Source organism: Diaporthe batatas (genome assembly GCF_019321695.1).
Source record: "Diaporthe batatas strain CRI 302-4 chromosome Unknown Contig00025, whole genome shotgun sequence".
Lineage (NCBI taxonomy): Eukaryota > Fungi > Ascomycota > Sordariomycetes > Diaporthales > Diaporthaceae > Diaporthe > Diaporthe batatas.
Window position 1 is genome coordinate 1 of NW_025408572.1, and position 129,065 is coordinate 129,065.

The 129,065-nt window shown below is 47.5% G+C and overlaps 24 protein-coding genes across 24 annotated transcripts; 11 read left to right on the forward strand and 13 right to left on the reverse strand.

Annotated features, from left to right (window-relative positions):
• Positions 1-15,705: 15,705 nt before the first annotated feature.
• Positions 15,706-17,033, forward strand: KVR01_013249 (uncharacterized protein; the record flags this gene model as incomplete). The annotated part of the gene is made up of 1 exon (XM_044784462.1): positions 15,706-17,033. Exon 1 carries the CDS (start codon positions 15,783-15,785, stop codon positions 17,031-17,033), a length of 1,251 nt encoding a protein of 416 aa, XP_044637703.1. The 5' UTR covers positions 15,706-15,782.
• Positions 17,034-18,025: 992 nt separating this feature from the next.
• On the reverse strand, positions 18,026-24,327 carry KVR01_013237 (uncharacterized protein; the record flags this gene model as incomplete). Its single annotated transcript, XM_044790656.1, has 4 exons — positions 18,026-21,433; positions 21,475-22,733; positions 22,767-23,955; positions 24,016-24,327. The coding sequence occupies 4 exons, from the start codon at positions 24,325-24,327 to the stop codon at positions 18,026-18,028; spliced, it is 6,168 nt and encodes a 2,055-aa protein (XP_044637691.1).
• A 1,648-nt stretch (positions 24,328-25,975) lies between these two features.
• On the reverse strand, positions 25,976-26,524 carry KVR01_013239 (uncharacterized protein; the record flags this gene model as incomplete). Its single annotated transcript, XM_044792051.1, has 1 exon — positions 25,976-26,524. The coding sequence occupies one exon, from the start codon at positions 26,522-26,524 to the stop codon at positions 25,976-25,978; it is 549 nt and encodes a 182-aa protein (XP_044637693.1).
• A 6,357-nt stretch (positions 26,525-32,881) lies between these two features.
• On the forward strand, positions 32,882-34,504 carry KVR01_013262 (uncharacterized protein). Its single transcript, XM_044794588.1, has 3 exons — positions 32,882-33,068; positions 33,119-34,057; positions 34,119-34,504. Exons 1-3 carry the CDS (start codon positions 32,994-32,996, stop codon positions 34,290-34,292), a joined length of 1,188 nt encoding a protein of 395 aa, XP_044637716.1. The 5' UTR covers positions 32,882-32,993; the 3' UTR covers positions 34,293-34,504.
• An 816-nt stretch (positions 34,505-35,320) lies between these two features.
• On the forward strand, positions 35,321-36,745 carry KVR01_013279 (uncharacterized protein; the record flags this gene model as incomplete). The annotated part of the gene is made up of 4 exons (XM_044784487.1): positions 35,321-35,522; positions 35,705-35,775; positions 35,853-36,238; positions 36,337-36,745. The coding sequence occupies 4 exons, from the start codon at positions 35,321-35,323 to the stop codon at positions 36,743-36,745; spliced, it is 1,068 nt and encodes a 355-aa protein (XP_044637733.1).
• A 1,214-nt stretch (positions 36,746-37,959) lies between these two features.
• KVR01_013276 (uncharacterized protein) lies at positions 37,960-41,137 on the reverse strand (the record flags this gene model as incomplete). Its single annotated transcript, XM_044791855.1, has 3 exons — positions 40,160-41,137; positions 39,333-40,097; positions 37,960-39,261 (listed from the first exon to the last, which is right to left on the reverse strand). Exons 1-3 carry the CDS (start codon positions 40,721-40,723, stop codon positions 37,960-37,962), a joined length of 2,631 nt encoding a protein of 876 aa, XP_044637730.1. The 5' UTR covers positions 40,724-41,137.
• A 3,977-nt stretch (positions 41,138-45,114) lies between these two features.
• Positions 45,115-47,036, forward strand: KVR01_013281 (uncharacterized protein). The gene is made up of 3 exons (XM_044782245.1): positions 45,115-45,470; positions 45,545-45,895; positions 45,985-47,036. The coding sequence occupies exons 1-3, from the start codon at positions 45,207-45,209 to the stop codon at positions 46,468-46,470; spliced, it is 1,101 nt and encodes a 366-aa protein (XP_044637735.1). The 5' UTR covers positions 45,115-45,206; the 3' UTR covers positions 46,471-47,036.
• A 419-nt stretch (positions 47,037-47,455) lies between these two features.
• On the reverse strand, positions 47,456-49,279 carry KVR01_013299 (uncharacterized protein). The gene is made up of 4 exons (XM_044786010.1): positions 49,105-49,279; positions 48,914-49,038; positions 48,072-48,835; positions 47,456-47,979 (listed from the first exon to the last, which is right to left on the reverse strand). Exons 2-4 carry the CDS (start codon positions 48,981-48,983, stop codon positions 47,593-47,595), a joined length of 1,221 nt encoding a protein of 406 aa, XP_044637753.1. The 5' UTR covers positions 48,984-49,038; positions 49,105-49,279; the 3' UTR covers positions 47,456-47,592.
• Positions 49,280-49,674: 395 nt separating this feature from the next.
• Positions 49,675-51,321, reverse strand: KVR01_013284 (uncharacterized protein; the record flags this gene model as incomplete). The annotated part of the gene is made up of 2 exons (XM_044781494.1): positions 49,675-50,673; positions 50,710-51,321. The coding sequence occupies 2 exons, from the start codon at positions 51,319-51,321 to the stop codon at positions 49,675-49,677; spliced, it is 1,611 nt and encodes a 536-aa protein (XP_044637738.1).
• Positions 51,322-58,297: 6,976 nt separating this feature from the next.
• KVR01_013289 (uncharacterized protein) lies at positions 58,298-65,626 on the reverse strand. The gene is made up of 5 exons (XM_044794633.1): positions 63,946-65,626; positions 63,478-63,784; positions 62,537-63,390; positions 60,349-62,365; positions 58,298-60,283 (listed from the first exon to the last, which is right to left on the reverse strand). Exons 3-5 carry the CDS (start codon positions 62,557-62,559, stop codon positions 59,564-59,566), a joined length of 2,760 nt encoding a protein of 919 aa, XP_044637743.1. The 5' UTR covers positions 62,560-63,390; positions 63,478-63,784; positions 63,946-65,626; the 3' UTR covers positions 58,298-59,563.
• Positions 65,627-68,530: 2,904 nt separating this feature from the next.
• KVR01_013267 (uncharacterized protein) lies at positions 68,531-71,323 on the reverse strand. The gene is made up of 2 exons (XM_044789677.1): positions 69,840-71,323; positions 68,531-69,747 (listed from the first exon to the last, which is right to left on the reverse strand). The coding sequence occupies exons 1-2, from the start codon at positions 71,153-71,155 to the stop codon at positions 69,495-69,497; spliced, it is 1,569 nt and encodes a 522-aa protein (XP_044637721.1). The 5' UTR covers positions 71,156-71,323; the 3' UTR covers positions 68,531-69,494.
• A 268-nt stretch (positions 71,324-71,591) lies between these two features.
• On the reverse strand, positions 71,592-73,379 carry KVR01_013292 (uncharacterized protein). The gene has a single exon (XM_044791538.1). It carries the CDS (start codon positions 73,021-73,023, stop codon positions 71,992-71,994), a length of 1,032 nt encoding a protein of 343 aa, XP_044637746.1. The 5' UTR covers positions 73,024-73,379; the 3' UTR covers positions 71,592-71,991.
• A 1,020-nt stretch (positions 73,380-74,399) lies between these two features.
• KVR01_013308 (uncharacterized protein) lies at positions 74,400-78,037 on the reverse strand. The gene is made up of 2 exons (XM_044785806.1): positions 75,839-78,037; positions 74,400-75,769 (listed from the first exon to the last, which is right to left on the reverse strand). Exons 1-2 carry the CDS (start codon positions 76,071-76,073, stop codon positions 75,144-75,146), a joined length of 861 nt encoding a protein of 286 aa, XP_044637762.1. The 5' UTR covers positions 76,074-78,037; the 3' UTR covers positions 74,400-75,143.
• A 400-nt stretch (positions 78,038-78,437) lies between these two features.
• KVR01_013263 (uncharacterized protein) lies at positions 78,438-81,946 on the forward strand. The gene is made up of 4 exons (XM_044790237.1): positions 78,438-78,563; positions 78,646-78,996; positions 79,252-79,757; positions 79,828-81,946. Exons 2-4 carry the CDS (start codon positions 78,993-78,995, stop codon positions 81,580-81,582), a joined length of 2,265 nt encoding a protein of 754 aa, XP_044637717.1. The 5' UTR covers positions 78,438-78,563; positions 78,646-78,992; the 3' UTR covers positions 81,583-81,946.
• A 5,063-nt stretch (positions 81,947-87,009) lies between these two features.
• Positions 87,010-89,384, forward strand: KVR01_013280 (uncharacterized protein). Its single transcript, XM_044782402.1, has 2 exons — positions 87,010-87,672; positions 87,767-89,384. The coding sequence occupies exons 1-2, from the start codon at positions 87,147-87,149 to the stop codon at positions 88,960-88,962; spliced, it is 1,722 nt and encodes a 573-aa protein (XP_044637734.1). The 5' UTR covers positions 87,010-87,146; the 3' UTR covers positions 88,963-89,384.
• A 1,426-nt stretch (positions 89,385-90,810) lies between these two features.
• KVR01_013282 (uncharacterized protein) lies at positions 90,811-91,536 on the forward strand (the record flags this gene model as incomplete). Its single annotated transcript, XM_044794319.1, has 1 exon — positions 90,811-91,536. One exon carries the CDS (start codon positions 90,811-90,813, stop codon positions 91,534-91,536), a length of 726 nt encoding a protein of 241 aa, XP_044637736.1.
• A 6,149-nt stretch (positions 91,537-97,685) lies between these two features.
• KVR01_013297 (uncharacterized protein) lies at positions 97,686-98,865 on the forward strand (the record flags this gene model as incomplete). The annotated part of the gene is made up of 2 exons (XM_044785660.1): positions 97,686-98,648; positions 98,737-98,865. The coding sequence occupies 2 exons, from the start codon at positions 97,686-97,688 to the stop codon at positions 98,863-98,865; spliced, it is 1,092 nt and encodes a 363-aa protein (XP_044637751.1).
• A 1,050-nt stretch (positions 98,866-99,915) lies between these two features.
• On the reverse strand, positions 99,916-100,964 carry KVR01_013295 (uncharacterized protein; the record flags this gene model as incomplete). The annotated part of the gene is made up of 2 exons (XM_044789893.1): positions 99,916-100,346; positions 100,379-100,964. The coding sequence occupies 2 exons, from the start codon at positions 100,962-100,964 to the stop codon at positions 99,916-99,918; spliced, it is 1,017 nt and encodes a 338-aa protein (XP_044637749.1).
• A 1,802-nt stretch (positions 100,965-102,766) lies between these two features.
• KVR01_013245 (uncharacterized protein) lies at positions 102,767-104,011 on the reverse strand (the record flags this gene model as incomplete). Its single annotated transcript, XM_044791319.1, is given in 2 exon segments — positions 102,767-103,791; positions 103,804-104,011. The coding sequence occupies 2 exon segments, from the start codon at positions 104,009-104,011 to the stop codon at positions 102,767-102,769; spliced, it is 1,233 nt and encodes a 410-aa protein (XP_044637699.1).
• Positions 104,012-111,365: 7,354 nt separating this feature from the next.
• Positions 111,366-113,077, reverse strand: KVR01_013298 (uncharacterized protein; the record flags this gene model as incomplete). The annotated part of the gene is made up of 4 exons (XM_044794123.1): positions 111,366-111,898; positions 111,970-112,092; positions 112,165-112,860; positions 112,924-113,077. The coding sequence occupies 4 exons, from the start codon at positions 113,075-113,077 to the stop codon at positions 111,366-111,368; spliced, it is 1,506 nt and encodes a 501-aa protein (XP_044637752.1).
• Positions 113,078-113,977: 900 nt separating this feature from the next.
• On the forward strand, positions 113,978-116,725 carry KVR01_013247 (uncharacterized protein; the record flags this gene model as incomplete). The annotated part of the gene is made up of 1 exon (XM_044785979.1): positions 113,978-116,725. The coding sequence occupies one exon, from the start codon at positions 113,978-113,980 to the stop codon at positions 116,723-116,725; it is 2,748 nt and encodes a 915-aa protein (XP_044637701.1).
• Positions 116,726-117,306: 581 nt separating this feature from the next.
• KVR01_013264 (uncharacterized protein) lies at positions 117,307-119,514 on the forward strand (the record flags this gene model as incomplete). The annotated part of the gene is made up of 6 exons (XM_044781974.1): positions 117,307-117,646; positions 117,704-117,912; positions 117,970-118,597; positions 118,668-118,814; positions 118,891-119,275; positions 119,345-119,514. 6 exons carry the CDS (start codon positions 117,307-117,309, stop codon positions 119,469-119,471), a joined length of 1,836 nt encoding a protein of 611 aa, XP_044637718.1. The 3' UTR covers positions 119,472-119,514.
• A 3,512-nt stretch (positions 119,515-123,026) lies between these two features.
• KVR01_013253 (uncharacterized protein) lies at positions 123,027-125,408 on the reverse strand (the record flags this gene model as incomplete). Its single annotated transcript, XM_044785522.1, has 6 exons — positions 123,027-123,347; positions 123,428-123,485; positions 123,598-123,882; positions 124,069-124,387; positions 124,495-124,969; positions 125,022-125,408. 6 exons carry the CDS (start codon positions 125,406-125,408, stop codon positions 123,027-123,029), a joined length of 1,845 nt encoding a protein of 614 aa, XP_044637707.1.
• Positions 125,409-127,343: 1,935 nt separating this feature from the next.
• KVR01_013246 (uncharacterized protein) lies at positions 127,344-128,428 on the forward strand (the record flags this gene model as incomplete). The annotated part of the gene is made up of 2 exons (XM_044782144.1): positions 127,344-127,878; positions 127,944-128,428. Exons 1-2 carry the CDS (start codon positions 127,506-127,508, stop codon positions 128,426-128,428), a joined length of 858 nt encoding a protein of 285 aa, XP_044637700.1. The 5' UTR covers positions 127,344-127,505.
• Between the last annotated feature and the right edge of the window lie 637 nt (positions 128,429-129,065).

A 129,065-nucleotide genomic window follows, 5' to 3' on the forward strand; every position in this document is an offset into this window, starting at 1 on the left:
AATTATATTATTAATATCTAGCTAATTATTTTTATTATTAAAATTAATATTTAATATTTACCTTTATATAAAGGAACTAATATTTTATAAAGGTAAAATATAACTTTTTAAACTTTTATTTAACTAATTATTTAAAGTTATAATTATATTTAAATTAAAAAAATTTTTTATTAAGGAAATTTTTAAAAAACTATTCTTTAAAGTAATAATTAATAATAAGCTTAAAAATTAATATAAATTTAAAATATATTTTTAGGCATTAATATCCTTTATATTTAAGTTTTAAAATATAACTTATAAGTTTAAGAATATTAAAAATAACTATTATAATATTATTTAAATATTAAAAAAACTTTTAAATTAAAAAAAACTAGATTTATTATTTTAAGCTTGCCCTTTTTATAAATAAAACTTATATAATACTTTTATAAATATATATTATTTTATTTTATTTATAAATAAATTTAATTATTTTATTAAAATAAAATTTTTATATAAAAGTTTTTTAAAATTTAAATTAGTTTATAAAAAAACAATTTAAATTAAATATATAAAATAAAATAAAAATATTTAAAAATAATTAAAGCTATTAAACTTTTATTAATATAAATATAAAAAAAAAAAATATTATATATTACTAAAAAAATAATATTTAATTAAAAATATAATTTTATTTATAATTATATATAAAATAAATTATTTAATAAAAGTAAAAATAGCCTATTAATAAAAAGGTTTATTTATTATTTATAAAGCCAATAATAATATATACTATTTATAAACCTTAAATAAAATAGTTTTAAAAAATATTTATAATAAGAACTTAAAATTATTTATTAAAATAAAAAAGTTAAATATATAATATCTACTTATATTTATACTTTAAAAAATATTAGTAAAAATTTAAATAAAATCCCTTTTAAATAAAAACTTAATTATTTAAAATTACTTTACCTTTATTAAAACCTATAAAATAATCCTTTTTAAATTTTAAAATTTAATTTACTATTTAAATAAAATTCTTTAAATAACTTTAAATTATTTATATACCTTTAATACCTTTTATTATTAAATAATAAAATTTTAACAAAATTATTAATTTTATTTTATTTTTATAATTAATAAATTATTTAATTATTTATTTTAATATAAAAAAGCTAAATAAAATAAAGCATTAATAATTATAATATATTAAAATCTATTAAAAAAGATTTTAATAATCCCCCATTTAATTATTTTATATTTTATTAAGCCTTTAACCTAATAAAAAAAAATATAAATTATATTTACTTATTTATTTATTTTAACCTTTTCTTTTTTCTTATATTATAATATTATATTTATATACCTTTATTTAATATAATATATTTATTTTATTTAATTTTATTAATAATTTTAAAAACTTATAAATTTATTATAATATATAAAAACTTTAACTTTTAATAATATTTTACCTTATTTAAATTTAATATTTGCCTATTTATTTACTAACTAATTTTTATTTTATTATTTCTTTTATTACCTTTACTTTTTTATTATACTTTTAAAATTTATTAAGCTTTTTTATTATTTTTATTATTTCTTTTATATATTTTATTTAATTAATTACTTTTTTAAAGTTATTTTAGCTAAAATTTAATATATTAGCTTTATAAAAGTATTAATTTATAAAACTATTAAAATTAAATTAAATAAAAGGGGAGTTATATTATTATAGCCTATTAATAATATATTTATATATATATATATTAAGTTTATAATTATATTTACAACTAACTATATAATAAATATAGTTTATATAAGTTTTATTATTATTATAAAATAAAAAATATAATAAAAAAAGGGTAATTAATATAAAATAAAATTATTTTATTATATTTATTTTATAAATATAAATAATTAATATATAATATTAGATATAATAAAATAAAAAATTATATTTTAATAACCTTATAATATAATTAATAATAATTAATATTACTATAAATAAATAAATATTTAAAAAGTATTTTTAAAAATTAGTAAATTTAATATAATATATAAAAATATTTTATATAAGTTAATTAATATAAAAGGTAATAAACTTATTAATATTATAAAATATTATTTATTAGTTTAAATAACATTAATATTATTTAACTTTTAAATATAATAAAAAATAAATTTTCTATTTATATTTATAATATAAATAAAAATAATTTAATTTATAATTTATTAATTAATTATTTAAATATTTATATTATTTTTAATAAGTAATTTTCCTTTATAAATTAAATATATTTAATATTAATATTAAAGCAATTAATTATTAAAAAAGGCTTAAATAAATAACTTTATATTTAGCTTATTTATTAATATTATTAAAAATATAATAAAAGTTTATAAAAATAAAGTTATAAAGTTAAAATTATTATTATAAAAAAAAAAAAAAAGAGTTAAAATTATATAAAAAAAAAAAAGTTTAAATAATAGTTAAAGTAATAAAAGCTATAGGAAAAAAGCTAATAATTTATTTAATTTTACTAGTTACTTAAATAAATAATTACTTAAAATAAGCTAATAATAATTTTAACTACATAAACTAATAATTTAAAATATAATTTTTAACTTAATATAATATTTTAACCTTCTTTTTTTAATAACTATTTTATAAAAGAGGCTATAAAGTTTTTAATAGCTATTAATAATAAAATTTAAATAACTTTTTTTTAAATATTAAATAAAAAAGGTTACTTATTTTTATTATTACTAAATATATTTAATTTTAATTATTATAATAAAAGCCCTAATTATTTATAACCTTTTATTAATAATTTTTATAATATTCTTTCCTTTTAATTAATTATAATATTTTTAAAGTTATAAGCTTTTTTTATATATAAAACCCCTTTTATTATTTAAATTTATTTACTTTACTATTTAATATACTATTATTAAATAAACTTTTTAATTTTTTATTAAACTATATATTAACCTAAAATTATTTTAATATATACTTTTAAAAAAATAATAAAATAAAATAACATATATTCTTTTATATTTATTTAAATAATAATAAAATTTTAAAAAAATTTAAATATTATATAATTAATTTAATAAAATTTTATATTTAGTTAATTTATTAAAATATTCTTTCCTTTTTATATAAATATAATTTTAAGGCCTTAAATAAAGTATATTATTAACTACTTTTTTTAACCTACTAATAAAAAATAAATATAAAAATAAAGTTTATAATACCTATTTAGTAAAATATTTTATATTTTTTATAAATTAAAGGAATTTATTTTAAATAATTAAAAATTAATTAGTACTTATATTTAGGCTAAAATAGATCTTTTAGTTAATATTTATAAAATATAGTTTATATTATTAATATTATAATTAAACTTATTAATAAAGGAAAAGATATAATAATTAGAAATATAATATTTAATTTTAAAAATAAACAGCTAATTATTTTATTACTTATAGCTACTAATAAACTATATATTTTATTAAGCTAATTATAAATTTAAAAAATTTTATAATTAATTTAAATTATAAAAGTTATAAAACCTTTTAATAATTATTATATAATTAAATAATTTATTTTTACATATATTTAAATAAAGGGATTAAAGTTATTTACCTTAATATAATATATTTATTAAATATTATATAATTTTTAAAATATTTAATAGTAGCCTTTATATTATTAATAACTTTTAAATATTTCTTTTAAAAATTAAAAATTATTTTATTTAAAGGCTTTTATAATATATAAATTAAATAAAAGCCTTTTATTTATAATAAACTTTATTTAAAATATAAAAATAAAAAGAATATAATAAAAATATAATAATTATAACTATTTAAATAGAATTTAAAAATAAAAAGCTATTAACTTTACTAGTTTAAAAATTATAAATTTTAAATAAAATAAATATTATAAAAAATAATATTTTTAAATAAAAGTTATTTTTATACTAATTATAAATTAATTTTTTAATTTAATTATTTATTTTAAACTTTTATTAAAATAAAGTTAATTTATTTAATTATAAAATATTTATTTTAATTATAATTATATATTACTTTATAATTAATTAATAACTTAAGTTTTACTAAGAATTTAAAATATTATTAAAATTTAATTTATATAATTATTAGACTTACTAGCCTATATTTTATTTTAAAATAAATTTTAAGAATTTACTACTAAACATATTTATATAAAGCTTTATAATAAAAGTAAAATTAATATTTTTAAATATTATTTATATATATAAAAATTTTTCTATTAAATAACTTTTATAGAAAGCTGTATATAAAAGATAAGTACTTATTATATAATTCTTAAAATATAAAATATTATTCTTTTTTTATTACTAGTAATAATAATAATAATTAATTTATATAGTTTTATAATTTTAAAACTAATTAATACTACTTTTATTATAATAGCTAATATTAACTTATTATTAACTTAATTATTCTATTAACTATTTTTTTAACTATAAGGGTTATAAGTACTATTTTATTTAAGTACTTTAACTTATTTATAATTAAAATAAAACATAATATTTACTAATAAATAAATTATAATATTAACTTTTAAGAATAGACTATATAAAAGCTTAAAAATTAAAATATAAAATATAGTTTAAAATTAAATAAAACTTATAAAAATAATAATATATTTTATAACTTTTAGCATAATTAATTTTATTTTTAAGTATCTAACTAATTTATTATTTTATTTATTTTTATATTATATTATAATATTTTTTAATACTTTTTTTAATATTTTTTATTTATATAAATATTAAACTTATATTATTACTTATATATTTAAATATATATATACTAATAGAGGTATAAATTAATAAGGGCCTTTATATTTATAAATACCCTATATAAAAAATATTTATTTACTCCTCTTTTAAATAGTTAAAAGAATTTAATTCTTTTTTATTTTTCTTTTAAATATATTTAAATTAAAAGATTTTTACTATTTTCCTTTATTCTATATAGGCGCTTTCTTAGGCCTATAGTTAGGCACTTAACTAGCCCACTTGCGCTTTAATTTACTATAAGTTTAAAAAGTATTATTAAGTATAAAAGGGTTAAAAAAAAGATAACTTAAAGGTGTTTAACTACTTTTAAATATAGTTAGAAAAGGATAATAAATATATAATAATATTAATAAAGAAGTAAATAAACTAAAAAAAAGTTATTTAATATATAAAAGTCTTTTTTTCTTTTAACTTTAAGAATAAGTTTAAAACTATAAATAAAGTATTTATATAGGGAAAAAAGTAAAGGAAAGAATATAAAGGCCTATAAAAAAAGATATAAATAGTAGTTAATAAAAGGGGTTAATATAATATAAGTTTAAATTTTTTCTTTTATTATATAAAGTATACTTTCTATTTTATATTAATATATAAAAGTATTATTATAAAAGAAATATTAAATAATTATATATTTTACTTTTACTTAAAATAAAGTAAAAGAGGCTTAAAATATTATAATAAAGTAGTAATTATAAAAGGTTTTAATAAAAATAATTTATATAAAGTTAAAACTAAATATAAATTATATTCCTTATATATTTTTAATATTTTAAATAAGTTTATAAAAGTAAAGAAAAAGCTTAAAAATAAAAATAGTAAAGTAAAAGTAGTTATAACTTAAATTTAATATTTAGGATAATATTTTTATAAATAAAATAATATACCTCCTAACTAATAATTTAAATATTCTAATTCTATTATTTAAATATTATATTTTATAATATATATATAAAAGTAGTTTAATTTATAAGATATTATATTATCTAAATATAAGGTTAGCTTTAATAGTATATTTTTTAATAATATAAAGCCCTTTACCTACTTTAAACCTTTCTACTTAATATACTTCTTTATCCTTTAAACTAAAATTATAATATTCTTATTCTACTTAATAAATATAATTAAAAGGAAGAAATACTACTTACTTTAAGGGGGGAGTAAAGTACTTCTATTAAATATCCCGCTAAATAGGCTAATATCTACACTATATAGATCCTTTAATGAAAAACTATAGGTTATAGTAGACCTTAAAGTATATAAAGGGGCTCTATTTAGTTCTATATTTAGTATTAATATATTCTAGCTAAGTATTAATAACTTTATCTTTTACTTATATAGTTTTTAATATAATATCTACCTTAATTACTCTAAATATTAAAGTATAAAGTCCTAAAATTTAACTTTAAGTAGGTTTCTCTATTACTACTTTATAAAATATAATTTATTTAAATAGTATAAATATAAATATTATAAATTAATATATTTTAATAATAAGATTTTTAAGTTTTACTACCTCTTTTACTTTATAAACTTAATATACTTATAATAAGTATTTATATATTATTAAGACTTTAATTATTATATAAATAATAATAAGAGTTATTTATTTTCTATTAATAAGAAAAGTACTATAAAATATAACTTTAAAAGTATTATAATATATATAATAAATTAATTATAAAATATTTAAATAACTAGTTTTATTATATATATAGTTAGATTTATTCTTATAGCTATATTAATATTATAATAGTTAAGTAGAAGCTATAAAAAGTACTTTAAAAGTATCTTAGCATTTAATTATACCCCTTTTAAAGTTTATTAAAAGTAAATAAAGTCTATTTACCTTTTTTTAAAAAAATAAAAATTAATTTTATATTAAATTTAAACTTAATAAACTTTTAAACCTTTTTTAACTTATATTATTATATTTAATATTATAACCTATTATAATTTTAATTCTTATACTACTTATAATATTAGAATAAATAATTAAAGGGAAGGTTTTAAATAAGTTTAAATAATAGTAAAGAGTTTAAATACCCTTTTAATAAATAATATTTTATTTAAAAATAAAAGTAAAATTAAATTTTTAATAAAAGATAAATACCTTTAAAGTAGTTAAAATTACTTTAAAAATTAAATTAAAGGATTTAAAGTTAGTTAATATTACCTTATTATTTATAGTTTATATTTTATAATAATATAATAATTAAATAATAAATCTTAAAGGGTTTATATTTCCTAATTATAATTCTTTATAATAATAAAATAAAAGTAATTTATATATTTAATTATATTAATAAAAAGTATTAAAACTATTAAAATATTTATATAAAATCTAAAAAAATAAATAAATCTATATTTAATTATTATAAATAAAATAAGTTTAAAACTTTTAATAATAATTTTAAAAGACTTTTAAAATATTTAAATTATTTAAAATTTAATTAATTTTATTATTAATAAAAAATTAAAACCTTTAATTCTTTTTATTAATATTTTAAAATCTTAAAGTTAAAATAAAAGATTAAAAGTAATAATTTTAAAGTTAAGTTTTTTTTAAAATTTATAAAGTTAGAATTTTAAAAATTTAAATTAAATATATTTTAAATTTATTAAATATTAGAGATAAAATAATTAAAGTTATTTAAGTAATTTAGGTTAATATATTTAAATAAATTAAAAAAAGAAAGTATAAAAAATTAGGAATAAAATATAGGGGAGGTAATAGAACTTCTAATAAGAAAGGATAAGGGGGAGCCCTTTAAGGTAATATTATAGCTTTTAAGAAAACTTAAAATTTATTATATATAAAAGGTTAAGGTTAAGAATTTTAAGGTAAGGACTTATATATTTAGTTTAATTAAAATATTTAAAAAAATAATTTTAAAACTATTTTAAAACTTAATTTTTTTAATAATAATAAAAAGTTAACTATTTACTATTATTATAATAATATTTATTATTATATTTTAAATTATTTAATATTAGTAAGTTATAATATTTATAAATTAAGTTTAAAGTTATAATAATTATTAATTAAAGGGCTATTAAAGGTAAAGTTAAAATAAAAAAGTTAAAGATTATTTTAATTATTTATTAAAATAGTATTTAAAATAAAAAAGTTAAATTAGTAATTAGAATTAAAGAAAAAAGGAAATAATAAAGGTTTATAATACCTTTATAATTTTAAAAATAATTATAATATAAGGTTAAAAGTATATTAAAATTAACCTTAATATTTAAATTTAAATAGATTTAATTAGTATTTTTATAAAAATTTAATTTAAAGGAATTAAGAAAATTTTAATATTTATTAAGAGAATTAATTATATTTTAATATCTTTTATAAAGTTTTTTAAATTCTTTTAATTAAAAACTATTTTAAAATTAAAAAAAAATTTAAAATATTTTATTATTAATTAAAAGTATTTTAAGTTTATTTAGTTATTAGAAACCTAAATTTATAATATTTTTAAATAAAATTAAAAGTTATTTAAAAATTAATAGCTTTAATAAAATAATTTATATATTATTTAATAAATTATAAAATCCTTTATAAAATTAGGGATAAAATATTTATTATTATATTATTTTTTAATTAATAACTTTTAGTTTAAATAATAAAAAAGTAATAAAAGTTAAAAATAAATAAAAAAGAAAATTACCTTTAATTCTTTTAATTATACTTATAATTAAAGTTTAAAAAGTTTTTATAAAAGTTAAAGTAAAAAGCTTCTTTTTAAAAAAGTAAATTATATAATTAAATTAAAAGGAATATTACTATTTTTTTACCTTTTATTTACTATTATTAAAAGTTAAAATTTTAAAAATAATTAAAAAAGTTTAAAATTAAATAAATTACTTTTAATAAAATCTAATAAAACTTTAATTTTATTTATTTTTAAAAATAATACTTTTAATTCTATATTAATTATTAAACTTTAATAAAATAATAGTTAAAAATTATTATTTTTATTATTTATTTTTAAAATTTTAAATTAATTATTAAATATAAAGTATTTTTAAAAATTAATTTAATAAATATTTATTATTAAATTTATATTTAAAAAAGAATAAAAAAAATATTTTATATATATTATAATTATTATAAATTTAAAATAATATTATTTAAATTAATTAATACTTTTATTATATTTTAATTATTTATTATAAAGGTTTTAAATAATTATATTAATATTTATATAATTATTTATTTAAATAATATTTTAATTTTTAAAAATAAAAAATATAAGAAATATATTTAAATAATTATAAATTAATTATTATTAACTAAACTTTATAGAACTTTTAAAAGTATAGCTTTTTTAAGAGAAATTAAATTTTAAAATTTCTAATTAAAAGGAAATTTAAATAAATTTTAATTAAATTAAAACTATTTAAAAATAATCTATTTTTATTATTTATTATAATATTTAGGTTTTTAAGTTTTTTTAATTTTTATTAAAGGTTTATTAAGGAATATTTTAAAATTATTTAATTTTTAATAAGTAACTATTTAATATAAAATAGAATTAAAAGTTTAGTAAAGTTAATCTATTTATATTTAAAAACTTAAAAGTTTAAAACTTTTAAGAAATTTAAGATTAAATTTTAATAAATATTTTACTTTAATATTATAATTTAATATTTTAAATTTAAATTAAGTATAATACTACTTTAATAAAGTAATTATTTTAATAATTTTTAAAAATATATTATTAAAAATATATTTTAATAATATTTTATTACTTTTAATTAAAAGTTTTTAATATAAAACTTAACTAAATAATTTATAATAAAATTAAATACTATTATTAATAGCTTTAGTATTAATAATAATATTTTAAAAACTTAAAACCTATTATTATTCTTTTAAATTATAATAACTGTTATAACTTTATAAAATAAAAGAATTAATTTAAAAATAAATTTAATAATTAATATATTTAATTAAATTTAATTTTATTATTAAATATTATTTTAATAAAATAAATTTAACTAATAAACCTTAAAAAATTTAATTATATATTAAAGGAAAAGTTTTTAAATATAAGTTAAATTTTAATTTTAAAATTAAAAATAGTTATAGTTATTAAAAGGATTTATAATTTTATTTAAAAATTAATAGTAAATTAAAATTTAAGTTATAATTAAAAATATTATAATATATAAAGTTTTAAAAATAATTTCTTTTAATAAAATATTAATTTAAGTTTATAACTTTATAAAAATAGTTTATAATAAAATTTAAACCTAAATATATATATTTAATATTAATATAATATATTTAAAGTTTTACTTTTTATTAATAAATTTAATTTATAAAACTTAAAAGAAAGATTTTATAATTTAAATTATAATTAAAAATATAATTTTTAAATAGTATTATTTTAAATAATTTTAATTATAAAATTTAAAATAAATTTTTATTAAAAAAATATATATATATATTAAAATAAAAGCCTTAAAATAAAAATTTTATAAATTTATTATAATAATTTATTAAATAAATATTAAAAATAAATTAAAATATAAACTTTTTTAAAAATATTTTAATAATTAAAATTAAATATTTTATAATAAAGTATATATACTTTTATATAATATATTAATATATATTTACTTTATATTATTATTTATATAAAAGCTTATTTTACTATTAATTTTATTAAAATTTATATAAAAATTTAATATAAACTTTATAATTAAACTTTTAATTATTATTATAAATAAAAAATAAATTTAATTTTAATAATTATAAATTATTTTATTAAAATAAATTTTTTTTTAATTTATATTATAATAAATATTATAAAACTTAATAAAATTTTTATTAAAAATTAAATATAAATAAAAATTTTATAAAAATTATTATTAATAAAATATAATTTTTACTAATAATTTTAAAAATATTATATAAACTAAATAATATAAAAATTATTATATTACTATTTATTATTTATAAAGTAATAAATAAACTAAAAGAATAAATTAAATTTTAAAGTAATATTTTAAATTATTTATAACTAAAAATATTTAAAATTAATTAAAACTATTATATATTATATTTTTTATATATAATTTAATACTAAATATAATAATTAAAATAAACTTATTTAAAGTTTTATTAAAGTATAAACTATTTTTATAATTTTATATAATTAATAATTTATTAAAAATAATATATTATAAAAAAGGTATTAATAATTAAAAATAATTAAAAACTTTAATAAATATAAATAAAATATAAAAAATTAAAATATATAATTAAAATTTAAACTTAAAATTATAATATATATTATTAATTTAAATAATTTAAAATTAATAAATAAATATTTTTAATAATTAAATACTTTTATTTAAAAATTAAAAGTTAGTTTTATAAAAGGTTAGTTTATTTAAAATTTTAATTTAAATTAATAAATAAACTTATAGTTTAATTTTTTAAAAATATTTTTAAATATATAATATTTTTATATAAATTAATTAAAGTTATAAATAGTAAGGTTATTTAAAAATTTATTAAAAATATTATAAACTTATTTAATTTAAAAATAAATAAATTAAATAAAACTAAAAAATTTAAAATTATTAAGAAATTAAAAATATTTTTACTATTTAATTAAATAAAAGAATTAACTAAATAAATATAACTTTTAAATATTAAAAATAAAATATTTATAATAAAATTATTTAAAAATATTATAAAAAAGGATTTTAATATTTTTAAAAGAATTTAAAAGTAAATAAATAAAGGGCTAAAAAGAAGGGCTATTTAAATTATAATAAGTAAAAATAAATAAATAATAGTTAAATAATAAAAATATATATTAATAAATAGTTAATAATATAAATAATAATAAAATAAATAATTAATAAATAATTTATAAAAGTTTTATAATAAGTTAATAAAGGTAAAATATAGGCTTAATAAAAAGCTAATAAAAGAATAAAAGTTAAATAAATAAATTATAAAATTTAATAAAATATTTAAAAATAAATATTAAAGAAATAAATACTATTAATTAATAATTAAAAATTAACTAATTATAATATTAAAATTAAAAATTATTATAAAAATTAATATTAAATATATTAAAATAAACTATTTTTAAATTATTTAAACCTATAATAAACTAAAATTTATTTTAAAAAGTAATATAAAAAGTATTATTTTTCTACTTTAAAAATTTTAAAATTTTATATTTATAATTTTATTTATTAACTTATAATATATTTAATTAACTTTTAAGAAAAATTATTTTTATTTTATAAGTTATTTTTAAAATAATAAAAATATTTTTAAGATTATAATTTAAAAGCCTTATTTATTATATTTATAACTTTTAAAGAAACTTTTAAATTAAAATATATTAAATTAAAACTTATTATTTATAAAACTAAGTATATTATATTATAATAACTATTTATAAAATTTTTAAAAATTTTTATAAATATTATTTAAATTATTTTTAAATTAAACTTTATTAATTAAAAATATAAAGTAATTATAATTTATATTTAAAAATACTAACCTTTATAATTTTTTATTTTAAAATAAATTAATATTATTTTTAAATAAATATTAAATAACTTATATTTAATATTAAAATTTATTATTTCTTTTATTTTTTTAAATTATTTTTAAACTTAAAGTTTTCTATTTTTTAAAATATTAAGTTATTATTAAAATTATTAATAAATATATTTATTAAAATATTAACTAATTAAATTTAAAAGTTATAAACTTATTTATTTAAATTAATAAAAGTAAAAGTTTTATATTATTTATAATTCTTTTAAAAACCTTTATAAAATAAATATTAAAAATTAATTAATAATTAAAAATTTTTTTAAAAAATTAACTATTTTATAATTTAATAAAAATATAAAGTAAATTTATTATAATATAAAATAAATAATATTTTATAATATATTAATTATAATAAAACTTTTAAATTAATAATAATATAAAAATATTTTTATAAAAAATTAAATATTTTTAATTTACTTTAAGAAAGTATATATATATATATTATAAGGTATTTAAAATTTAATTATTTAGCTTTATATTTTTATATTTTTTATAATTTAAATAAAATAATTAAATAAATTAATATTTATAAAAGTTTTTTTATATTTTTATAAAAAGGGTATAATATATTTTTAATTTTAAAAATAATTAAAATTAAATAAACTTTATAAAAATAAAAGAATTTTTAAAAGTTTAAAGAATTTTTAATAGACTTTTTTATTTAAATTTTTAATAAGGTAGTAATTTTTATAACTACTTTTAATAAATTTAAAACTATATAAAATAATTATAAGTTTTTACTTATTATTTTAATAAAGGGTTTTTAAAACTTTATTATTATTAATATTTTTATTATAATAATTTAAAAGAAAGAGTTATTAATATTAAAAGTAATAAAATTAATATAATTATTATTAAAGCTTTTAAAAGTTAAATTTAATTTAGTAAAATATTTATAAAAAATTTATTTTATTATTAAATAAAACTAATAAAAATAATATATAAAGTTATTAAAAGAAAAACTATTTATAAATATTATAATTATTATTAAAAAGAAAAGAATTATATAATAATAAAACTTATTAGTTAAAAGTAAAATTATTAATTAAAACTTTTAATTAATAAAAACTATTAAAAAACCTTTAAAAAATTATTTAATTTTAATTACTTAAATATATTAATAATATTTATAATAATTATAAAATAATAATAAAAATATTAAATAATTAAAAAAGAGTTAATTAAAGATTTAATAAAGTTAATTATTAAATAAAAAAGAAAAAGTTAAAATAAAAAAAGATAGTTATTTAAAAAAGTTAGTTAATTTATACCTTTATAAAGATATAATAAAGATTATTAAAAATTTAATAAATTATTAAAATTAATTAATAATAATAAATAAAAAAGGTTTTTAAAAATATAAATAAAATAATTAATATTAACTAATAATAATAGTTAAAAATAGTTTTTAAAAAATATAATTATAATAGTTAGATAGAAGTTATAAAAAGTATTTTAAAAGTATTTTAATATTTAATTATATTCCTTTTAAGGTTTATTAAAAATAAATAAAATTTATTTATTTCTTTTAAAAGAAATAAGAATTAGTTTTATATTAAATTTAAATCTAATAGACCTTTAAATTTTCCTTAATTTATATTATTATACCTAATATTATAGCCTATTATAAATATTATAAAATATTAGAGTTTTAAGCTATATAAAAGTAGATAGTTTATAAAAATAACCTTTTATTATTAAAGATTTAATGCTTTATAAAAAATATAGGATTTTATTAGGCACTATATTTACTATAAATAAATTATATAAAAAATTTTATAAAATAAAGTAAATAATTAGGGTTAACTTTAATAGGTTTAAAATTATTAAAAATAGAATAGTAATATATAGGAATTAGAATAAAATGCTTAAATATTTTTAGGCTAAAATTAAGAGGCTAATAGGTCCTTTTATAAAGGTAATTACTAAATATGCCTTACTAAAGTCTTTTTTAAAAGCTAGTATTTACTAGGTGTGTCTTTAAAAGTAAAGTTCTATTAGTATTAATAAAAATAAGTATAAATATAAGGGTCTACTTATATATATTATAACTTATAAACTACTTAAATACCTTTATAATAATATCTTTAAAGATAATAAAAAGCTAGTAAATAAAAAGTAGCTTATTAAACTGCTTTTTAATTTATAGGTAGTCTATTATAATAGGATAGTATTATTATTAAGGCTACTTAATAGGTTATTTAAAGTTTATATTTTATAAAATATTAATATTAAGGATTTTTAAAAACTAGTTATTAAAAATAAGTATTTTATAACTACTTTTCTATATTAATAAAAGAAGTCTAACCCTAGTACTATACTATAAATATTTAATATTAGCTTAATTTAAAAGCTTAATAAACTTAACTATATAAACTACTACTTATTTAACCTTTATAAATTTTTAAATAAGGTAGCTATTTTTTTATATATATTTAAGATTAACTATTTTAAAGCTTATAGGTTTATTAATAATATATTAAAGCTTATAGGCTTTAGTAAAAGTTAGTTTAATATAGTCTTAAAGGTATAAAAAAGGTATTAGAATAGTAACTTTAATTTAAATAGCTTTAAGAAGCTATCTTATAAGAAGTTTAAGCTAGTAGTAATATCTTTATAGGGTAAAAAGGTAACCCTAAAGGCTAGCTTTTAAGTTAATAGACTAATAAGAAATATTTATAGCTATAATAAGAGGAAAGTAGTAATAGAAAAGTTAGTAGGAGTATAAACTATTTATCTTAATATTAGAGTGTTTTTTATAATTAAGCTTTAACTAAAAGCTAAATAAAATTAGGTTAGTAGGGAGGATAATAGTGGGGATAGTAAGGGTGATAGTGATTTAATAGATCTAGATAATTAGCTTGCTGCTAAGCTACTTATAGATAGAAGGTCTAGATAAAATTGATAATATTAAGGTTGCCCTTTTATAGGAATAGTGATTGTAATAGTTATAATATCCCTCCTTATTGGCCTAAGAAATTAAGTTAAGAATAAGCCTTTATTAGAATAGGAAGATATTCTCTCCTAAAGTAATTTTAATTATTATAAAATAATATTCTCTCTATTTAATATAATATAGTACTATTTATAGTAAAAGCTCCTTTAAAAATAGGAAAATATTGTCTTTTGAAGCTATGATTAATGGTTATAAAATAACCTTCTCTCTAATGGAGGATAACGAGGTACTATTTAGGGTAAAACCTCCTTTAAAAACGGGAAAATATTGTTTCCTGAAGCTGGACTGTGTCTTAGAGCTATGGGCGTATCGCGGCCTCGTCCTTGCTATTCTTGAATGAAACTTCTTTCTTGGTTCTGTGAAAGCTAATCTCAATGCTGCAGTCTTCATGGAGAGGTATCTCTGTCTGATGTTGGGCTTTCCCCAAGGCAGTCTTGATCGCAGTATGGGCTCCGAGGACTTGCTCGCAGCTGATACCCCGATAGGGCGGCTCGAGCGGATCCACTGCGTTGTCGCATCTCGGATTTTGGAGCGCAACGAATCTCGCTCAGGCATCGAAGATACCGCCCTGACGCGGTCCATCGACCTGGAGCTCCAAGGGGCCGTCAGAAGCCTGCCCAGCAAGTGGTGGCTGACTCCAGACCTGGACAGCAAGCTGACCGACGCCCAGGGCCTCTTCTGGAACACGAGGCGCATCTTCTCACAGCTCATGCACTACAACCTCCTGAATCAGCTACATCTCCCCCACATGCTCCACTCCTCGTCCTCCCCCGGGCGCGGCTCCGAATATTCGCGCCTGGCGTGCGCCAACGCCTCGCGCGAGGTGCTCTCGCGCTTCATCACGCTGCGCAGCTTCAACGGGATCGCCTACAGCTGCCGCACCGTCGACTTTCTGGCCCTGATGGCGGCCCTGACGCTGCTGCTGGCCCACCTGGACAGCCGCCGCCACCCGACCGACGCCGGAGACCTTCTCGCCCACCAGTACCACAGCGACCGGGCGATGATCGAGAGGGTCCAGGAGAACATGGAACAGGTCAACCGGCTGAACTCGGACGCGCTGAGCGAGAAGAGCGCGGACCTGCTGCGCCGGCTGTTGACCATTGATGCCGATGCCACGGGCTCGGCCCCGGGCAAGGTCGATGTCATCCAGGAGCCAGCCGGCCCTACGGCGTCCCATGTGGAGCACAACCCTATTGTGAGCGTGCATATCCCCTACTTTGGCACCATCCAGATCTCGCGCGAGGGGATAAACAAAGAAGCCCCCAAGCCCGGACCAGCCTTCACTCCAGCCAGCGGCCCCGCGGAGTCGCCAAAGAGAGCTTCGCTACCAGGTGCTCCGGTGTACCTGCAAGATAACACGGAAATGGGTGCTGGGGCCGGAATTTGTGCCGCTGCCGGTTATGACAACAGCGACACGAACTTCGGGGCACTTGCCACCCCTGACACGGACGTGGCGGACTTGTATGATTCGCAAATTTTCCAGCAGGAGCAGTACCCTGGGCTGGTGGCAGGCAGAGAAGATTGGGCGTTTCAAGGTGTTGACGCTTTCTTCTTTGAAAGCCTCATGGGAGGCACCAGGAACAATGGCGATAAACCGATGGGTTGGCCTACAATGGTGGGCATCACCGATAGTAGCTAGGACTCCAATATTTTGATGGGGTGAACTACTCCGGACTATTTGGGTACCACTCGTATCTTAAATCTGCTACTATTAGTGTTGTGTGTTACTTAATGCTGGGTTTGTAAGCGTTCAGTACTGTATGAAGGTGCTATTTGTGACTCTTTTATGAGGAGTCTGGAAACGGATTAAAAACAAGTTCGACTACTCGGGTACTCAGCTGTGGGAGCCTCATGTGTCGTGATATAGGAGAATTAGATCGTTAACACCAGACCTCGTGATGATGATCCTTTGATGAATGGCGCCTTGTCTCGGGAACCTCGTATTTTTGCCTCTTTTAATTCCGGACTGACTACTAGGCTACCAGCCCTGCCACCAACTGTGAGTACCCACAGAACTTGGCAAGAGCCTTTTCGACAGTGTTTACTCTTAGCTGCTTTCAGATAGGATCCTCTCTAAACCCCTCTCGCGTTCCGACTGCTTCCAAGCCCTGCTGCCGAAACACTTGGTCAGCGCATCCACGTGCAGCAGAATAAACCTTTTTTTAATAAATGAATAAAAAAGAGTCTAAAGAATTTATATAAATAAAAACTATTAAAATAAAAAAAATATACTATTATTTTTACTTTTATATATAATTATAAAGCTAAAGGGTAGCTGAAAAAGTAAGTAAATACTAAGAAATTAAAATGATAAAAGACTAAAAGTTTTGATTAGATGGTAAATCACACAGTGTGGCTGAAGCCATGTCTAATAAGGCCATAAGATGACTTCTAATTTAAAGGATCTCAACTTGTAACAAATCTATTTTTCTCTTCTATATCGTATCACAGAGCTACCTCTTAATTTGCCTCCATCCACTCTCTTTATTTTTTCATGAGTGTCCGTGATTCCCTTAGAAGAGACAGCAGAACGTTGCCCTCATGAATAATACGGTGCTGATAGCAGCTCTTCCATATACCAAACTCGACTGCAAAAGAAGGAAAGGAAAATGGAGAAACGAGAAAAACAAGCTAAGTCGAGGATTCGAAATGACTCAGCGCCTTGGTGATCTGCTCATGAAGCAGATGCACCGTGCCGGGCATAGGCAGGTCGAGATGATTGGCGTCCACGGACAAGCACATGATGTCCCCCACATACCTGTCCCAGCCGTTGGGGCCCAGGTCTGCCTCGGTCTTGTCCGGCATGAGGCACGCGAAGGGGCCGTTCTTGGGGTCCTCCATGAAGCCCGGGTAGGGCTCCGTCGGCATCCCCACGTCGGCGAGCATCCTCATCGCCGCCTCGTCGCCCCTGACGCGGCTGACCATGCCCTTCTCGGCCCAGATGACCGCCGCGGACGCGGCGGGGGCCTCGCCCCCGGCGGACAGCGGGGGCGGGTGGTACCCGCGGACGGCGAGGAGGTAGGCGCGCAGGTGCTCCTGCATGCCGGCCACGGGGCCCCACCGCCTGTCCGTCGACACGGCGGCGCCAAAGACGGCGACGCCGACGTCGTTCTCCCGGGTGATGGTCGCCTCGTCCAGCAGGCCGCCGCCGGGGCGCGGGCAGCACAGGTCGACGACCAGGAGGCCCTCCACCCTGCGGCCGAGGCGGGACAGCTGCCTGGCGACCTCGTACGCCACGACGCTGCCGGCCGAGAACCCGCCGATGTTGAAGCTGCCCTTGGGGTTGTGCTTGGCGAGCGCGTCGACGACGAGCCTCGCCACGCCCTCCAGGCCGACCTCGGCCGTCAGCCTGGCCGGGCAGCGGAGGAAGGGCGAGTCGACGCCGTAGACGGGCCGCCCGTCCTTGAAGGGGGGCAGGTGGATGTAGGTCGCGATGGTGCCGGTGCCGTCGGCCATCATGTAGAAGGGGGTCTTGCCGGACCGGGGGCTCCCGTGCAGCAGCGTGATCCTGGTGTCGGGCTGGGGCAGGTTGTCGTCCGGGGGGGACGGCTTGTCTGGCCTGTCGGCTGGCCCTGGGGTTGCTGTGGCCTTGTCGACCAGGACGCCAGACTCCTCGGAGGATAGCGACTCCGCAGGGGTGGCAGGCCCAGTAGAAACCCTCTTGGACGCGGACTCTTCACTGCTGGACGAGTTGCGCCTCGAAAGGGGCTTGGTGTCCTGGGAGGCCGCAGGGGCGTCTCCGAACTCGCGGCGCAGGTCGCCGACTGTGGGATACTGGAAGGCGAATTGGACGGGTATGTCGACACCCGTCTTGTCCCGGACGGCCGAGACGATCTCGATGGCCATGATGGAGTCTACTCCCAGGTCGGCTACCATGGTGTCGGGAGTGAGGTCAGACGCGTCGCCGCCTGTTGCCTTGAGGATGCTGTCCAGTATGGTCTCGAGGACCTGGTTGCCTGGTTGCTCATCGGCGTGCTGCGTCGACTCCACCACCGCCTCTTTGACCTGCGCTGCTGTCTCCGCGGCGGCGTCCTCCTTGGTCTTCTTCACGGGCTGCTTGGCAGTGGCCCTCAACGGAGCGCTGGTCGTGTGCGAGGATCCCGAGTGGCCTCCCTCGAGCACATTCTTCCACACCACCCTGGGCAGCTCCTGGTACCTCAGGTTGGAGCACTGCATAACCATCTTGGATGACTCGGAGTCGAAGACGTAGGCATCGCAATACGCCGTGTTGTCTTTCCAGTTGTTGATGCGCGTGTAGACCATGTATTTTCTCCCGGCCTCGAAATCGACAGTCTGCTCGACGCCGTCGAAGCCCATGACGATGAACGTCGTCCGAGGATCACTCTGGGGGTTCCCGTTCACCATGAACCCGGCCAGGTGCGCCAGGGCCTCACCCCAGTACGGCGAGAACGTAAAGAGGCTCCCGTTGGGGTCGTCCTCGAGCACGACGGCCGCGGCGGCCTCCTGGTAGTCGCGGGCAACGTAGGCCTCTTGGATCCTCTTGAACGAGGGCCCGAACTCGACATTCCTGGCGAAGAGCGCGTATAGGACTTCAGGCTGGAGCCTGTGGTCCGCACCCTCTTGAGAACTCCTTATCCTGGCATCCATTTTCTCCCTGATAAAGTAGGACACCCTGTCCCACTCGGACTGCAGCTTCTCGGTATCTCTGACCCGGACTGTCATCGTGCCGAGGTCCGTCGCCGGCGCATGTGGCGACACAGCCTTGAAGGAAACTAGCACCAGCTCCGCGGACGGCCCATCCATGACAGCAGTCGTGTGCAGCTCCCCGTCCAGCCCGACCAGTTTTCTTGTCAGGGGCGCCAGGAGCACCGGGTCATGGAGGGACAGGCTGCGCGCTCCTATGCCTTTCCGGCCGCTGTACTCGAGGGCGTACTTGGCCGCAGACAAGGCCGCATCGCAGAAGACGCTCCCGGAGGCCAGCCCGATCTGTTGCATCTTGTGGCTGTCAATGAGCGTCAGGAAGTTTGGGTCGGAAATGACCGCCCGGAAGGTAACCTCGATCTTGGGAGAGGACGACTTGTTGACCAGGTACTGTGCACAGGTGGCGAGATATGGCTCGGCTGGGGCCGACTTTGTTGCGGCTTGGAGGGTTGCCGGGGCTTCCTTTCCCTTGTCCGTGTAGGTGACCCAGTAGTCTTTCATATCCCATGAGTAAGTAGGCAAGGCTACAAGTCTGAGACCGCGCTCGAACGGCTTATGCAGTAAGAGCCAGTCGATATCGATACCAGCCCTGTACGCATTGGAGAGGCTGTTGGAAATGGTTGTCCAGTTGCTGGTGTTGGCATCGATGCTGTGCATGACCGCAGATGACGGTGAGAGAGTAGAGAGGACAAAAGATGCGCAGACGGGAGCCGGCCCAATCTCAAGCCAGACTGGGTTCTGGAGCTCGGACTGTATGGCGTGTAGCCCGCCGACAAAGTTGACAGGCCGACGCATCTGCTGGGCGAGATACTCTGGGTTGAAGATGCCCGGCTCCCTGACAATGGATCCAAGCAACGTTGAAGCCACAGGGATCCTTGGTGCCGCAAAGGTAACACCGGCTGCTAGAGTGGCGTAATCATCTAGCAGCGAATCCATCTGGAGCGAGTGGAATGCAAAAGGGAGGTTGAGTTGCCTCGCACGAACTTTTCCTGGTAGATCCTGCGTGGTTATCTCTGCCTGGAACGGAGCCAAGTCTTCAGTAGTCCCGCTTACAACGGTGGCAGTGGGGGTGTTAATGCACGCCACCTCGCAGGAAGACGGTGGGAGTTTTGCCAGGCACTTTCGTACGATCTCTGCCGATGCTGTCACCGAAAGCATGGAGCAGGACCCCGGCTCGCAACGCTCGAGAAGCATGATAGCACGGGAGCCCACGAGGTATAGAGTATCAGCCATAGACAGGACGCCGGCGGCATGCAGGGCGGCGTATTCCCCGAGGCTGTGGCCTATGACCAGAGAAGGCTCGAGCCCAGCCGATCTCCAGAAGGCAGTGAGTGCCAGCTCGACCGTGATGGTGGCTAGCTGGACCTGCACCGTGTTCTTTGAAGAGATGTCGCTTGCGTGCCGGCGATGATGTCCACGAACGCAGGGAAGCCGTGGCCGGAACAGAGGGACGCGCACATCTCGACAGTCTCACGGAATACTGGGCTCGTGCGGTATAGTTCTGCGCCCATGCCGGCATAATGAGAACCTTGTCCAGTGTAGGCAAAAACAATCGGCTGCGTCGGTGGCGACGCTGAGGATGTCGAGTCTGGGGCTTCAAGCTTGGTGATCAGTTCTGCAATTGACGTCGCGGCGCAAGCGAAGCGGAAGGGGTGGTGCATCCTCCTTGCCGTCGTGGTGTAGGCAATATCCTCCAATCTAGTAGACGGGTTTCCTCTGAGCCACTTGGCCAGCTTGGCCTTGTTTGCATGATAAGCAGCTTTAGTCCTGGCCGAGGTGGTGACAACATGGCTCGACCGGGGATCTGTGACTTGATCCTCGTCACCAGCCGGGACATACTCTTCAAGCAGCATACATGCGTTGCCTCCTGCTGCGTCAAAATTATTGAGTAGGATGCGCCTCGGCTTGCCGGACTTCTTCTCAAAAGGCTTCTGCTCCGAGGGGATCTCGACGTTGATGTCTGAAAGGTCTGGGAACTTGGGGTTGAGAGCATGGGGCATACCCGCCTGTGGGGGGATGATGCCTGTCTGGAACATCTTGATGCTCTTGAGCAGCTCTGCCAGGCCGGCCGCCGCTTCGCTGTGGCCAAAGTTTGCCTTGATGCCCCCCACGGGCAGCGGACCCTCGGTGCGGCTCCTGTGCTTGAAGGTATTCGCGACAGCGCCCATCTCGGCCGGGTCGCCGGTCTGGGTGCCGGTTCCGTGCATCTCAACATACGAGATGTCGTCGGGGGAGACCTGTGCTTTGAGCATGACCTTCCGAAACAGCCGCTCCTGAGCTGCGGCGTCCGAGGTGGTGATAGAGGTGGAGTTGCCCGAGTGGTTCCTCCCCGACGCAGCTATCACGGCGAGGATGTTGTCGTTCTGAGCCACGGCATCCTCAAGCCGTTTGAGCACCACAGCGCCAACAAAGTCTCCGCGACAGTAACCATCGGCATCATCGCGGAATGTCTTGTAGTTACCCGTAGGGGATAAGATCCCCGAGTCGTCCAGACAGGTAAAGGAGTGGGGCCAGCTGAGGATATTGGCCGCGCCCGTGACTGCCATGTCGATATCCTTTTCCAGCAGGCTCAAGCACGCCAGGTGAATGGAGGACGTGGTGCCTGCGCATGCAGAATCGAGTGCGTAAGTAGGGCCCTCCCACTTGAACTGCCAAGCAAGCCGTCCAGAGCCAAAGGCTCGTTAAATGCCCTGCAGCGTGTAGGAATCACATCTGAGTGTGGGATGAGTCTGCTTGTGCCAGTCGTCGGTAGCCTGCGCAAAAAAGGCACCAATGCGATTGGGATCAACTGCCGTGGTCTTTCCATCTGCGTAGCCTGCAGACTCGAGCGCCTCATAAGTGCTTGTCAAGAATTGCCGGTGGTTGGGGTCCATCAGAAGTGCTTCCCTAGGCGAGATGTGAAAGAAGCGGGAGTCAAAGTGGCCCGGGTTGTCCATGAAACAGCCGTATCTGATCTTCATCTTGCACCGCTCATCACCACGCTCGTGGGCCGGGCAGAAATATTCATCAATATCGAATCGGTCTTTGGGGATCTCGGAGCAGAGATCCTTTTTCGACATGATGAGGTCCCAGAACTCCTCGACGTTGTCGCTTCCGGGACCGCGCCCGGACATACCCACAATGGCGATGCGGCCTGGCTTGATGCCTGTTGCAGGAGCACCATCTGCCCCAAGGAACGAGGTCTGGCTGGGGATCGCCACGTCTATCCCCGATTTCTTCAACATGTTTGCCACGTAGAGCGTGTGGCTGCATACGGTGCCTGGCTGGAGGATCCGCACCGAACCAACGCCATCAAGCTTGGATTTGAGGCCGTCTACAACCTTGGTGATGTCCAGGGGGCGGCTCAAGACTTGCATGCAGATATCTTTGAGCATCTCACCCCAGTTGGCGTATACGGCTGCCGGGTCATCCATGCCCCAGAGTTGATGATTTTGCCCGCTGGGCTGCCTGTGCAGGGTGGCTGGATCACTCCCAACCATCGAGTCCCGTTCTGCGGTTGAGATGTCGAGAGTGTGTTGAGCCGCCTTGATTTCCAGAGGGTTCTTCGCAAGACCCTTGATAGCCGAACACTGATGGAGGACCAGCTGCAGCACTGACGGAGGCCCAATGACTGTAGCCCAGCCGTTTCCGACGACACCAACTTTTGCCTTCTTGGAGGATATCCCGTTGGCTCGTTGAAATTGTTCCAAGGCCTCGTGCAGATCGCCCGGCGCCATGCCCAGCACCGCCCACCCCCAGGTGCCAGGCTGTTCCTCCATGGCCCTGGACTTCACCGACGCGAACTTGGCGACTCTGAAGATGAACCGGGCCGCTTCCAGGCACGCGTCGCAAAGTGCCTCGAAGCTGTCGGCGACGGCGAGGGCGGCAGCACTGAGCAGCCCGCCCGACAGGCCAACCAGCTCTGTCGGCGCGCCTGGGCCGATGAGGCCCGGCTCGCGCTTCACCATGAGGAGCAAGGCGCCCGCCCGGGCGGCGTGTAGCAGGATGGCTTGCACCAGGCCGAAGTCGTCCGAGCTGTGGCGGTACCTGTCGCCCAGCTCCTGGAGGCTGGAGAAGTACCCCAGGCTGTCCTGCAGCGAACGGTCCATTGTGGTGGCCCTGGCTTCCGTGGCGACGACATTGGTCATTTGGTCCAGGAAATGCCTCAGCCATGGCGTGGACACAGCCTCGCTGTAGAGCTGATCGATTCCGTCTACCCAGGAGTCCGTCGCGTCCCCGAAGAGGATAATTGTCCTCTGGCCGCGCTGTGGCGGTGTAGCTGCGTCGGCCATGGTGTGTTGTGTTATGATTTGAGCAGTGGGAATTTAGCGAATGACTTTGGTGGTCATTGACAGCACTTGAGCCCTCTCCCCTCTGGTGGGTTGGGCCTCCTCATATATAAAGCAGAACTTGAATCGTACTGTATTGACTATACTAGTACTATACGTAACCATTCAGGAAGTCAGGGTTCATACAACCGCCCTAAAAGACTCGTGTTGAGGTTAGGGTCAAGCTAAGTCACGGTGTATACATATACGCTGGAGAGTTCTCAGTACCTAGGTATACCTTCTAAGCTTAACCCTTATTAACCATCTATCTATAAGTTAGTTTACTAAAGGGGTACTAAAGTTTAACTAATATTATCTCTTAAAGCTATTTATTTAAAGTTACTATAAAGGGTATTATAACTATAATCTATAGCTAGGAATAAACGGCTAGTATAGAAGCTAATAAGAGCTACTTAAATATATTAAACTAATAAGTCTAGTAATAAAACTTAAAAACCTATAGCTAGTTAAGGTATATATCCCTTTATATTTTTATTTTAAAATTTTAATTTATTTATATAAAATTTATCTAATAATAATTAATTTATTATAATTATAATATAAAAATTAAACTTAAAGAATATAAATTTTACTTTTACTTTAAATAATTATAAAATATATATTAAACTATATTAAATAATTATTTAATATCTATTAATTATATTATATAATAAAAGAATAATATATAAATTTTAAATTAATTTTATAAAACTATAATAATTAAATAAAACTTTATATATATAATTATAAAATATTAATTAATATATATTTAATAATAATAATACTTTATTTAATAATTATATAGTTATAATAAATTATAAAATATGATTATTACTTTTATAAATATAAATATATTTCTTTAATAAGTTTAATAAAAGATATTAAATAACTTTATAAAATATTAAATAATTTAAAATTTTAAAATTAATTAATAAAGAAACTTTTATAAAAGTTAATTAAATTAAAATAAATATTATTAAAATATAGATTTATATTAATATATCCTTTAATAATCTTTATTTTACTTTAAAAATTATTTTAAAATATTAATATAAATTAAAAAGATTAATAATATTATTTCTATAAAGAATCTAATTAAAACCTTTAATAAATTTAATAAACTAAATATTAGTTAATAATTTATTTTTATTATTAAAATTAATATTAAAAAAATCATAAAGTAAAGATTTATTATTTTTAAATAAAAGTTAAATATTAAATTTTATTTTATTATATAAATTAATTTATAATATTAAAATTCTATTATATTTAATAAACTATTTATTTAATTATAAATTAAAATAATAATAATTTAAAATTAAATTAAAAATATAATTAATATTATACTTTTAAAAGAATATATAAAAATATTTAATAAACTCTTTTTTTTAAAGTTAAATAATTTCCCTATATCTTTAAGAATAAAGAGTATATTATATATAATATAGCTATAGGTAGTAAGTATTTTAATATTTAAATAAACTTAAAAAAAATATAAAAAGGTTAAAAGAATTAAAGTTAATATATAGGCTTTTGTCTTATATACTTAAGGTAAATTTAGATTGGTGGCTAAAGTATAGGATTGAACTGAACCTTCTGTACACACCTAGTCTTAGAATAAGACCTTTCGAGATTTCACAATGCCTGAAATATCCCACTCTTTCGGCTTTGTGGAATCCATCCACTGCATCCAGTCCTTATCCCTCGACGGTTTCATAATGTTTGCATACTCCCAATAATCAGGAAACCAACCAGAATCTTCCCAATCAATGATGCCAGCAACACGACTGCCCTCGACTATAATGTTTCTGGGAGTGAGGTCTCCATGGGTAAACACGGATACTTCAGAGCGCGGTAGCATGTCAGGTAGCGTGCCTTCGTACAATCTCCCATTGAAGTAAAGATACCGCTCGTAGATGCGTGCTCGGACTGCTTCGTCACTTAATAAGTGGGTGGGCGGCGAGTTCAGGTCTTTAATGAGCACGTCATCGCTCGGGGTCCCGTCAGTACTGCATTGATAGATATGTAAGAGTTCTGCCGGCCGAGGTATGCCTTGCAATTTCTGTACGATAGTCCAGATGTCCTGACAAAGGTGCGACTTGGTGTTGTCGTCAAATCCATCCCAGACTTGGTCGAGTGGAGTGCCTTCGATCTTTTCCATAAGGAAAGAGCCCCACTCCACCCCATCTTTGACAAAGAACTTGTTACTATAGAGTTGAGGGACGGGTACGTCGGTGTGCTTCCTAACAAGCTGAAGGGCTGCGGCTTCATTTCGTTTGACCCGGCGCCCATGTTTGCAAACGACACCAGGATCAATCTCAACAACCGTTGATCCACGTTGCTCGGAAAGAACAACGGGGGTGAAATCATCCTCTAAGTCTTGTGAGCAACGATGGCACAGGAGAGCTGGCAGGTGGGAAACTTACCAGAGTCGCTCATCGTGAGTAATGTGAACTATCTCGAGAACAAGCAGAAAGGAAGGTATCATGTGCAGCGTAAGTGCAACGTTGATAGCCTGGACTGTTGAGGTTGGAGAAGTTGACCAACAAAGAGGCTGCATATCCCACAATCGCGCTGCAGTCAAGTGGTCCTTTGTGGCGGTTGCGGTCTCAAGTACTTATTAGATCCGAAATTGTTCCGGGTGACGTTTCGCCATTCTCGTTCCGTTTGTCTAGACATCAAACATCTCGCCAAGTGCAGAAATGCAATAGGCGGTTAAGAGGGTCTTCGGAGACAGCAGTACCACTATCTGAGAAAAACGAAGTTGCGCCCCCCCCCCCGGTTAAATTACCCCTGTTCAAGAGTTAAACCTCCCTTTTAAAAGTAGTCTTTTCTTATATAACTTTCTTAATACTCAACTTAAAACTATATAAAAAATATATTTATAATCCTTATTAAAATCTCTATATAGTTATAATTTTAGAATACTTATTATAAAGCTTTTATTATAGGAGGTATAGAGGCTATTTAGGTTGATAAGATAAGAAAGTGTACGGACTTATTACTTAATTAACCTCTAACTTTAATAATATAAAAACTTTTATTAAAAATTATTTTAAAAATTTATATTTATAAAGATATTTATAAGGATTATAAAAGTATTTTTTATATATTTTTAAGTTAAGTATAAAGAGAGTTATTAAAAGAAGACTATTTTAAAAGGGAGTTAAGAGATTGGTTTAACTTTTTGAACAGGGGGTATTTAACCGGGGGGGGGCGCAACTTCGTTTTTCTCAGACAGCAGACTTTCATCGCTGAAGCCCAGATAAGAGACGGAAGAATCACCATCTCCGATGCGGGGGTTGACGGCGCCAAGTTCAGCATAAGAAATGCGGGCGATTTAATTGATGTGTGGGCCATGCGACTTTGCATTGGCGGGGCACCAGGGAAAAAACGATGACTGCCCGCAGCGACGCCGGAGATGCCACTGCAGCCAGTTATTCAAGTACTACTTTACTTTAAAGTACGCCCATGATGGAATTCTTCCTTCTGACCTATCTGCCATGGTATCTTTGCATATGGCTAACGCCACCTACATTGTATTACTGCTAATGGCTTCTTAAAGACCTCTGTCTCGCATCTGAGCTTCTTCTCGTCTCTTCCCTGTCACTCGACGTCTTCTGGATCGTGAACTTCTTTCAACTTGAAGCATGTCCTGCCGGATTTCGCTCCTTAAGGCAACCGATGCCACCTCCCACATCTACTTGATCATCGGCTCGAATCCCCTGGCCGCCTCTCGCTGTACCCAGTCCCTCAACGTCGGCGCATTGCTCGTCCTCCTTGCGCCCGTCACAGCCGACCTGCACTATGCCCTCCAGAAGCGCGTCGACGACGACCAGGTGAAATGGGTTCAGAAGGACTTCGAGGACACCGATCCCCTGACATTGGGATGACCGAACGTCGGCCACGTTGACGCCGTCTTTGTGACATCGGAACCTCGCGAACCCCTTAGCGCCCACGTCGCGAGCCTGTGCAGGCGAAATCGAATCCCAGTAAATGTTGTCGATTGACCGCAGCTGTCCACTTTCAGCCTCCTATCCTCGCACACGGACGGCCCACTGCAATTTGGTGTGACGACGGACGGACGCGGCTGCAAGCTGGCCTCTAGGATACGCCGCGAGATGGCTGCCTCCCTCCCCCAAGACCTCCCGGGGCTGGGCGCAGCCTGTATTAGACTGGGCCATGCCCGGCGCAGAATTCAGGAAGAGGATCACTTGCTACATGAGGCTCTCGCCGGTGGGGAAGATGCAGATGATTCAACCGACCAATCTGCCACCTTCAACAGGTTGGTCACGGAAGCAGATCTCGATGCTGCAAAGAACAGGCGCATGCGCTGGCTCGGTCAGATATGCGAATATTGGCCCCCGAAGCGATTTGCTGGCATCAGTGACGACGATGTCGATGCTGTTCTCAAGTCCTACGGCCATGATGCACCTGATTCCATTGGCAAGCCTGCCTACTCTTCTAGTCCCTCATCCAGGGGCCGCATTATTTCGGCAGGCTCGGGGCCTGGCCATCCCGACTTGCTTACCCAGGCAACACACAAGGGCATCCAGTCCGCCGATCTGATTCTTGCAGATAAGCTCGTTTCTCGATCTGATCCCGCGACGTACCCCAGTCCAGATTGCGCGCAAGTTCCCCGGAAACGCCGACGTCGCCCAAGAGGAGCTCCCCGCGTCCTTTGGGCAATGACAAATAGGCAGGTTCACGAGGGCCATAAGTGGTTTCGTTCTTCAGTCCGTATATATCCCGGACAGGAGGAGAACCAGCCTCCGTATCATGAAGCTAGAGTCGATGAAACTGGTCTAAGAAGTCCATTACATTCGTGTCTAAAATCGTCTTCCAGTGTTAGACCACTGTCTGTTGCGCTCCGTAACCTCAATCTCAACTTCATAGCTCTTGCCACGGTACCCACTGGCCCAGCCTGTATAACGCCGCGGCTTCGCCGGCGGCTCCTGTCTCCTAGCTCATTTTCCTCCTTGTGCAACAACAAACTCATACCCTTGAGTAACCTAACAATGCTGTGACAGCTCTCCTCACTGACATATTGTCAAGCTTGATTCTGGCCACAGACTAGTCACCACCGTAGTTGCCTGTGTAGTTCTTAAGTAGTACAAGGCAACCACTTTAATCACACTGTTTCTTAACCTATGTTATAGCATCGCATCAGTATCACCAATTTATCGGACTGGGAGTTACAGTGCAGAATGACAGGGTCACCAAGCAGGCTTGAACCCTAGTGACCTTAGATACAGTGTTGAAGGCGAAATTAAACTCGATTTTATCAACTAATGTGTCTAGTCTAAGCCTTTGAGTTGCTCAATTTGCTTACTACTACGTGGCTTGAGCATCTTGTGGTTTCTATCACGTCACAGACTTTTGGTCAAAGCACTGACTTCCATACTACCCAACTCGTTCCAAGTACAAAACATTAAGTGTTCTTCAAACATATCAAATCGCCTAACTCTCGTCCAAGCTCGCATGATTTGATGGTTCATGACATCGGTAGCTTGAGTTCAGGTCAGTTGATTTCACTGTGATCACTAGGCGAAGGGTGGGTGCTCAGCCCCTGTATCTGTGCCGCAACGCCAAGATATTCAACTTTCGCGTGAAAAAGAAACCCCGAAAAGAAAGACCGCAATGTGCGCTTCTGGCGGCCCATGGAAATCAGACTTCGAGGCACTCCAATCACTGCTGATACGCCCTGCAATACGCCCTGCCGTATTTGCTCGCTCGTGAGACCACTGCCGTGGTGTTGGTTCTCAGCGGCGCAGCCGCGGCGCAGGCCAGAATCAGGGTTGCCACCTGGGCACGCAGTACGCCATCAAATGAGAGCACAGGAACAATTGCCGCGTTGGGAGGAGGTGGCACAGCTCTGTGATCAGCATCTCGTGATGTTGAACGAGGCCCGGTCGTTGGTTGCTAGCCGGGCAGATAACAGATGCCTGGCTCCAGGGTTAGCAACCCAACGGATGGTCTTGGTGCCAACTACTACCCCATTCCTGTTTTGAAACCTGTTGGTTCATTCTCAGGCCTATGACAGAGCCCCCTTGCGTTCTTAGATTAGTCTGTGGATCCTACTATTGAAGCGCCCATGCGAATTAAGGTTTGGTTGTTGGTGATTCAACTGCGGTCATTGACAAGGCCAATAGCCACCCCTGGGCTGTGCACAAGTGGTTTAACTTCAAATGGCCCTGAGTTGTTGACCTAACCGCCGAGTCTCAATGGCCCTATTCCTCCTCACTGCCCGATTAAGACTTCAACAAGTCTTTGGTGGGATCATTGTAATCTGTAATGTAAGGCTTGAAAGAAAGGAGGAGAAAGGAAGAGGAAAGGGAAAAAAAACGAGAAGATGAAGAAGAATAAGAAGAGTGGTTGGACGATCATCGACAATGCAGACCTTTTGGGGAGGCTGTCAGTTCTGCGGGGAGAAGGAAGGACAGGATTGTTGCGGGAGACCCACTTGCCTAGGTGCTCTTGCCCCGGCCCTTGCTGTTGCATCACGGCGGGAGCTCGGATTCCAAGATCCTTGAACATGGAGGAGAGGAGGGGAGAGGGGGGATCAATGTGGTCAACGGCTGGACGACGTGAGGCTCTCTGTTGTGGACTTAGGGTGCCATTTGAGTATAAAAGGGCAATCGATTCCGTCTCTTGAAAACGATGTTGAGACAGCCCATCTCATCTCCTTCACAATTTCCTCTACTAAATTTACCCCGAGTACGCGAGATAAAAACCTATACGCCAATTCCATTTCTCTCAACCTTTCTTTGTCTCTTCTTCCAAGCCCACCCAGATTTCAAGATGCTTGCCACCTATAGCCATGCTGCGTACGATGCGCTCCCTGTCCTCGAAGATGCAGGGAAATCGTTCGACTCCAAGAAAGGAAGAGAGCTCATTGAGCACTTCCGTGTGCTCTTCCAAAAGCACAACACTGATCGCACCTTTGGCTTGATTCTGAACCGCCGTCATTTTGACTTGCAGCCAAATGAGCGGCTCGTTGAATACAATGGAACCTCGGTACCGTGGACTAGTTTGCATGATAAGACGAAGCCTAGCACCTGGCTTCTTTCCGAGGACGACAAACCTCTGCCTTATGAATTCCACTATTCTTCAGATGCTGACTCTGATGACGAAAATGAGTCACCGGACAATGCTCACTTTGCCGAATTCATCAAAGGCTTCAACCAGATCCTTCGCAGCAATGATGCCGTCGGTCTTTTTGGCTTGTGCCGATACCCTGGAGACGATTTCCAGGGCAGGGTGGAGATCACTGAAGGACGTGCTAACATAAATCTGCACCCTGACGATGTTTGTCTCAATCCGACTGGCTTCTGTGGAAGTTCCTCTGCTGACCGATTCTAAGGCTCCGAGTCACCTGACATCTCGCGAGGCTGCCTGGTACTTCTCACCGAACCTGTTGGGGAAGTGCACTTGTATCTGTGGAGGTAACGGCCACACCTCTGCGACTCATCGTGGCCACGTAGCCACCAGATAAGGTACATTTACCATAAGGCGCACGCTGGTCAACATCTTGTGACCGCATATGTGAGGTCTTGTTTGGTTGTTGTGGTTTCATGGGATTGGTTTTGAATTACATGTCGTTCTCTTTTGTCGCACAGTGTGACTGATAGGCATTGAATGGCTATTCAACATAGCCTGGCATGCATTTTTGTGAGCACTGGAGACGGAAGTGAGGTCCACATTCTTTAAGTTTGATCTCCACATCGCAATTGCAATAAATCGAATGTCATCGGGCAGGCCCCGTGCAAATGAACTGAAATCTTGAAATGGAAATGTGAAGGGACACGTGCCTTGACCGGCCGCGGGTCTTCAAATTTTGTCACTGGACTTGTTGGCTCGACATGGCTCTTGTTGGCTCCTGTGCTGGTCGTTTGTTCCTAGCTGTGGATCGCAGTTGTGGCACCCTTCGTAGTGACTTTAGACAGATGGCCTCAGGAGGCAACGCTGGTCAAACCCGGGTACCCCTCTAGCAGACCAACTTGTAGATAGGTGGTCAACAAGAGTCAAGCTTGGAAGCATAGACGTATGCATAAGTCAGCCACAAAGGAGCATAGTCCGAAACTGATATCCAAAGGACGTCCCTTGGTGTGTGAGCTCTGATTTCACAGGGTGAAATATGGCGGGGTTGACAGAGTCAACTGGTACCCACTGCGCCTCTACAGTGGATGCCCAAACATCCGCACAGTACCTCAGAATTCAGCACATAAGGTGCAGAAGAAGTCCAGAACTATATCTTGGGCTTTTCGAAAAATGCAACTCAAGGAAACTATCTACCAAAGTAACAAAAAGAGAAAGAGAAAGCCCCGACTGTTTCGTAGTGGTGGATTCCGGCAGTCAGTATCCCTGCAAGTCCCGGCAACCAAGGGGTCGGATCTAAGGGCGCGCCCGCGCAGGTGATCCTGGCTTAGCGCAACATTGGTCGCTCCGAAGTTGAGGTTGCCTAGCAACCAATATGTGCTGACGTCCTCGGTCCAAAACAAACCAATCCCTGATTTTTACCAATTGCCTTCTCGCACCCTGTACCTTACATCCTCCTCTGACAGTACTTACCACATCTGCTCGTCTCTGCACACGAAGGCGCATCTAAATCAACTTCATCCACATTGACCATGCCGCTGGAGGCTCAAATGGAAAGGCTGGCCGTCAACGGCCAAACAGTTGAGGCTCAGCCCCTGAAACCCAAGGTCAGCATGACTTGCCCAACCTTTGTGCCATACCTAATTTCTTTCGGCAGGCCACATCCACCAAGACATCGCTCTCCTCTGGTTCATTCCGCCCGAAGCTTCTGAAGGTAGCCCTTCAGAATCGTTTGGATCACTCGTCGATACCGTCACTGAGACAGACTGAGATACCACGACCCCCACCCTCGAAACCGGCCTCTGGAAAGGAGCAGTCAAACGAAGCCACCGAAAACCATGACCCGATAGACACGCTCGTCAACCAGCCTGTCATAAAAACCTTCCACTTGGGAATGTTCGAGATCGGCAAGCCCCTCGGCAAAGGCAAATTCGGCCGGGTGTACTTGGCCCGGGAGCGGGAGCACCAGTTCATCTGTGCACTAAAGGTCCTGCATAAGAGCGAGCTCCAACAAGCCCGTGTAGAGAAGCAGGTTCGACGGGAGATCGAAATACAGAGCAACCTATGCCACCCTAACATTTTGAAGCTGTATGGCCACTTTCACGACTCCAAACGGGTCTTCCTCATCCTGGAGTATGCTGGCCAAGGCGAACTATACAAGCACCTACAAAAGGTAACCCGTTTTCACGAGCAGAGAGCAGCACAGTACATTGCACAAATGACAAGTGCACTCCTCCACCTACACCGAAAGAATGTCATCCATCGTGACATTAAGCCTGAAAATATCCTTGTTGGTCTCCGCGGAGAGATCAAAATTTCAGATTTTGGCTGGAGTGTTCATGCACCTGGTAAACGCCGAAATACATACTGTGGCACCCTCGACTACCTCCCACCAGAAATGGTAACCTCAGGCAGCATGGATAATTCCTATGATGAAAAGGTTGATCTATGGTCTCTGGGCGTATTGATGTACGAGTTCTTGGTGGGCGAGGCGCCCTTCGAGGATAGTTTTGTTATGACAACCCGGAGGATTGCGAGGGCTGATATGACCATCCCCTCGTTTGTCAGCGCCGAGGCTAGAGACCTCATCCAGAAGGTAGGTCTCCTTGTGTCCTTGCCATTCCCAATGATCAAATACAATACTTACACGAAAATAGCTGCTCGTGGTCGACCCCAAGCGCAGGTTGCCTCTCGAGGAGGTTCAAAAACATCCCTGGATTGTCATGAACTGTGACAAGGGGCAGAAAGGGACCAAGAGCGATGGAGACAAGAAGGACACAGGAGGCGAAAAGGGTGGCAAGGTGACGAAGGATGTTGAGCTCAAGACTTGAAAGATGTGGGCTTGAGCGAGGAAGACCATGGTCTAATTCCCATGGTCTAGCCGGATAGTGTGGCCGAGACACCCACACTGGGTATGTGCTTGTACGAATGTGGACTGGTAGAATGCGGAGTCTTTTGCATGGTGTTGAGGCGTCGAGGCGTTGGGCTCATCTGATGTTGCTATGTACAAATTTAACACGCAAATGGCATGTTCTCTCTTGAATTTAACCTCGACGCCGTTGTGAAAGACAAGCTCAAATTTGATACCACACTGGATATATTCCCTTTTCTGTTCATTTTCCCAGTTGCGGATCGAACCCAACGTCGGGCCGCAGTAGCTCTGCTTATACTACGGTCTTGAATGAGCCAATATCTAGGTTGAGCGAAGAATTGGACGTCATGTAGACTGTCACCCAGACATGGTGATTCGCTGCATTGTGGCAGTCAGTACAAGATATCAAATGCATGCGTCCTCGTGACATTGCAAATGGTTGCAATCCATGGATGCCCAATCACTATTTTGAGTGTGCGCTCTTGCTACTCGTTAGACAAACGTGTGCTCTGGCACATTAACGAACGTTTTCCCAGGCTCCCTGATGGTTCTTGCAGCTTATGAACAAGACTGATCCTGCCCAACTTGAACAGCCCGGAGTGACTAAAGCAGATCCGGGTCCATGAATGTCCAAGCAGCATCTCTGCCCATGTAGCTGACCATATTCGACTTCACTTCAGGAATAACCTTGGAAGCGTTTACCGCTTCAACATGCCATGGCTTCTCTGTTTACAGGAACACCAGGTCCATTCACTGCTGGTGACAGGGAGCACAAACAACCCAACAAGCCGTTTGCCTTTCGCTCAGCACGTCGAGAAAGTCACCCTCCCACTGCAACTGCTTTGGTACCATGCCTCTATCCACCCACTCGGACGACCCCAGTCTGTCCATCTTCCCAACCTACAACAACCACAACAACCTGTACTCTCCATCCCACACCCACCTCTACTTGCAAGGAATCAATCCCGATTTCCACCAGCACGCATCATGTCTAACATCTGGACGACTCCGGATCTCCCGTGGGCTGGTGTGCCCCCGCCAGGCGAGACCAGACACGAGGTCGACCCGCCCAGCACCTCCGCCTCTGTGATCGGGTTTGGTGCCATCGTCACCCTCATCGTGGCGACCGTGGTGTGCCTGCGCCTCAGCACGAGGATCTTCAGCTCCCGTGGTCTCAAGATCGACGACTGTAAGCTCAGCTCCTAGACTTTTTTCCGAGTGGCCCCCACACTGACAGCGACCGCAATCTAGGGCTTATTCTACTGTCAACAATTCTGCTCGTTTGTTTCTTTGTCGTTTGTGTCAGGAGTAAGTTTCTCAAGGCACTCCTCGTCCTGAATATTTCTGTCTGACCTTGTTCACACTTAATAGTCACTGCTTACGGAGTCGGCAACCATATATGGGACGTGCTCTGGGATAATTACACACCGGGAATCCTGCAGGTACGATTAATACTTTGTCAAACAAGCAAGAAGCACAAATATTCCAGTTACGATCGCTAACTTCTCATTCCCCACAGCTCATCTTCCTCGCGCAAATCTTCGGCGTCACCACGATCTCGCTCAACAAGCTCTCCGTGCTCAGCCTGTACGTCTCCATCACGCCCAACAAGAAGTTCCGCGCCGCGGTCTACTTCCTGATGGCCGTCGTGGTCGCGTTCTCGCTGGCCTACGTCCTGATATTGATCCTGGACTGCCAGCCCGTCCAGTCCCAGTGGGACTTGAACACCCCCGGCAACTGCAAGGAACTGGGCCCGGCCACATCACCCATCCTCATCCTGAGCCTTGTAAACATCTTTGTCGACGTGGCGGTAGTCGTCCTTCCCATCCCGGTCATACTCCCGCTGCGCATACCCAGGGGCGACAAGATCTCGTGCCTCCTGTTGTTCGCGGCCGGCGGCGGGCTGTAAGCATCCCTCCCCACGCCCATCCTGACCCCCCCCCCAACGAAACGCCGAGCCAGCGTTTTTCTTGTTTCCTCGCAGCTGACAGACAGCCTCACAGTGTCTTGATCGCCGCGATCGGCAGGACCGTCGAGCTCATACCCCTGCTGAAGCCGGAGACGGGCCACGGCGACCTGCAGTTCGTCGACATGCCGTGGCTCGTGGTCCCGGAGCTCAACTGGGCCATCGCCGAGGCCGGCGTCGGCATCGTCGCCGCCTCGCTGCCGTCCATCCGGCCCATGTGGCAGCGCCTGCGGGCGGCGGGGGCAAGCTTGAGCCGCCACGCCTCAGGATCCGGATCCGGCCACCATGATGGCGATTCCGGCGTGGCGCTCCAGGACACGTCGGGCGGTGGTGGGAGCAAGGATGTACACGCCGGGCAGGATCAGCAGCGGTCGCGGCGGGACTACTATGCGGAGGAGATCTTGCGGCTCGGCGGGCGGGCTCGTGATGTGGAGGCGGGGCTTTGAGACGCCTGCGTGTCGCTCCACCCACTTGGGAGAGCAGGGGCTTTTTGGTCTCGTACGGTTTTGGAGAATCACGTCTTCTGTGTTGGCTCCCTATTCAGGCGGATGCCGGTACTCCTGATCGACAGATTGATTCCTCATACCAAGGAAGGGCTCGCATCACTCAGCCATTCCACCGGCGAAATGTGCGACATTGGGTTGTGGGAGGACGCATGTCAGAAGGCATGAATGCTGCTTGGCCAGGCTAGGCCAGGCCAATCAATGGCATTGTCCCCATTTGTTCTGGATCGCCAGGATTGGCTGTATGGACAGCCGAAATGGCTTCTAGTGCCCGGGGTTGAAGGTATGGGCCACATGGTGTATGTATCTACTCATGCCGGCAGCGATAGCACAGATGGTTCAGAAGTCAGAACTAGATCCATAGTCTGCACAGCGTGGGAAATTATACTTTTGTAAGCGAGTGCGCATTATTTGGTGAGAGCGGGAGCTCTGCCATCTTTGAATTTGTGACGTCTGGTGAGTTTGAAAAGAAAGTACTGCCGGTAGTTGCATGTCTGCATACTCTCGCAGGAGTGACTGGTTTCGCTTCTATTCCTCATACGCCCGGGAACATACATGGCGCCTTCATACGGTGGTAAACGCTCAAGACCCAGCATTCCAAACCTTGCAAAGAATATTCAGCGCCAATAGCAGTGCAGAGAGAACACAGTACGTGGGCACGTGGCCTCAGCCTTGTGCCGCACAGACAAGGTTAGGGGACATCGGTTGTTGAGAGAACTGCCGCGGTCTGTGAGCCTTGGTTCATAGGAATGCATGGACGGGAGTGGGCTGCCAAACGCCATCAAGGAGCCACCTAGAAAGACGTCCAAGTGATAGATGCTTCGCTTTCCGTGCTATATCCAGATTAAATTACTGGCTTTCCTGTTATTGTAACAACTAATCCGAACATCGATTTAAACATTCGCTTTGGGGTGGCGTTCATCTCATCCCACACAGACGCCAACATGTGCAAGACCGTAGCACACAAGAGAAGGAGAGCCTGAGTGAAAGATTGTATAAATTCATATGTGTATATACATCTTGAAATCAAAACTCCTGGCTCAATAATATGTGCGCTGTTAGACATCAAGACAAGTAACCAAACCCATCACCCAAAACGCCCGCTAAGGCATTATTACAAGACAAGAAGCCACCCAACGGTGTCTTCATTGCGTCAATCATATCTCCTTGACAAACCCAACTTCAACAACACGATCCATAGCCAATCTCAAATTCGCGATCTTAGCCCGCGTGTTGTCCCTGATCCACAAGAAAGTCGACAGCACAAGCCTCCTGAATATAGGAGTCCCGGCTCTCGTCCGCATCTGGCCCTTACCCACGACATACATAATCTTGGCGGCGTAGGCGCGGTCCAGGCGCGCCAGCTCGGCGGAAACAGCCTCGTCGCGCAGCTCGATGGGCAGCTTTTCCGAAATGTGCCTCTCGCGGGGGCCTCGGCCGCGTGAGGGGTGCTCATCCGATGACGACGCCGGGGCGGGTGCGATGTCTGCGCCGGTAGTAGCAGCGGCCGAGCCACCGCCGGCATCGAGCGTGGCCGCCTCGGACATGGGGACGCCCTCGACGTTCTCGATTCCGCTGCGCTGCGTGTCCTGCGACCCGTCGTCGCCCGAGAGGGAAGGGTCCTCGCGGCGGATCTCCTCGCCGCGGGCGGCCTGGCGGATGATGAAGGAGCGGACCTTCTCGTAGATGAGGGCCGCCAGGTCGGGGGACATGACCTCGTCCATGAAGCCGTGCTTGACGACGAGCCTGTAGCAGCCCGGGATGGTGGTGAACTTTGAGACCGAGTAGCGCTCCGCGTCCGGGACGGTGGGCGCCTCGACGGGGTGGAGGTGCCAGAACACCGTGACGTCCATGACGGCGTTGAACTTGCTCGCGAACTGGGTGAAGACGGCGGGCGTGAGGACGCCCGTCTTGTCGAAGAAGATGCCCAGCCCGCGGATCTGCGACAGCTGGTCGCCGCCCCAGCGCTGCGTGAGCTTGAGCTTGCCCTCGTCGTCCTTGGTGACGAGCGTGTTGAGGCGGAAGCGGTCCTCCGCCTCGGCCTTCCACTGCACCTCCTTTCCGAACCGCCACAGCATGAACAGCCCGGTCAGGATCGCCGAGATGGTGAGCGTGAACCAGGCGCCGTCGGGGACCTTGTTGAGGGCTGAGGACAGGTACAGCCCGTCCACCGAGGCGAAGCAGAGCCAAGGCACGACCACGAGGTACGGCGGGATGCGCCAGACGATCAGGGCCACGAGCGTCACCATGCACGTGTCGAAGAAGGTGACAAACATGACGCAGACGCCGTAGGCGTTGCCGAGGCGCGTGGTGTTTGAGTAGACTGCTGTGACGAGGATTGTGCCGCACATGAGTAGCCAGTTAAGGAAAGGAACGTAAAGCTGTCCGTGGAAGGTCTTGGAGGTGTGCACGACCTTGACCTGTGGGCAGTATGAAAGCTTCATAATTTGGGCAATGAGCTAGTTCATGCATGTGTTAGTGGCTGGTGCCCTTTTTGGCGGATCGAGTTCAAGTAGGAACAGCAACATACCTGGAAAGTGGCTGTGATAATCGCCTGGGAAGCCACTATCGCAGCGAGCACAGCAACGACCAGGGAAGGGTACAGCATCCCCGGCGGAACCGAGTTATAAAACGGATTGGAGTAAGCATCAGGATGGACGCTGATATAAGCCCCTTGACCAAGATATCCTAGCAACAAGCACGGGTATGTCCAACACAGCCAGCTAAGCTGAATCGCCCTCATTGAGAAGGCGCCCAGATCGGCAAAGAGGGCCTCGACTCCAGTAAACGCGAGCAGTACACCTCCGAGCATCTTCCAGCCCTCAGTCTTGTGCTGTATGAAGAACTGAAACGCGTAGTAAGGATTGAATGCCTTTAGGACGCTGTGGTCGAACTGGACGAGGTTATAGATGCCAAATCCACCGTTGAAGGCCAGCCAGACGATGACAATGGGGGCGAAGACCGATGCTAGGCGCGACAGGCCGAGCGGCTGGATGAAGAAGAGCACGAGGATGATGCCGCACGAGGTCCCCACGACCGTGGAGCTCGAGATGTCGGGCTTCACGACGTTGAGGCCCTGGACCGCGCCAAGCACAGACTGCGCCGGCGTGAGGACGCCGTCGGAAAGGACCATGGACACTGCCAGGACGCCAATTGTCTTGAGCAGGCCGCGGAAGAACCGGCTTCGCTCCATCAATGAGCGCACTCCGAGATTGGAGGGCCGCAGATTCCCGGTATGGTGCCTCTCCATGTGCACCAGTGCTTCTTCTCGCGGGTCGCGGGCCGTAATATTTGCCTGGTGGATATTGTTCAGTAAAGTCAGGAAGCCATAGGTGAGTGTACATATTAATCACTTACAAATCTGGTCAGGAGCGAGTAGCAACTGAAAGTGCCTCCCTCGCCCTCGTTGTCGGCACGCAGGACAATGAAGACATATTTAAAAGTGACCATGATTGTCAACGACCATAGAATGAGCGACAAGACCTGAATGACATCCCCTTGGCTCGGCGGGGCCGTAAACGTCGACGAGAAGACATAAAGAGGACTGGTCCCGATGTCGCCGTAGATGGCCCCAACAGACTGGTACGCGAGCCACAGCAGCGTCTTGCCGCGGTAGACCTGCTTCACCTTGGGCTGCTCGCTGTCGCGCCAGTTGTCGCCCTCCTCGACATCGACGTTGTTCTCAGCACTGGGGTCGAACGAGATGCGCGCCGCGATGCTGCTCCTGTGGCTGGCGACGCGCGAGAGGTCGCGCCTGTTGTAGATTCCGCCGGCGAGGCCCGTCGTGTCGGTGCGCTGGAGGGGCGGGAACCGCTGCTCCGACTCGGAGCGGCGACGCTGGTTCGGGTGGGCGCCCTCTGCGATCTTGATGGTTGGCCCGGAGGCGAGGGGGGTGACTGGTGGGGATGGGGATGCAACCATCTTGTCGAATCCAATTGCTTCGTTGCTCGCCCGTGTAAGTGGTGAAGTGGGGCTCTTGATGGAATGCACAGGAGAGAAGGAGGTGGGCTTGACTGCTCGGCACTGATGCGCCAGCGACCCAAAAAAGGGGGTCAGACAGTCACTACTGCTGACTGGATGATACACACAGAGTTGCAGCGAGAAAGACGAACTGCTGGGGGAAAAAGAAAAAGAGTTGTGCGCGTGCTCCTGACGGCTTTGTATGGGGACTCAAATATCGTAGAGCCGAGTGGGGCCGTTTGAGGGATATTTGGGACGGGAACAACACTTCGCCAGCACGATAATGGGCAGAAAGCGCGACTCATCTGATGGCAATCGCCGGCCATGCCATATCCACGAAAGTGCTGATGTGTCCGAGCCAGGGTGAGAGGCCAGGGGAGGCCAGCACGGCGTTGGATCTGGATCCGGGTGGGATGTGCGGCGCAGCGAGGGGAGCATTGCGGGCTCATCTTTCTGACATTAGCCCAGGCAAGCAGGATGAAGGTATTGAGATATCGGGCCCTGGAATCAAAGGCAGCGGAAAACTGCTAGAGTCAGACACTTCTGACTCGGGGCTATCCCATCGCTCTGGCACGCAAAGGCTAGCCCATGGCGTCGGACACGGCATGCATGTGTGCATGTGAATACGGAAGACCAGATCGAGACTAGGCGAGCCTCCTTGGTCTGGTTTTGTGTTTGACCAGATGCAGGCGGTGAGCCGGTTGGACTCCTCTTCCCCCTCCTACCATGATACTAAGCCGAGTTGCGCTGGTAGCTGGGAGGGATCGACTTGCTATTCCGACACGATCCATCGATATATATATATATATCGGCTTGTCAGCGCGGCGAGGACCCTGAGCATGCAAGTGAGTCCAAGACACTGTTTTGGTGCAAGGGCCCCTGACCCCCTGGCAGAAGAGGCGGAACGAAGACGATCCATGTCCGTGTGAAAAGCTTAACTGTCATCGAACGAACAGGCGTTCCCCAAGAATACTAGCACCGCGGCCAAAGCTCTGGGCCGCCCAAGGAACGCAATTTAGTACCTGGACCCTCCGGTCCAGAAGCTTGAAAAAAGGCTTCTCTGTTTGCGAAGCTTGCCTAGCCCTTGGCCAGACGAATCCCAGACTGCTCTCTTTAGCTTTCGATCAAACCGCATATCCTAGCTTGGATCGGCGGCTCCATTGCCACCTCGGAACGCCGCGCTTGGTCCCATGCTAACACGACCCGGGCCACATGCAATTTGAAACCTAAGGAGGGAGCCTCATCGATCGTCCCCGGCCAATTGGCGCAGGTGCACCGTACGTAGCTACCTAGGTATATTTCTCGGCGCGGCGGGCCACGACACATTCAAATAACATAATGATCCCCAATTCCTAATTCCCTATCTCAACTTTGACCTGAATCGTGCCAGTGTGTTGCACTGCAGCAGGGTCTCCAAGATAAGAACCACCGCATCCAATCGAGGTGGGTGTCGCTTAGTGACGGCTGGGCTGCCTCAATTCTTCTCGTAGCACGTGGGCGTCGACGGGCGGATCTGTAGCCGACTGTGACTGGACCCCAAAGTCTTGGCCATGCAGTGCATGACGTTGACTTAGCGCCTACACAGTACTGTGTAGAAGATCTGAATACTACCATGATTGTCTATTTTCTTCTTAGGCACATGTCCTTGCAAACCCTGTCCAGTCTCGTTGCATCTTGGAACAAAAAGAAGAGCCCCAAATCAAACTAGATCCAAAAGTAGCAGAAGTGCTCTTCAGCACTTCACTTTTATACGTTCTTATGACGGTACGGGTTAGTCTTGATAAGTGCTAGATTCCAAGTTGAGGCAACTTGGAATTGTGGTCTTTTGGCTGGGCGTCTGTGGCGTAGCACTCCGCGGGTTCATCTCAGTTCTAAGCTTAACCGCAAAATCTTTATCCTCAGAATATTTAACCACGTCTTAAACAAAACATAACACCAATATGCACCTCAAATTCAAAAGTTATAGGACTATAGTAAGAGCATAGTGGAGCCAAAGCCTTAAGAAAACAAATGTAGCAAAGAGTTGTATTAGAGCAGAAGCTAGGCATATAAACTCTCCCTACGTGTGTATAATGGGACCTACAAAGATGCACGCCATCACCCTTCCGCTCCGCTATAGGACAAATTCTCATTACCTTCAATAAATACAGAGTGCGACTCACCCTGTGCTATGGATTGCTGGCCAACAAAGTGCGGCCAACTAGCAATGCCCAGAACCATGCCCCCAAGTATCTGGAGTATCTGGTTTCGCTTCTATCCCGCATGCACTGGCATACGTCCGGGGACATTCATGATAGATTATACACCGAATAATAATAGGACTATGATGGCAGTGTGACGGGTTTGAAGACATAGGGCATCCTTCGGCTTTCAACTTGGAACATAGGCACCTGCATATTTCCCGGTACGAGTGATAGCTACCGATGGGCTAGAAGGGCAGGGCTGGTTCATGGGGCTGGGTTCCCAACCCCATGCTCCTGGGTTGGTGTGAGGTCACCGCGATTTGACTCGTCTTTAGGAGTCTCGAGAAAGTATGGACTCTTGCGAAGGGCACATTTATATGCTCGTGATCTGGGGCTTGACGTTAAATCAATACTCACTCGACTGGATGGCGGGAGGCGGGGAGAAATTCAATAAATTCCAATTCATAATTCAGCAATAGCTTCGGCCGTATTATATTTTTCCTTTATACTATATAACTATATTTCTATTTAATCACTTATTTCTTCCTTTTAAAGCTTATATATTAAGTCTTTAATAATTTTATATATATTCTTATAATCTTTTTTCAAAGAAACTTTAAATTTTCTTTTAATTATATTTTTTATATTATTAAAGATTGAATAATTATAAATAATATAAGAATAACCTTTTAATAATAAATTAAAGAGTATACTTTTATTAAAATTATACTTTATACTATTCTTAATTCTTTATAATTAAGTTTTTAATAATTATAAAACTTTTATTAAATAGTCTTCTATTAAATACCTCTTTAAGTTTATAAAAAGTATAATAAAATTTATTTATTATAATTTATTTTATTTAATTATATATATTTAAATATTTATAGTTATTAATTATTATTACTACTTTTATTATTATTACTTATTTATATTTAACTTATTAAAGTTATAATAGATAACTAAGGGATCAACCGGTCCTACTTAGTTAGCTATTAAACTAACTTATTTAAAACTTTAATTTAACCCTCTATAACTTAATTAACCACCTAACTCCACTACTACTAAAGTGCACCTTAGAGTAACTCTTATAAAAGTATTAATAATAAGAATATCTTTTTTATATATTTATTAATATTTATTAAAATCTTTTAAAACTTTTAAGTTTATTAATTAAATAATTATTAGTTAAATATCTTATATAATAAATAAATTTTATATTAATTAAATAATAAATATATTAATCTTATATATTTATAATAAACTATAAAAATATATTATTTATATATTAAAAGAAAAGAATTAAATAAAATAATAGTATATAAATAATTAAAGTATTTAAAGTAATTAGTTAAATTATTAAATAGTTTATTAATTGATTTATTATAATAATTATTAAAGTAATTATTAAACTAACTATTAAAGTAATTAAATAATATAGAAAATAATGTTTTTATAGTTTTAATTATTTAAAAGGAAATAAATTTTATATATCTTTAAATAATTAATTACTATTTATTAATTAATAGAAATTATATAATAATTAATAATTAATAATTAAAGCTTAATTTAATTTATTAATATAATTAGAATTTACGTAAACTAAATAATTTATAAACGTTAATTTAAAGTACTTAAAGTATTTAAATTAATTAAATTATAATTATATATTTAATATAATAGTAATTTTAACGATTTAATTAAAAATAACTTTATTAATAAATAAAGTCTTTTAATTAATTAAAAGTAATAAAGATATTATATTTTCTTCTTACTATTTAATACTTATAATAAATATAATAACGCGTAATTTATTTATAAAAATATAACTAACTAACTATTAATTAATATTAGCTAATAAATATATATATTATATCTTTAAGTTTACTTTAAACTTTACCTTTATTACTACTTAGCAGCTAGTTTTTTAGATATATAACTACCTAACTATACCTTAATTTTAACTTTCCCCCCGTAATATCTACCATAATAAGTTTCGAGAGCTTGGCTATAAGTTCCAAGGTTGTTGGTCGTTCGTTGGTGGAGTGCATATGCAAGCCCTAAAATTAGCCACCAAGCCCCCTCTCCGCCCCCTTGTCTAGGCCCCGGGGTTGAATTGTATGGTTGGTGACAAAACCAGCCTTAGGCAGCTAACCACCTCAAAACCAACCCACAACTCACGCACCGCACTGCTCTTCCCAAGCAACTTTTCTCCCACACGCAGGCAGACCATACTCCAAAACTTTGTTCCTTGGAACAGCATGGCTTCTCTAGAGCTCCTAGATGGGGAACACCTGCAGCCGCTGCGTCGAGCCATCACCAACTGCCTGGCGACGTCCGCCGCCGAGTACGCGTATACTCAAATACTGGACGGACGGCCCACCTCATATGTCTTTGGGGGCGATCATTACATGGAACCTCGTTGGCCGATATATAAACATAAACAAATATGTCCAGGCTTTCTAGACAAAGCAAAAGCATTTCGGTCAGACTTTGACGTGCTCTCTTTGAAATTCGAGGCCAAGGTGACTATCCCACAACTCCCCGTCACACCACCTCAAGCTTCTACGTTCAATAATATATTGATGCTGTGACCTAGACCCTCCAGGCATATCAAGATGCAAAATGCAACTCTGTCGCCTGGAAACTGCGTCTGATCGAGCTGGTCGTGGTTGCCTGCCACGACATCGCCATCTTCCTGTACAAGATGGACGACGGCGCTCACAAGCACGCAGAGCATGAGGCGTGGCTTGCCAAGCAGCGGGAAAAGTATCTCAACAAGCGGTCGACGAAGCGGATGGTGTTGCCCCCTCGGTCGCTGTTCTGGCATGGAATGTTCAGAGACCACAAGCGCTACCCAAACGGCGTGGCGGAGCTTGCCGGATACTGGGCGGAGGGTCAGATCTTTGGGGGCGCCGTAATGTTTGATCGTGGCGAGAGTGGCGAAGAGGTGAGTCCTGTCAACATTTCACAGCCTGATGAGTGTTGCCAATCCAACGACATTGGAGATTATTGACCAAGAGCCGACGTAAACAACAGTGTAACGGCATGTACATATATAATCCGGTCCGCTACCACACATTCGCACCGCCCACAGAAGAACAATTCAACCAACTGGTAGAATTCCTCGTATCTCCGGACCCAGACCACAGCCGCTGCCCGATTCCAATCAAAGTCACGCCCGACAACTGGTGGCGCTGGGATCCCATCCCGGCCATGACGGAGCACAATATCTTCAGGAACAGGTACGAAGTCCCGGACGAGCACTACACGCGCAGCCGGAGACAAGTCATTACTGACTTGACCTGGCCCGAGTCTGCCGAGGACGCGGAGGCGGTGGAGCGGGCTGCCAGGAAGGCTGCCGGCGAGCCGTATGACGACTTGCCCTCCCCGCTCCCGGGTGACACCAGGTGGCTCCAGATCACGCCTACCTCTTTCCTTTGGGATGAACGCAAGGACGCGATTTGTGCCCTGGAGCCTGACAAGAAGAAGCAGGGCAGGCCGCCTTATTTCTTCGATCCTTGATCGCTTGGGATACTTCTTGCTGGCGTGGCGGTATGGTATTTCGGGGTGAGCTATGCAAGGTGGGCAGAGAGACAGGCATAGATGAGAATTTATTGAGACAGATGTGTCCCACCAACTTGAATCATACATCCTTGGTACGTAGGTAACTTCATTCTTGATTAAACACTGCATTAAGTTTTCTTGAGTCTTTAAAACATAAGATCACCAACAGATATCTCGTCAAAACGTCAGCTATTAGGCATATCACTCATACACGATGATTATGAGAGTCCAAAATGCACATTTATTCACAACTGGCATGAAAACCCCTCATCTAATCATCATCTATGGAAACGTGCGAGAAAGGTTGAGCGAGTAATTAACCCTTGCGTCACCGGCCTTCAATTTAAGTTCATCCCTGTCTCTGTCTTCGTCCAAAACTAGACAACCCCCAACGTTCAAGCCATGCTACACAAATATAAAAAAGCAACAGCATGCAAATTTACCGAGATCAAACAAAAAAAAAGGCAAAAGATACTTTGAACTAGACCTGATTCCCTCTTGATACTAGAAGCAGAGCTGGTGCCGCGACCCCGGCGCCGTCATGTCTTATATTTTTGCAAGCAGGAAACCGCACTGGCAGCTTGCGTGAATACCCCTCTCTTGATGGACAGAGTGAGAAGCCTGTGTGGCGAGGGAATCATATCGGCACAGGTTGGGCTGCTTGTGAGCTGTGTGGGAAACTGCTGTCTGATGCTGTACCGGGCGGCTATGGTACAGTACACCTCCTCAACTTCCTCCAGGAGAACCTTGAATGATGTGATGGAATAGCCTCAACCTATAGAACTATGGCCTTATATCCTGCAGCAAGATTCCCTTATGAGCTGTAGGACAATCCATTATAGGAAAATAGAACAACGTGCTGCGACATGCCCTTCAATAGGATACCCTCCCATAGAATTGCGTTCTACAAAGGAAAGCCCTATAGAATATGATCACACAAATAGGAAGAGTTAAAGCCACGGAGACTCCGCTATGCCTTTTTCTCATTTTTTGGATACTGGTATATATCACAGAGTAGATTCGGTCGCCCCTCTCCATCGGTCTAGATCTAGACGTGCCCGCTACCGTAGATAGACCTTGCTAATCCATCTGATCAACGCTCAGGTCCTCGGCAGCCTTCCCGTTGGTCACGACCTCGTGGCCGAGGGCCTTTTTCCGGTCCTCCTCGGCCAGCTTGGCGCACCAGCCCAGCTTGTCCTCGACCTTGCCCGCCTGGATGCCCTTGAGCTGGGTGAGGAGCTTCAGGCACAGGGGGCCGGCGTCCTCGTTGCCGTCGGGGATGTACGAGACTGTCTCCTCGCCCTTGGCGGCGTCGGTAGACAGCCGGGGGTGCGACTTGATGGTGGATGCCCACGACTTGGGGTCTGACGAGGCCAGGCGGCGGGTGATGGATCGGATCGGCACTAGGGAGGCGGCCGTGCCGGCTGCCATTACTTCTTGGAAGTTGGGGAGCTCGGCGTATTTGATCTGCCCGTCCCGTCAGTCTGAGGTGTCGCTGGTGCCCTGGGTGGCTATCCCATGGGAGGGTGTCTTGTAGGAGATATTCTGGTCCCACTCACCGAACGCTGCTCCACTGTCCAGCCAAAGGTCTTGGCAATACCCTGGACACTCTCGCTGGTGATACTGTCGATGACGTTCTTGGAATCCGGAACCACAATAGTCACATTGTCCCCGTCGACCAGCGCACCGATGAAGCCGCTCGTGCTGAACTCGTCGACCTCGGAGTGTGTGGCACTGTCGAGGTGCAGGGTGATATCGAAGCCCTCCTTGCGCGCCTTATCCGTCCACCTCATGACGGGGGCGTAGTTGCCCCCGACCTTGGCGCTGCCGGTGCCGTTGGGGGCGGCACGGTCGAAGTCGTCCAGGATGAGACAGCGCACGGGGTGCACGCCGTGGTAGACGCCGGTGGGCAGGACGTAGACACAAAAGGTGTACTCCTCGGGGGGGCTCAGGCCCAGCTGGGCGCTGGAGCCGTAGAGCTGGGGCCGCACGTACATGGCGGCGCCCGTGTCGTGGGGCGGCACCCACTCGGCGTTGAGTGCGACGGCGGCCCTGACGGCCTCGACGAACATGTCGACGGGGACGGGGGGGATGGAGACGCACTCGGCGCTGTGCTGCATGCGGGCGGCGTTGCGGTCGGGGCGGAAGACCTGGATGGAGCCGTCGCCGGGGGTGCGGAAGGCCTTGAGGCCCTCGTAGACCTGCTGGCCGTAGTTGAGGGCGGGCGCCATGCCGTGGATGCGGATGTAGGGGTCGGTGACGAACTGGAGGGGCGTCCATTTGCCGGTCTTGTGGGAGTAGTGGGACTCGATGTGGCCGTTGACTGGAAGGGGAGGGAACAGGGAACATCGTCAGCTGGTGGCGGTGTACAGCACGCTGCCGAGGGAACCAATTGACATACCCTCGTGCATACGGAAGCCAATGTTGGCCCAATCGAGGGCGGTCGAAGGTGGCGGAGGGAATGAAGGCATCGTGAAGGTCGATTAGGGCGTGGTCGTCGAGCGCCGTGGAGTCGCTACCAAGTCCCTAAGTATCCACAATCAGGCACGGTCAGCCAAGAGCTCGAGCTTCGAAGGTGACGAGCAGACAGACAGAGAACAGGCAGAGATGGGATGAATTGTCTACCAGGTGGCTTGGATAACTCGGCAGCTACAGATGCAGCAACTATCAAAAGCAGTTGAGTGGTGTATAGTTGGGCGTCTGATGTTGTCGAGGATCTTGTAAACAAACACAAACAGTCATAAAGTCGGTGGAAGCCAGACTGAACATTACCATGGTAAAGTAAGCCCCTCCGATTGCGGACTGCGGGCCCTTCAGCCATCCGTGAGTGGGCAATGCGCATTTGAGTCAGGGTCTCGGGAAGAGGTGGGGGGTGGGGTGCGATTGGCAGATCCGGGGTTACGCACGGGTCTTGAGGCGGGTACCTCCGTACCTAGGTGCTAGGTGCATGGGTTTCATGCGGGAAGGCACATTCGATTCTGTAGGCTACAGGTCACGTCATGTACGGTGCAACAGTTGCCCTTTTCAGTTGCTACTCTATGCTTTTTCATTTTGTCCCCCTAGCTGACTTCCAAGGTTTGATTCAAAAAGTTTTCACCTTCACACCACCACCCGAGAACTCCGAACGCCCCCCCCCCCAAACCAAATATCAGAAAGCCGACCTCAATATGAACCACCATACCTCCCCCGGTCTGTCCCAAAGTCGGGGTCCATCTGCCACTGACTTGCATCTGCTGCACTCCAAGGAGATGTCGACGAAGACCCTCCCTGCGACGACATCTGGGCTTGATGCTGCTGCTGCTGCTGCTGCTGGGGCGACGGCTGGATCTCTTCCCAGCCTGGCATCTCGCCTGGAATATCACCCACCACATGACCCATCCTGACCGTCATGTCAGGGGCCGCCATGTGGAAACCGCCCGGCTCTACCGGCGCCAAGGAGCTCGTCATGGGCTCGGAGGAGCTCCAGCAGATGTCGAGGTTGCCTCCCATGCCTTGCGGCGCAGTCTCGTTGCAACCCCACACGGTTTGGACTATCGACCCATACCGGCTCTCAAGCTGCTGTGCCACTTGCCAGTTACCTGCCGCCTTGTGCCAGTTACATCTGACCTCTAGGGCGTTAATCACTTCTTCCATCTTGCCATGTCCCTGAGCCAGCCACGACGGGGACGAGCCTTCACCGTACCACTGCAGCGCCTCGACCGATGGAGATGTCGATTCGGCTGCTGACAGAGCTATGCGGCTCTCCACCCACCCTTCCAAGAATGGCGAGCTACGCACCATCGGGCTGCTTGTGATTCTTTGGAGTGCTTGAAACTTGTATTCGGCTGACAGCGGGCTCTCGGCAATCTCCACTGTCTTGGAATATGTCTCGAATGCAGGTTCGTACTCGGCAGCAACGGACAGTGCTTGCGAGATCGAACATCTCGCCAGCTTCAAAATCGCTGTCTGCCCAGGCGATCTGAGCTGGGATACCCGCTTGGCCAGTTCTGCCATCGTGGGCTGGTATCCGGCACAGAGAGTTGCCAGCCGCTCCGAAACCATTTGCGAGACTACCTTGTTCGACGAGTGCCTGAAATCACTCATCATCTCGGACTCTATCGACAGAGCCCACAGAATCAGCTGCGTCGCCGGCCGTGTGTCGAAAGGGCTTGCGTGCTGTGCCTGTTGTATGCAGAATGCCAACGACTCGAGACACACGTTGACGATCCGCATGCACTCACTCGCCAACCCATTGTCCAGAAGCATGTGCGCGATCCGAAACTTGAGGGCGATGTCCAACATCGTCTCGTCATGCCGGCATAGCTGCATGACTGTCGAGTTTCCAATTGATGTAAAGGGGTACGGGCAGTCGAAATGGTGGTCTATGAAGGCTTGGAGCAGCCCGATGATGTCGCTCGGCAGGTCCGGTCCTGAAGGCCAGTCCACGGAGAAGGTTGACAGCGAAAACTCCGACGGGCTCTGCTCGCGTTGCTGGTGAAGCTTCACCACAGGGATTGACACCTTCACCCGGCCAGAGCCTCCCTTCCCACCGTCCACCGACAAGGACTTGATCACCTCCAGCGATCTCTTGGACGCTGCCGGCAGCTTATCAAGCCCCGCAGGCTTGCGCTTCATATACTTCTGAATACGTCGCACGTCCAGGTCCTCGCCCACATCCAACACGACCCGCTCGCTGCCGATTCTTCCGCCAGATCTTGACGGGCTCCCCTCTGTTCGGCCCGCCTCCTCCACCTTCTGCATCAGCTTGTGTACCTTTGCTGCTGTCACATTCTTTTCGAGGCCCCACTCCTTGAACCGTGCCTTGTACATTCTTTCTGTGGCGAAGAACTGATGTTGAGTTGCCATTACCGTTCGGACGTCTCTGAGGCGCTTTCTCTGATACAGAGAGGTGATCCTGTCTTTGTGGGCCCGCCAGTCGTCTTCAGTGGCATAGCGCTTTCGATGTGGGCTGCTCGCGGGGCTGTACGGCTTGAGCTGTCCGTCAGCTGCGACGACCTGCTGCCTGCTTCCACCATGCCGTGTGGACGGGGATGTGGCTGTGCCGGAGCTTGGGAGAAGAGCCACGGGCGCGGCCCGCCCTTGTTGACTCGGTGGCTCCATTCCTGCAGAAGGGCCCGGGGTTGAATAAAAATCCAAGTAGTCATTGGATGTCATCACCGAAGCCGCGGTGGAACTTGAGCTGCTGGCTCCACAGTCACTGAGGCTGCTGCTCCAGTCTTCTGGAGATTCCGACGACGATGGTAGGGATGGTGCCATCTCGGTCCTGTTGACTGACGTGGCAGAGGCGGCTGGGTAACGCAAGTGCTTCCGTCAACCGAGAGGGCTCCTTTGTGGGGCAGCACGATAGTACAAGACTTGTGCGTCTAGAGAAGCACGTTGTGCGGGTCAAGTCAAAAGTAGGGCTGAAGGTAAGACAAGTCAGGCCTATATGTACCCGACGAGGTTGTGAAGCTTTCTTTGACGGTGCAGATGAGAAGTCCGGGACGGGCGAGAAGCTTGGATACACCCCCAGAACTTAAATAAGACAGGATCGAAGCCCTTGGGTGGTGGAAAGCAGAGCCACTCCCAATATATCAACAACCGTCGACCTGAACGACCTCGTTGGATCAAGCGTGGATGTGAGTGAGCGAGGAGGGTGCGGCTGGTCCTACTTGGACTCACCTTTCCTGTTTCGGCGGGACACGGTGCTGTCCGGCAGACGGTGTTGGCTATGATGTTCGAGGCAATCCAGCACAGGGACAAGCTGTGTCCTTTCAACGTTGGTGACAGGGGGGTCCTGAATCATGGGGGGGTGGGCATGCGGTTGGGAGTTTCGTGTGTTATATCACTCGATAATTTCGGCCGCCCCCCCACCTACTCCGCCCATTCCCTTTTGAGCCCGCGTCGACATGCAAGTCAAGGGTTCAGGAACACTTGCTTCGTACCCGAGTTGCCTGACCGATTTGTCTGTGGTTTATTGTACCGCGGATCAGCCTTGTACGGCCGGCGCACGGCCCTCCTTGCATCTTCTTGGTGCAACGGGCCAGTCATTGTCAGACGTCACGAGGCGAATCCGAGAGGGTGGATGGGGCTCTAAGGCTTCCGCCTGGAAGGCCCACGAGCTTCGTTGTTTGCGAGCTTGGTCATTTCACTTTGTGGATCCTCAGGAAGCGGCTCACCTCAGTCTGCCGCTCGCAATCCTGCCCAGAACGAGGGCTTATCAAAGAAGCGGTGGGAAATTGACACAAACGGTCTATGATAGGGCAATCACCAACGTCTATTAGCCCGCGGTGCCATCAAAGAAGAACGGCTGACGGAAATACAACGCGGCATACAAGCGTCCTTGCCGACTCGTGGTAAGGAGATCAACGACTGCGTCGCCGTCTGTCGACACGGCGAGCAAGCACATGTCGCCGATCTGGCAAGGAAGACCCCAGGAATGCTTGCGCCCTCGCACGAGGCCGGGCAGCGTCTACACACCATTTTTGCCGCGCGACGGAATGGTTACCTCGTGTGTCGACTCGCGCTAAGGGCGGTTACTTGGTGATCCGGGGAATGGGGAAAAGAGCGGACGGTAGGTTCCAAGAAAGAACCTCTTGGCACAATGGGACCTTACATTCCCAATTGCTCACCCCTGGTGCTGCCAATCCGTGAGCAGCTGCGTGCCAGCGTCGATCCTAGCGCTACCATCCAGCCTTCGAGACTGGCCTTCCCTGACATGGCTGTGGATCTCAGCTCGAGGTCTCAATGGTGGTGGTGTCTGTAGTGACCTGGGCAACACTGGATGAAAGCTGCCATACCACCAGGCGGGCAGCTCACTCCTCTCGCACGGCTTGACGAAGCTCGATATGGCAGAGCCACGTCACGGAGCCTGCCGTTGCAGGGTCAAGTGATCGCACAGCCCATGCAAACTTGCAGCTTGCAGGCGTTGAAAAGGCTGTCGACCCGGCAGTTGGGGGCGGACCATGCCAGATGCGTGGGTGGGTGCCCAGGTGAGCCGTGGCGGAGCCGTGGCATGTCCTTTGTCATCTACTGCACGGCGGCTGGGCTGGTCGATGAGCTGGAGCCCTGAGCCTGCGGCCCTGCGGGGTCGCCCTCAGCCTAGAACCTGTCTGTTTGCGGTGATGAGGTCTTGTCATCGCAAGGCGCATGTGGGGTCGACGCCACAGTATCGCCTGCAGGGAAGACTGTGGGGTGGTGTCCATTTTGTTCTATGCGTCGCACAGCGGCGATACGCGGATTCGATGCCTCGTGCGCGCTCGACGGTACTCGAAACGCACATACAATGAATGCTAGGGTGAGCTCAAGTGCGGAAGCCATCCAGATTAGTGCTGGGCTAGCCAGGGTGCGTGCAGTCAGTCGTCCGGGTTGCTACTGCGAGGTAAAGTTGACACCTCCATCTTTGCTTGCCTGCCCAAGGGCAACCACCACCACGACGAGTGATCCCTGGCACTGAGAAGGATGCATCAGTGTTAAGATATGCCCCTTCCAGGCAGGAATACGTGTGGAGAACTTGTGTGTTACCGCATTGCAGAGATCACCCCATCCCCCAAAACGAGGCGCTCTCGGGTACCGGTTCCCACCAGTCCTAAGCCTTACCACAAGGACGGGAGGTCGTTAGATTGGTCGGCCACTGCCAAATCAGTGCGCCAACACGCAACCGGGGACTGCTATTTGCGTCTTGCGCTGGTTATCTTGTCCTGCCCGCCCTTGACTGGGCCCGAGGACGAGCCATCTCGGTCCGAGCGAGAGAGAGCGAGGGCTGGCTTGGGGGATCTGGCATGGATCATCTCTTGTCTACTGCCCATCGTTTCCCAGCCCATCCATCACTGCTACATCCATCGACTACCTGCACTACCAAGGCGCTGCCAGCCGGTCATGCTCCTCTCGATTGGAGATAGCGCAGTTGTGGTGAAAATAGGGCTCAACCTCTGACGCAGCCGAATGCCAACCGGGGATGGTTGCATCGGTGCAGTGTAACCTAACCTCGCGCGGGAAACCAGCCCTGTACGGAAAAGTCCGCGGCCAATCAGAGACAACGGCCCTCTTCCGCCGAGACTGGCATCCCATGCCGTTGTCGCTTAGAGGAGACCGGGCCGCATCCAACGGCTAGGCTACTATACGGAGTACACAACATTGACGTCGCGAGGTCCCAATCTCTCCGCTCCCCGGGGGAAGCACGGAAATTGGGCTTCCTCTTCCCCACGCCCGAGCATCGATCGCACTCCACGGACACAGTCCGCTCGCTGCCTAGGAACAGGGTTGCATTTCCCTACCGGAAAGACGGACCAGGTTCCACGAAATTTCGCAAGCAATCTGATGGCTCTTATCGAAGAGCCGCGTTGAGCCTCGCCAGCCTAGAAGCCATGTACCACCATGCGCGTTGCGTCGTCTGAAATACGAGCTATCACAACGACAGAGCTATCTCTGCAAACCCTCCCCTCCCCAACACCAACTGGTTCGTTCTGTTCAGTACCTCCAGGGCCCCCGCGCTGCAGCGATCAGTGTGGGGTTTAGACAGGATGCAATAATAGCCCAGGCTGTCGCCGGACCGCCGCCGAGCAGCGATCCACAATTGAATGTATGATGCATCACATTCCACTCTCTCTTGTCTGGAGAAATAGAATGATGCAAATATTGAAGAGAATGGGGCCGTGCAGTTGGTTGTTGCGGCATTTGGTCGAGGCGGTGGCTCGGGGAATGCGGACGAACACGCGGTTTGCAGTGGTTCTGCCCCCGTTCCACCAGCCCTGTCAAATCGATCTATCACGGTCGGTCTTGATGAGGGTCGATCCACTGGTGCGTCTGAGACCTCCCCAACACATCTCATGGCAACAGGCTGCTGTTTTGAAGAACCCGTGTTGCTGTCCTGTTGGTCCTGGGAGTGGAAAGCAGCTGCAGGTCTGTATCCACTCTGCCCAACCGCAAGACCCCTTTCCCGAGATTTGTATTAACGTGTGTGGGTGTGCTGGCGGGGGACGAGGGCGCCCATCGCGCTGAATCTGCATCTCATGCTAAGCCCTACAGCTGAGCAACACCGCCTTTGCTGTGACGCCCAGTGGGTGTAGTGTGCCAGCAAACTATAGGTCGGAGGCGACGAGGACACCTCTGAGAACAAATGTATTGCGCTAATTATGAAGCCTGCACAGTGACAGTGCCGAGTCCCTGAGAGATATCTGATCCCTGCCGCAGCCAACAACTGCTTCCCGCGCGCTGAGACAACAACGGCGATGAGGAAAAGGAATGGAAGGCTGCGGAGCACACTGAAGCGAGCTGTCACTTCCATGCACCTAGACGCCCAAGCACCACCTGGGCAGGTCGGACAACGTACAGCAGTAGCACATCATGTGCGCGAGCGGCACTGCAGCTGCCCCTGCCATGCACCCACAGTTTTGCCAGGGTGACCTAACTCAAAGTAAAGCCCTGCCCCCAGGCCCCACAAGGTGGAGCCCTGGCCGGCCTGCCGGGCAACATGAAGCGAGGACCCACGGCTGGCTGGGCGTACAGTCGGTCGTGTACAGTACACAACACACTCCACCCGACCGGCCCTGGGTATGAACTGAGCCGAACTGCAACTTGACCGTTCTCTCTTGTGCTCGCTCTGGGGCCGACCACCTGGGCCAGCTGAGCCCCCGGGTCTCAACACTAGCCGGCGCCCAGCACGTGCGTGCGCTGAGGCTAGCCCCCTATTTGGAGCTGTCAGACGAACACAATAGCTTTGACATATGTCACTGATGGGTACCCGCACCCGCTCAGGCCCGGGCTGGCTGAGCTCGCTGCCCTACACCACGCTACACCACACTACAACAGCAGCTGGCTAGCTCCTAGCTCCCTCTGGCCCGGGGCAGGGAAACCCCACGCAGAAATTCGACGTTGCAACCCGGGCACTAGCTCCCCAAAGGACCTTGTTGCCGTACACGGGAGCGATTGTGATAGGAACGTTTACGGCTTTCACGTGGCATTGTAGTTGGAGATTTCTTGCGTCCGTCACAAGCCACTTCCCTATCTGGCTACCCCCTTTTCGATGGGATGGGATAGGATGGGATAGGAGGGATGGACAGACGTCCCCCGGGGCTGGGCGACGGGGCGATGGGCTACAGCCACAGCAGCAAAGCCAGCATTTGTTTCTACCTGCAGAACTCCGGACGCACGCCGTGCTAGCCTAGCTAGGTACGGAGTAGAGCAGACAGACAACAGCCGGGCCTAGCCCGGCCTGGGAAATCCTTGCAAGGGTTGGTTGGTTGGGGCCGTCGATTCCCGACGGGGTCCAGCAAGGAGCACGGAGCAAGGGGTGCTCATCTCGTCTCTTGATGGGTCTCGTCTTGATTGATGAGGCGGAGAAATACACACACACAGAGAGAGAGAGAGAGACAGAGAGAGGTGAAGAACCTGTGTGTGTTGGTCCAGCGCAATTATTCCAGCCGGGCCCAGCCCAGACCGGCACCCCAGGCAACCCCCCGAGGCAGGCAGGGCACTCGAGCTGCGAGCCCCCCTGGGGCCGAAGGTGTGAACAAAAGGCCAGCGTAGAAACTCATCACATCCGGAAGCGGGCAGGTAGATGGATAGATTGTCGAGGGCTGCCGTCGCTACAGAAGGGCCGCCGGCGATCGTCGAGATCCGTAGCTAGGGTCCGTCGTGGGAGTTTTCTAGATCTAGAGGTGTATGTACTTGGACACACACACACACACACAGACACACACACAGACACATATGCAGGCATACATACAGACCGGCAATAAGGCAAGATCGCGTTTTCGATCCCCGGGGCAGTGGGCAAAGAAGCAAGGGAAGGAGGGAGAGGGAGGCAGATAGGCACTGGAGGGGCGTGGGGGCAAGGCCCTCGAGATCGATCTCCTCTCATCAACTCTCATCTCTCTCATCGATCACATGTCTGTCTGCCTGTCTGCCTGTCTGTCTGCCTGCCTGCCTGCCTGTCTATGTGTGCCGGAAACGAACGAACGAAACGAACCAAACGGAATGAGACCAGCCAGCAAGCCAGCCAGCCAGCCAGCCAGCCAGCTTCGCCGTCGGTGGAGTCCGGCGTGTCGGTCGGGCGTCGACGAGATCGACGGTTGGCACGCAACGCACGCAGCGCAGCGCACGAACGAACGCCACGCCTGCCACGCCACCAACGTTACCACTCCGCAGGAGGCGTCGATGAATGGCTAGGGGGTTGTTCGGATATAGAATGGGATCAAGAAGCTATTTCTGTAAACGGCCGCCTGGGCTGGGCGGCCCTTGACGTCGTTTGTGCTAGTACTAAGAGTTCCAAGGTTAGCATGGTGGTTGGATTTACTTACCTACACAAGATACCCGCCGCTTGCAGCCGGGGCTAGCAAGACGGGAGACAGAAGGCAGATACAAGAACAGAGGGAGGACAAGCGGCGACACCGTGCCCAAAAATAAAGAAAGAAAGGGCGGGGGGAAAGTCCCCCAGCCGCGGCCGTGGGTATCGCGGTTGCGGTGGTAGCAGGAATGCGCCAGGCAAGGCAAGGCGGACGGACTGACTGACTGACTGACTACGCCGTCCAAAATACCTAGGTAGTTAGTTAGTCAGGTAGGCGTCGATGCCAGTGGCTGGTGATGGCCTCGTCATGAACACCACCCTCGATGATACATGCCTACATACATACATACCTACCCACCTACCTACACACACCAAGCTAGGCACAGACACGCCAAGAGGGACCGCGGCATAGGTCAAGTTAGCAGCAACCCTAGCAAGCCCACCTACACCGGTCCCGGGGTCATGCATGCGACCACCGCAGATAAGACACCAAAGTCCGAGGCATGGAGGTAGAGAGAGTGAGAGAGGAGCAAACTCATAAACTCCGATTGCTTGAGAGCTCTTGGAAGGACTAACCTAACCTAACCTGATCCTAATTGTACAGAGGTAGTAAGTAAGTAGTCTGGATAGTCTGGATGAATCAAAAAAAGCAAAAACGGTGCTGCTGGAGGAGAGAAAACCAAGTACAAAGTACAACGGGGAAAATGCCCCGGGGGGAAACCAGCTATCCCCGGCCGGATCTTTGATGATGTAATGTTGGGTTTTGGAGGAGTGGGGTGTTGTTGATGTGTGCGGGTGGTGTTTTGATGTGATGTGATCTGATCCTGATAGCAGTCAACCCTCGCACGCATCTGTAGTCTAATCAAACCATGCTGGCCAGACAAAGGGGAGAACGCACGCCCGCACGGAAACACGCATGTTCGTTTTCAAACACCACACCACGAATGGCAGACTTTCATTTACCCCTTCCCATCCATAGGACACACACACAAGCGCGCGGGGGGAGTCGCCGTCTATCCAACAATCAATCGTACAAGTGTCCAGACTCTTCTGACAGGCATCCATCCATACCACCGAGCCCTTTTTTCCAAGTAGCACAAGGGGTTGGGTGTGAGAGCATTTCCTTTCCATCATTCATATCCTTAAAAACAAGAAACTACCATTTGTGCCGTGATCGCCATGCTTTTGTGTTCATCATGAGGTTAACCAGAAAGAGAGAGAGAGAGAAGAGAGAGTACGCATAATGAGAAGAACCAAATACCACAAACAAGGATACTGCTACAGGAAACACCACAAGAATATGCCGTTGTACCGCGCATGAGTGGCGGTTACACCACACCAGTCCCACTAGCCACAGTGAGACAGACGTGCATGAGCGGACGGTCATGTGAGGAGGAGAGAAGGGTTGTTGCAAGGAGCAGGGCATGTAGAAACTGTTCGGTCGAGGTTCGCCGGCCCCTGCCTGGCCCTGTGCTGCTCGAAATAGCCTGTCCGTCAAAAGAACTGACAGGTCGCGCAGACGGGGCTGACCGATGAGACCACGGTCCCTGTCGCCAAGCCCCATGGGGGTGGAGGCGCCACAAAGATTGGCGACGGAAAGAGAAGGACTGTGCGACGAGGCGGCGTTCGACAAGGTAGCCCAGGGTTGGGAAATAAAACCCCAATTGCTGCTGACGCCGTAGCGTCCCATTCCGGGCGTCTCCACGTGCGACGGCGCAAGTCTAACTCGGGCATCTTCGAAAGTGACTTCTGCAATCAACCTAGGCCTGGCCAAACGCGACGGGCTCATTCAGCGGTGGCGGACGCCAGCCGGTTGAGCACCACCAAAACACCAGAAACACCCTGCGTTAGGGTGGCGGTCGCCTCGGTGTTGCGGTTGCCCAAGCTGACGGTGACCACGTCCTTGACGACCTGGTCGTTTCCGAGATTGTTGGCCCATCTGAAGACCTTCTCGTCGTCTCTCCCGTCCCCGACCACCATCAGGAAGTCCACAGGGCCCTTGTGTGTGTTGTCGTTCGCAGGCAGGCGACTCATGAGGTCCTCGAGAATCCTCTCCGCGGCGGTACACTTGGTCCAATCCACCGGCTCCACGATTATTGAGCCGTCAGTGGCGATGGCGTGGACACGCTGGTTCTCACAGGCATCGTTGATATGCGAGGCACAGTCACTCGCCTGGCTGACTGCGTGTTCCCAGTCCTCGGCGCTCTTGTAGTGAAAGATCAGGCTGCAGCGGCGCTCCTCGATCTCGGCACCCGGTGTGCGCTCCAGGTAGTAGTTGAGTATTCCCTTAACCGACTCCTTCCACGCCCGGATGTGCTCGGGGTTTGCCATCTCAGTCCACGCGTCACTGCCGCAATCCTTGAGGAAGCAACCGTTCTCGGCGATGAGACCCAGGTTAGGGACGCGTCGGAACAAACGGTCCAGCTCCTCGGGCCGCCGACCAGACATTACATATACTATGTTGCGCTCGTCCAGGAGAAGCTCGTTCAAGGTATCCAGGGTACGCTGCGGTGCCTCGTGTCAGCAAATACGTCTCGCCGTGGTCTGGCGCGCATGATATGGAGACTTACCTGTGGGCTGGAAGGAATGATCTGGTTCACAGGACCCCAGTTGACCAGCGTGTTCTCGTAGTCCAAAATGAACAGGCGGCGTCCGCTCTTTTGATACTTCTCTACCAGATTGTTCACGTTGAGGCGCGGGACAGATGTCTGATCATGGCGATGCTGCTCGTCATGCGCGTGGTCCAGGCGCGTCATCAGTTCGGTAAACCAATGAGCACCAGTGTGCTGCATGATGCATTTGTGGAGCTTGGTCCATCGCTCTTCCTTTTCCTCGTTGCTCATGTCCAGGGCCTTTCGGATGGCATTGGAGCACGCCCTGTAGTCCCATGGGTTCACAGACAGCTCATTGCCGCCGAAAAGGGAGGCAGTTCCCGTGAACTCGGACAGGATCAGGGAGCCATGCTTTTTCTCGCCAATGTGCTTGCCGTCCTGGCAGTAGAGATACTCATGCGAGGTCAAGTTCATGCCCTCGCGCTGGCTTGTGATCATGAGCGCATCAGCAATGGACAGAAGGGCCAGGTATTGAGCATAGTCGATATCTTGCTTCAGGTACACAACCGGCTGGTACGCGAGATTTGCATAAGATGAGTTGATGCGAGTGACAATATCACTCACAGTCGCGTCAAGCTCTGATTTCTCGCTTGAAGACAGGGCGACCTGGATCAATATGACGTTTCCTCGCCACTCGGGGTTGGTGTTGAGGAAGAGCTCGTAGGCGAGGAGCTTCTGGCGGACGCCTCGGACATGGTCCAGCTTGTCTCGCGCCACGATGAGCTTCTTGCCGGCGTAACGCTCCCGGAGCACATCAAGCCACCTCTTGACAGCGGGGTCTTCCCGATGCGCGCTCAGACTCACGGGGTCTATTCCGATGGGGAGGTTGATGACATCTACAAAACGGTCCTCTAGGTGCAGGCCATCAGGGGTCGCCTCTGCATTGAGCAGGCGGCTGCAGGTCTGCAGGAAGTGCCGCGTGTATTCGTGGATCTGGAAGCCGATCAGGTTGGCGCCGAGCATGCCCTCGAGCAGCTCTTTTCGGACGGCCAGACAGCGGAAGACCTCTGACGAGGGGAAAGCGACATGCAGGAAGAAGCCAATCTTGGCGTCGGGCAGCTTCTCGCGGACCATGCCAGGCACAAGCAGCAGGTGGTAGTCGTGAACCCAGATGACGTCGCCCCTCTTCCAGTTCCTGATGATCTTGTCTGCGAATGCTCGATTGACATTGACGTAATGCTTATACGAGTGATCTTCGTAGGCCTTGCTCTTGGGGTTGTCTGGCAACTGGTAGTGGAAGACAGGCCAGAGAATCTGCTTGCAGAAATGCGAGTAGTGGCCATCGAGGTCCTTGTCGCTGCAGAAGACTGTGAGCGAGTCAAACTCGGTCGCGAGGCGGTCCTCGATATCCTGCTTCTGCTGAGTGCCCTCGAGGGCATCTGTGGGCATGCCCAGGGTCCCTACCCAGGTGACGTCAGACAGCTTCCCTTCGCGAATGGCTGCGTCGGCAGCATGTCGCAAGCCCCCATTGCCCTGGTCGGCATGGACAACCTTCCAGTCAGCGTGGGCAAAGACGCGGTCGTGGCTGTCGCTTCTCTGGAGGGCGCGAGGCTGGACAACGCCCTGGCGCCCAAGCTCTTGTGCCTTGGCCTTCAACTGCTTGTTATGCTCGAGGATTGAGGAAGGAGGCGGGGTGTTGGCACGGGAGACAGGCTGATCGTTCCTCCTACCCCAGACAGGAGAGCCCTGGTAGCCAGGGCCTGGCTCGGGCTTGGTTTCGCAGCCTGGAGACTGGTGCTCCTTGGCGTGGTAGTGGATGCGCAGGCCATCCTCGTTGGTAAAGATGCCATCAGCGGGCTGGTCGTCAACTGGGCTGTCTGGTGGAGTGATGTCGGCATTTGGGACAGGGAAGAGGCTCGGTGGTGCTCGTTGCGCCTGGGGCCTGGGTTTCTTTTTGGCAGGGTTCTCGGGCAGTAGCTTTGCGTTTTTCGAAGGGACGCCAGGTAGGGTAAAATGGACTGTCTTCGGGAGGAAGCTGTGGCATAGGCAATGGCTGTTAGCACTCTGGCAACACTGCTTCAATAATGACGTAGAGGTGGTGTGGGTCCAATGGCCGCCTCTCAGCTGTTTACACCGAGTTGTGGTATGATGCACGCCCGTTGCAAAACATGTGGAGGAAAATGATTGTGCGGACAGAAAGACTCACAGTGAGGCTATGAAGACCGTCATGTTGGGCCTCAGGTATCAGATTCTTGTATGGCAATGTGAATATCCCATGCAGCTTTGAAAGGTTGGTTGGATTTTTCTTTTCGACGTCGGTCGGGTCGGTCGGGCGAGACTTGTGCTGCCGTTGGACTGGGGCAGTGGATCCAGTTGTCTTTGGTAGTTGAAATGGTATCGTCGAGAAGGCTCTGAGCTCTAAAGTCTATGCGCGCCTGAGCTGGTTGTGGTGGTCGAACTGAAGGCAGGAAGTGATGCGAAACACAAGTGTTGTCCTCGAAACACACCGAAGAGTTGAGGAATGGTCGCGCCGCAGTTGGTTCTTGGTTCGGACAAGAGGTCTAACTCGAAAGTCTATGACAAAGATGCAAGGCAGTCCAAAGGAAAAGTGCTTTTGTCTAGGGAGGGGACCAGAGAAAACGAAGGCCACACTGGTGATTAAAGATGGTGGGGTGGGAGGCACTGGGTGCGATGTTGAGCAGACAAGCAGACAAGCTGTGGCCGAATCTGGTGTAAGAAGAGGGAGAAATCGGGTCGGGCTGACGTCGGGTGCAAAGTTGATGGCTGATGGTGGGTGGCAGAGCTGCAAGGGGACCCAGCTTCCTCGCTGGCTGATGCGTCTTGCCGCTGCCAAATTTGGGGTTGCAGGTGCAGGGCTGGCACGGCAAGTGCCGTGGGGCAGGCAGTCACGCAGTCGTGCAGAGGTACCAAGGTACTCGAGGTACTCGGGTTGTGAGGCAGGTCCGGGGCTCGGGAGCTAAACAAAGGGTTGTCCTTGGGGCCTTCCTTGTCTGGGAGGCCGAGTGCTGCTCCTGGTCCGTGTTTCACTTTCTTAAAGTTCTGTGCAGAGAACAGATCAGCAAAGATGGCAGTCGAGTAGAGGAACAATGAAAATCAGGGTGTGAGAAATGATGGAGGTTTGCTGACTGAGTACAATAGACAGTGCATTCAAGTGTAAATTTTGGGGGCAAAAAATTCCAGTGACGTAGCTTGCCGTACGTCAAGTTGTGAACGAATGTGTACTAAGTACTGCAGCTGAGGTGGACTCCAGTTCTGGCCCGTGGGCTGTGGGACTTGGGGTCTCTTTTTTTTTTCTTCTTTTTTGTTGAAGTGACAGGGGATTGCTGTGGAATTCCAAGCAATGGTCACTTACACCTCAGAATGGCCGGGGTATATTGGACAATAACCAATGCACACGTCGTCGATCGTTTTAGCCCAGAATTATTTTCTTTGTCTGCAGCTCTGGTCAGTACACATTCGAGGCGAGCTAGTCCAGAGGTACGCAGCCTGGCAGCCAGCCAGCTTGGCTGGCAGCTGCAGCTAGCAAGCAGTTGAGCCAGGTTGAAGCGTTTCGGGTGAGATAATCTTGACGTGGGTGCAACTGGGCCTACTAACTCTGGGCCTAGGGACGGATCGGTCAGGCCTTAGTGTGGGAACTCGCTGACGATCTTGCAGGGCCTTGGTACGTCTGGCCTGTCTGGCCCGTTTGAGAGGCTGCGCGATGGGACCCCGTTGGGCCTACTAGTTGTGGATTCTTTTCTGCGTAGTAGGTCTGCTTCGAAGAGGCCCGGTCCGTTTCGACGATGGTGGGCGGCTGGACTGAGGGCTTGCTTGTCTGCTGAGGATGTCGGCGGGAGAACGAGAAACAACAAGAGATACTGCGTATTCTCTAGTCAAGAGAGACGAGGCCCCTCAATAACGTCACATGAGTCCTGAGTAGAGAGTTGGGCTGGCCTCCCGAATATATGTGAAAACGGACAGAGACGATAGAAGGCTGTCGAACTATCTCCAAGTCGTCATTCACACCTCACCCCGGCCGAGTGAAGTGGTCCTTATCGATACCAACTCGAGAGTTTTTTTTGAGTTTTCTTAATCGATAACGGAGGTTTTGATCCGGCCATGCATCGATCACAATCCGATCAGATCGCAAATAGCAACAGGTTTCCTAGTCGATGCAGAAACAAGGCAGCTCGAGAATTCGTTGGCCTAGGAAGAGGAGAGTATAGTATGCTGCATGGAAAGGTGTGGTACTCGGTGGAAGCTGAGGCTGGGACTGGGCCCGGTGGAGGAGTGTTTACTCCGTCGAGGTTGCTCCAAGTCGTTATCGCATCGATAGGAGGAAGAAGCACTAACAACGTGGGGAGCTATTGCAATCCCAAGGCGGCTGGATATTTCTATTCTTCTACTCCCACTTTCCGCCACGGCGCACAAGCTAGACACTACTCGGGCAGCTGGCACAGGTGCATACCAAGGCCGGATGGTTTTCTGCCCCCTCCCACTCGGAAGTTCGGAAGCGGGTTGCACTCGACCTTGGGCTTGCCTGGACGGCGGGGAGTTCCTGTCATGGCGGCACACGTGGTGGATGGTTGGACGAGCAGGGTTCCAGGGAGCGTGAGGGGAAGTGGAGCGGCGGAGAAGGTTGCAGCATCACCAGACGTGCAGACATCCATCCTAACATCCTAACCTGCTGGAGATGGAATCTGACACCCCTGGTGTTAAAGTTTGAGAACGTGGCAAGTGCACATATCCCAACGCCACCTCCAAATTCATATGCCTTGCCTATTCGTTCAAGATGTTTCTAATCAGAAGGCTACCAATACACCCTCACGAAGAAATATCCTCACAATCTGGGGGCAGCAAAGTACATGGGCGGGTCCACGGGTCTCCTTGGACCCATCCATCCCGTCTCAACATCAGACTATCCGGCCCGGGATCTTCCTCTTCAACAACCCCATTCTGTTGTTTCTCTTTTTTACTTTTTCTTCCGGTCACGCGTCGGTCGCAACTCAGTCCCTGGACTCGTGGTGGGCTACGTGCGAGTGCACGCCCGCTGTTTCTCCCTCTCACGTCCAAGTTCCTCGGCGCACGCAGGCGCCCGCGGCCCGTGGGACTGATCTACCTCGTCTGACGCGGTTTCTTCCGGCACTGCCCGACTCGCCATGACTCCAGCCCGAGCGTGTCGGTGTCAGGTTCAGTCCCATGGACAGGCAGAGGGGGTTTTGTGCTCCAGCCCAGCAGCAAGTACTACCATGTAGTAGGTATGCTACACAAACACCAAATGGAAGTCCGAGTCGACAGATCCAAGGCGACAAAAGTCGACATCAGGGCTGCGATTCCTCCGGCTTATTATTTGCTTGCTGGAACCCTGCCCTGCCCTGCGCCCGTCCTTCCATGCCAAGGTTGCCCGACGTTGCATCCCACGAGATGCATGCAGTAGCCTCTTCTTCCATGTTCCTGGCTCGTCGGGGCGGCTGGCCAACCAGTCACGGCTGCAATGGCGATCGATCAAAGTCCTGTCCTGCGGTTGCCGTTGCCATTGCCAGATTTATTACCTGGTAAGAGTCACCGCAAGGCAGACACGTCAAGCTTAGGATCAACGACCCAAGCCAGATCGATAGATACGTGTACCTTGCGGACCGTTTCTCCCGGCATCAACGAGATGCTTCCATCCCATCCATCAATGCTGTCCGTCCCTCCGCATTGATGGTGTTCGTCCATGCTCCTCCGGTGCCCAATAGGTCTTTGGGCATCAATCTGGCCCATGAGGAAACCCCCGCCGGTTAGAATTCGCCGTCGAAGCTTCTCGGCCGCCGCTACTGCAGGGCGCGCTCTGGCATCGAGCATTGATCACGTTCAACACCAGAGGGCCACACCGGCGGGTCTCGCCGGCAGACATTGAGACTCGGACCAGAACAGACACCATGCGTTGCCCGGGACCCCTGTTACCAAAGTTGTGTGCACTTACCCATCAGCCGCAGGCCTGCAGCTAGGACGGTGCGAGCGGGGAGCCGGCGGGGAGCACAGGAACGCTGTGCTCCCTACACTGCTTGTTCCAGGAGGTCCATCCGGGGAGTGTGTGGCCTCACGCTGGGGTCTCTCCGCCTCCAAACCCCGGCCGAAAGGAGCTGACGACCACAGCAGCCGACGGATGGCCTGACTGCGCCCCTATGGTGCCGAGGTGCTGCGGCTGCGGCTGCTTCTTGGTATCACTCCGGACCACCTGACCACGGCAGGTTGTGTAACCATGGTGGGTGACTGAAACGAGACATCACAAACCTCCTGTCGGGAGGAGAAGGGAAGGGAAAGGGAAAGGTGGGCAAGCAGCAACAAGCCAGAACCCTCTAGAAAGCCCCATCATGCTTCTCTGGTGGAGGGGGCCTTTCACGATGCTATTCCCAATGCAACCCCATCCATCCATGGCCCCGGATCGAATTCTGTGGGGTGGGATGCTGGAGCTGGAGCATGGCAGCTCACCCATGCAACTGACTGCAGTCCTGCAGCCAGCACAGCTCTGGGGATCTGTTCTAGACCGCCCCCGGCCCGCATGAGCTTCTGCCGAGACTCACAGCTCCCCCCTGGCCTGCAGGAGCTTCCAGAACCGACGACAGGCTGTCTGTCTGTCTGTCTGGTCTCCCGAGAACCTTGGAACAACTTTATGCGACTCCGTCTCTGGCTGGAGTGGAGCCGTAAGGTTTCCCTCCACACTACGTAGTGGGAGGATAACCTCGAGCCCATCCGGACCCCACCCAGCCAGATGCCAGCCCCATTACCCAATAATTGGCAGAGTATTAGCCAACCCGTGCAACTCAATCCTCAAGCTGAGAACAGTATGGCCAGATCGGCTGCAGCTTCAAGACAACATTGAACCGAAGCACTTGCTACCAGTTGACATGTGTAATGGCACCAAACAAGTCAAGCCTCCTGTTCCTAAGGAAAGTCTCGAGCCGGTCGCGCCACAACAATAGTGTAGAACCAAGACACCGGGACAGGAGACCCAGGCCCGACCTGGTCCAACGGTAATGCAACATCTACACAGTAGTTGTAACCTCCCTCCTCAATCCTGATTTCCAGGTTAGGAGCGAGTCTAGAACAGCTCAGGCTGGTGGAGCCAGCCGCCCGGCCATGCGCACCAGGGACAAATTCACAAGCATGGAAAGCTTGCTGCTGCTTTTCACATGCCATAATACCTCCGTCACCCGCTCGCGCGTGGTCCCGGATGCAAGGCCCGGACCGGTCAGAGCTAACTAGTACCAGCGCTAGCCTGTCAGTCTCACGCCGCAGGAGGCGTTGATGGCCCCATATTCGGGACATGTACACTAACAACGTTCCAGAAGAGATGTCAGATCTCGCCCGCATATGCACGCTACCTAGGTATGTATGCACACTTCCAGGTTTTTTCTTCTTTTTCTTCGGCTCTCGAAAGCGGGCGGGTAGTTATCGCCCTGCCCAGGTGCCCTGTTTCTTCACGCGCGGTTAGTTACACCCGAGTGGAGTGGGCCAGATCCAAAGATCTCGGCATTGTTTGCGCATTATCTCGTCATCTGGATACCTATGTGTCTATGATGCCTATTGGGTGATTTTGTTCTCCGTGGCTTTTGTCAGCAGTGGGCATAAATAGGTAGTACCCCGGCAAGACCCGACAGCACGCAGTCGACATCTCATAATTATCTCGTGACTCTCAGCCTGAGGGTGTGTATGTGAATAAACGAGGCTGCAAGTTATTAATCGCTCATATCCCCTCGGATATGATGCATCTCCGACCGACCGGCTGCGGCGGACTTGTTCGGGCTCGGGGGAAGGGATGGGCGCGGGACGTGCCAGTGGTGTGATGTTTTAATTGCTCGGAGGATCTTGTGGAACACTCGCCAGCGGGGTTTTCAAACATCGAGTGGGAATAGCTGAACACGGCTCGATTATCTTCGAGCTGTTGCTGATCGTTCGTGAAGCAGGATGGAAATGTAGCTGCGCAATGGACGACCGAGAAAGCATAGTGGTTGATGTAGAATCCATGCGGTTGAAAAATACGCAATGAATTATTTCCCAAAAAAGATTTGCAATTATTTATTGTCCTGTTGAATTGATTGGAAGACCAGGGCGTAGGCTGCAAGAGTAGATTAACAACACACTGCATCCCTTAACAATATAACCGTTGTCGCTGTACGTCTCCCTGGGCCCCTGATGTAATGATAACACAGGGCGGCAGAGAGTATGGCGTCTCTCAATTTGAACAGAGCATCGTGTGATAACACTGTATGGCCCACAATCATTCCATGCGTCCCCCAAAGAGCTTCTGAGGTCTCTCCAGCATCGGGCTGAGATATGGCGACTGCAAATCACACAGCGGCTGCTACTTGATAGCCGAGATGCGTTAGCTCGTTCAAGAGGCATGTGGCGTCTCTCTACAATCACGAGGTGCATCGTCTCAAATAACCCCTCGCTTGTCTCTACGTTTTGATGAAAAGAAATCGCGACGAACTGCCACACAAGAAAAGATATCTCAACTCCGTGTACTGAGCACACCACTGCCATCACCGTTCATTCTACTCCAAGCATGGCACGGCAATAAGCACCGAAGGTCGAGAGAGAAGGAATCTCTGTGCAAACGGGGTATCGTATTATATGGTCTGCATATCTATCTATCTGCCTTGCAACATGACATGCCCCCACACTCTGGCACCGGACTGAAATGAGTCTCTACAACTGATCCAGCCCAACGCCCAGATGTTCCAATATGGAACCGCCCACTGCCGCCCTGGCGTGAAGGAAGGGCAATGCCCTCCCAAGACGCTCTCCACCCCGTCATCTGACGCCTCACGTCCCTCTCACCAGCATGTCGTCTCCGGGGCAGTAGCTGTCGGGCTTGAGCCACCTTGCGCGCCCTGGCCCCCAATTTTTCCCCCAGAATCGTATTGTGTTCGAGGGGCCGGATCTGCCGGGACGCTAGCACTCCTGGGCCATATCCAGCATTCAACAAGACTGCCAGTGGGCAGTACCCCGTGTGCTTGGCCTCCAGGCTGCTCCGACGTGGCGCCGGGTCCAACTGCCTGGACGGCCGCCAGTAGCAGCAGCAGCAGCTCAGGGGCGGCATCCGCAGCCCCGTAGAGGAAGGGGGTCCTGTCCCTGTCTTATCTCTTCACATGGCACATCCACCCCAACGCGCCCCCTTAGCTCCTCCACAGCCTGACGGCCTTGTCCCTGCCGCCGCTGCCGACCTTGTGCCCGTCGGGGCTCCAGTCGACGGCGTAGACCTCGTCGTCGTGGCCGGGGAGGTCCTCGGCGAGCTTGCAGGAGCGGACGTTCCAGACCTTGAGGGTGTTGTCGCGCGAGCAGGTGACGAGCAGGCGCGAGTCGGCCGAGAAGGCGCACTGGTAGACGTGGGCGACGTGGCCGCGGAGGGTGTTTATGAACTTGCCGTCCCTGTTTTCGGCCGGTCGTGTTAGCACAAGGAAATGATTAGAGTGAGCACGTGTCTTTGGGGGGGGGGGAATAAATAGGGGCGCCGTGCTTACCGCCCCGACCACAGCTTGGTGTGGTTGTCGAACCCGCAGCTGGCGACCAGCGCGCCGTCGGGCGAGAAGGTGACGTGGTTGACCTGCTTCTGGTGGCCGAGCATGCGCGCGAGGGGCTTCTTGCCCGCGTTGACGGGGTCCCACAGGAACATGGTGAAGTCGTCGCTCGCGCTGACGACCTTCTCGGCGATGGTGCCGGCGCCGGCGGCGGCGGCCTTCTCGAAGCGCTCCCTCGCCTTGGCGCGCCTCCCCTCCTCAGTCGCGGGGACGTCGCGCGTGTGGTCAAAGTAGCCCGTGCGCAGGACAAAGTCGGTCGACAGCGCGAGGTGGTTGACCCAGTGGGCGTGGGCCTTGAGCTCGTGCAGCAGGGTACCCCTCACGGCGTCCCACACGCGCACGCTCTTGTCGTGGCTTCCGGTGTAGATCAGCCCCGTGCCCTCGCCGCCGGCGCCCCAGCGCAGGCAGGTCGCGCTGCCCTTGTGGCCCGACAGGACGTGCTCGGTGCGGCCCGTGTTGACGACCCAGACGCGCACGGTGCCGTCCTTGCTGGCGCTGGCGAGGCGCGGGGTGCCGTCGCGCCACAGGTGGTAGGGCTCCCAGGCCAGCTGCAGCACGGGCTTGGAGTGGCCCCTGAGGGCGTCGCCGACCTGGTTCCCCGTCTTGGGGTCCCATATCCGCACGCTGCCGTCCATGCTGCACGTGGCCAGGCGCGACCCGTCCGGGCTCCAGCTGACGCCGAGGACCCAGCCGGTGTGGCCCTTGAGGGTGTGCTTGGGGGTGCCCGTCTCGCAGTCCCACAGGCGGGCGGTGTTGTCGCCGCTCCCCGTGGCGAGGAGGGAGCTCGAGGCCGGGGAGAACTGGGCGCAGAGGATGGCCTGGCCGTGGCCGGGGATCTTGGCGGCGAGGCGGGTGACGGACTGGACCTTGAAGACGGCCTGGGGCTCGGCGGCGAGGGTGATTGTGGTCTCGAAGGGGTTCTCGACGCCGTGGGAGCGCAGCAGGGCGAGCAGGTCGGCCGGGTAGGTGTCGACGACGACGGCCGAGTTGGGCATGTGCACGCGGAAGCGGTAGGGCAGGAAGTCGTCGCGGTCGCGCTGCAGCAGCGTGTTGAGCAGTAGCGACACGTTCTTCTCGGTGGCGTCGGCCAGCGGCACCTCGACCACGTCCGTCATCTGGTTGCCGTCGCCGTCGACGAAGCGCGCCTTGAAGGTGCCATTGTCGGGGGGCAGGATGGCCGACACGTCGGCCTGCGTCTGCGTGCGCTCGAGTTGTTCGCGGCGCTGCCGTTTCGAGGGCGGTGGTACGACGGTCGACATTGTGTGAAGTGTGGCGGGACCTGGTCTTTGTTTTGGTGGCGGTGAGATTGTCCTCGTTGAAGGAGGAAGCACACACAAGCAGCACACAAATGTTAAGGTGGGGGGTGGGGAGTGCGAAGTTGATCAAGATGGTTATCTGCAATCTAATCGCATCCTCAGCAAACTCGAACTTTTTTTTACCCCACGGGCCACGACCCTGGCTTCTACCAGACATGGGTCCAGCTGCTGCACTAGCTCCAGAGCAGGGGTAACCCTGACCCCAGATGGCCAGGTACCTAGGTACCTTACAGGCCCCATCATCGACTCAGCCCTACCGGCAGATCAGCAGCAGCAGCAGGTGGCACTGTGCAATGGAAATATCTTATGCTACCCTGCCACTCACTTGATTGCTTAAGTATTCAAGTATTTTTTCAACCCTTCACTGTCAAAGGCTCACCGAAAGCCCAGCATCTCCCCCTCGGCCATGCCGTCTGACGGACCGGCCCAGCCTCAGACGAGCTATACCTAGCAGCTGCCAGATATGCCTCATTGCCTCGTGGGGAATGGCGTGCCCTGCAGGTGGACGTTCCCGTCTTAGCGAATGTGCACTTGATCTGCAATATATGCCAAGTATATAGGCATTGCTTGACTGCACTCGCTCAGACCACACTCAACACTCAACCCGTTCCTCTTTGGGCCGCACGGGCTGGCTGTGTGTGCTACGACCACCGCAATAGACCCAGTGTCTCGACAATGTCTTGCTCTCGACGTCAACGGAGATTCAGATGGGAATCATAACATCAAATTGTTCATATCAACCGCAATCTTGCTACCTATTCAGCGTTTATACTAACCACCTACAGATCATCCTCCAGCCCAACCATCTTCAACGAGTCCTTCCACAGCTTCGCCTCCGCCTCAGGGTTATACGCATACGACGCATACCCGCCCCTGGTCATGGGCTCTGGGATACTGACGTCCGCCGGCCCCGTCCTGCCGACGTCAGCAAGGAACTCGCCCCCCTTGCCCTCCCACTCCTTGCCGATCGCAGCCCACACCGTCGTGGCGGCCCCCTGCTCGACCGACTTCATCATGCGCCTCGCCTCGTCGCTCTTGCCCATCTCCACCAGCTGGGCGGGGTCCATGAACTGCATGAGGTTGGTGAAGATGACGCCCGGGTGGAGGCTGTTGGCGTGGAGCCCCCGCGACCCGTACCGCCGCTCGATCTCGTTGGCCATGTGGATGTTGGCCGTCTTGGACTGCCCGTACGCCACCCACTGGTTGTAGCCCGAGGCCCCCGCCTTCTCGAAGTTGTAGTCGCCCGTCTCCGTCATGGCCGGCGAGACGTTGTGCCCCGACGACGAGAGGTTCACCACGCGCGATGAGAACGCCGGGGTCGCGCTGGCGAGGAGCGCGGGGCGCAGCAGGTTGAAGAAGAGGAAGTGCGAGAGGTGGTTGACGCCGAACTGCATCTCGAACCCGTCCTTGGTGTGCTGCAGCGTCGGCACCGCCATGATGCCCGCGTTGTTGATGAGTATGTTGACCTGCCCGCCGGACCGGCTCAGCACGTCCGCGGCCGCGGCGCGCACGCTCGCCAGCGACGTGTTGTCCATCTCGACGAGCTCGGCGCGGCCCGGCTCGAGGACGTCGCCCAGCGCCGTCTTCGCCTTGTCCAGGTTCCGCGCCGTCAGGAACAGCCGCGCGCCGGTGAGCTTCAGCACGCGCGCCGTCTCGATGCCGATCCCCGACGACGTCCCCGTTATCACGATCACCTTGCCCGCGAGCTTGCCCTCGGCCCCTTCGTCCTTGAGGACCTGGAGGGCGGTCGGGCGGCCGTCGCCTGGGCCTGTGATGTTCTCGGGCTTGTGGGCCTCTGCGTAGCGGGACATGGCGGCTGGGTGGTGGGATAGAGTTGGGTGTTTTACGAGTCAGGGGGTGATGGGATACCAGTTGGTTACAATGATCGTGAGTTTGGAGTTGTGAGAGAGGGAGAGGGTCACCGTTGGGGAGAGAGAGGAGAGAGAGAACCTTCTGAACTATTTAACTTCTGCCATCCGAGCCCATCCCCGCGGTTTCTGCATGCGTATAAACGTAATTATGCTCCGATGACAAGAGCCAGGGGCTTTCCTAACGGCATGCCGGAAGTCAATGTTCACCATGCACCCACCACGATCAGTCTGTCTTACAAAGCACACTGACTCGACGAGTCCTCTTGCAAACTCGGGCCAAATAAACTTCACGGCTGCAAGATTTACAGCCGCGGCTCGACTTCGACATGACTATTTCCCCGTTTCCGGCCTAGCTTCCTTGTCGCGAATCATACTCGTCTGCCCCGCGGGGTTTCATTTGCCCTCGAAGCATCAACGTTAGTTCGCGGCTTTAAAACAAGTACTCCATTGAACTCTGTTTGATTTAGTCCCGGATCCCTGGCGCCGATAAGATTTTGTCCCCTTTTTGCCGTCATACCTAGGTAATAAATAGCCCGCGGTCGGGGCTGTGGAACCTGCACGGGTTCCGTCTGTTTATGTTACAAGTTAGTGACCTTGGAGTGCTTCGCCGTCAGACAGGACCAAAACATCATCACCAGCCTCTGATCTTCTCTCACACTACATTCCTTTTCAGACCCACGCCATGTGGAGACCACGGCAATTGTACTCCGTAGTGCAGTGCCTGATCCAAGCCTGCCTCGGCCCGGCCCCTCAGGCTGGGCGAGAGGCTTAGTTACCCCAGGTCCCGAGCATGCCGAGCGGACGGAGGGGCCGACGGGGCCGACGAGGCCGACGAGACGAGCCAGCGGCGGAGGGGCGGAGGAGCCAGAACAGCACGCCGTTAAATCCGTCCCCGTCATGCATTAACCCCGCCCGGTGGCCTCGTTACCTGTTTCTCACAAACCCTGTTTTATAGGACTGGAGGATTATACCTTATCTTTGAGGGACAAGAAAAAAAAAAGGAGGGCGGAGCGGGACCTCGGGAGCCGGAGCCAGACAGATGCCGGGCCTTGGCATCGTGATGGATTCGTTGCAGGTGGAGCCCCGACGTCGGGCGGGTTCTGCTGAACGCCAGGATGAGAGGGCCCGTCGACTCGACCACACACGCACGCAGAAGAGTGTCTCACCGGTTGCTAGACATAAAATGGGCCCGAGACTTTTCACACCGCCCCCAGCCGACCGACCATGCCGTGACCGCCCTCGGCCCTCGACGCCCAGCCGCCCGTGACCGTCACCCATCATCTACAGTATCACGGACTAGGAAAGGAAGCTTGGGCAGCCTAGACTTCCAGCGGTGAGTATAACAAACAAGTATCTTGAATAGATACATACCCTGGGGCAGGTAACTGTGTGTGTGGTCTGCAAGGGGTCGCATTGCCAAGCAGCTGGCTCAGGAGAGAAGCATTCCTTCCATAATGCATTTACCAAAATGATACTAAAATGAACTTAACGACGCAAAGCAACATGTGGTTGGTATTCAAGGCATAACACAATATCAAACAACATTTTGTATACGCCAAACTAGAATGCAAAGGATAAACCAAAAAAAAAAAAGGGTGGGGGGGGGCCAGTCTCGGCAGTGCTACAAGTCCATATCCCCAAACGCCCCAATGACCTCGCAAATCTCACCCACAGCGCCGATCCCCTCCCCAAAGTCCCCAATGGCAATAGCAACGTCCAACATCCCGTCCATGTCATGAAAGGCCCCGCCGCCGGCGCCGGTCCGCATCAGCTCAACCTCGGCCTCCGTCGGCACCACCCGCGGCACGAGGCGGACCTCGTCGCCGATCATGACCCGCCTCATCCCCCTCCCCCTCCCCCTGTCTTCCATCCCGCTAAGTCTGTAACCATGAGATGGTGACGGGGGGCACGGCCGCGGTGATGGTGGTCTCGAGCCCGACGAGACTGATGATCCCCTACGATAGTGAAGCCCCGCCAAGGGCCGTCGTCCTCTCGCATCATCCCAAGAGGCACACCCACGGCGACGGCCGAGGGGGGGAGGAGACCCCCCGCGGCGCCTACTAGTGATGCCTCCCCGAGCCGCCCCGCGCCCCTTTGGCAGGAAAATACTCCCGCCGCTCATACACCTCCTCGGCCTCCGAGTCGGCATCCGCAGAGCTGTCCCGCACCCTCCGCTCCTGGTGCACGCTGCGCGACCGCGTCCGGCCCCGGTCGACGACGCTGCTTCTCCGCGACACGAACTCCTCCTTCCTCTCGCCGCCGCCGCCGTGGTGGTGGTGATGTGATGCCCCACCACCCCTGCTGCGACGGCTCCGCTCCGAGCCGGCGTGGCTCCGCGCGTCGTCAAACTCCGCGTTCAGGGGCGTGTACTCGATCTCGCCCCTGTACGGCGACGGCAGCGCGTGCGAGTAGTAGTAGTCGCGCTGCGCCTTGTCCGTGTTGATGCCCAGGTGCGGGTTGTGGTGGCTGCCGTGGTCGAACCTGGGGCGCCGCCCCTTCTCCTCGTAGCGTGTGTACTCCGAGTACCGGTCCACCGAGTGCGGCCGCCGGTGGTGGTGGTGGGACTGTCTGTCGTCGTAGTAGCCACGGCTGCTGTTGCGGTTCGCCCGCGTGTTGCTGCGTGTGATGCGATCCTTGGACGACCGCACGAGATCGATGTGCTGTTTGACCTTGCGAAGCTCCATACCTGGTGTGATAACGTCAGTCGCGTGCTGGGTATTTGGGATGAGTAGGGCTGGACATGGCTGTTACTCACCGTCCTTTTCTGCCAGAGCACCCACTACTCTGTCATACCACTTCTCGAAAGACCTCTCCGACATGAGGCCATCAAGGTAGGCGTTCTGGAGATCGCGGACAACGACCTTGGCCTCCTTGTCCAGCCGCTTCTCAAGGTCCTTCTTCTTGATCATCCGAGAGAGCTCCCATCCTGACTTGACTGCAGTGAGGATACTGCCACAAGCTGCTACTGTTGCCACTGGCGCAAGAGCCATACTGGTTGCGTGGTGGGTTGATGTGAAGTAGAGTGATGTGGTATGGATTGGTGAAGACAATTACGAGGAGCGGATGAGGGCCTGAGAACGACGAGCCAGGGGATGAGGGAGCTGAGAGACTGGATGTAACTATGCAATCCTGACTGGTGAGAGAGAGAGGAGTCGGGCAGAGAGCGGAGAATAAAGAGAGCTAAGGAGTCGGGAGTGTATAAGTGCAAACATCAGGATCGCGGCAGAAGGATGTTGGCGCAAGAAAGCTGTTGACCGCAGTACTTGGCCCAATGATGACAACCAGAGTGAAAGGCTGCGTCGCACGAGGGTGACACTGGGGTAAGTGAGGTCTCCAAGACGGACCAACGGCAATGTCGGGCGGGAGGGCTCTGCAAGCCGGGAAACGAGGTCGTTATTGTTTCGAAGGTCGGGTTTGACGGTCAAGCGTCAAACAGCCGGGACGAGACGGGGGACGACCTGCGTGTCCAAGGGTGCTCACCGACTCGATTGAGTACCCAGGCTGGAGACATGGGAAAGAATTGCCCGGCTGAGGGTGTTTCCCCAAATTTAGCTCGCTGGGGGCCGAATCCTGCGAGCGGTTTGAAGCCGTCGCGGGCTGGGCCGCGGGCTGACAGGCCGCGACTGAGACGAAGGATGGGCGGCGTAGCAACCCCTGCCCCCAGAGCCAACGGGAAGGGAAGCATGGCAGCCATCCGCAGAGAGCTGCAAAAAGAAACGCAAGTACAGTAAGCTGGACTCTGCACATAACCCGCGCGTAGTCCCGTGGCGGCGCTTGCTGAAGCTCCCCAAAGGCCCTCCCCAAAGCCCCCATGTCGGCCGGGAGGCGGTAGACCGGAGGCTCTGCTGGGCCCTCGTGGGCCGCCGACAAGGGGCCGAGGCCGAGCGTGAAACAAAAGGAAAGGCTGCTCCGGAAGTAGAGGCAGGCAGACAGAATAGGGAAAGCCGCAGGGTCACACTAGATCACCAGTCGTGCAGCTGTATCGAAGCTATTCAGAGACAGCAGAAGCGTTGTGCACTCAAGGTCCATGTCAAGCAAGAACCAGCCGCGTGCGTGCGACATGGCAATATCACCGTCTTGCTCCCATAGAGGAGGTTTAGGCTATTTCAATGAGGCATAATCCATAACAGGAAAGGAGTACGAAAGGCTCTGCGATCCAGCGAGGTAGGTACAGCGTGCGTGGTCTGACAAGCCCAAGTTGTCGCTGCACCAGCCCGTGGTGACAGGTAGGGACGGGTCGCATAGAGGTCGTCCTCGCCCGGCATCGATCAGAATCCGACACGTCCTGAGCAGAGGCGGGAGTGCGGCGAATGGTTGGGTGCGTGTGTAGGACGTCATCGCACCGTTTTGAATAGGGTCACTGCATTTGTTGACATCACCAACGGGTAGTCCCAAGCGCCCCTATCGTTGACTCGGGTCCAGACTGGTGTTCTGGTGTTCTGGCGCTGGAGGTTTCCAGTGCTGTCTGTGCTGCCTGTCACCTCGTGGCAGATGTGCTGTCATGGGACAAGCACGGCTACACCACACGGATTGCGATCTGTCTTGTGCAGTGGGCGGGCAGGTTGGAGGCTGAAAGCGGTAAATGGTGCAACTCCAAGTTTTGTTTTCCGTGGGGATCTGTGTGCCCGTGTGAGCGGTGACCTGTCATTTGGATCAGAGAATGCATGGCCAAACACCATTCTCGCTTGCTCATGTCAACAACGTGCTGTGGTGTCGAAGCAATCACGGTCCATTTTGGGGCAGGCGCCATGAGTCCTCGTGCATGTGCAAGCAGGCGAGTGGACTGCTTCAGTGGCCGACCAGCCAATAGAAGGCGAAGGAATCCTATGCAGCATTGCAAGCATATCGAGGCAAGGAGTCTTGATGATGATGATGTGAGCCTCCAGGTTGGCGTTGGCCGTTGGCCGTCGGTCCAAGGTTCTCGAACTCGAAGGTGAGGCGGGACCAAGACGGACGGATTGGGGTGGAGAACGGTGAAACCGTCTGTCAGTCCGTCTGTCAGTGGCGTGTGTTATTATTACGGCAGCCGCCCTGTCACACCGCCTCACAACAGCAACGCCACGATTGCAATGTGGCTCAGGCAGGCGTGGTGCCCAGGGTGCCAGGGTGCCCACCTGAAATGCAGGCACGCCTGGCAGGGTATGACGCAGCTCTGCTGGCCGGAAGGGGCGAGACCTGTGACGGTGGAATTGCGGTACAGCACCATCACACCAAGAACGCGGACCGTTTTGTGGGCCGTGCACCCCTGCAAGTTTTCCACCGTCGACGCTTGTACTCCGTCCTCCGTCCAACAATCTATCAAGAGATTGTCCTGTATCCTCTGAATAGAAGTCCAAGAAGGTGTTTTGTGGAAGGTTTTCCTTCCAGAGTAAGTGGGCTGTCTTGTAGGAGGTGATCTGAGGTAGGACGTGTGCGACCAGGGAAGTGGGAGCAGGGACCAGACGGAGGCCTGCCCGTCGTGGCATTTGCCATGGCGCTTTGTCAGTGCCAGTTTCCCAGCTTGCCAGCCAACCAGCTTGCTGGTAGCCCACCAAGACTGACCCTGGTCTTGGATCTCCCTAGCTTCGTCTCCTAGCTTCCTGGATTCTTGGGTTCCTGGGTTCCCCTGGCGGGCGCTTCCGTCATCGTCAGCAACAGGCCAAGCGGCAACCAGCCTTGAATCCTCAAAAGCACCGTCAGCTTCTGGTGGCCAATCCTTCCCGCCCTGCCTGCCCAGTGCCAACTCAGCTTTCCCGTCCTCACATCACGACGACCAAGGCGACAAAGTAAACACAAAGTAAACAACACCAAGTCTTGTCGCAAAGCGCACAGCGGCTACCGAACCAGTCAATCTATCGCGTAGACACGGGCGATAGCTATTAGGCCTTGTCAACTCTGCCTGTTCTTGGCTGAGTCTGTTGTGCTGATTTATGCGTAAGTTTGAGCTTCCAAGACCGTCAAGCTTTCCTTGGTCCGCATTTGCCAACTCTTGGGCTCTTGGCCGCGAGGGGGGAAACTCACGCGCTGCCACAACACGCAGTCGAGCTGCACATGTGTTGTTGCAGTTGCTGCAATTCCTGTGCCAGGCCTCATCACGGGACACCACTTTGGTGCGACCCGTTCTGGCCCATCCTTTGGCCACCACCGCACGCAATGCATCCCTCATTGACTAATCTTGGCCTCCTGCAGACCGAATTCGTACCTGGGCGAGGGCGAAGGCCCATGGCGGTGATCCTCGCTCAAGAATAGTCACCTCGTCGCGCCCCGCCAGCGTCCCGCGATCCTCCACCGGACTATCGTCTTCGTCGTCTCCCCGTGCGGCCCAGACACAGAACAACCATGATACTTTGGCAGGCGGGAGCGATCCGGCCACGGCCGATGGAGAGAAGAAGCCAGAGACAGAGAAGAAGCCGGTTATGACCCGGTTCTTCAATGTCATCAGGAATGTCTTGATGTCCAGCTGGATCAATGTCCTCCTCGTCTTCGTGCCTGTCGGCATTGCCGTGCATTTCGCCGGCCTTTCTGATGGAATCGTATTTGCCATGAACGCCATCGCCATCGTGCCCCTGGCAGGTCTCCTCGCCCATGCAACCGAGAGCGTCGCAAAGAGGCTGGGCGACACCGTTGGCGCTCTGATGAACGTCACCTTTGGCAATGCGGTGGAGCTGATCATTTTCATCATCGCTCTGGTCAAGGTAAATAACCTACCCCTACCCTCCCAAGTATTTGCTTGCGCGCGTCCACGTCACTGACAATGACCTGTAGAACGAGATCCGCATCGTCCAAGCGTCACTTCTCGGCTCCATCCTGGCCAATTTGCTCCTCATCCTCGGCATGGCCTTCATGCTTGGCGGTCTGAAATACCGCGAGCAGATTTACAATAGTACTGTGACCCAGATGAGCGCCTGTCTGCTCAGTCTCAGTGTCATCTCTCTTCTCCTGCCTACCGCTTTCCATGCCTCCTTCAGCAGCAGCTCCGAGGCAGACATCCAGGTTTTGAGGGTCAGCCGCGGTACCAGTGTTATCCTGCTGCTGGTATACGCCCTCTACCTGGTCTTTCAGCTCAACTCTCACGCTTATATGTACGAGTCGACCCCACAGCACATTATCGAGCAGGAATCAGTCCCCGGGCCCGCAGCACATTACTTTGAGTCTTCGGACAGTTCAGATTCCGACTCGTCATCAAGCTCCGACTCCGACTCCTCTGGCCACTCTGTGAGCACGGCCAAGAAGATCAAGCGGGCCATCAGGAAGGGCAGGAGTCGCAAGCAGAGCATGGTCTCGGCTGATGCCGAAAAGCCTTCTACTGTTTCGTCGTCTGGCTCGCCTGCCGTGGAGTCCCCGTCCGAGGCGGTCGAGCGGTCAGTCAGTGAGCCCACAGCGTCCTCCAGTCAGGAGCCGGTCACGCTTCAACTCACCGAGGAAGCAGCGCAAGCCCTGGACGACGCAGAAGAAGGGAGAAAGAAGAGGAAACACAAGCATAAGAGCCACCACAAGAGCAAGGACCGGGATCGCGACGATGCAGAAGCTGCGGCCGCAGCTGGCGTGCCTGCCAGCGCTGTGAATGGCGATGCTGTGGATCCCGTCGGCGATACAAACACCAAGCGTGTTGACTTTGCTGTCGGGCCGGACCTCGAGGCCCAGCCTTCCACGACCCGGCCGAAGCCGTTCTCGCTCCGCACTCTGCGCCCTAACCTGGCTAAGAACCTGTCCCAGAACGTCTTCATGAGCCCTGCCAACGTGGCCAATCAAGCTGCCCAGGATCAGAACCAGCATCACCCCCATGGTACTCGCCCGGGCCTGCGTCGGACCCAGTCCATGCCCTCACAGAATCAATACTACCGTGCCCAACCCGGCTCCTTGCCCCCAATTGTACCCATCGTCGTTAACAGTCGTCCCCTGGCAGCAGGCGCCAACGAGGAGGAAGACGACGAACCCGAGATCTCCCGCACCTCTGCTGTGCTCCTGCTTCTCGGTTCAACGGCCCTGGTCGCCCTGTGCGCCGAGTTCATGGTCGACGCCATAGACGGCGTCGTCTCTGGCCAGTCGGGCGTCTCCGAGGCCTTCATCGGCCTGATCCTCCTGCCCATCGTGGGCAACGCGGCCGAGCACGTGACGGCCATCACGGTGGCAGTCAAGAACAAGATGGACCTGGCCATCGGCGTCGCCATCGGGTCGAGCATCCAGATCGCCATCTTCGTGACGCCGCTCGTCGTCGTGCTCGGGTGGATCATGAACAAGGAGATGAGCCTGTACTTCACCCTTTTCGAGACCATTAGCATGTTCGTCTCGGCCTTCATCGTGAACTTCCTCGTCCTTGACGGCCGCAGCAACTACCTCGAGGGCGCGCTGCTGGTCGCCGCGTACGTCATCATCGCCGTGGCGGCCTTCTTCTACCCTGACAGCGACGAGGCGAACAGTATCGGCGGCGGCGAGGACAATAACAACGCCACCGCGGCCAAGAGGGAGGCTGTTGCGCTTGCGGCGCGGGGTATGGCGCACCTGGTTGGGTGGCAATGACCGTGGTTTTTGATCGGGGATGTTGGGGGTGGTTCTTGTTTCCCGTGGCAACCTGTTTTGAGAGTGGTCGTCTGATGACCAAGGTGTTAAGGGCTGTCTATGAGAAACGGGGATGATATTTGCTTCTTTCTTTCTTTCTTTGTTATGGCCCCCTCTCTCCTGCTCGTCGCGAATGCCTGGAAATGGCCCTGCTGGCGAGAGTTGGACGGGGGCCAAGGCGAGGCTCACCGTTCAGGTGGCCCGCCCAGCGGATGAATATACCCAGCCACACCCGCTTTTAAATGTATATGTTTAGATAGGCCTTCCTGACTGGTGATGGCTGCCTAGCGAATGTGCAATATGAACACGGATGTTTTGCACACCACTACTTGGTTTGAAGACCTAACTCAACTCGCCGCGTGATCGGTGTGGGTTAGCTTGATTTTAGACGCAACGGACACATTGTGGTCGGATGTTGGGTACACCAGCCTCTCGTATCGAGGTGTATCCTGTACGATCAGGCTTTGGGATAACGACACCTCGCAGCACATGTAGCGGCCACGGCCAAAGCATCTACCTGCCCAGTAACAGTAGCCGGGGCTCCTCGACACGAACCTAACAAGAGAGGCTCTCTAGGCCCAACAAGCTGCTCCGTTAGTTGAGGACAACAAGCTTATCAGCTCGACACCGCTAAGGACACGCCGCCGACTAAAAAGAGCTCCTGATAGATGCTAGCACCTATCGTATTATGACTATCGTTATCGACATCGTGTCCTTTCAAGCGCTGGGTCTTGAGCGCTTACCACCGTATGAAGGCGCCGTGTATGTCCTCGGACGTACACGGAATAGAAGCGAAACCACACACATATATGCTAGCGATGATGGTACCAAGTCGGCGAATTCACTCAATGCCAGTCTCCGTAATGCGTTGCGGTCAATGGTTGTCTTCAACTGCTGTCTTGCATCGTATTGGGAAAGAATGGAAACAGATCCTTGCATCTGCTTAACAATGATTTATCTGGAATTTAACCCGGCATACCTGCATGAAACGAAAAAGTGAAGGCTGTGGATTTGTGGCACAATTTCAGCGAGGAGGCATGCGCGCCTGCTGCGCGATGGTGACCTCGGGAGCTAGCTTTGAGCAGACAAGGCATTCCAAGGGTATTCTCTATGGATCTGTCCGGGCCGGAGACATTGATGTGAGACCCTAGGATTTCACTTGATGATCGATTGCATCAAGAGGAACTGGCAGAACATGCGCCGCCATCAGAAGTATGCTTTTAGATCCGCCAGACTCGCGACCATAGCAACCTTGTAAGGACACCATGTATCTGCGGCCGTGTGTTTCAGATACCATGGGTCTACCGGAATGTATTGGTGGCCACGACTTGAACAATAGCGACATCATTCATTGCCGGCCAGATAATGGTTCCCGCCCCAAATTGTGTTGGTCATTGGCCGTTGCGGCCAGCGCGGCACAGCCTGAGCTGGGGGCCGCCCGTCGGCCGTGGCCCCGGGCCGACTTTGCCATGTTGGCTTCCTACGGAGCGGCTTCCAAGGGCAAGATTGGGTTTCCGGATGGTTGCATGCATTATTCAGCTGTTTGAGGGCAAGGTCGACCATGAATGCAGCCTGTTCTATAGTTAGAGCCGCGATGTTTGTTTCCAAGCTTCTTGGCCGAGATGGTGGGTATGTATATATATGGCCTAAAGGACTGCCTTTGATCTAAATTGATATCCAAGAGCCGCATCGACAAAGAAGACAATAAGTTGTTATCACGCCGGTCGTGTTTCCATTTATCAGCTATACTAGTATACTATCGCTCTCTTCTTTCGACTTGCTATTTTGCCTTCAGCCACGGTCTATCCTCGAAGCCCACCCCGCCTATACAACCCATCTCAGAAAAGACCACGCTTCCGGAAAAACCTCATTTGAGCTCGCTTCTACCTTTTTCATCATGGATACCAAGCAGAACAAATCCCCCAACGCTCAGCGTCGAACGGCCGCCAACGGAAAATCTCCCCCCAGCATGAATCGCGAGGGTGCGTACGGGCCAGATTTCTTACACACGGTCACACCCACCCCGCCGTCGGTGACGAACCATGGAAGCGGCAAACAGCCCTCCCCGTCTAGCCAGCCCGGGCAACAGGGGCAAGGGAACCACAGTGTCCGGATGGTAAGTCGTTTGGCTATTATGCCGGTGGGGGAATTGAAAAAGAGAAAAGACGGGCAGTCCGAGTCGCCGAGTTCCGCGCATGATGCTGAGAGTAAGGGTGGTGCTGTTGCCCGCGACGCTGGCGGGCACTGAGAGGAGAGGCATATTAGTAGCCTGCAGGGCACTTGGGCATGCACGCTTAAATCAGCCCGAAAATTGTGGATCGTTTGGTGGTTGGAAAAAGATGGTGGTTTCGTATTAGATGAGCCTATGCTTGAGCGATTCCCCTGTCAACACCCTCTTTAGGCCAGAAAGATAAGAGTATGATTATTGCAATACACTCCTTACCTATGTAGTGACGGAGTTCTCGCAACCCCCTTGATGAATAGAACTGACTTTAAGGTCTCACCGGTCCTGCGTCTTAGGTGTTTGTTGCTGGCAAAACCCCTGCGTACTATGATTGCCGAGTGTATCCTCCAAGAGTCTCCTGGCTCGATGTGACGCTATGTTGGCTCCCTGTGCCGCGAACGCAGGCAGCAGCGGCTATTATGCTCATTCACACCTTAGCCGCGCGGACAACTAATCGCCGAAGGTTGAAGGCAATTAGATTTTCTTTCCTCATTCCTTCACAAATTGACTCGATCATTGTCCATTTGTTATATCCTGTCATCTATTGTGCCCTGGCCACCGGTGCTTGCAATGTCTGCGCAGCTCCCCCTTGAGGGGCTGTCTGCGCCTCTCGGCAACCGTCACCACAACTACCAGCTTTGCTTGCTTGATCTACCAGGTGAGAGTGTTTTGAAAGTGATCGGTCAGCTCTGTCTCACCGAGCTAGTAACCTCATATAATTGCGTCCTACTTGCCACCGTATGAAGGCGCCATGTATGTCCTCGGACGTATACGGAATAGAAGCAAAACCACATAAAATAAGTCAAAATTCTCCACGCGTAATCCACAGTGCCGAATGAACTGAGAACAGTTGGCTATTGGAAACACCATGTTTCTGATGTGCCTGGGTCTTCTTCTCAGGCCAGGGCCAGGCCACAGATGAGACTCATGGCCGAACTCAATACAGGCAACGTGACACACCCGTCATTCACCCAAAAGCCAAATTGAAGCCCAATTGTGCTGTTGGTGTTTTCCTTCTGTGGCACGGCCCTGATTTTGGAATGGGCGGGGGCGGCATGTACGGCCGCCTGGCCCAGGCCTCGCGCATTTCGACGGCACTAAGTCCCAACAGCACGCGGCGTTGCTCAGCTGAGCCTCCATTACTACGTCAAATATCGTCCTAAATCGTGCATTCAATTCGCACGCGATGCCATATTGGTGTCTAGTGGTCTCTATTCTGAGAAAAATACGTTGAGGCGGCACTGTGCGGTGTTGTTGCATCGCATCGCGGCCAGGCCAATCTTGAGGTTTCGGCTCCCCATGAAACGGCTGCAATGGCAAGACCAGGTCTAGATCGTAGCAGATGTTCCGTTGTAAAGTTCCTAATGATGTTGCAGGCTTCTGGGACACTCAAGATGTTCTAAAGTTAGAATCTCAGCCTGTTGACAAGGACAATCACCCCACAGACTGGGAGTATAAAAAGGAACTGAGAGTAAGTCTTGGGTCTGGCAAGTTCTTCTGATATTGCACCGTAGAAAGCATTTCAGTCTCGATCTCACAACAAGCTGGTCGTGGTTACCTGAAGTCATCAGCGAAACAACTTTACACTTATCTTTCATTCTTGCAATCTTCTTGCCCACTTGTTCCCAGCTTGATTTCCACTTCCGCGTAATCGGAGTATCTTCATTTGAAAACCCTTTCAATACCGACAATCTGTCTTTCGATAGCAATTTCGCCTTCATCATGAAGCCAACGCAAGGACCAGATACCTCTCAGTTTGGAGAGCGTCACACTTCCAGCGGCCAGCATGCTCGAAAGCCGGACACGTCTCAGTCCGGAGGGCGTCAGGCGTCCAGCAGCCAGCATGCTCGAAAGCCGGACACGTCTCAGTCCGGAGGGCGTCAGGCGTCCAGCAGCCAGCATGCTCGAAAGCCGGACACGTCTCGGTCCGGAGGGCGTCAGGCGTCCAACAGCCAGCATCCTCGACAACCCACTACTACTCCTCAGCCTGGTGGACGTCAAGGACTTAGCAGCCAGCAGCCCCGACAGCCGAACGCATCCCTTTCTGGAGGGCGTCAGGCATCCAGCAGTCGCCAGCCTCGACAAACACACACCTCTCAGTCCGCAGGTCGCCAAGGCCCAAACCAGCAGCGCCCCGCACGATTGGAAGGAGACTACGGTTCTTCACGGGGAAGTGCATCGAGTAGTGTCCCCAGATGCTCGACATGCAAGTACAGAATGGACCAAGACGGGTATTATTCGCCCGAGGTCACCGAAACATACGACTGTACAGATTGTCCTCGGAGTGCCTGTTACAAGTGCTACGGCGTTGGCACTGACCCCTGTCCAGGAGCACCTGTACCAAACCCACCCATTTGTGGCCACTGCCACGGAAGTGGTACGCAACTTGAAACCTTTCCAATGTGCCAAACTTGCAACAATTCGCGCAAGGTGGAGGTGACCAAAAATTTGCCGTGGCAGCTGTGCCACAGTGCATGGCGCTAACCTTCGAACACAATGCACTTGCAGTCCAGAATGCTACGGTGGGGTAGGGCCCAAGTGGAGGGAGAAGCACATCTATCAGCATCATCTCCTTGCTGGGAAGAACGAATTCCACATTGGAACTGTAAGAATTTTGTGGGGAGTCGATTGTATTCGTGATTAGCTCGTTTTGTTGCTTCCTTTGCGCTTCAAGTTCTAACATTTGAAAGTTTCCTTGGGTTCCTATTGATTTCTTGAATCACTTGATTAAGGCTTAACTGCCGGCTCACTCGTTTGGCAACAGAAAAACAGGACAGATTAAAAAATGAATTCCTCAAGTGCTCTCAGACTTTCGGTTCTGTGGTGGAATTAAAAGAAAAAGAGGGGGGGGGAAGGGGGGTGAGCAACATGTATTCGAGAAGGGAATGCACCTGAGCAGGGTAACTGCCCTACTTAGTAGTACTACTAGTCTAGTTTCAGGATCAATGATGCAATGCAATTTTTATAGCAGTAATGCCAGAATTTCAAACCGAGGTCGATCTTGATTATCAAGCGCTGTTCTCGACAATGAGAATACCTCAACTCCCGTGGTCCAGAGGGCTGCAGCCCGCCGAGACGCTAGGTCAGGTGATTAGGCCGCATACTTAGGCAACAGCGGCCGCTTCTGCGACCAACCACACGGTAACCTGCCAATACGTAGGTAGCCGGCGATGTCACCATCGTCCTCACCTCATCTGCTGCCCTCGAAGGCTCTCTCTCGCCCCATTTACTCAGTTCACTCACTTGATTCCGACTCTCAGTTATTCTCACAACTTTTGTGCCTCGCATACCGGTGATTACGATGTCTACACGGGTACCCCTGGAGGCCTCATCCCGGTCTCATGTCGAGCGTTCGGTGAACGGAAACGGTCAGGGCATCCGCCAGCTGTCCTTGCTTGACCTACCAGGCGAAATTATTTTGAAAGTGTTCCAACAGCTCCGTCCAATCGAGCCAGTAACCTCATACAATTCCACTTCAAAGAAGCCCGATGTGAGCCGGGATTTCTTCCAGAGTCGAGCCAGTCTGACCAATGTTGTCCTGGTCTCGAGGCTTTTCTACGAACTCGGAACCCCCTATCTATATCGTACCGTCCTCCTGAGCGACCAGGTGGAAGTCTTGCTCTTTTTCCGCACAATATCAACATGTCCAGACCGCCGCCCCTTGGTCCGTTCCCTGGCTTGGGTCACTGTGTTATCCACGGATGACACGAATAGGCAGTCAACCATGATCCGCCAACATGAGGCCGATTCGCTCGTTGTAGATTGCTGGGATCTCATCAAGGACTCTTGGCCTCTCGCGCAGATTGACTTTCGGGTCGCAAAACTTAGTAAGCATCTGGCATGATTATTGACACAACGTTGTTATTCACGAGTGTGCGCAATACCGCATTCAACCTACAACGTTGGCTGACCTTGCCACAGTGGGCATCTACGGGCCTGATACCATGGAAACCTGGAGGCTACTAGGTGCTATTTTGGCCCTGTGCCCAAAGATCGCATCGCTATTTTTACTTCACGGATGTGAGGATGTACCCGAAGGATCTTATATGCGTTTTAGTCCAGAAATGAGGGCCCTAGAACCGCTGCTATGGCGGTACGAAGAGGCAGATGGCCACGGAAATCCTGGGTTTCTTGGACCTTCTGGCTATGGGTTCCTCGCGGACTTGCAACACCTCATTATCGAGACTCATGAGGATGAGCAATCTCAAGATCGCGCGCGCTTCGTCATTTTCTTTTTCTTGGCGAACTCGCCGCGCTTGAGACGTGTGGAGATAAAGGGCAACTTGTGCCATAGAGGCATTTGGGCATGCTTCACGCAGTATCCAAATTCCAAGTTGGTCGCAGACAGTGTGAAAGAGCTAGTACTGATGCGCACACAAGGCCCTCGGGACGATATTATGGCGACGATGCTGTCGTTTCCTAAGCTCGTCTCGCTCCAGGCCGAGTATGACGACGCGTCTTACATGTTCAACACGACCATTACCCCTGCCCTGCCCTTCACAATCTCTTCCGCCCTGCTAAGACTCGCGGACACACTGGAAACGCTGTCTCTGACAACGGGCCCGACCAGCTACGGCCATTGGAGCTACATAGAGGACTACCCACCGTCTTTGACCAGTCTCTCTCAGATGAGCAAGCTCAAAGACTTGACTACAGAGTCAATGTGGTTATTTGGAAGACAGGACGTCGGAATCGCCCTGCAGATACCGCACCTCCTCCCTCCATCACTCGTTCGCTTCCGGCTGATCGATTACTGGGGCACCACTCACGACACGCCCCGTGACTATCAACCGGACTCCCTGAAGTACTACCCAGACTTCCCAAATCAGTGGACCACGGCTGAGTTTTATTCCAATGTCCTCATGAGCCTCGTCAGGGACAGCTCCCCGTCTCTCCCAGACCTGGGAGAGGTCACGCTGGTGTCTAAGCAACTCTATGAGGAGATGCCAGCGAGCGACAGTCAGGGGGAACAGGATCCCGCCGACATAACAGAGGGACATAAAGGGCCCCTATCGAATGTGAGCGCGTCCTTGCGCGCCGTGGGTGTTCAGTTGAACTTGGAAATGCCGGTGGAGAGCGAAGCAGCTGATCGATTTGATTGGGCGAGGATTGAATAGAGTGAGAAGCATCATCCATAGGTCTCGAGATGACGAGAATTTGATTGATTTCTAACTTTTCTTTTTCCAAAAAGGTGCAGGGTGGATACTTTCAGGCTATAGTCTAAACACATGCAGTTTAGTATAGGCTCTTTCAGCTTTGATTGCGGATCGACCTTGATGTTCCCCAGAGAGCATACGGTCCTTGATCGTCCTCTAAGATTGTTAGCACATGCCATGCATTTCAGGACGCTTCTATACTCGGGATCAAGTTGTGTGGTAATCTATCCACCTTCTATAAAGAGAGAGGAAATTTGTGCACCCATTTTTGTAAGCCACGCACCCCTCTACTAACTAAGAACTATCCCATATAATGGGGCACACTCCGTACATTCAGACCCGCGAATTTCCCGGAATTCACGCTCGCTTCGGCGGTTGGTCGCGTCACTCACGTTATCTCAGAAGGAACGCGTTCTCCCCTCGGCTCACAGTTCATAAATTAATTATAGAAGACTTCTTTGAACAGCTAAAAAAGTATGTGACTTCTAAAAATGTGTGCGCAAATTTCCTCACTCTCTATAAATTAGTATTTTGTAAGCTCCATGCCGCTATGCCATGCTATGCTTCTGAGCGCCGCCGTGGTTGTTTGTGCCGGTGCTACCGGCTCATCATGGTCGAAGATACTTAAGCAGGTAGATACCGGCCAGCGATTCAATTAACCTTCAGTTGCGGAACCCACCGAAGAACGAAAAGAGAAGGTGCTTATTGTTCGCGAGAGACACAGTGAACTTTATCCTGAAGGAGTTAAGCCAGAGAGAGGGCAGGGGTGCCCGGGAAGCCGCGGCATTTCAATCCAAAACAAGCCTAAAGTGGCCCAACAAGCTTTCACCAAGCTTTTTTAGTGGGTTGCATCTCTGTCATGAACGGTTGCATCCGAGCGATCTAGGTATGATTTTCTGGATGAACTTGTGCCTGAGCAGCGCCTCCTCATAGAGATTGGCAACCGAACGATCAGTGAGTATAATCCAGCGAACAGGTTCCTGTTGAATCTACGGTGTCCAATGTGGTTCTCTGCGCGTCTGCCCTGAGCCTCGTGGCACCTAACGGATGACCGACCCACACAGGGTTGAGCAGCGGCATCATGGTCCCTGTAGGCGCTCGACTCGTAAAGCCTGTCAAAGATCGACACAGCAGAAACACAGGTGATCCTTGCAAGCCGACTGGTAAGATTAAACTTTTGCTAGGAACGATCGCTGCCAAGCCTGTTCAGGAAGCTCGCTGTTAGTTCACTGGACTCGAGTCGTCTCCCTATCATTTGGGGTCTTCATCTCTGCAGGCCAATGCCGGACTCAGTCTGCTGTCAATATGGGTATCGGCCTGTCATCCTGTACCAGGAGCTTGATTCCCGTTGTCCAGTCCGTTTTGGGAAGGTATGTGGACAATATTTTGTCCTGAATTCCGTGCTACTGACCCAATCCACAGTATACTAAAGCAATATATCGGTACTCCGCCAAAGCGGAGGCTTCTCTCATGATGCAGTACTAAGCGCTTCTCCTATAGCTGTTAAGATCGCCCAATTGCAACCTGCCTAGGTCGGAATATCTCCACGATTAGGTCTTTTGAAAAATCACACCTACGAGAAACAGAATAGCTTGTGATTCGGGAAAGGCCCGGTCATATCAAGCCAGCACGCGGAATGCCAAAGATTGCTGTCAAGGCGATTTCTATAAGAGCTGGAGACCAAACACCTCTTGCAAAGATGGTGACAGCTCCAGATCAGCAGCCTCGATCCAAGCCGCCCTCTTGTCCAAGTCCCTGACTCCTTGCCTTCTTTTCCCAGTTGCCTCTTCAAGCCAGTCCTCAGTCAACATGAAGTACTCCGCCGCCGTCGCCGCCCTTGCCGGCACCGCCCTCGCTGCCAGGCGTGCCACCCGGGATATCATTCACCCCCAGCACGTGTCCGCCCCCAACATGAGGAACACCAGCTACCCGCAGTACTCGTCCAACTGGTCCGGCTCTGTGCAGATCGGCAAGGGCTTCAACAAGGTCCAGGGCACCATCGTCGCCCCGCGGGCCACCGGCGGCGGCAGCGCTGCCGCGTCCGCCTGGGTCGGCATCGACGGCGACACCTGCAGCACCGCCATCCTGCAGACGGGCATCTCCTTCTACGGCGACGGCTCGTACGACGCCTGGTACGAGTGGATCCCGGACTACTCGCACTCCTTCTCCAACTTCGAGATCAGCGAGGGTGACTCCATCTACATGGAGGTCGACGCCTCCTCCAAGACGGCCGGCGTCGCCACGCTTGAGAACCTGACCACCGGCCAGAAGGTCACCCACTCCTTCAGCAGCCCCCCTTCTACTCTCTGCGAGACCAACGCCGAGTGGATCGTGGAGGACTTTGAGTCTGGCGGCAGCCTCATCCCCTTTGCCGACTTTGGCACGGTCACCTTCACGGACGCCTCTGCCTCCGGCTCGGCTGGTACCGTCACTCCCAATGGCGGCACTATCATTGATATCAAGGATTCTGACGGAAATGTCCTCACTAACTGCGCCACCTCTGGTAACGATCTCACTTGCACATACACTGGTTAATTTTGAATATTGGCGTGGTACAATGGAATTGATGGCGATGGGCTGATCCGTGGGTCTGGAGAGTTCCGAGGCGGAAGATGACCTGAGAGGAGAATGCTGTATTTATGAGAGGAGCTTGAGCAATAATGCACATATGAATATATTCGGACATAATATAGTACCTTAGCGAAGGGCTCGTGAGCTGAATAATTTTTCAACTTGGATCCCACTGAGCAACTACTAGTAACTTAATTGCTTCCTCCCACTCTAGGCGTGATTTGTGATGGCGGCTGAATGCTTGGAGCAAATCAATCGTTGGTCTGCGGCCGTTCCACATTTGTGTCTCTTGCGCACAGTAAGGGGCCAGCCTCACCCGCCCAACAAAGGCTGCGTTTCCTGGTTCGCCGATTGTGTTCCGACGGCAGCTGCGCCACCGGAATTATACAGGACGATGCATTGACCCACTGCAACGAGGGCATTATTAACACATGCCCAGCCGACAAGTGGATACCATCCCGTCAACAGCCACGGGTCTGCATATCTATAATAAGATCGAGGATTCACACCCGCAAAATCGGGGGGTACACCCGTACAAGTACACACCCTAGGCACCAACTAATCAGAGCACTATATTTAACTTCAATCAACCACCTACACTACCCACCATAATGCTTTTTACAGCCTCACCCATATATCCTACCAAACACCTCTTTACCCACCTATTTTAACCACCTACCTACCCACCAACACTTCTTCAAACCTATAAATTTATATCACTATATATTAATTTAATATTAAAAATACCCTCTAACTACTCAAAAACTAATTTAACACCCTTATAGTAATAATATAAGTTTTAAACTATACTAACCTTAAGGTACAGTAATAGAAGGACTATCTTAATTAAAACTCTTAAATTATAGCTATAAATAATTATCAACTAGCCCTTTCTAACCCTCCTCCTTACTTAAAACTTTTCTATAATAAATATAATACTTATAAAAACCTTAAGGTTAATTTAAACATAACCATAAAGTCTATTAAATTCCTAACAACCACTTAAAAGTTAGACCCCAACTACATTCAGCTAGCCTACAGCCAGAATAATCAACAACCCTCAACCACTATAACAACCAACTCTACAATAATTAAATTAAGCTATAAATAGCATATACTTACCTATATAATAAAAATAATAAAAAATAAGTAGAAACTTATTATTCAAAAAGAACAGTATACCAATTATAATCCCTAAAAAGTTATAGAAACCCAATAAGGCTAACTATAGCTAATAAACCCCTAACATAAATTCCTTACTTATATAATAAAAAATCCCTTAATAACTAAACTAAAAGAACTTAAATAAGTACTTTAATAAGAGTTTAAAGACATTAAAGTAAAACTAAATATACTAAAAAACTAACTAAAAGACTAATAAAAGGATAAATAAAATATTTATACTCTAATTTAAATAATATTAAATCTACTTAAAGAAAAAAGATATTAATACTAATAGACTAATAATAATAATAATAATATTATAAATATCTTTTAATATATAATTAATTAATAGATATAGATTTAAGAAAATTAATTTATATAATACCTCTTACTTAATTATATCTATATAATAAACAATAAATAGATACCCTACTTCTAAAATACTATTATAACTTATATAAAAAAGAACCTACCCCTATTTATAGGCATTATTAATAATAAAAAAGAATATAACTTTTAATAACTTTTATAATAAGTTTATAAACTCCTTTATAATTATTAAACTAATAACCTAATAATCTTTATAACTAACTATAATAACACTTTAATTAACACCTTTAAGTATAAATTCCCCTAAATATACTATTAACTTTATATTTTTTATATTAATATAAATATTACCCTAAATATTAAGAAAAAATAATAAAAACTATTAGTAATAATAGGAAAAAAAAGGAAAGAGAATAGTAAAACTAAAGGAGAAAAGGATTAGGTAAAGGACTTAATAACAACCTTACTAAATATACTAATATAAAGTTAAGAGATAATTCCAATAAAAATCCCTACCTTAAAGAATATCCCCTATACCTAATAATCCTTATTTAACCTTTTAAAACTTATAAAATACTTAACTAATTATAAAATCTATAATATAGCTTAATAATATCTATAAAAAAAGTTTTTAAATTAAATAATAATTATTACCTACCTTTAAACCTAATATATTAATAAAAAAAAAGATTATAGCTAAATAGATTATATATAAAACCTATAAAATTCTTAACTTTAACTTACATATAATATCCTCTATAAAGATACTATACTATAAACTAAAAATCTATTTAAACTATAATATAAATAATATTTTCTACCTAATTAAGGCTACTAATAAAATAATCACTAATAATTCTTATACCCTACACCTTATAAAAGCCTAATAAAAAATAGTATTATTAAAGAAGTTTAATAAATAAAAATAGTTAAATAGGCTTCCTCTATAAGTTATATAGGCTACCCTAAAATTCCTTTTAGTAATAAGGAAAACTATAATATATATACTAAAGGGAGAAATTCTATAGGGTAATTACTTACTTATAACTTATAACTACCCTATATTTATACAATATAGCTTAATTTATACTAATTAAATAGTTAATAAAAAGGAAACTAACTACTCTTTTAAAAGAGAAGATATCTATAAAACTTACTAATTAAATTATAACCTCTCAATTAAAAACTCTTTTCTTATAGTTTACTTACCATAAAAGGTTACTATAAAGAAGGGAAGACTTTATAATATTACTATATTTATTATAAATAAAAATAATATCCTTATAAACTATAATAAAGTTATAATAGGTAAAAAAATAACCTTAATAACTATTAATTTAAATAATAAAGTAGGTAATAAAATAAGGGCAATAATAGTATCTATATAATATATAAATTTAGTATTTAAATAAAATAATAATACTTTTTAATTATTAAACTAAAAGGATATTTATAATAGGAGGACTTAACGTAAAGTTATCTAATAAGACTAATAGTTAATAATAGAGCTTATAAAAGAAGTAAGTTACTAGCTATAAAAGCAATAGTCTATAGAAATAGCCTTACTAACAATAATACCCTCTACTAATAGGGTAATAATAAAAAAGCTTTATATAAGGGCTTAAAGGACTATTAACTAATTACTAAAGGTAAATTTAAGTATTAAGGACCTTATTAATAATAAGAGAAAGACCTAAAAGAAGATTAAAGTCCTTAAATTAGTCCCTAAACATTCCAAACGATAAAGAAAGTAATAGAAAACTATAAAACTAAAGTAATAATAAGAATAAATAAAAATAATAATAAAGATAAATTTAGAATAATAGATATATAGAAAATAATTATACTTTTATATTAACTATAGTAAAGTAATAATATAAGTTAATGTTAGTATATAGGGTATATACTTATATAGGTATACCCCCCGATTTTACGGGTGTAAATCCTCGATCTCTCTATAATTTACTGGGGCTGGGAACCTGATCGGCCACAGCACTGCCAACGCCAAGAAAAGAACGATCTGCCGTACGATTGTGGCCCGGCTCAACGCGTTCCGCTCCAAAGATACCCCAGACGTGTTATAAGACTGGAGCCCATAGGCGACTCCGGTTGCGATCGTGATGAGAGGGTTGATGCAGACATAATTGACGGTCATGATGACCGGGAAAGTGAGATCTAGCCAGTCTGTGGTTGGTTTTCCGGCAAAGACAGCCCAGCAGACACTGAGGATGGCATGAATAGCGAGTAGCAATACTGCGGTCCTGGTAGACGGAGATGCCATACCAACACTTTCCGGCTCAGCCACCACGTCAGTAGTTTGTTCTGTTGCCGGCTCAATAGTCGTCTCGGTTGCCGGATCTGTCTCAACATCGTCGTGTGCCGGCCCTCGTACCGCAAGCACAAGCCCTAGCCTGCATTTCAACGAGCTGGTTAGTGGTACTATTTCTGATGGCCTGATACATTCAGGGATGTAGAAACATACATGACCAAGGAGCATAGCCATTGAGTGAGTAACTGGGCCAAATTGAGCCAGTCCATGAGCCGTGGAGGCTTGGGTATTATGTTCCCATCCTGCTTGTATGTTGGGCAGGCAAAGAGATAGTACATAGTAGGAATCTGTGCTTGAGCGCAAAGCGCGAGCATCAGGGTCGCCGTCACCGAGATGCTACCCACACTCTGGAGAGTGATCAACTTGGTGTACTGTGGCAAGTACGACAGCGGCGTCAGTATTATGAGCAAGCTATGGTCATCATTAGTACGATGCCATCTATATCCAACATTGAAGGCTCCTGTGTCATGCTCACATGCTCATGATATCCAGAGTGGACACCATGTCAGTTGATGGTGACTCAGAAGGAAGCCTGTTGCAGCCACAACTACAGGGAGAGCGTTAGGCCGGGAGAGGTGGGTTGTCTAAATAATTGTTCAAAATAACGGAGAGCGAAATGAGTGAGTTGTCCAGGGGGAAGTATACAATTTGAGCTTGCCTAGGTTCAGTGATGCCTATTCAAAGTAGAAGAAATGAAGAAAGAAAGGCCCTGCTCGACCAGTATCTTTCTGTGGCCTCGGATAAGCAGGGCTCAGGATCCTACACAACATGGTACCCCTGCCCCTCCCTGGATCCTTCGAAAACAGCCCTAACCAAAAGCCTGAGTCGATTGAGCCACGCGCCGACGCGACGCTCTTATTAGGGTACCCAAAAGGCCGTGCGGGGACGACGGGACTCCCCGTATAGATGACCCAGCAGGATTATCTCGGTTGTTCTACTGCAACCGCGTTGCATCCACGGACCTTCTGGGCCGGTACGACGCACCGAGTCTGCAAGATGCTCCCCCATTTCAAACTACCACATCTCTTCCCTCTCGCAGTAGCCACGGCACATGCTGTCGGAGGCCTTGTGTGGCCCCTAATTGACCCCCAAGGCTCAATTCTACAATACGGATTGCCCCAGCGAGTTGCCGAGTCGCCAACTGCTCAATCAGTCTTTCTCTCCGGATCCATTCGTACCAGCGCGTTTGGGGTGCTTGTTTGGGTCTTCTATCTGCAAGGAAAGCTCAAAGAGGTCGACACGGTGAATGTTGTGGTGGGCATCTGGCTCGGATTTGCAGACTCGTACGTTTGCTGGCTGGAAGGGGTGCCGGGCCAAGCCGCATTCAAAGCTACTGCTGGACTGCTGATTACAGGCTGGGGAGCGGCTGGCATGACATCCGTCTGAGAGGATAAAGCAGTGTCTTGACGATCCGCGGTCATGGAAGCGAGGGGTGATGAGGTGCCAGTGTGATCTGCTGCAAATCTTGGAGGACCGATCAGGTCACAAGCCCCGATGGCGATTTGCCCTGTCAGCACCTGGGCATCTTCCAGGGCTAGTAGCCAGTGGACAATATTCACTATATGAAGCGAAGCCTCTTGGGGGTATTCAGCAATGCCAGAATGCCGAAAGTCTAGAAAATCCGTCTGAGAACGGTCCGACCGGTCAAAAACTATGGGCACCATCACTATCATCGGGATGCTGCGCCGGACGATAGGATTTGGCTCGAGTATCTTCATCGTGTTTTAGGGCCGGTAATCATTCAAGTCGTAATTATTTGGCATCCCGAACGAGAGCCAACATGCCACTTTGTCGTTTGTCCGATCAGCGTTTGGATCTCGTTTGGCAGATACCGCACTGGACCCGTGTGTCATGACTTTGACTGCGTAGTTACTTAAGTACTCGCATTTCTCTGTTTGTCGTGTAACTGGTCCATGTAACTGGAGTGCCGAAGAAGTTACATCTCACGTTTGTCTCCAGATCACTGAGACAACCAGTTACCTTTCAGACCGGAGACTGCAGGCAGGGACGTCTATTTGAACCCAGCAATCTCCAGCAACCCAGCACATGGCCCCTTCCCCAGGTCTTCACACACTCTCCAACTCAACTCCCGAGGTCAGCGCAATTTCAGCATCAATCTTCTGAAGGTATGTTACAGTATGGTTCCATCTTCAGCATGCCAAACAGGCTTCTTACACTTGAATTGTCGTCCTGCGGCCCATCTATGACCACGCCATAACTTCCAAGGTTCTGACTTCGAAAATCTCTGATTTGGCTGATGCAAACCCACAATACGCAGATTCGGTCGATCATGGACGACGGCCGCGAGAAACAGAAGTCTGCGGCTGCGCAGGAAGAGTCTGAGCAGCAGCCTCTACCACAGCAGCCGCCGACCATCACTGAAGACCAGAGGCAATACATCCGATCGCAGTACAAACGGGGCCAAGACATGAAGGCGGCGCAGAGGGAACACGACTTCGAGGACCGGCGCACACGCATCGCAGAGATGCTGCTGCCGGAGAACCGCGGCAAGCCCGTCATTATCAACAGCCGCGATGAGTACCTTGCCATGGATGCTGCGTACAAGTCTCTGTCCAACAAGACCGACATGGATGGGCAGACCATGGAGGGCTACCCGGAGACTGACGCCGACTGGGTGACTCTAACTACTCGCCTTGCAGTCGCCATCACTGACTTCACAAACGTCTTGGACAAGCCCCAGAATGATCAGCTGGGCGACGGAAACACCGCAGTGCAAACGGTCAAGTCTCTCTCCACTTTGGAAGTGCAGCTTCTCGCTGGCAAGATTCTCGTGGCCACCTGTGACGCCCACGTCGGCCGTTACAACATCCCGTCCTGGCCAAAGGTCTGGAAGATGGACCGGTACATGAGTTTCGAGGAGCGACTCAGGGATGTTTGCAGTGCTCTCACACACAGCAAGGCGATCGTGAAGAGCATCATGGATGCAGAGGTTCCCTTCGCCACGAAATTTGTCACAGCCCCTCGCAGCGAGTTAGAGGCCAAGAAGGACAACAAGATGCAGGACGACAAGACGGCGGAGAACAAGAAGCAGATGGAGAAGCGACCCTGCGAGGACGACGGCAGCGGCGACGATGACGGCGATACCGGCACTGCTCTACATCAGAGCTCTGGAGTGCAGAAGTTCAAGCCGCGAAAGCGTTCCTACATCATGACGGAGAGCGCCGCCCGGATCTTCAAGGATCTTCACTACCGTCCGGCCAAGGGCGGAGCTGACAATGACCGGGGCGATCAGGTGAGCAAGCTTCAATTATTCCAGGAACAGCGATGCTAACACCGCTCGATGGCAGTCTTCGTCCTCAAGGGGAACTCCTTGGACCCAGATCTCGACCAACGACGGCCTCGTCATCTGTGGACCCCACGACGATCCTCTGGGCCCCGACGACGATCCTTTCGGCCCCGTCGAGGATGTCCCCAACGCCGGCCCTCCTGTTGACCGCGGAGGAGACTAAGATGCCGAAGGGAGGTGGCACATGAACGCAGTCAATTTTTTCTCTCTTCTTTCGGCTCAGACACCTTCTCTGGTTTGGGAAGCAAGCTGGACGTTGGGAGGGTAATAACTACCACCTGACGAGCAGGTCCAAGTAGTTCGTCCAATGGAGGATCGTATATGGCCTAGCATGAGGATTGTGGAATGAAGGCACTGCAATTTACCATTTCCCCGATGGTTCATGCAGCGTGGCTATCTGCAGCCAATATATTTATTGAAAACGTGTATAACCTCTGGACGTGACTCCACGACATGAAGATCATGCATACTTGCTTTGACAGGCTGTCAGAGCAAGACAGACTGGCACCTGGTTCACGAAGGACAACTGTCATGATGGTTCTCAGTTAATAATGGAATTGGGATAATAAACCCCTATCTACTAGTAAACTCTCGTTCCGGCAGCTCCATCAGCATAGCTTAATCGCCACGATGTTCAGAAACTCAACTCTAATGACACAAGGGTTCAGTCCCTGAGCCCCAAATCAGTGCATGTAAAATCCGTATGCCCAGCTTCAGGATGATTCAATGTATTATCTTTCATTCTTCGCTCTACTACAGAAGTCCCGTCAACCCGACACTCGATCATGTTCGTTGTTTTTGCCCACCCAACGGAGTGGCTCTTGGAGGACGTCGTTTCCCACGGGCTCACAAGATATCCTTCTGGCATTCCCTCAGACGATTCGTTTTCGTATATGAACTCGTCCGCGACCGCCATTTGCCTTCAGTCTGTCGAAGCCAGGCGTGAGCGCCCTCGAAGTGTAGGTTTCCATATCGTGGTGTCAGAACCACATCGATGCATCCGGGACCATTACCACCTGGGCACATCGCCATTACTGTCAATCAACAGCTCCAAAAAAACCCAACCACCCAATCAACTGATCTCTTGCCACCACATGGCTCAATCTACAAACATTTTTTTTTCTTTCCTTCTAAGACAGTAAAAGCTTTGGGGCTCGATTGTATTCGGCCCCCATCTTGCGTCGTTCCTCGAGAACTTCGGTAGCCGATCCTCTCAATCCTGCTTCTTGTCGCTGTCACCAATGTTGCCGTCATCCTCGTCAACTGTTTGACCGGACACTAGCGGCGTAGAGATCAGTGGGGTATGGGAGCGTGAAACCGCGGCAGCTCCCCGCAGTGCTGCCCTGAATGTGGGATTGGAGTACGAGTTGAACGACGATGGGTATGGTTCTGATCGATAACCGCGGTTTCCATTCCTAGGGGCCTGTCGAGGGTTTGGCTGTGGCGGCTGTGTGGACCCGGAGTTGAATTGTGGCGAGTCGGTTTGCAGCTGAGGACCTGGCTGCAGCTGGCCCTGTCCAGCTTGCCCCTGTAACAGAGCTAGATTCTGCGCTTGACGAATTTGCCCTGGAACCGGAGCTCCTTGGATAGGGGGCCAGGGAGGTTGCTGAGTAGGTCCCCAAACCGTGGCCGGACCAGGCTGTGCTTGCGTGCCGTTGACAGGACCAAGGACAAACGGTCCTTGAGGAGGGCCTGAAATGGCACTGGCTGAGGAACGTGCTGAGCTGGAATTTGTCCCTGAGGAGCAGGTGTCGAAGGAGGTGGCAGTTGGGGCGGCAGATCTAGCCGCCTCAAAATGTCCAACTCTTTCCACTGCAAAAGTCCTGCTTCTCCCCCTGGGGTAAAGCTCGCTTGGAGGAACTCTTGGCGGTCCCAGGGAGGTGCGGGTGGCCACATCCCATTCTCGACACATGGCAGCTGGGCGATATCTGCCAAGGCTTCTGCTGTATGTTTGCGCACAGGTCCCGTGTAGACTCCCCCCGTGCGAAGGGCGTACTTCAATGCCCTACGGGCGTCAGGGTGGACATTCTGGAACCGCTCCTTGGTCCACCCATCGAATATCTCTCGGAACTCGGCATACACACCGTCCATGGTAGGCCTTGGTAAGGCGTGGTAGACCTTGACCTGGTGCCAGACGAGAACGGTATCATCGGACGGGGGTCCGGGTGGGCGCTCGGGCTGAGTTGCCTGCTCAGGCGGAGTGGATATCTTGGGCTGACTGGCCTGGTTGGGCTGCGAGGCATTGTCCTTTTGAGACGACATCGTGGTGGTTTCAAATCGCCGGGCGGAGCTGACTGTCGCGTTTTACAAACGAGGTTTGTCGACGCTGACGTGTTTGTAAGGGCCGCGCTACGGGTGAGGTCTGATATATTGGTTTGGTGTTGAAGGGATTGCCACGACACTGGTAATTGAAAAGGGTGTTTTAAGTTGGTTGCGAATGCAAGGGGCCAGGGATTGAGGCAGAGAATGCGATTGCATTGGAGGATGGTGTGTAGAAGGAATGGTCGGCAGAGTCTGACACGGGCTCAGGCAACAGAGGTAAACGACGACTTCGGGACATTCACCCATAAGCTTGCTGCACGTATAGTGACTTTGTTTGTTCGAGAGGTGATGGAGTTGGGGCCTTGGGTTCAGTTGGGGGATAATGGTGGTGTTTTCCATGGGTTGTCATAAGTGAGCCCGATTTCATCAAACGGAACCCTCTTAGAATTTGGTTACGGTTAATGTTGAGGTTCGTCCAAGTGAGTGACTCCAACCGTTGCTGTAGGGATCACCGCATACCTAGGTAACCAGTCAGGGGTGAAGCGTAAAAGTGAAGTAGGTGAAATGACGCCCACGTCTGTATGCCACCAAGTCGCTCTCTGTGAGCGGGGAAGGTGGCACATTCCTTTCAGGTACTCTCTAAAACTGCATGTATGTTTGAACTCTTTCTTGGGCAAGTCAGAGGACCGTCTTCGTCGCCTTATCGGCTTTATAGAGGCTGACGGTGTGTGTGTGTGTGTATGTGTGTGTATGGAGGGACGACTTTTTGGCTGGGATTCCCTCTGTGTGATTTATTTATATAGCGACTATCTTTAGACCTAGTCTCGCTGTATGACTCCCTCGCGGCGTTCTAGTCAACGCCGTCGTCAAGACGGTGCCCCTTAGCCTTATCTATACGTCGTAAGGCTAAGGCCATAAGCACCTATCGCATAACTATTATTATTGATATTATATTCTTTCCAAGCGCTAGGTCTTGAGTGCTTACCACTGTATGAAGGCGCCATGTATAGCCTTGGACGTATACGGAATAGAATCGAAACCACATAGAGGCTGACGGCGCAAGCTCGTATGCATGCCAGCCCCTGCATTAAAAGAAAACTTCTGCCATTTCAACACTCCAACTGGGTCCAAGATAAGTTCGTCCCGTGTGCCCCGAGTGGTCGCCACATATTTGAGGATACCGGTTTGTTATGATGTTCGCTAGCGATGCGCTTTCATATTACAGGAGGCGGGGTTTTGGCTGTATAAGCCGTAAATCCGAACATGGGGCAGTAGAAATTGAAACGAAACTGAAAAGAAACACTATCCTTGAGGGATATATGTGCAGGACCCTTGCAATCAGTGACAAGTGTCAATGGTGTTTTCATGATCAGAGTCCAATCATAAGACTCAGGAAAAGGGTCTTGTGGCAGATATCTTTGTGAAACCCGCATAATCCTTTATGAGCGGTATGGGTTTCTTCATTGAAGCATCGTTGTTGCCTGGCCGAAGATACATGCAAGTCCCTCGTGCTAGAGAAAGAAAAGTGCATAATTGCGATGGGCGAGGGATTGTCTGCAGATCCTTGAGCTAATCTGTGCAGACAGGGTGCAACATATAAACATACAGTTTCAATACCGTCAAATTAAGTGATCAGATAGAAATTATAAGAGTTTATTCTTTCTAGTTTTAATCTAACAGATAAGAGCAACACCCATTCCTGGCACCATTCTTTGTACTATACTGATCTCCAACCGGTCATTGGCCATGTCATCCTTGAGTTGAGCGGCTGTCGTAGTGCGTCTAAAACGAGTATCAAAACACTAAGCACGTGAAGGCATGGAAGCTGGCCCCTGCATGGTAGCTGGCCCCATGCCTTGTGGGGGGACCTGCGTGCTGTCCTGCTGAGAAACGTCCCCGTTATCGGCACCGGTCCGGCTGGAAGTATCCTCAGTCTGGCCAGTACCATCCGGGCGAGCAGTGTCCTTGGTTTGGTTCACTTCGTCGTCAGAACCCATAGTCTGGCGCTTGGAAGCTGTAATTTCAGAAGGGGGTTGTCCAGAGCCGTTCCCTGGGCCACCAGAGTTGTCCTGGCCGGGGCGACCAGAGCCCCCGTCTGTCGGGGCCCCAGGAGGCTTGCCGGTGGAGTCGCCCTGGGGAGGACTTCCGCTTCCACTGTTGGCGGGAGTGCCGTCAGAACCCATCGTCTGGCGTTTGGAAGGCGTATTTTCAGAAGGGGGTTGCTCAGAGCTGTTCCCTGGGCCACCAGAGTTATCCTGACCAGGGCCACCGGAGCCCCCGTCTGTCTGCCCCCCAGGAGGCTTGCCGGTGGAGTCGCCGCCCTGGGGAGGACTCCCGCTTCCAGAGTCCTGGCCGCTGGTCTCCCCACCCCCAGAGCCGCCTTGTTGGGAGTTTTTGATGCGCTCGGCGGCCTCAGCGATAGCCTTGGCCGCATCACCCACAGCGTTGCGCTCTTGAACCTTCTTGCCTTTCTTGCCACCACTACCCTGGCCCGGTTCAGAAGTGCTTGGATTTGTCGCGCCGCCTGGACTCGCGCCCCTTGCCGAATTGGCGTTCTCGCCTGAGGCTGCCTCCTCACCTGAGCTTCCGTTTTCGCCTGAGGCTGCCTCTTCGCTTGAGCCTGCTTGCTCGCCCGAGGCTGCCTCCTCGCTTGAGCTTCCGTTCTCGCTTGAGGCTGCCTCCTCGCCGGAGCCTCCGTTCTCGCCGGAGCCTGCACTATCGGCCGAACCTCCGTCCTCACTTGCACCGCTGGTGTTGGCCGTGCCCTCATTACTGTCTGCGCCCCCAATCTGGCCGAAGCCTCCATCCGTGCCCGATTCGTCATTGCCTGCATCCTCACCCGCAGAAGGCACGTTGTTCCCCATTGCCTGCATCTTTCCACGGTTGAAGCCGTTGCCTCCACCACGGAAGCCGGACATGGGCCCAGATGGGTTTGCGTTGGCCGTCATGTTGCCCGTCCGGTCTACGTGTCTCTCGACCAGAAGGGGCGCGCCGTGAACCACGGTGACCGCAACCAGAAACGCGCCGAAAGTGGATGTTAGCTGCATTTTGACTGGAATAAAGGGTGATGATATTATTGATTGTAGTGGAGGAAAGGTCCTTGAGATTTGAAATTATGAAGCAGTGTTGTCAAGACTGGCCAGCAGTAAATTTGTAAGGATTTGGGAAAGTACAGCGAAAGTGAAGGATAGACAGGAGCAGAGAATAGAGAATGGAGTAGACTACTACCAGAGTTAGTCTCAGAGAGAAGATGGAGAAACTTGACAAAGACTGTGATGATGAGAATGGAACGAGAAAGCGATTTCTAACGCGGACGATGCGTCTCTTTAAGTAGACAGACACCATGATACAATGTGGGAAATTTAAACAGACCGTATCCTTCAGCAATCCAAGTGGTCGTTCCGAATTGATAGTGACAGACGACTCAAGACACCTGCTTTGGCCAAAACCGCTCCCCAGGCCGTTTCACGCCCGCGGATCTCAACTTGAGATGGCCACAGTTGTTAGAGCCCGTTGGTGAGGCAGTTATGGAGGCAGTCAAGGCCCATCAGTAATGCGATGTATGATCAGTCCAGGCACCCGGAAAGGTGCGCCTGCATTAGTGCAGAACGTGGCCCTCGCCCACTGCACTGTTTTGGGGCCGCCCCTAGTAGGTGTCATGTAGGAGGCCGAGTGTGGGTGGCCCGATATGGTGACTGCCTCGGTCTCGCCAAAACATGAGTCCGAGGGCAATTCGCAATCATCTCATATGAACCTGCATGCAATGTAGCCCAACGAGAATCCATGGTCGTCGAAGATGTGACTTGGGCTTGGCGTAAGGTCTCGACCTTTTTGCAGCTTCACTATGTATCATCATGGCCCGGTTTGAAGGATGCGTAGGTCTTCACCATGCTACCACTTCAAACACGTCCAGCAAAAAGAATACGAGTGACCTAGTCCAAAAGTTCCAGGAATAAGTCGCAGCTGGAAAGCATACTTAGAATCTCATTCATTATTCACTGTTGAACATAACAAAAAGGAGCCCCGGAGGGAACCAGTAGGCACACACATCCGACCTCATGGGAGCGGAAACCTGCAGGTGGTGCGCCACTTCCTGGCTGCATGTGGGGATAGAGGCGCAGGCTGCAGCTTACATACGGCATACACGCACATGCGTAGGGTATTGTGCAAGAACTTCGATCAGTCCAGTCTAGTAATGAGTAAGGCATTTGCCCCAATTGTCTGCCAAGCCGACCAATGCCGCAGGGGTGGAGACGAAGGAGCATGATGTTGAAACTTTGGACGGTCTTGAGACGCAACCCATTCGCGTGGCCAGTCCGGGGTAGCCACACGAACGGTAGGAGTTCGGACGACTCGGGACCGGCAGGAGTTCGCAGCACCGATTAGTAGTATTCGGTGCTACCCCACAACGACAAGAGATCCGCCAATGGTGTCCTCTGTTGTCATGCACGACAGCCATCGCGGCTTGGGCGCAGATCCTTCGGCGTGACTGTGTGATCCGTTGATTTTGGTCGTGGAAGTTGGATATTTGATGACTTTAAATAGTAGTTACGTCTCTTTCGAAGAGATTCATGTAATAGAACACCGAAAAAGAGGAGAATGAAGATGAAAGACGAAAAAGGAACGGCAGCAGTGCAGGTGCTTGCGCTCATTGCCTGGCTGGTTAGTTACCTGCCAAGCCTACCTAGGTATCAAGCAGTGCCAGACGGGCCGAGAAACAGGCTGGACCCACAATGATCACTGGTCTGTATCAGGCGAGGCGCTGGCCCTGCTGGAGAACAGGACATTTCAAGACAGCCAGGAATCAGTCTCATGTGACTAGACAAGGCCCACTGACTTTGGGTGAGCTATCCCACTACTTTGGGGGTTCATCAGAGGCCCAGAGGCCCAGAGGCTGTGCATAGTCTTAGCCTCTTGCACCCACGATCTTTGCAAGTGTGATGCGCAACATTGTTGGCGTGTGATTGCAGTCAGAAGCCCTGCCTGCGAACCTCGAGCTCCAAGATGCGACCAGCTGGCACCAGCTGGCAAACAGATGGCCACCACCCTGCACCCCTAGCCGTCTACATATCTACGGGCGGCATAGCTGCACCCTCTCGTGCCTGCCACAGTAAGGCGTGATCTCGGAGGGAAGCCGGTATGGTAATTGCGCCTACAAAGCGACTTTAGCAAGCCGCTTATACGTAGAAGCAAGTAGTCACCCGCCTCCCATAGGGCTGGCTTTAAAAACCCTAAGAGGTTAGTTTGCAGACCATAGCGGCCGATTATAGTTAGTCTCAAGGCTGAAAAATAGATAGGCTAAGTGAGAATAGGTGTAGAGGTATATATTAAGTTCTTAGTCTGGGCGTGTTTAAATATAGAATGCCCTTGGTGTTTAAAAGAAATTCCGAAAGAGGTATGACGAGCCCTGGTTTTTACCAGCCCAAAATGACTTCCCTTCAAGATCACACCCGTAGTGCGAAGGGTGATCGAACGCCCTATATCCTATGAAAATGACCTACAGAAATCCGGTTTTACTCGAATTTCCCTTGGGAAACGCGTTCAAGAGGGATCAACCAGAACAGGATGTGTGCCTTGAGTCAAAACGCTAAAGCCGGCGGCCCCAAAGCGCTTGTTGACTGAATCCACGTCGCCTCGTCCGTGATGATAATACCGGGGCACTATTGCGTAGCCTCCCCACATTAGACTGGCCGGAAGTACCTTGGGGCTTGACACTTACCAGAATAACAAAAATGCTGTTGGAGACGCACTGATCTATTTTCTCCGTCGAAGATCTAAAGCCGCGTTATCGCCACTGGCAGTCGTTAGGACAAGAACAAGAGGCCAACGCGAGCACAAACTGGACAGTGCGGGAGAAATAACATTGAGTGCGCCACGTGTTCCAATAGTACAACAAAGCTACATCGTGTTTTCGCTTAGCGTGAGTTACTTCATTAACATGCGATTAAGAGGACACGACTAGTAGTTTTCGTGTACAGAGGTGGTCCATGAGTCCAGTACTCGTGGTAAGTAAAACTAAGACACAAGCTTAAATGTGGGCGGGATCTACTCGTAGTTCGTGTCTCCCCGGGGTCGGCCCGAAGGAAGACCACTGGGATTAAGAAAGCCAGGCTACCGGTCGTTAGACCGACGTCGACCTTTTATTCTTTCTTTCTAAGGACATAATACCTTGAAGCCGGTCCGGTTAAATGATAATTTCTTAGTGTACACTGAACTTGTATGCAAATGCGTAGATCTCATGTACTGGTTCCAAGGTTATCACGGAGTCGAGTATACGGCTGTGTGGAAATGAGTTGATTTTGACAGGGAACGGAAACTCAATAGCGGCGTGATCCTGTTAGAAACATCGGTGCATACCTAGGTAGGTAGACATACAACACCGGCTTTCAGAATTTCGAAAATAGCTCACACGGCGACTAATGGACCGCCCCGAGTGTTTTCATACGCTCCACGCAATTTATTGCATGTGTACAGCTATTCCGCGCGGCTTATAGGCCGGAAGTACCTAGGTAGGTACTAACGTGCCTCGGTGCTGGGCGCAGGTTGTTGAGTCATTCAACAACGATGCTTTCTTAATGAGCACTAGGTACTAGTAATTGAGCGATTACTCCTGTGTGAAGAGACTATGCATATTCGGAATGCATACCTCGGTACGGATTAAGACCGAAACCACCTAATGTGATGCAACCACCCTCAAGGCCAGCGGAACCGGTTTTGATTAGCTACTCCATTATTAGGAATTGCCGGTACGTCTAGCTCTAATGAATTTACAGTTAGAGTGAACTGTAAGAGCCGCAAAACGTCCTGTGCTTTCTTGACCTCCGAACTTAGAATATATCTTCGACGGGTCTTGGCCCGGTAAGTCTTTGAATGGTTTTCATGCCACCTCCTTAAATAATAATTCTGGACCGATGCCCTGAATAACAATCTGTGAATGGATGATGTACTGAAATGCTAAGATTAATTTTGCATCGTCTACCTAGGTACCTTGGTACTTTGTGCTGAACAAAAAAGAAAAGATTTTATTGGCCTCCCATGGCCGATCAGAAAGCTACTGATACGCCGCACTGCCTAGGTAGGGACAATGGCCGACCTAACCAGCAAGAAAAGACGGCCAGTTCGCATTTTTCTGAGCATGAGACCTCGAAGTCTGCTAGATCAGAAGGGCCAGCCACTCGATCATGTTTGGTGAAGTAGAAGACCGTACAAGCTGAACGCCGGCTCTCGCGCCAGTCCCTCCCATTTTAAGACTTTCTGTCCTGCTCACCCTAGAGTATCGTCATTTCGACCGGTACATGGTATCTAGTTGGTCAACCTTCGTGTTCCTGCTCTACCGTACTACCTAGGTACCTACTTAGTACCTATGGAGGCAGGTATAAAGGGACGGTCCTCCCCATCCACCAGAGAATTAATAGAGCGTGTTGGGCAACATCTGTTCACTTTCAAAAAGATTCTTGAGGCTTCCTTTCCCGCAATACGAACAACAATAGTCTAACTTTTGGTAAGCATCTTCCTCTTTCTTTCAAAATCGGTGTCAGATCCTCCGTTTCTTGCTGCGAGGTGCGCCTTCCTTCCCTCTTGCGGTAGCTGCAATCGCCCGGCGCGGAAAAAAGCACCGCCCTGCCCCTGGTTTTGTGCAATTCGGCTCCAAACCAGAACTGCTACATTCAACTCGTCTATCGACATCGCCAGCATAATTCCCCTTCGTGGCCCAGCAGCTTGGTGCCTTGCGCTTTCAACACGAATATCTACATAACGCACTCGCGTTCGCTCCGGCATTGGTTACGCCAACACGTACTACTTGGAAGATTACGTGTTAAAGAAAAGCTCCAAGTCCATATCTACATTTCGCAGTTATGGATCCACAAAATCCGAACTCAGCGAACTTCACGCCAAGCCCGAACGGAGAACCAGGTCCGCAGGGAAACTATGTTCATATTGGCGGTGTCCAACGGGGATTCGATGGCCACGTCCCTGTTGCGCAGCCGCAGCCGCAGCCTCCCATGCAACAATATCCTCCACCTTTTCAGCCTCAGCATCAACCCCTAGTTGCTGTCGGCCAGTCGCAGCCCCCGCAGCCCCCGCAGCCTCCGCAGCCGCCGCAGCACGTGTATCAACCCGTTTTTCAGCCTCAGCAACAAGCCCCAGCCGCTGCCCCTCAACCTCTACCCAACCAGCAAGTTGGCCCTCTGCCACCGGCTGCGATTACTGACCTCATCACCCCTTTTGTCCCACCTACCCCAAATATCCCGGTGAGTAAAGCATATACCGTTGCTAGTTAGTGTCTTTTCTAACACTCATTAGCCTCAGAGCCATTATTTTCCTCGCCATCGACAGGACGCGGGGCCTTACAATAATGGCCTCCCCGATCAACGGCCCATGAATGGCTACGGCGGAGTTCCCACTCGGCACCACCCAGCTCAGTTTGGTGGAAACGGCCATCTGCCCGCTGCCAGCCCCGATTGTGCAAATAACGCGGGCACCATTCACCAGGTAAATCATTATGTGATTACGGGACCCCCACAGAATCCCTACTACCCAGGCGGTATACCAACAAGTGGGCCACCTCCGACCCCTGGAATACCAGCCTCTAGTATGGAGGACCCATGCCAGGACGTGGAAGGTGTGCCTCTGTTTCCACCTCATATGAGACCACCTCATCTGAGACCGCGTGTTCAGGTACGTCGCCACCATTATCCGCCACTGCATATTGATGATCGGCCTCATGGTTGGTCACATGCACGCCCTCATGGCCGGCCACACCCTCAAGGTCGGCCACACATTCTTCATGGTCGGGTACAGGATCATGGCCGGGTACAGCCTCATGGCCGGGTACAGCCTCATGACCCTGGCTGGATAGAGCATCATGCCCGGAGACAACGCTACCCATCGGAACAGCCTCTCGGGCAGGGACAATCCCATGCCCCGGTTTCAAACACGCCGCCACAGGGACAACAGTTCACCCCTTCTCATTCGAACCCCGATCAAGGACCGGCATTGTATGGCGTTGGTTATCCTGGATCCGATGAGCCGACTAGCAGCATCGCGCAAGGAATCTTACAGCCTCATACTGGTGCACTTGAATCTGACCAACCGGATAACAACGTGCAGACCGAACCTGAAAGGGAATCGATCACTATTTCTGGGTCCAGTGAGTCGGGTAACAGCCCCGAGCAAGAAATTACGCAGCCTGGCCCTATTACTCTTGAGTGCAGTCAACCAGAGGGCGGCGCCATACAACGGGAACCTGATCAGCCCCATCCAAGTACTCCGAGTCCTGGACCAAGCCAGCCACCTGCTCAAGCTCCGGAAGTCAACGGGGACTCGGCTGCAGCAAACCACGAGCAGGTCCTTTCACGTCAAGAACTCGACTCGATCACAGCCCGGTTTTTCCAATATCAGTGCGTTGAGATTGCAATTCAGCTGGGACCCGGAGATCATTTGAACGATGTGTATACGCGGCACATTATTGTAGAATTCCTTCGAGACAGCAACAGACTTCAGGTCGGTAGCAAATATTGCCTCACTCGTGGAACGTCCCGAGGAGATAAAATGCTGACCTTATTGAGCGACAGGAATTAGGAGTAGACATTCAGACCTTGATTCGGCGAGCCTCATCGCAGGGGTCATTCTCTGCAACAAAGGAAGACCCCTGCAATGAGAGAGCGGTTTATGTTGCACTTTTCAATGTATGGAATGAAGGCGGACCGCCTGCGCACTTTGGTTTCTAATCCCCGGCCACGGAGATTTTAGCAGCTGTCAAGTTTCAAACCTGCCTAGGTAGTAGATGTCGGCGACGTGGAAAGAATGAATCATGGAAGCTACCCTAGGGTGGAGTGGTGGATTTGGGTACTGCACCGGGGCTTGGGAGCCTATTCTTATGGTAGCCCAGGTGGGCTATGCGTACGCTGAGTGGAATACCTAGGCTAAGGCCTATTCTTCCCCCTTAGGGCTAGACTTATAAGATTTAGGTTTAAAAGTTAGGTGACTATTTTTTGAAGTATTCTGTTTACTTTAATATGAAATTTGGTTGAGAAGGAATTCTTTTATGAAGTTATTCTAATTGTTTCCTGAAGTCTAATATGTCTGGTGTCTGGTCTAGTGTCTGGTGTTTGGTGTTTGGTCTGGTGTCGTATCTGGTATCTGATTTGAGGTTTCTGGGCGATCTCTTCGTGACTGCCTCCGTGACTGTCTTCCTCTACCTGAGAAGTAGGTATGCACTTTTCTTAAAAATTCGTTACGTGACTTTTATACTTAGAACCTATAACTCTAGCCCTGAAGGGAAGGCTTCCCTTTTGAGGAAGGGTTAAACTCTAGGCTTCTCTAACCTACCGGGGCTACTATAGGTGTGGATTAGTAAGCCCCGGTATAATAAGCTGGAGACGAATACCGACGGCTAGTTTACACGTTCCTACTCTTGATGTAGCTAGGATTCTCAAGCTCGATGACATCCGCTCCCTGCTTCCCATCCACGTCAATGTCCCCAATGTGAGCCGTAGCAAGCGTGTCTCCGAACAGTTCGCCAATCTCCTCGAGCGTCTTGCCCTTGGTGTCGGGCAGGAAGAAGAGGTAAACCACGACGCCCAAGAGGTTGGCCGCAATGAAGACGTTGTAGTACCTCCACGATATGTTCTCCAACGCGATAGGCGTGATCTGAGAGATGATGATGGACGCAACGCCGGAGGCAAAGGTGCCCACTGCAAGACCGCTGGAGCGGATGAAGACGGGGAGAAGCTCGGAGCACACGACCCACATTGTGGAATTGAAGAAGATGGCGAAGAACATGGAATACAGAAATATGAACGCTATGGTGGTGCGCGAGGCTGCCTGGTTGGAGCCGTCCGAGAACAGGGCGCTGAGGGCCTCGCAAATGGCCAGCATTATTGCGAGGACGAGGCAGCCTACCCATAGTGTTGTTGTTCTGCGCCAGCGGTCTGTTTTTTGGGGTGCGTCAGCCATTATTCACAGACGTTCAAGTTTGTTACAGTCACAGCAAGTAACATACCGGCTACGACGAAGAGGTTGATGATCTGGCCTGCAAGGCCCATGATGCCGTAAATTCCACTGATGAGTAGTGCGGTATCTCCTGTAAAACCGACAGTGCCATAGAAAATATTTTGGTAATTTTCTGACATCTGTTAGGAGTCTGTTCCACAGTGTAATGCATTGACTTGAAAGGTTACTAGTAGGTTTATCTTACGGATAACTGTGACGCCACCGAACTGAGTCAAGGCCTGGATGAAGCAGACGAAACCCAGCCTCTTAATGTACTGTCTTGTGAACAGCATCAAGAAGTTGCTGTACCATTTCTCGCCCCCGAATCTCTTGTAGCTCCTCTCCAGCGCTGTCTGCTCCCTAATTTGGATCATCTCTTGGTTAATGAACTCATCGCTCTCGTCGGAGTGGATCCTGGCCAGGACAGCACGCGCCTCCTCGAACCTGTCCTGGGAGATGAGCCAACGTGGCGTGAAAGGTAGTACGACAAGGCTGCCGATCAACATCAAGACGGCGCAGGGGAACTGCAAGCTAAGGGGGAACCGCCATTGCAGGTTTCCTTCAAAGAAAATACCGCTGTACCCGATCCAGTTTGCCAGGAAGAAGCCCATCGCGGTGCCCATCCCCTGAAAGCCGACGATCACGCCGCGGTTCTTGGGCTTCGAGACCTCAGCCATGTAGATAGCGGACACGGGCAGAATCATCCCCGACGACCAGCCGGTCAGCAGCCGTCCCGTGATGAACATCCCGGCGTTGGTACCGATCACGGATAGCAGGATGCCAACGATGGCGATGGCGCTGGCGATTGTGAGGGTGTATCTGCGGCTGAACTTGTCGGCGGTCCAGCCTGCGAAGAGGGTGCCCACGGCCTGGCCGGCGTTGTAGACGGAGACGACGGCGCCTGTGTCCAAGTCAAAGTTAGCCTTGGCCACTGAAGTTGCGTACTTTTGTGGACGCGACTTGCCTGTCAGAGCTGCGTCCTCTCCGTCTGGGGGAAACATGTGGTCGTTGAAACTTTTGTGACCGATTGTGGTAGCGATGATACCGGTATCAATGCCATACATGGCTGTCCCGATGGCCGCAGTGGCCGGGATATAGTATTGAGCCCAATTACCCATGGTGCATACGTGTAATAGGGCGTTAAGTATTGTGGAAAGACCAAGCGTTCCGGATGGATATGCAGGAAGGCTGATGCTGTTCAAACCTGCCACACAGGTTGGCCTACAATTCAAGCGGATAACGACGAGAAGGGCGAGAAAAGCGCCACGAATTAATGGGATTACATCCACATTAGTCTATTCAAACGAGCTACAAAGTCATCAATAGCAACGGATTTTCCCATTCAATTTGCCCCAGCATGCGGGCTGGTGTGTGGCAAGCCTCGGCTTGGTACCCCAGATTTGAGCAAAGATTCGTCTGCCGACCCCATCGGTGCCTCGCAGCTAGAATCTGGGGTAACAGGCAGGTACGGCACCAATCCGGGGCCTGTACCACCTTGGCCTAGGCCCTTCTGGAGGCCCTTCGGGCTGAAGTCATCGCGAGCCAGGGCCTTGCCGAACCCGAACGTAGCCTCGGAATTGCCGGGACCCCCGCTCTAAGAATGATTTGATTTGGAGAAGGTTTCAGGGCCCAACCATCGCGCCGGTAACATCACCCAAGCATTCCAGCCAAGCGAGGTTGCTTCTCCTAGCCTTGGAGACGGCCCGTTATCTCGGTTTGTTCTCGCCCGAGTTCGTGGTAGATTGCGGCTAATCTTCGGCATTGTCCTCGACTACGAGCTAACAAGGCGTCATCCAAGACTGGCAGCGTGGCACATTATCTTGGTCAAGCAGGCTCAAACAATCACTGCCATATTTCGTTCTGTTGGTAGCCTCAATCCTTTGGAGACACAGGCGAACATTGTCGTTACGGGACTCTAGCTCCTCCTTGTGGGCAATCACTCTCAACACGACTCCAGCATGCTCTCCCTGCCAGTTTTTCGTCCTTTTCAATCGGGCGAACAGAATACCGATTCAACCATGGCGGGCGTCAAGGTGAACAGCCTTCGATTCGACCACCACCCTGACACAGATCCTCTTGGCATTGGCACGGCAGAACCACGGCTGTCTTGGAGCTTCGCCGGTGAAGCCAAGAATTGGAAACAGACGTCCTACGAATTGGAAATCTCCAAGGCTGGACAAGCAGAAGATGAGCACATTCGCGCCGAGACAGACAATTGTCTCTTTATTCCTTGGCCATTCAAGCCGTTGAGATCTCGCGAAACAGTTGCACTGAGGCTTAAGGCTGCCGGCACCGGTGATGGAGGGGAAGCAGCAACCGAGTGGACTGCGAAGCAGCATGTGGAAGCAGGTCTCCTTCAGCGGTCCGACTGGAAGGCCAAATTCATCACGTCCACCCAGCAGACGCCGAAGGACAAGCCACACCGACCAGTCCGATTCAGGAGCCCATCCTTTGATATCAACATCAAGGATAAGCTGTCTGGCAACGAGAAACCGAGAGCAAGGCTCTACATTAGCTCGCTGGGTGTATACGAGGCTCACATCAATGGCACCCGCGTCGGCGATCTACAGATGGCACCGGGCTGGACCAGCTATAATCACCGGCTGCCGTACCAAGTGTTTGATGTCACCGACAGTCTCGACTGGACATCGCAGAACGTTTTGGGTGTTGAGGTAGCAGAGGGCTGGTACGCCACCCGGCTCACCTGGGTTGATGGCGTCAGGAACGTGTACGGAGACAAATTGGGCGTGCTTGCACAGCTCGAGATCCAGAAGCCCGACGGCAGTGTCATACAGCAGGTCGTCTCAGATGATTCCTGGTCCACACACTCGTCGAGCCTTGTGACCAGCGAGTTGTACGACGGAGAAGTGTACGACATGCGCGACGATCTCCCGGGCGATTGGAGGGCTGTCTCGTTCGACCAAGCAAAAGACTGGGACAAAGCGTCCGTTCTGGACTTTGCATGGGACAAGACCTCGCTGATATCTCCCGACGTGCCCCCGGTGCGAGTCACAGAGACTGTCCGACCCAAAGAGATCTTCAAGAGCAAGAGTGGCAAGACGCTGATCGACTTCGGGCAGAACCTGGTCGGCAAGATCCAGATCCTTCAGACTCTGCAGCTCGAAGAAGGCCAGACTCTCACGCTCAAACATGCCGAGGTGCTTGAAAACGGTGAGCTCGGGACTCGCCCTCTACGCAAGGCTGGGGCTACAGACAGGGTCATATTTGGAAAGGGAAGCACACTGAAAGATTGGACCCCGAAGTTCACGTTCCATGGATTCCGGTACCTCCAAATCGAAGGATGGACCCTGGATGACGCGAAGAGCCCGCCCAGTGCAGACAACATCGTCGCACTTGTGATGCACTCGGACATGGCTCGAACGGGGCATTTCGACTGCTCCAATGCCCTTGTCAACCAGCTGCATTCCAACGTGATATGGAGTATGCGAGGGAACTTCCTGTCCGTCCCAACTGACTGCCCGCAACGAGATGAACGACTTGGATGGACGGGTGATATCCAGGTCTTCTCGCCGACAGCCTCCTTTTTATACTCAAGTGGTGGCTTCCTTGCGAATTGGCTCCAGGATTTGGCCCTGGATCAAGAGGCTACTGGAGGGGTCGTGCCTGTCGTGATCCCCGACGTCCTCACCAGTGAGGCGGGCTGGCCCAATGAACCACAGGCTGTCTGGGACGACGTAGCCGTCATACTGCCCTGGGTGATCTACCAATGGACGGGCGACGCAGCTGTGCTCCGGCGGCAGCTACCAAGCATGCGGACCTACATCGACAATTCCATCCGCCGGGACAAGAACGGTCTCCTTTGGGACCCGACCCTGTGGCAGCTGGGCGACTGGCTTGACCCCAACGCACCACCCTCAGAGCCAGGCCTGGCACGGACAGACGGTACACTCGTCGCCGACGCCTACTTGGTGGACGTGACTGGCCTGATGGCGAAGATCTCCACCGTCATTGGCGAAGACGCCCTAGCAGCCAAGTACCAAGCCGACCACACACGTCTCAAGACTGCCTTCCAGGCAGCCTATGTCGCAGCGTCCGGGCTAGTGGTCGCAGACTCCCAGACAGCACTGGCACTGGCCCTCTCCTTCTCGCTGCACTCCACACCGGAGCAGGCCCGCAACGCAGCAGACCGCCTCGCCCGCCTGGTCCGGTACTCCAAGTTCCGCGTGTCCACGGGCTTCGCGGGGACGCCGCTCGTGCTGCATGCCCTGTCGCAGAACAAGGAGCACGTGCAGCTGGCGTACCGCATGCTGCTCGAGAAGGAGTGCCCCTCCTGGCTGTACCCCGTGTCCATGGGGGCGACGACCACCTGGGAGAGGTGGGACAGCATGCTGCCCGACGGGACCATCAACCCGGGCGAGATGACGAGCTTCAACCACTACGCGCTCGGGTCTGTGGCGGCCTGGCTTCATGAGGTCGTGGGCGGTATCAAGATGCTGGAGCCCGGGTGGAAGAAGTTCAGGGTAGCCCCTGTTCCCGGGGGTGACTTGACGAACGCCACTGTCAGGTTTGACAGTCCGTATGGTACGATTGGTGTCAAATGGACCATTGCAGACGGCCAGAAGCTCAAGGTCGAGGTTGAGGTTCCGCCTAACACGGAGGCTTCAGTTGTGTTGCCGGGAAAGAATGATGCCGACGAAGGCACTTGGGTTGGTTCTGGGCGCCACGAGTACGATGTTGCGTATGAAGCGCCTGGGAAATGGCCCCCTCGCGCCATGCTCACGCAGATCCAACAGGAGGAAGATTAGGCCCTACTTAGGTAGCTTTCATTCCCGGAAAACAACGCAGGAACGTCAAATCAACTTGAGAGCTGTGGAACTACTCCTCATGATAGAGCTCATCGTGTGCTGCCTTGCATGTTTCCAGCTGCCAAGCGTAGCAAAGGCGAATCAGTGTCTTGTTTCCGTTCGTTTCACGGCGCGCAGTGGCTCAACGTGAATTGAACTCTTACCAGAAGCCCGTCGATCCTACCCTACGGTCGCATTAATGAACGTATGCGAAAGGAGAAATAATGGTGGCCTCACCATTACGGATCAGGAAGACAGTGGTTGAATGGGGGAATTGGATGATGCACAACCCGTGGCCCACATCGCTCGACCAGGGCTGCCAGGTTCACCTGTAAGCAACCCTGAGCCATGGCAATACTACTCTGAATTTACTGAGGGGCTCCCAGCCTGTGGCAGGCGACGATACCGGCAGGGGATGTCCAGATCGAGTTAGTGGCGCATACTCATAAAATGAGGTGCTAGAGATGGTGCTGACATGGAGTAGAAAATCTCCTCATCACATAGCCAACTTTGAACTTCGACAGTGATTTTGCACTGCCGCCATGAAGCTGATAGTGGTCCTCGGGGCACTGACCTTCGGCACATGGGCCACGGTGATCACGAACCACACGTTGACAGCCGCTAACAGAACCTTTGACTATGTTATTGTCGGCGCGGGGCTCACAGGCATCACGGTCGGCAACAAGCTCAGTGAACAGGGCTTCTCGACTCTGATCATTGAGGCCGGCCCGGACCCTCGTTGGAATCCCAAGGTTTTTAACGCGGAGGACCGAGTGCAGCATGATCCGTATTGCAACTGGCTGTACCCTGCATACACTGAAGATGGCGAATTGTTCCCCTGGACCATTGATAGCGGTGCATGCATCGGTGGAGGTACATCCAGTAAGTGGCGCTGCCACAAAGGCAACATAAAAGCAGATGCTGATTGTGATTCAATAGTCAATGGTTTGATGTGGTTCCGGCCAACGCGGGAAGAAGTTGACAAGCTCGAGGTCTTGGGCAACCATGGTTGGAACTGGGACTCACTTGAGCCATACATGACAGCGGTGGAGAGGAACATCCCACCCAACGAGGCTCAGAGATTACAGGGGGCAGGTCTGGATCCCGACGTTCACGGGTTCCATGGCGCCATTAATGTCTCTTTTCCGGTGAGCAATCCCTCTAAATGTGTGCAAGTATTGACACAAACTGATATTCCGAGAAAGACACCTATGCGCATCCCAAGCGCAGTGGAACTCTATAAGGACTCACTCCCTTTGGTATTCCCCGGGCTCACTATTGGCAACGATTTATCAAACCGCTCCTCCGACGGCACTGTATCAGCCTCGTCATCTTGGACGATTTGGTATGACCAGGACTCGGGCGAGAACCGTCGCTCATCCGCCGCCGACGGCTATCTGTGGACAAATGACCAGCATCGAGACACTCTCACAGTTCTAACAAACCATAAAGTCGACAAAGTCCTCTTTGGAGACTCACTGACAGCCAAGAGCGTCATTTTCGGGACCAAGCCCGGCGACGAAGTCCCCGGAAGTCAGCCCGGAGCGCATGTGGTCAATGCTAACAAGGAAATAATCCTTGCCGCAGGATCTCTAGCCACAAGCACTATCCTGGAGAGGTCGGGTGTCGGCAGGTCAGACATATTGGAGGCAGCCGGCATCCAACAGCTCGTCGATCTCCCTGGCGTCGGGGTCAACCTCGTAGACCAGCCTGGCACTGGCACATCGGCGCTGGTTGCAGAAGCGTACCAGAATGATACTTCTATCATTGATGGACGTATTCTGTTCGCACCGGAGATATCTCTTATTAACGTGGAGCAAATCTGGGGCCTCGGTAAGCAGTGGACATAATCACCACTAGTCTGTCGGTCAAGGGGCTTGAATAGCTAATCGATCCGATCTAGACCGCGGGAGCATTTATGCGCAAATTGGTTCCCCTGAAAATCTCGTAAACCGAGCACAGGCCTTGGTCGCGTCTGGCGCAGCAGCCACACTGGAAGGGGCGAAGGTGATTCTGAACACCACCATCGACTTGATCGTGAATAGTGACTGTAAGTGACAATGAAAACCGAGCGAAGCTATTGATTTCTCTCGTGATTTACATGCTGAGCTAACAATTCGAAACAGTCCCTGTAGCCGAATTTGTTGGCGAGAGCTACCCTACCGTTCTCTCCGCAATATTCTGGCCCCTGATGCCCCTGTCGCGCGGACACATCCACATCAACTCATCCGACCCGTTTGACGACCCGATAATTACACCGAGGTTCCTCACTGACACCTTCGATCAAGCCGTGGCAGTTGCAATCTCTCGCCGCTCCCGGGCTCTGTTCGCCAGCGCGCCATTCAGCGACGTTGTGGCCGACCCATACTATGATCCTCAGATCGCTCCTAATGGGACCGATGATGAGTGGCTAGCTTGGTACAAGAGCACCGGGATCGGAGCGAGCCATTGGGTCGGGAGCACAGCGATGCTGCCGAGGGACCTCGGGGGAGTGGTGGATCCTCGACTGCGGCAAGTACCCTCTCCAAATGGCATTTCCAACGGGAGAAACCCGAGACTGACAACGCCTTCACTACTCAGGGTACATGGAACCAAGAGTCTGCGGGTAGTCGATGCTGGTATCCTGCCTTTTGAGATCACGTCTCACCCGATGCCACTTTTGTACGCCATGGCGCAGAAAGCGGCTGCGTCAATCTTGGAAGATTAATTGTGGCCGTAGGTATGGCAAAGGAACCATGCGCGGAACATACAAAACGGGCGTTCTACTAGTAGTGTTGTGGCAACATGCTAGTAGAAATAGGTTTTTCAATGATATTACTATACCTAGGTATCTAGTAGGTACGCCAAGTGTGTGAATGGCGGCATTGGAATGGCGGCAGGACTATGTCATGATCCTAACGTACATTAAAAGTCATCTGTTTACTGAAGCAACTTCATTGTTCAATTTAGCTTGTAAGAATAAAGTAACACCATACTATCACCCACCCGGTGCAAACAAAGGTAGCATCAACCACGAGGCAGATCTTGCCTTCATCGGTAGCAGCGTAATTATCAATATGGTCATTCTTGCCGCGCAAGAATTACCACATATGTGCTTGATTCCGCTGGTCTAAAACGAGCGGCCCTCCCATATCATCTTAAACTAATTATGATGCCTGGTAAAGTGAAGTCGCCCCGTTATGTACTAGTATAGAACAGCAAAAAGGTCCAAGTCGTCACCTCCTTCGCCCCCACCGGAGGGCAACTGGCGCACCCGCGGCCTGCACGCCGGGTTGAGGGTTCAAGATAGGGGGCGCTGCCGGTTCACGTATCGTTCTCCGCACCCAGTCCCCGTCGGCCCATGTCATTGGGTTATCGCGTATCCCATTCCTCACCCTAAATTGCACTGTACGCAAACCGGGCCGGTCACGGGGCATGTATTTGCAGCAGTCGCTGACGAGATCACAGAGGTCTCGACCGAATCGTGTGTGATAGTCCTGGAATCTCATCTCGCCGGTATAGGTCCACCCCTGGGCTCCCATGTTGGGGCCTGTTCGTGGTATTGGTGTTGCCCGCGGCGGCCTTTCCGGCTGTTGCAATAGCATGCAGCACCAGATGTTCTGTAAGTTCGATGGTCAGCTGAGTATTGGGGACAGCCGATTTTGGGTCAGGGTATGACGGCGGCTTACCATGGCTATATGGAATATGTTGCTCCTCTGGCTGAAGGCACCGGCGGCTCCAACGCCTGTGGTCATGTCTGTGAAGCCTTCGTTATATGGTTCGTAGTTGACGCGGTCCCACTCGGCCGTGAAGTGCTCGGGCAACCACCACCCTTCCCTGCCACGCATCCTCCCTCTAGTCCACAGTCGAGTCCTGTGCATGTTAGTTTGTTCCACCAATGAGTACAGGTGATTGTGTGTCGCGGAATCGGATCACAGCATGGAGGTCTGGATCAATATAAAGTGTGGCCTTACAATCCTCTGAAGTTATTAGGGAGAGGCATGAAATTTGCCCCACCCAGCTCATAGGAGAAATGAGAGATTTCAAAGCCTCCGACCTGAGGCAGGTTAGCATAAATGGGGGTCAGAAGTCATAAAACAAAGTAGGGACGTACCTGCAGCCGGGGTACATCCTCATGGGTGTTATCATGATAGTCTTCAATATAGACTGGGTGTAACTGCTTCAGTACCACGTCATGTCAAATGAAGTCGCTGAGTGTTATAGTGCTTACCTTCTGAAGGGCTGAGTGCCATGTGCACAAGATTTCGATATCCGTTCGGTACAGGATTAATTGGTATCAGTTCTCTAAGTTCGTCCCCAAATAGACGACGGTTTGGATTTCGCTGAAGTCTTGGAGGGAATGCCATGGCAATACATGCGTCGATGACTATGTAGACTAGGGTCAGTAACATCATTACTATTCCTGTTTCTCGGGCCATCGAGCAAAGACGGAATACAATCTTAATGCGGTACTCACGACATTCAAAGAGCCTCCAAAGAACCGACCTCGGGAACTGTTCAGCCTGATTGGACACCCGCGCTATCCTATTAAAGAGTCAATTGATTTTCGAATTTACCAATTTCAATGGTGCAAAGAATATCATTCGACATAAGAGATGAACATTTGAAGGACAGCAGTGAGCCTGTTGAGTGCAGTTAATGCCACAACTTACCACCTTCCCAAGTCACCATATTTGGTCCATTCCGTCCAAACGAACCCTGCATCATTTTCCAGCTCATCAGCGGAGTTCAGCTGGGCTTGGTTTGCACCGGGTGCTAAATGTGTGCTCAGAGGTGCGCGATGGACTATATGTGGCGAGCGGGATAAATCCTATGTCTCGTAGAGAACATTGATCAGAAGTCAATTCCCTTCCTTTTCATTTATCGCAGATTTCGGCAAAGTCTCATCTCCCTCCAGAATTGAACCTTATAGGGCCCCACGCACTCGCGCGACCCTCATCAAAGTTGGGGCGGGGGTGGAGACCGGGTCCATTAACAAGGAAGAGCAAGGGAAAAGCTCACCCTGAACTTGGACGACAAGTTGAAGTAGAGATCCTCGTAGTCAGCCAGAGGAGCATATGCGACAACGTTGCCGGCGCCGCCCGCACGATTCCTCCAGTACCAAAGTGTGGTTGAACCATTGCGATCCTATAGCTGTTATCAGAACACATTTCGAGGCCCATAGCTCACAAGATTCATGACAGCCGGGAGGGTCTGCGTTGCTTGTACCACTTACCCAATCCAGCTGCCTCACGAATGCCATGCTGAGGGCGGTCATCAGTCTTCTCGCTCGGTTAATATGGTCTTGGACGGTCGCTTGGTCATTAGCACCCGGTCTAGGCCGATTCCCTGCATTGAAACCGCCAGGGTTCGATGGGTCGCCCGCCACGCCACGGTTTCGGATCGCCGCTGTGAGTTGGTCTCTTGCTGCTTGAGATCGTGGACGAGGGAGTCGGAAAACCCCGGCCCCCACGACGGGCTGTGTCCAGCCTTGAAGTGCTGCAAAATGTGTTGGGTTCGCCTGGTCGATCACTGAGCTCCCGGTTGTCCTGTATAACTCGTGCATGTAGGCCGCAGTAGCCTGAGTTTCCATAAAATCCTGGGTCTTCGGCGGGTATCCCATGGGATTTTGCCCAGCTGCGGGAAATGCCCCCGGCGGAAGCGGAATAGGGGGCGGGGGAAAGCCTGGTGGAAGTCGGAAAGGTAAGGCATTTTGCGGCGGTGGAAAAGCGGCCATTTTGTAATGGTTTGACTCCGTTTGAGTATTGGTCCAATGTTGCTTGGTCAAGAGGAATAGTGATTGTAGACACCGAGCCTGAAGCAGAGGCATCAATCAATCTGGGTCTGGATCTTGAGGTAGGTAGGGTTGCTGCCATTTTTCAATTCTATTTGGTTGTGACTTGGGTAGTCAGGACAAAGACACGTGTTGAGCTGTCTGTTTGCGTCCTTCCAGGCGGCCCACGTATGCACGTGTGGGCAGGAGAAAGCTACAATTGCCTTGTGCTAACTATAGAGCCGATTGCATTTTAATCAACTGCTACCGAATGGGAGTGTGAGGACGCAACCCACAGGAGACCTCGAAGCGCGACCTCTAGAAAATGTATTGTTCGTGCACATGCGTGGAATCACCAACCACATGAAGAGTGAAAGCTGCTTGGAATAGGGGCTTCAATTTGTTTAACACTGATCTCTCTCTTTCTGGCCAGCAGGAAATCTGGCTGGGCATTCGCAATGCCGGGTACATACACTTGGGACCATGTTCCGTACCCAGGTAGAGAGCCGCTCACGCCTGGACAATGCCAAGCTGCACCCCGTAGTCGGTCCATCCCATGGTGTTGAAATCATACCAGCCCATATCGACCTCGTTGATTGGGCCTCCCCACATTGCAAACAGCTCCTCCGCTTTATCTTCCAGCCCTTCTGTGTCCAGGATCTCCATCACTGTTCTCCACGCAGAGTTGATAGCACCAATGATCCAAGCATGGCCCGAACTCAAAGCCTCGCCTCCAAAATGCAGGTGACCCTGCCAAGCTGGTTCCATCAGGTGAGGCATCACCGTGCTGAACTGCCCGGGAGAGAAGATGGCAAAAGCACCATTAGAGAACTATTTGCTGTGTCAGACGTGCAATGAAGATACAGAATGGATGTTGGATAAATATGATGTCCGTAATCACTGAGAAATACGAAAGGACTTGCCTCGGACTGGTCCCAATCATATGCATGAATCTCCAGAAATTGGTCACTGTGGCCTCAGTCAGTGAACGGGAAATCTTGTGCCGCCCGCATACCGGTCTAGTGGCAGCATCAACGCCGAACCATGGCAGGCAGGCGTTTAGGAAGAACGCAATACTTACCGGAGAAAGTGGTAGGAGACATTATTCAGTGCAGCCAAGTTTTGGAGTACGAGATCGGTAAGCTCCTCAAAGCCGCCAGGCAGGTACGGCGATTGTGTCGTGGGGTTATGAGGGTTGAGATAAGCACCAAGCCTGGAAGCGTCCTGCCCGCACACATAGGAGCCGATCATCGTGCCCGGGGCGTCTGTGATGTTGAGACCATATGAGGGGTATACAGATCGTCTGATTGGCAGGTCGGTGAATGATTGCCCGCCTTGAAAGGCTCCGCTGGGAAGATTCTCCCACCTGCGCCAGACCGGACCGGCCCATTGTCAACGGCGAGAATGCAAAGTTCCGGTGACTGACAGATAGGTTTGGGGACATACCAGCGTGTCTTGAACTTCACCCCTATTTTGGTGGCTGAGTCATAGCTGCGCCGCGTGCTCAGTAAGTCTATATCCTTCATATTGGAGTCTGAGTGAATGGTCATACTTCAGTAGCCTAATTGCGTTGTTACGGAAGTACCCAAGCTCGAGCTCCGTCATGTTGATGGCTTGTAGCGGACCTAAAGGCACGGTGGAAATCACGTGAGAATATTGGTACTCAACTGTGTGATTGATGATCACCCTGAGAGCGCTCTTGTCTCCAGCCCTGATGTCAGTAACCTTGTTCCGCATCTTGGGCTTGCTCTTGAGAGTCAGGGTCATTCCTTTGGTAAGCATGTCCATGCCCCCTCGGATGCAGGTCCAGTTGTCTATACTAGTGCTCCAAAACATCCATTCTTCTAGGACGGCTTGCGGTAAGCTGTATACTGCTTTCAGTTAGTCCGGCGGTGTTGTGGATAAATGCCAGCAGGTAGGCACAGAGCCGTCGCGCGTACTTGTGATCAACCAAAGCCACCCTTGGGGGAAAGCTTACCATTGTAATGCCCGGTGGCCTCATTGATTGTCTCTAGCCAGTCTATTTCGTCCATGGTGTGATCTCGCATAAGCAGATAAGCTCTTACGGACAACGAGTCACGTTCCAGAAGGTGGTTCCATCCCTCCGTATTGAGGTCCCCATTGGTGTCGATGAGTGTCTGCATGAAGTCGTCGATTGCCTCACGAAATAGATGAGAAGCACCAAATTCATTGAAGGGGTCAGTCCTATTGTTGCGCATCAGCTCTACATGGAATTGATCGGGACTGGTAGAATCGTTGTTGAACGCTAGCACGTTGTTGAACAGTCGGAAAGTCGAGTCGGTCTTGAAGACGAAGGGGATCTGAACGACTTGGTCCTTCCTCGCCACATTTGGATGCGAGTTGATGTACGGAATCAGACTCCAGTTGTGAGCACCGATGATGCGCTCCATGTATCCCGGCGTCATTGGCGGGAACCTCATGGCTCCCACATCCTGACCCACTTTGTCAGCGATTTCAAGATGACAGCACTAACCGGGGGCTCACATAATAGTCGTAGTAGTCCGGCTCGTCGGGCGTCGACTTGTCCCACGCGTCTTGGTCAAAGCGATGCGTGAATATTCTGCCACCGATGCGGTCCGACGCCTCGTGGATATCATAATCAATGCCAAGCGACTCTAGCAGAATGGCTGCATAGAGGCCGGCCGCTCCGGCTCCTATGATGCCGACTTTGATCGGAACATCATCCGGCGTCTTCACCTTGATGTGGTTGCCGTAATTCGAACCGTTGATAATTGCACGGAAAAAGTCTGCTCGAAGGCTGCCCGTGGATGATCTCGGACCTTGATGGCGGATAGTCTGCCTAGCAAGCGAGCCGCTGGGCGACACAAGCCAGAGACTGTAGATGGACAGAACAAAGATTGGTAGAATCATGGTGGTTTGACTGAGATTGTCCCCTTGAAGAGATAGCGGTGCCCTGAGAAAGCAGTATGTGGGTTCTTTCCGCGTCAATAAAGTGGTTCAACGGATCTGGCGTGTCTAAGTCTTTCATCTTTAGCAACTAGAACATCTAATTTCCAAACTATACATGAACCAAGCACTCCGAATTTGTCATACAGAGGAGTCAACCGGGAGCTCATTTTTGTGTTCACCGACAAGGGTTGGAGTGTGCTGGACGAGCACGACTGGAATGTAAGTTACACCATAGGAGTTCACATTGAGTTTTCAAAATCAACATCGTTGTATGTCACCAATAGCAGTTCACGTTATTGGTATCATTACTACATCCGGTAGCTGTCTCGTAAAGAAACCATAGGCCATAGGCCAAATCAGTCACACTGCAGTGGCTCGAGAGTGGAACAGACACCCCCGTGACATGTCGATGAGCCCTTGGAGAACTCTAATGAGGCGGATTTTTGCAATCGACCACAGGGGACAACCAATCACCTTGGGATTAATACCGCTGGTGTTCTAGGATGTTTCAAGTATTCGACATGTAAAATCCCTGCCTCGTGGATACGCCGATGCGAGGCAGCAATTCGATACACAGGTGTCAGGTTCAACTGGCACGACCCACGAAGACTCGGCCCAGATCTCACTCCCGTGTGTCACGCGACACCAAAACTCCGAAACAAAGTGAATATATGGCCATCAACGGTGAAACGTAACGATACAATCTCATCTGTGACTGTGTTCATTCGGTTTCAGACAGCACCCTCTTCCTCTTTGCTAATGAGGATTCGCAGTTTTGTCATCTTGGGCTGATTAGGGCCGAAAATAAAATTTGTCCATGGCGAAGGTAACTATCGAATCGAGCCAGCGTCCAAGAAGTGGACGCATGACCAAGCAACTGCATATAATTCCCAACGTCGTATCCGCTCCACCTCTCCTTTGGTTGGTCATGTCCGTCCATTAAATACCGGGACGCGGTGATACGGACAGATGTAATGCCAGGTTGTCCGAGGCGGGGATAAATACAGTGCCATGTTAGGTGACTCGCCTACTAATTCTCAGGTGCGGGCTCAGAAACTTGCCCAGGTGGTATGATATTTCATAAGCGGTTACTTTTACGGATGAAATCAATGGACTTTGTGTCGGTCATCCACCAACAGGCACTCGACATGCTTCACGCCGTTGTGTGACAAAGAAGAACGTGTCACTATACCCGCCTCCGACCGTGGTAGGACCTGCTACAGGTGGAGTAGTTGCCACGTCTGAAGGTCGTGATGTTGTCCCAGACTGCTCTAGGAGGTTTTGATACTGATAGACTGTGAAGGACCGATCGGAGCAGTACGGGCGTTGCTACGGACGTATGCCGAGTCGGTGCTGTTGTGCTTTCTTTGGTGACTACCAAAAACAGTTGAACCGCCTGGATTGTTTCTGTGTAGCGACTTACCAGATACTTTCGGGTAACAAAAATAGAGAGCGCTTGTCGTAGAACAAACTTGACCCTTTAGTTGAGCATCAGTCCGCTGAACTAGACTTACCGGTTACACGATTCAGGCCACACCTCCGGCATCGCTGGCCAGCCGTGGCAAATTTTGCCCAGACAAAATAGCTGAGCCAAACACCATATACATGTCTACAAGACCACGAGAATGACTTCGCTGGTGATTGAAGATTGAGACCATACAATGATTACGTGGTTCAGAGCCAATGCAATGAACACAGCGATACCAGGGACGGGATATCGTGATTGGAGGAAGGATCACACCGTTACATTGAGGCGTCGGAAGGAGCCACTAGTGACTGATGACCCCCAACCAATTGTAAGAGGAACAGCAGCTATGATCCCTGTTTTCTAAATACCGAGGCATTATCGGTCCCAAGGTTTCCCCACTCTAAGGTGGACATGTGCACCTCCACAACCTCAAGGCAGTGAACTATTCAAGTTGACAGCACGTAGTCGTTTTAGAAGTAAGACCGCTTATGCTTTAAGACATTTTACTGACGGATCGAAGCTCTGTAAAAGTGCCTCAGAGTCCACTGGTCGTTGTTTAAATCCAAACGAATCGACGCACCATCGTTAACATGGGCGACGTCGGCATCAAGAAGGCGCCAGCGCCTTGGAAGTGTACCGCCGAGGTCTACGCTGCATACTTCTTCTCGAGCCCGAAGAGCAAGGCAGCTTCTGAGATAGACACCATCGCGTTTTCACCGCTAGAGAAGAATTCAACCCCATTCTCCTCTCCCGAGGGAAGCCGTTTCGCCGGAGGAGTCGGCAGCTTCATGCTTGTCCGCTACACAGACAGCCCAGTGGGGACATATGACGAGCTAGTCATCATACCTGGCGCCTATACGTACCCTGTCCAGGATAAGAAGGGGAACTGGGTTGAGAAGAAAAGCCCGCGGGTGACAAGGATATATGTCTCACAGAAAGACACGCTGTACAACGGAAGACTAAGTAAGTGTATCCTCCCACACCAAGGTAGCATTGTCGGCCTGCTAATCAGCACCAACCGCGGGAAGATTGGAACATCCCGAAGCATCTCGCAAGATTCGAATGGAAAGACCTCCCAGACGGTTCAAAGCAGTGCAAGGTGTTCCCGTATGACACAACCGGCGACGCAACCGAGGCATCACCCAGCACCACACCGCTGTTCCAAGCCTCCTTCAAGACACTTCCGCTCGTACCCGCCTTCCCGCTATCGACAGGTTGGTTCGAATACCTCGGCGTGACGACAGCCCTCGTGCAGCCCCCGGTGCCGCAGGGCACGACGCCAGAGGTTGTCGGCACGGAGGAGTGGTGTCGGTGCGTGTCCACACAGTCCACCTCCCGGGCCCACGTCGGGTGGATGGACCTCAACCAGCGGGACGAGAATGGGAAGCTGACGGGGCTTTTTGAGAATTTTTGGCCTGGGTTGGGGAGGTGGCACCTTGCTGTGAGGATGGACAATGCTATCCTGGATATGAGGGAGGGAGAACATTGGCGTGCCCCGAGAGCCAATCTGTAATGCATTGCTATCAAGAGAACCTTGGGAACGAAACAAACTTATCGGTATGGGTATACTCAAATATCATACTTGGTTTGACTGGGAGGCTTTTGGGGACGTCAATTATCCTATGCAAGTTTTGACAGTGGCCTCGCGTGCATATGGGTGGGTCTATGCTATAACGTTACTACTTTACTTTGATCCAAAAAGCAAGTCGCCCGGGGATTTAGCCCCTGGTACGAACCCCAGGCACATCCGTACTTACCTACAAGCTAGGTAGTGATCGACAATCACCCTCGGCCTACCCTAGGGTACACTGGGGTAGTTCTACGCCATGCTTCTAGAACACCAACCACGCTAATTCAGCCAACTGTCAGTTGGGCGAGGGTCGTATTGGTGCGCGATTCTAACCCGCCCAGGACAGGCTCAGCTCCGTCATCACCCTAGGGTACCCGAGCCGGCTGAACATGGAGCCTTCTTACGTGGGGTTGAGAACATTGAACCAACAGAAGCCCAGCTCCACATTCCAGCCAGGCGATATTATTACCCACCGTTGCGAGCTGGTCAAGATCGTACTGAAAACGATCACAGAACAGTAGGGGATTCATCACATAATAATCAAAGACACATTCAACCACCACCGCCGCCATGATCCTCG

Coding starts and splice junctions, on each gene's coding strand:
- KVR01_013280 (XM_044782402.1), top strand. CDS start 87,147: ATGTCTACACGGGTACCCCTGGAGGCCTCATCCCGGTCTCATGTCGAG. Junction 87,673..87,766: donor CTTTCGGGTCGCAAAACTTA/GTAAGCATCTGG, acceptor ACCTTGCCACAG/TGGGCATCTACGGGCCTGAT.
- KVR01_013267 (XM_044789677.1), bottom strand. CDS start 71,155: ATGTCGACCGTCGTACCACCGCCCTCGAAACGGCAGCGCCGCGAACAA. Junction 69,748..69,839: donor ACCAAGCTGTGGTCGGGGCG/GTAAGCACGGCG, acceptor GGCCGAAAACAG/GGACGGCAAGTTCATAAACA.
- KVR01_013281 (XM_044782245.1), top strand. CDS start 45,207: ATGGCTTCTCTAGAGCTCCTAGATGGGGAACACCTGCAGCCGCTGCGT. Junction 45,471..45,544: donor CTTTGAAATTCGAGGCCAAG/GTGACTATCCCA, acceptor GCTGTGACCTAG/ACCCTCCAGGCATATCAAGA. Junction 45,896..45,984: donor GTGGCGAGAGTGGCGAAGAG/GTGAGTCCTGTC, acceptor CGTAAACAACAG/TGTAACGGCATGTACATATA.
- KVR01_013262 (XM_044794588.1), top strand. CDS start 32,994: ATGCCGCTGGAGGCTCAAATGGAAAGGCTGGCCGTCAACGGCCAAACA. Junction 33,069..33,118: donor CTCAGCCCCTGAAACCCAAG/GTCAGCATGACT, acceptor TTCTTTCGGCAG/GCCACATCCACCAAGACATC. Junction 34,058..34,118: donor CTAGAGACCTCATCCAGAAG/GTAGGTCTCCTT, acceptor ACACGAAAATAG/CTGCTCGTGGTCGACCCCAA.
- KVR01_013289 (XM_044794633.1), bottom strand. CDS start 62,559: ATGACGGTCTTCATAGCCTCACT. Junction 62,366..62,536: donor ACGGTCTTCATAGCCTCACT/GTGAGTCTTTCT, acceptor CCTATGCCACAG/CTTCCTCCCGAAGACAGTCC. Junction 60,284..60,348: donor TCATTCCTTCCAGCCCACAG/GTAAGTCTCCAT, acceptor GAGGCACCGCAG/CGTACCCTGGATACCTTGAA.
- KVR01_013299 (XM_044786010.1), bottom strand. CDS start 48,983: ATGCCTTCATTCCCTCCGCCACCTTCGACCGCCCTCGATTGGGCCAAC. Junction 48,836..48,913: donor TGGCTTCCGTATGCACGAGG/GTATGTCAATTG, acceptor CTCCCCTTCCAG/TCAACGGCCACATCGAGTCC. Junction 47,980..48,071: donor GGACAGTGGAGCAGCGTTCG/GTGAGTGGGACC, acceptor CGGGACGGGCAG/ATCAAATACGCCGAGCTCCC.
- KVR01_013263 (XM_044790237.1), top strand. Junction 79,758..79,827: donor TCATCATCGCTCTGGTCAAG/GTAAATAACCTA, acceptor AATGACCTGTAG/AACGAGATCCGCATCGTCCA.
- KVR01_013292 (XM_044791538.1), bottom strand. CDS start 73,023: ATGTCCCGCTACGCAGAGGCCCACAAGCCCGAGAACATCACAGGCCCA.
- KVR01_013308 (XM_044785806.1), bottom strand. CDS start 76,073: ATGGCTCTTGCGCCAGTGGCAACAGTAGCAGCTTGTGGCAGTATCCTC. Junction 75,770..75,838: donor TGCTCTGGCAGAAAAGGACG/GTGAGTAACAGC, acceptor TTATCACACCAG/GTATGGAGCTTCGCAAGGTC.